At 37.7% G+C, this 103,130-nt stretch overlaps 1 protein-coding gene across 10 annotated transcripts; it reads left to right on the forward strand.

Moving 5' to 3' along the window:
- Positions 1-11,148: 11,148 nt before the first annotated feature.
- Positions 11,149-95,740, forward strand: LOC18446357 (sulfatase and phosphatidylinositolglycan class N domain-containing protein). 10 transcript variants are annotated; one of them, XR_016047180.1, is made up of 18 exons: positions 11,149-11,626; positions 12,512-12,703; positions 27,847-28,002; positions 55,305-55,598; positions 56,513-56,730; positions 56,944-57,018; positions 57,205-57,271; positions 58,718-59,046; positions 66,471-66,704; positions 66,808-66,995; positions 75,591-75,732; positions 75,826-75,934; positions 81,745-81,847; positions 81,951-82,143; positions 82,409-82,507; positions 82,619-82,774; positions 90,737-90,842; positions 95,275-95,740. XR_016047180.1 is itself a non-coding variant. In XM_020674961.2 (18 exons), exons 1-18 carry the CDS (start codon positions 11,353-11,355, stop codon positions 95,437-95,439), a joined length of 3,003 nt encoding a protein of 1,000 aa, XP_020530620.1. In that variant the 5' UTR covers positions 11,149-11,352; the 3' UTR covers positions 95,440-95,740. The 10 variants fall into 10 exon arrangements, 4 of the variants coding, with proteins under 4 accessions (XP_020530620.1, XP_020530621.1, XP_088711413.1 ...); XR_016047185.1 differs by having other exon boundaries at positions 66,471-66,666; positions 82,619-82,677; XM_020674961.2 differs by having other exon boundaries at positions 82,619-82,677.
- Positions 95,741-103,130: the final 7,390 nt, after the last annotated feature.

The following is a 103,130-nucleotide window of genomic DNA, read 5'->3' on the forward strand; positions in this document are numbered from 1 at the left end:
ACAATAAGAACTTTATATCTTTGAAAATCCCACTTAGATCTCAAAAGCCCTGTCCTTTTTGAAACTAAAATTGGTGAGTACCTTGTCGACTAAATCCTTAAGTGACTAAGTGGACGAACTGAAAGTTTTAAGTGGCTAAGTGGAAAGCTTAGGTATGAATACAAAATTACAGATTGGTTTAGATTTTCTTTATCTTCATCTTTTTCGTTTTTTTCCTTCTTTTTTTTTTCCATACTTTTCTTATATTCTTCGGAAATTCCGCTATTGCTGCTCCCAAGCCCCATTGAGAAAGGAGGAGGATTGTATTAGGTTGGTAGCATCATAAAATTTTTGCCACATCCCTGTAATAAATCTTGATCCAAATAGAGAAATTGGATTCATGTAGCTAGTTCCAAATAGTTGGGATGAGGCTTGCATAATGATGATGTTGATGACTTTCCTAACCTTCTCAACATCATATGAACTGGAAGAGAAACATGATTCATGTAGTCGACCCCATATAGTTGGAATGAGGCTCGGATAAAGATGATGTTGATGACTTTCCTCACCTTTTCAACATCATGTTCGTAGGCTTGGTCAAACACTTGAAAGGGTTAGGCAAGATCTAAACTGAGCCTGCATTTATTTTTGTTGAAATTATGGACTTAGTTATAATTATTATTTTATTTATTTGAGGACTATATCTGAGCTGTTAGATGAGTTTTAATATAATGTAGTGTACTAATTTTGGTATATCACGGTTTCTTTGTTTGAAAAATAGAAAAATATACCATTTGTTTACTTTTTAGTAGAAGGTTACAATTGACGGTGGCAGTTAAATGAGAAATCCAGTGGTTGGAGGGGACCATAATGACCACATGCAAAGTCCAATAAAGTTCTTAAATTCTCTGAGACATCCCTAGCCGCTTAACTTTTCTTTTTTTTGAAAGAGAGGGAAGGGAATCCACTGCGTCAGTCAAGCTGGGCTTCGAACCCGAGATATGCTTCGAACCCGAGACATTAATGCGCATGAATGACATGCCACCATGACAGCAGGTCAAGCTGTCGAGTGGGACCTTCCTATATGGTATAATCCCTTAGAAAACTGGGCACTCAATTTCCATTGTTGCGTTGTTTGGTTCACTCTAGGATCGAAACGAGGACATATATAACTTATCACATTCCTCTTAAATTAATTTAGTATCACAGTATGGTTTGGAACAATTGGAAACATAGATGGCTAGTTTTCATGGTTGTGCTTGCAGATACAACAAACTAGACCAGAAGAACAAACGCTTTCTTGGAGATGGTTGCATGGTTGTTACATAATGAAGATCTACATTAACATGCCTCGAGCAAAGCAAGACTCGCAGGGGTGGGTCTATGCCGGGAGGATTTCTTGGAGAACACTATGAATCCAGTGCAAATCTAAGTCAGAGCAGCCTATAGATGTGTTTGATTACACATATTGGGTTTGATGCAGGACATCATCGATGAGATCATGAACGTGGTGAGCAGTTGGATAGCCAACCATCCGACTGATTTGGCCAACATAGGGGCATAGACAAAGAGGCATGGAATGATCATCGTCATGATGGGCGTAAAGATGAGAGAAAAAAGTTCCTATTAACACTGATTTTCTTAAGTTTGATGGAAATCCCTCCCAAAAAAATTGTCTCGACTGGTTGAACGTTGCCGAACATTTGTTTCAGAGACGTTTGGGTACGTGGAAATCTATTACGGGGCCGTTCCAGAACCTGGAAATGAAATAGATTAGACGGAAATATGACATTTCCATTGTTTGGACACACTTTAATGAGGGTGAAAAATCTATTACATGCTTGCTTGATGGGTAATCATGGTAATGGGGAAAATCTTTCAAGCGCGTCTACCCACATATCTGGTGATTCATCTCTTAATAAACCACAAAAAAAAAAATCTTCACTGAGCAGCTAATAAACCACAACAAAAATTTTTTTTCAATGCGCAGCTAAAACGCTGTAGCTACCCAAATATCTGATGATTCACTTCCTAATAAGCCACAAAATAAATAAATAAATAATTCTTCAATATCCCATGATTCACTTCTTAATAAACGACCAAAAAAAATATCTTCAATTAGCAGCTAAAACTACCAATAGCTCCTTTACCTCAAAAATCACACAACAACCCATCTTCTTCAACTAACAGCTAAAACCGATAAATCACACAACAACCACATCTTGCCCATCTTCTTCAACTAGTAGCAACTAGCAACTACTCACACAACAACGACATTTTCTTCCACTAGCATCTAGCTGCTAAAACCTGGTAACCCCGGTCCCATCTTACTAACAGCTAAAACCCGCCACCCCATTCTTCAATTAGCAGCTAAATCTTGTAGCCCCAGTCCCATTTTACTAACAGCTAGCCGCTAAAATCCTGTAGCCCCAACCCCATCTTACTAACAGCTAGCTAAAATCCTGGAGCCCCAGTCCCATTTTACTAATAGCTAGCCGCTAAAATCCTGTAGCCCCAACCCCATCTTACCAACAACTAAAACCTGGTAGCCTAACCACATCTTCTGCTACTACAGTTGTAACTACGACAGTTGTAACTATGGCTTATTTCTAGAGATGCAAGATTTATTTTTTTGAGTTCTGCAATCTAGGTATTGTTCAAAAAAAATAAAATAAAGGTTTTCTGCTAAGATCATTTTGTTTATTTTTTTAGCTTTATTTTATTTTTTGCTGCTATTGTTTGTTGATAAATTCAAAATTCTTGAGTTCACTCACAGAGAATCGTCAAATCAATGTACTTGAATTATTATTATTTTTTAAAATTAATTTACCTCTTCAATCTCTTCCAATGCCCCAATATAATTTTTCCTCCTATACATCTCATTAAGTCATAAAGCCTTCTAAGTTACTAGCCAAATTTCTCTAAAGTTTTCTGAAAAGAGATGATCGAAAGGCTTTAGCACAAGAAAAAAAAAAAAACATAAAAAATATGATGGCTTATCATAATAAAAGTATGTTATTCCAAAGTGCTAATATCTTGAAAACATGTGATTCCAAGTCAAGATGCAAAGGCATACAAAAGGTGTGGCTAATTCTTATGCCTGATGCAATTATAAAGTTTAAGCTACATACTAATAGGGATTGTACCACTCAATCATGCTTTGGGTATAAAGCCAAAAAAAAAAAAAAAAATTTGTTGGTAATGCATTTCCCATATTTTTTTTGGACATAGCCAAACAGTAACCATGTATTTACATCTAAATACTATCCAAACAGTGGCGCAGTAATGCATTACACCAGTAATATATTTTACAGACAATATATTTTCAGGTATCCAAACGGCACAATAGATTATAAGGAAATATGACATTTACACTGTTTTGGAATATTTTAATAGTAAAAAATAGAAAGACATTAGGGTGAAAATCTATTACGAAGTTGATGGGTAATCTTTGGAAATCTTTCGTATGTGTCTTCCCTATTCCCGCTTCAAAAAACATTTCCCTAATTATTAAGGTAGGTAGAAAGTGAAAGTAAGGATATAAAAAGCAGAATCTAAATTGATTTGTATTGTCCTATCCCCGCTTAAAAAAACATTTCTCTAATTATTAAGGTAGATAGAAAGTGAAAGTAGGGGATATGAAAAGGGAATCTAAATTGATTTGAACATGTGTACGACGGAAATTTTCTACTGCAATCATAATAAAAAATTTCTATATCCCTTTATCCCCAATTTGAGTTGTAGCCCTCATCTAGCTCTCATATAAAAACAAAAATTTTTAATAATTGGTAAGGGAAAGTAAGGAGAAATCTAAATTGATTTCAACAGTGGTAGAACTTGATGAGAGACAATTTTCTACTACAATCGTAATAAAAAAAATTTATATCCCTCTATCCCCAATTTGGGTTGTAGGCCGCCATCATCTGTCGTATAAAAACAAAAATAATAAAAATAATAATTAGTAATCGATGAGAAATTACACAACACAATCATAATAAAAACTTTCACACAACATAATCCTCATAAGAAATCAGTAAAAGCTCAATTGAAATAAGATACCTCTTTAGTCTCCTCCAATGCTTCAAAATTTTCTACTGCAATAACCAAATTTTCTAGTTTACTAATCAAACCTCTTCCCATTTTTTAACTTGTACCATAAATATTTTGATTTTAATAACTAATCAAACTTTTCCCCATTTTTTAACTTGTACCATAAATATTTTGATTTTGGTAACTAATGAAACTTCTTTCCATTTTTTAACTTGTACCATAAATATTTTGATTTTAGTATTATAAATTTATTGCTTATTTGAAACTACATATAGAGACATTTGAAAGACTTCTATAAAAAATAAATAAGAATAAGGCTTATCGCAATAAAATCATGTTATTCCAATGACTTATGATATTAAAACCAAACCAAATTCTAATCATGTTAGCCAAACATAGCCATATTTTTCATATTTGGATGGAAATGTATTTTTCATATTTCTTCCAGACATAGCCAAACAATAGCAATGAATTTCTCAAGTTGCATCTAAATATTACCCAAACAATGACAATCCATTTACGGGTAATGTATTATGCAGTACTATATTACGCCTGTAATATATTTCACAGACAATATATTTCAGACTCAAGCTAGACACCATTAGATATCGAGGACTCGTGTCTCTGTCGTGGGGTATTTGCAACAAAAATCTAAAAATGATTGCAGATGAAATCTCTCCAAATTTATGCTATAAAATATTAAACCTAAAGATAGATTTATTGGATTGGTCGAATTACGATTCACAAAGAATCCTGAATTAAAAAAAGCATGGTTCTTTGAGAACCACCTGGAGATCCAACTTGAGATCATCTAAATCAATAAAAAACCAAAAATAATTGAGGTCTCATTAATACCCACTCTTGCAAATGCTTGACAAACGGTATCGCCCTGTGCTACAAACACGTGCGTCAACATATGTTACAGATACGAATGTAGTAAGCGCGAACGAGAAAATTGTCTTTTTTGAACTACATGTCCATACATTATTTTGGGGGTTGGGATTTTATAGGATACTGCGCATTTCTTTAGTGGCATTTCATGAGGTTAAAAGAAGTTTTGTAAGATTTTTCAGTGACATATATGTGTCATATCTTTAGTGTATCGACACGTAACAAAAACAGGAAAAACACATCTATCTTACAAAGGCTAGATATATTTGAGCAGTCCAAATCCATTAGGACTTGTTTGTTAATGTGAACAATAGGTGCACAACATGTGGCCAAGCCACACAGGGTTGAGGGTGGCGACCTCTATATCTACTATGCATAGTGATATGAAGATTCACAAGCAATCTGGCCTTGCATGGGCATGGACACCGTGCATGGCATACATATAGGCCCTTGAGGAAGACGATCATTTGGAAAAAAGTGGAAGGCAACTTTTGTTCTAGCTCTATGAATGTTCTCTAGTGCTTTCTTAACAAGTGGGGTATAGAAAGGAAACATGCCCTAGAACCACGGGTACATACCAAGTTGTTTTCTTCTAACCTCTTAAATAGGGTGGGACTAAAGGGGCATATTTGTAAATAAATATTCCCGGTTTCTATAAGGTTGCAACGGTAAACAATCCAATTAAGGCGCATCTCCAAATTTTATCATAACATATAATTTTGTTGTAAATTTTTTTTAGGATTATCTTAAAAACTAATTTTATATCTAATTAGAAATTTTTAAACTCCAAAAAAAGTTAAAATCAAGTATATCTATAAACATATGAAAATCTTGAAAATGGACGGTCTAGATAATGTGTTGCAAGATGTACTATTTTTTGGACTCAAAAACCTTTTTTTTAAAATATTCATATATCTCTATGTCGAGATGATCAATTAGAGGTTCTTTCAACATTAAAACAGCCTTTCTGATAGATTTTTGAGGTGCATTTGTGATTCTACATTTTAAGGTTGCAACCTTATATAAACTTTACTTATATAACCTTATATAAACTTTTATCCTTAACTAATGATGTTAATCGGTCACGATAAAGAATATGGGTTGATATGCTTTATTTATTTAGATTATCAACCGATTTGCTAGCACCTCCATGAAGGACATTGTGGGTATGTCAATTCTAAGCTCAAATTCACTTAGGATTTTATAATATGAGACCATGTATTTTTGGTATAAGGAGGCCACAATTATCTTTGGCCATTGGAAGTAGAATTATATGGCTCAAAGAGAGTCACATAGTTTGAGAAATTTATTTTTGACCTTGTGCCTAGTCAATCATACATTCCCATCCACCTGATTCACATCTAACCGCCGTTAATGATTGTGACTTCCTTGTATTAAAAATAAATAGTTTTTGTATACATTTCTTTATACTAAAAATTATCTTAAAACAAATAACATGTGAACTAAAGCTGCTCCTTGCAATAAAACCGTCAAAGTTGTAGTGCTCCTTTTTGTTGTTGTTAGCATGGGGCATGTTTGCCTGTGGAGATGAACCATAGTTCAGTATCTATTTCAAGAATTAATGGTAAATGAAAAGAAATTCCTTAAACATATACTCTACATTTACGAAAAGTTAAATAAATATATGAAGAAATTGATTGTGGGGGAATTTTTGTAGGGATATAGTTTTAAAAGATTTCGTAAACTTGCACCTCAAAACCGTACTTGAAAATACAGTTTCAGTGTCATAAACCATTGACATGGCTTGCACCATTGACATGCCTTGCAAATGTAATGGATGGTCTAGAAGATGTGTTGTAAAGTAGACAATTTTAGGATTTGAACTCTCAACCTTAGAGACCAATCATTCCCCTCCATCCTTCTTCTTCTTTTTTTCGTATGATTTTTTAGGTTATTACCTGCTTTATAGCGACGATTTTTTGCCAAATCTACAAAATATTTCTTAAGAAATATATGCCTACAAAAGATATATTTCAAAGACTCTATTCCTAAAGAATCTTCATGATTATAATTTTCGAGATATTCTTTTATAAGCATATAACTTAAATGTCCTACTAGCCTAAATTTAGGGGCTACGTGGACATGGACCTCAGTATTTCTATCACCAAAGCTATCAATCAAATTTAAAAGATTAACTTTTACTTCTCTATAAAGAAATACAATTTTGATAAGCTCTTTCGATTATATATTTCTGATTTTTACCCACCAAAAACGAGTTTAATTCTCTGCATGCCAAAAATAAAGAAGCAAAAGAATCTTATCCCACATAAAATCTATCTCAAAATCGAAATATGTGAGGCAATGTATATGAAATAGAAGGGTATATAGGAATCATATCTACACTATAATTTAGGATGCTAGTCTAAATTAACAAAATGTGAAGACTACACTTAAATTTCAACCCTGAATGTCTTTCTAGTTGGACCCGTAAGCAAACAATCTCGTCTATCAAGGGTCTCTTCTTTCGATTAAACTTTAAAATACAATTCTAGAGTTCTAAGCGTTTTAATTGTAACTTAATGTAATCAACTTTAAAATACAATTCTAGAATTCTAAGGGCAGAGAATTCTAAAATACAATTCTAATGCAATCTTTATTGTTAGCAGAGAATACATGGTTGCAAAAACATTAGTGACATTTTTGTTTAGGGAAATTTATCAAAATACACACGAGATCAACTATTTAAAATTTTACCCACATCTTTTGATTTATTTCAAAATACCTTTCAAAATATACATAACCATGAGTTGGAATAGTTGAAAAGTGTAAATTATTGAATTGTTGAAAATTTAAGGAAAAATATATAATAAGACCATTCACTTTTGGTATGGGGAGGTGACAATCATTCTCAGCCATAAGATGCAAAATCGGGCAGCTATGAGAGCTCCATTTACTTGGTTCAAATTCCTCAAATTTTGTGACAAACTCTCAATTATCAGATTCATAACTAACGGCTAAGGGTGATTGACCTCCTTGTATAAATGTCAGTAGTCTTATGGTGTACAATTCCCTTTGTTAAACTTCTCTTGATTTTGTGATCCATGTCTCTCTAGTGTTATGGAGGTACATATATTTGGATTTTATAACACTTACATAAAACTTTTGTTTATAATACTAGATTTATGGGCCGAATTGCCATGCATTGATCTCGTCCCACATCATCAACCTGGATAACCTAGATTGGTGATATGGAAAAATAATAAAAAAGTAAAAAAAGTAAAAGAAAATGAAAGAAGTTGTAGGGGCTTTAAACACTACACCACCTAAAAAACCAAAAAAGTATGAAAAAATATAAAAAATAAGAGGGTATACTTGGCTTGAACCGAACTGGTCCATCGTGTGTTTTTTTTAAAAGGGATTGTATACTAGAAGATCGTTTATCTTTATTTTAAAGGGATAACACTTATTCCTAGCTATCAAAGTTTGAAAAATAATATTTGAAACTTTAAGCCTTGTCATTAGTACATTTTTGGCCAACCTATTTAATATCAAGTGGCCGAAAGAGATTATGACCTCCTTTATACCAAAGATAAATTGTCTTATTGTATACTTTTTTTATATAAAATGTTTCATTTCTTCAAACCACCTGGATGAATAAAAACATTAAATAGTTTTGGAAACCCAAATTGCGTAAGCAGATCAGCCATCCAGAAAATCGGTATGAATCAGCGTATTAGCATTCCCAATAGTGGATCGGCCACATAGGCCTTATCTAACCTTAAACAAATAATTCAAAGAATTATTTAAAGATTGTCATAAATATTGTTTTTTGTGTTTCCAAAAATCAAGGGTAGTGTCTTATAGACTTTTATTATTTTACAAAAATATGTGAATATTGAGATGACACTCATTGTCCGAATGTCTATCATTATATTCACATTATATTAAAAAGGAGTTTAGAAACATCATGGATATGAATATATGATCCCAGTACGCTACTATTGAAATACAACCTACTACCAAAACAAACGACGACATTATTATTTCGCTTCATCGCATTGTTTCCACTCATTTAACGGTGATACAATCCATTGGTGTGCATGGTAGAAGCATCAATACCCAATTGACTATAACATGGGCCCCAGGGACGGTGAACTGTTCCTTTACTATCACGAAATTTCCAAGGTTTTGTTACTCCTCGTGCTTTGTTGTTTGGTCTTAGGTTGCATATATCTTGGTTGGGATTAAGTGGCATCAGAATCATCTTACTCTTTCATCCCTAAAACCCACCCCCCCCAAAAAAAAAAAAAAAAAAAAAAAAAAAAAAAAAAAAAAGGGTCACCTCAAATCTTGATGGGTCACCTCCTCCTCCCTGCTTGCTAGCACCTTCTTGGATATCTTCCTCACAAATTACCTCAAGAATGCCCTCCTACGTAGCATTGACTCATTTTCTTCTACTACCTACTGCTATCATGTATCCCTGTATCTACAACAAATATTGCATCTTGTTAGATTGGGTTGTAGCTCTCAGTCGACTTCCTTATTTGTCGTTCTTGGAGGTTCAAATTGTAATAAGCATAAACAACCTTATGAAGCCTCTATGAAATCACTTAATTCCTCTTCAAAATATAAAACCATTGAAATATAATCTAGTTTTGCTCATATCCAGTAGTTGAATATATTTGAGAGAACACCTTGATTGCTGCCCTTCTCACGTTCTAACCTTGTACCACCCACCATTTAGCTGTAATGAAATGCAAAGGGAGGGCTAAAATATTTCATAAGATGAATGATGTGAAAGAACTTGTAATTAGTTAAGAGATAACCTAGATCCATCTCGTTACGAGAAGTCCTAACAATTCTACAGGCAAATGAGACTTCCACATCCACATCCCTGTACATAGAAAAGCTGGGAAAAATATGTGATTTAATGCTTTAATTAGGCCTCCCAATTACACAAAGTCAATAAAATTCCTACATAAAATGTTATCTTTTAACTTACTTTAATGCATGTATTTAGCTTATATGGTTTCTTAACAATCTTCTAATAACATATCTCACCCCCTCTATGACCTTGTTGCGAATAAAAGGGGAATAAAAATATTTAAGGTTGAAGTAGAAGTAGAAACATAGACAATACGAAGATGAAGAGACAATTTAAAGTGACGAAATATTTTAATTTTTAAACATTTAAGCATATAGATAAACATTTGCCCATATAATGAATCTGGTAACCTAATTGATTCACTCTCTATGATCTCTACTACGTAGGGGTAAAGCTCAATTTCTTTTGTTGTACTTCTATCAAGAAGCTGTCTTACTTTTTGGATTCTTCATAGAAGAGCTCCATGGTGGCTTTTTTGTCAGTATCCACCTACCTTAGCAATGTGATTTAAGGAGCACGGCCTCCATGATGATGGTGCACTTAGACCAAAACCACGTATTGGTAACTTTGCCCTCCACTTTCACTCCATAATGAGACTTTGTGATGCCGTGAATTTTTTAATTTTTAATTTTTAATTTTTTCACTTAGATTTTTAGATTTAGGTTGGGTTTTTACTTTTTTTTTAAGGTTATGCTTATTTTTTTTAGTTGTAGAGATTTAAAGGGTAAAATTAGAAACTTATTATTTTTTTAAATGGATATAGATAGGGATTAGTATGTTTGATTGGTTAGTATATATTAGATTTGTTTTTAAGATATAAGGAGATATGGAGTTTAGTTTATTATTTTTATTTTATTTTTATTTTTTATCCGTTATAAGTTTGTATTTAAAGGGAATGGGTTCTTCTTTGTAGAGTATTTAAAGGGAAGATGTCCCTTATTTGTAGAGATAGTATTTGTAGAATAAATAAATAGTTCGATCTTCTGAAAAAATATTGGAGTGGACTTCCTTGCAGACCTAATGAAAGGGTATAAGCTCTCAAATCTTTATTTTTATTTTTTTTTCGTTTATCGTTATTTTTTTTGTATTAGTTCTTATCATAGCCATAAAATTCCCATTGATCACAAACATGTATTGACCTAGTTGTGAAGTGCGTTGATCAAATATTTGAGTGATTAGATAAAAAATTTATGAATGTATATAAAGTGCCTACGAATATGTATGTCTAAGAAATCTATAAAACTACATATAAGATTTGAACCATTTAGAGTCTCATCCATACTATTTGATTTATTTTCCAACAATTCATGTTTTTCCATGAAATTTTAAACTTTTGAGTAATGTCAAAATGATTATATTGAAAATTTCAAATTAGAAATGTTTGCCCGTGGTGGAGGGTCTAATCGGTCTCAAAAGTAGGGGAGTGATCGGAGAAAATGCTCCCGCGGGAGCATAGAATCATCCTGGTGGCGATGGGGGAAACCCATCCCTTCTCTCTCGCATCGTCTCCACCGCGCCGCCATTTGAATTGGTATCAGTCTTTTCAGAGAGAGGGAGAGATTTAGAAATAGAGAGGTGTGTTTTTGATGGCAGGAGAGAGAGGAGAGGGTGGTGAGGTTCTTCCTCTTCCCTTGAGCAGGAGCAGCAGCAGAGGTGGTGTAGGGGGGAGAGGAATGAGGGGAAGGTGGATTATGTTCAGGAAGAGGAGAGAGAGATGGTTGGTGGTTTTGGGCGTGGTTTTGCACGCCATTTACATGCTTAGCATTTTTGATATATACTTCAAGACCCCCATTGTTCATGGCATGGACCCTGTCGAGCCTCGGATCAACCCCCCTGCCAAGCGCCTGGTCCTCCTTATAGGTACCTGCCCACTTCTCTCTTTCTCTCTATCCATCTCTCTCTCTCTCTCCACTTTCCTCAATCTATCCATCTCTTTCTTTCTCTCACTATTTCCTTCTCTGTCCATCTCCTTCTCTCCCAATCTTTCTCTTTCTCTCTCATTTCTCTATCTCTGTCCCATTTCTCACTCATTTCTCTTTCTACAGTTTTCCCATACCCATTTCTTGCATTTCTCTCTATCCCAATTTGTTTTTCTACAGTTTCCCCATACCCATTTCTTGCACTTCTCTCTCTCTCTCTCTATCCCAATTTGTCATTGTACCCATTACTCTCTACCTATCTCTCTCTTTACCCATTTCATTCTTTTTTGACTCTCACTCTGCCTACCCATTCTCTCTCTTTCATTTGTCTCTCCCCACTCTCTATCTCTTACTCACCACTTCTCTCTTTATCCATTACCATTTATCCCTTGCTATTGCAACATTCCTGCGAAATACTTTTGAAGAAATTCTGCATAAGTCTCAAAATCCAAATCCTGTTAACTGTCTCAAAAAAAAAAAAGTCTAAATCTTTCAAAAATTCAAATTGATGATACTTCTAGAACAACCTATGTTTCTTATGGGGATTGTATTGAATGGGACTATTTACCTTTGATACAACGAGGTCACAATGCTTATAACCATCTAACGTGAAATATGATAGAGTGGGTATATCTCAAAGTTTGAGAAAATTCATTTTGAACTTTGAGTTTGGTCAATTATATAAATGTAACCACCCAATTTCACATCCAATGATTAAGATTAATTGACTACCTTGTATCAAAGTTAAATGATCTTATTGTATACTTTTCCTTCTTTAGGTGGTTGATTCTAAAGATTGACAAGGTTGGGTTAACTGGTTTTGCAGCTGATGGATTACGTGCCGATAAATTTTTTGAGCCTGATGCTAAAGGGGAGTACAGGGCGTTATTTCTTAGAAATATTATGAAAACTAAAGGTCGATGGGGCATTTCACATGCTCGTCCTCCAACTGAATCGAGACCTGGGCATGTTGCAATAATTGCTGGCTTTTATGAAGACCCTAGTGCTGTTACAAAAGGTGATATTAGATAATCAGTATTTTGATAGAAGTTTCCTCTTCTTGGTAGAACGATAGTGCTTTCGTAGTTAAGCTTCAGCATGCGATTCCTTAGCCTCTTTGCCTTTATCTGCTCTTTGTTTGTTAAGAGGTTAGATCCTCTCAGCAATAACCTCTCAAGGTGGTAGTAGTCGTGTTTTAATCTTACCCAAACCGTAGGTTTGTAAGAGAGTCCCTTCTCAAACTTCCACTAAGTTGACACAGGACATCTGATCAAAACATGATAAGTTTGTGTTATAAGTTAGCACTTAGCATTTTTTTGTTTTCTTCCTTTTTTTTAAAAATTCTAATGGCTGATTAGACTTGATACCGGGGGGGGTTTACTGATCTATTTGCCTATTGATCACAATAGCCTTTTATAATTTACCTTGACCACTTTATTTTGATTACAACTGGGCCAGGATGGCCCAGCTGGCCTTGAAGGCCAGGCCGTCACAGTCAGGGTCCGGGCCTGTCATAGGGCCTTGTTATAAGGTCAGACTGGCCCGAATTATAGAAAGTTTTTTAGTTCAAAATGGGGTAAATGGGCTGAGCCAGCCCTTCACTGCGCCAGGCTTGCAATCAAGGCCTGTTGGCTTAACAGGCTTGGTCTGGGTAGGTGTGGGCGTGGTTAGGGCTGGGCTCAATAGTTGCGCCACCACTATTTTGTACAAAATTTTAAAAATATAATGGATTTCTAATAGACATTATTTCTATTTCTGTACTTTCTTTTAACTGTACAGTGTAAGAAATACACATATAATAGAAATAGTAAAGGAAAATAATATGTTTTTGAGGTTGGAAGGTATATATATATATATATATACACACACACACACACACACTATTGGAAGGGATAAAATGTTCGATAATTACAATGAAATCACCACAAAATTTTTTTAAAAAACTTAGGGTAATTTGTAATCTAAAAAAATTGCAGTGCAATTTAACTAAGAACAAACTATAGTAAATGAATTAAGTATTGAAACTTTTTTTTGAGTAGAAGGAATTATCAAGAGGAGAGAAAGGTTTTGTGGCTACCAGGTTGAAGGGCATCCTCTAATCTGATGGCAACAGTTACAGGCAAGTCGTGTTGGAAAGGAGGAGAAAGTATGACTTGGCGAGAGATGAAATCGTGGATGAAAGACAAGTTTGTCCCGTCTGATTGTTTTCTAGAGTTGTATCAGAAATTTCACCACCTGTGAGTCTGTGACAAAAAAATAAAAGCATTCAAGAATATATAGATGACTTCTTCTTGTTGATGAGCTGTAATGAGATTCATGATGATGATGATCAACTTGTGACATAGTACATTAGTGGGCTGAAAATTCAGATCCAAGATGAGCTGATTTTGAAATTTCAACATCGATGAAGCCTAAGGTGGAGATGAAATTGGAGAGGAATTGTTCCAATTGCTCCTTTGATTGGGAATCATCTTCAAGTTCCGAGGGCCTTGCTGCTAGTTTGCCTTTGAGTTTTTGCAATGGGGCAAAGGTAGGCAAGGGCACTGATACAAATAAAACCCATCAAATTCAAGAACAGGGTCCTAAGTGCTTGAATTGTGGTGGGCCTGGTATAGGTCTTTTGACTTCCCCAAGAGGTAGGCTGGACCCCATATGAAGAAGAAGATGATTACGAAGGGGATGTTGAGAAGGGGCCAGTTTATGATGAAGAGTCTGGAAGCGCAACAACAAAATTGAATCTAGATTAAAGGGACTTCCTCGTAATTAGGTAATTGTTATGTACTCCTTTGGTGGTGGAAGAACCATGATGGTAAACTGATACCTTCAATAATAGATGTATAGTCCAAGGGAAAGTATGCATTATTACAATTGATAGTGGAAGTAGTATTGTATCACGTTAGATGGTGGATAAGCTCAATTGGAGTGTTAAAAGCATCTATAGTCGTACAAGATTTCATGGTTTAATAGAGGTAATGATACCCTGATGAATTCTCATTTTCTAGTTAATTTAATAATTGATAAAGCACGTTGAGGAGCTTGCTTTGTGTGATAGTGTTGAGGTTTTTGCCTTTAAAGCCCGTGAGAGCATGTAAATAAAAATAATTATAGCGGATTATATACTTCAGTGGGAGTGTGTGTGTTGGTTGATTGACCTAGGATTAGGCGGTCTATGAACCTGGTCATGTCCAAAACCTTTATCCTTGGGTATATGCCATTACTGTTGAGGATTTTGAAAGGGTCATCCCTTGTTGAGGCTTGAGAGATGTTCATGGATGGTTTGTAGGCTAGGAGAACTTTGTGGTCCCCAGTGTGTGGGTGTAGGCTTGTGAGAGTGAGGGCTAAAATCCTCAACAAACTTTCGCATGGTATGTGCACATGATAGCTATATATTGGGAAGCAATCCTGCAAAAGGATACATGTACATGTGCATAGAGAGTCCCCCTTGCACTATAGTGATATGTGCGTTTGACTTTCTTTTAAGGGGGGAACATGTAATCCACATTTTGGGACCATGATTCCGCTATTTATTGGCTAGCTTTGGTGAGCCAATTGCGAGCCCCTGCATGAGACTATGGGTCATTGGTCTCGTTGGGTTGGTTTGAGAAGATAACCAAGGATCACAGTTACTGGGTCGGGTGGAGTGCCTAACAGTCACTTTTTCTTGACCCATTGGTACCAATCCACTTCTATTTTTTCAGCTCAAGAAATGGATTTGGTTTTTAGAAAATTTCAAAATTTTTAAAATCATTTCAGCATTTAAAACCCCTAAAAAAATGCATTTTCGTACTTTTTGTTTTGGTTGGGGCTAAGTGGGATACAATTTTTTTTTTGGGAAGGGTTTTTTGTGTGTGGGTGTGTGTGGGGGGGGGGGGGGGGGGGGGGTGGTGGTGGGGGTGGGGGTGGGCGTGGTGGCAAGGGCCCAACTCCCACTCGTGAGGTTCTACATGGAGTGGGACAAGGGGCTCACTAGGGCCACATGCTGACATGGTGATCAGCCCATTATATTTCAAAATTGTATTATATCTATTTACAACAAATGTTTTGCTAAAGGACATCTTGAGAAAATCTTCGAAAAAGATCTTGTGAGCATATTTTGTGGGAGTAGAGAATATTTTGTGCTCGGAAAATTATTATTTCAATCTTTGAATTTGACCAAATATCTTTGACTTTGAATTCCTACAATCTCTTTGTGTGAGGAGGAAATTCTAGTAAAAAAAGAAGATGAGATTTGATTGGTATTGTCCTAGGTTGACCAAAAGTGGATGTAGGTTAAAGATTTAGGGGATAAGGTTTTCTAGATTCTTGATGGCTGATTCTTGGGATGGATGGCTCCGCTTTATTTCTCTCTCACTCGTATATTACCTAGGGGTCCCCTGGCCAAGAGGAATTCTAATTCAGATAGGCATATTTGGACTCCCTTGAAAGCTATAAATAGAGGGTAGCCCTCCTCATTTTAACCACCTGATTTCTTAGCCTTTCTCTCTCTCCTCTCTCCTCCACACCTTTCTCTCACTCTCATCTCTCTCTGGTCTCTTTGGAGGGAGTGGCACGCACCACCTTAGAAGACCTAAGGGGGTGGTACACACCACCTAGGGCTCATAGAGGGAGGCACGCCAAGCCCTTGACAGCAGAAAGGGTGGTGCCTTGTTGCATGCCTTAAGTGTCCCAAAGGGTTACAAGAAACCCTAGATCTAGCTTATGCTCTCTAAACCTCAGATTTGAAAAAGGTATTGCCTAAGGAGCTTCTTGACTCAAAGAATTCAGTAGGGCTAATGTCATCAAAGTGCGCCATTGATCAAGTAATCAAGTGTGGGGTGTATTTAAGTTCTAAGTGTGTGAACCTAGGCAAAGTTGAGTAAGTCTTCCCTGCTGTTCCTTGATTGTTTTCAGTCATTATTGCATCATTTATTATAACTTCTAAGAACTTTATTGGTATTGGAATTCGCAGTGAAAGTTTGAATTCAACCCTTGGATTTGGCCATTTTTATTTGGCAGTAAAAGGAAGTTCCTATGTTGTATTTACAGTTGATTTTCTTATTTACAGCATTGTTTTGTGGCACCTATAAGTGTATAATCAGTTATATGAATGAAAGAAAAGAGAATTTTTTTTATTTTTTTCCCTAGAATTCCACAGTCACTTATTTAAGATATGTTACCAATGGATGCATGACATATATTATTGGGTCACCCATGACGATATGACTGCTTCGCCATACACAATGAGAGACACAATACGTATATATATTGATGAATGGGGTTAACATTACTTTGCAACCATTAAAAGAGGAAAATGAGCCTGACTTTCAAGAAGGTGGAGGATGAGCTTATTCTCTCAGAATCGGTTTCTTGAGGTAAGAGTAGGGGGTTATATATGCTTTAATTGCAAAAGATTCTTCTCATCTTGATTCTATAGCTCGTGCTGTTGAACTATTGACTGATGATTTTAAGGATATTGTGCCTGATGAGTAGGCTTTACCCCCAATGAGAGAGATTCAATATTGTATTTATGTAGCCCCTAGTGCTCCTATCTCTAACTTACCTCATTATGGTGTGAGCCCATAATTGTATGAAGAATTGCCTAAAGCAATTCACCGATTTATTAAATATGGGGCTAAATTGTGAGAGTTTTCCTTGTTATATCCCTTCCCTATTGACACTTAAGAAAGATGGTGTTTGGCATATATGTTTGGATAGTAGGGTTCTTAACAAGATAACAATGAAGTCCCACTTCATGATCCCTCGTCTCGATGATATGTGGATATGTTGACAGGCTCTAAGGTTTTTTCTAAGATTGATTTAAAAGGCGAGTATCATCAAATTAGGATCCCCTTAGGGATGAGTGGAAAATCGCATCAGATTTGCGAGTGGGTGGATATGCTGTTTGGATTATCCAATGCCTTGAACACTTTTATTAGGGGTAATGAATCGGGTTCTTTGTCCCTTTATATGGAAATTTGTTGTGGTGTATTTAGATGGTTCTTATTTATAGTCCAACTGATGTTGAGCCCTTGGGTCATCTGAGATAGGTGATGGAGAAGCTGTTTGGGAATTTGAAGAAGTGCTTTTCTATGACAGATATCTTGGTGATCTTGGGGTTTTTAGTCTCAGCCGAAGGAGTTGAGGTTGATTAAGTAATAGTGCAAGCAATTGTGGACTGGCCTACACCGAAAACCATTAAGGGAGGTGAGCAGTTTCATAGGTCGGCTACTTTTTACAGGAGGTTGATTGAAAATTTGAGCAATGTGATTGCCCTGTGACCAATTGTATGAAGAAAGGGGTATTTGAGTGAACAAAGGCATCCAATGAAAGTTTTAAACTTGTTGAGATTTTGGGAATTCTAGATTTTGGGAACGTTTTGCTGGTGTATTGTGATGGTTCATTTGTGGGCATTGAGATTGTTCTAAGCTTAGAAGGCAAGTTGGTCGCCTTCTTCAATGAGAAGTTGAACGAGTCCAAGGTCAAGTACTCCACTTATGATTTGGAGTTTATGCTATTGTGCAAGCCCTTCGTTGTTGGTGGAGTCACCTTATATGGGGGGAATTTGTCTTGTTTTAGGCCTTGAAATTCTTAAATGTCTATAAGAATCTAAATTGAAGACATGCCAAGTGGATTTCTTATTCGCTCCTAATGTTCAAAAATGCGGATTTGGGCGCCTAGACGTTTTGGGTGGCGGCCAGGCGCCCGCTTAGGAACTGGGTACCCTCACAATCCTTAAAAAAATTGAACCCCCCTCCCCATCCCCACTTGATATGAGTTTTAAATGAATATATAAGATTAAGATGTTATTATGTTAGTTTTACAATAAGACTTTACTCATTAAGATATCATTTAATTAAGAATTTAAGAATTAAAATATATAATGTGATATCATTAAGATCTTAGTTTCATTTTAAGAATTAAGACTTAACTCATTAAGCTATCACATAAGTACGTAATCAATTATTTATCAAATAAAGAAAAACAAAAATAATAGAATATCAAAACATGACACATTGTACAAAAAAGGAATCAACTATTCATAAAAGAATACGATATATGCTCAATTTCATCGTCCAAATGAGAAAAAAAATCAGTGAATCACAAAAAAATCAATCTTTTACTTACAAACACATAAATATATCGTAAGAGAAAAAAAAAAAGTAAAAGAAAATACACATGATTCACAACATAATATATTGTAGCAAAACAAAATCAAAACCCTCTTTCAAATATGATAATACTTTAAAAATATCAAAAAGTCGGTGCAAAGTTCCTCTATTGGGTCGGCAAAAGTTCTCAAAATCAACTGCTAGAGCTCCAAATCCATGTCAATGTCGGTGCAAAGTTCCTCTATTGCCTTTGTTTTGCGAAGAAATTGAAAAAATAAAAAATTTATCGATCTTTTGATAGTTCACAAAAGAGTGGTTTTGGGGAGGTTTTCTCACCCAAAAGGCCACTGGTTTTGATTTGAGGGTTTAGAATACCCCCCAAAACCCTTTTCCCCCCTTCTTGGGGGGGAAAATTACTTTTTACCCTCACCGAGGGTTTGTTTTCCACCCGTCCGCAAAGTGTCGTGGGGTGCTGCTTAGGCGGGTGCCCAAACAGTAGCTCCTAGGCGGCATCTTACCTGCCTAGGCGGTCGTCTAGAGACAGGGAACATAATGACCTTGCCCAGATAGTGCCTAGGTGTTTTTTGAATTTTTTTGCCTAGGCGGTTGGGTGGCCGAATTTTCGAACACTGTTTGCTCCCAACCCATTTGATCAAATTTCATGCCAGGCCAAGTTCACCTAAAATGGAATTGTCAACAGATTGATGGGGATGTCCCCTTCATGAGTTCGTATATGAATAGACACCAAATAAGGTGTTTGATTTGATACCTCTTCTAGGCTGGAGCAGGTTAGCAGTGTTGTAGAAGCACTGGCAGTGCATCTCAATAAAGTTCATATGTAGATGTGAGAGAAGCTTTAGGAGATATACATTAAGTGCAAAATTGATGCCGACCACATCTCCCAACCTTCGTGGTGTTCCCTCTTTGGAATCTTGCTCTGGCATTCTGGGATGGGACCTTTAAGGGATCTCAGTTTTTCAATTTTGCGATCTCAATTGCCATTTTCATGGTTATCGATCCCCACTGTTTGGTATACCCACTATAGGGGATTCTTGCCTTAAGAATCAAGATAACAAACAAATTGATGTTCTCCTTTATTTATAGACAATTGTCAATACAACTATACTTCATAGTTACATTTTTTTTTTGTCTCTAAATAAAGAGATCCTCATTTGATTAATTTTATGTAGCCCTAAACTATATGCTCTTTAAGGTTGGGAGCAAGATCCCCAAAAGGTTGGGATCAAGCTTCAGAAAGGTCAGGATCAAGACCCTTGAAGGTGTGATCGCGATCCCGAACACTTAGGATCACGATCCCTAAAATATGCATTGAAAAAACAATACTCCCAACCATAGGGATCTTTTAGCCTTTCATGATCCTGCTCTCCCTATCCCAATCCCAATCCCAATCCCGATCCCGATCCCGATCCCGATCCCTCTCTTTAGTCCCAACAATTATGATTGGTCAATGTCATGTACTCCAAAAGATTAGTGATGACACTTACGAAATTGAGATTCCAAATGGGCATGGGTGAATCTTATCTTTGATGCTTTGGGTCCATATCAATGTCATAGGGTACATGATGATATGGAGGTTGCTGAGTATGGTTCAAGTGCCTTAGGAGGATGCCAAGGCGATGTCCAATGTTCTTGACATTCCGACGATTACTACCCATCGCGGTTCCTATGATCATATTTGATCCAATAGAAAGATATATGGATAAATAAATTTGTGGATTTCCAAGGAAGACTATGCAAACTGATGAAGAAGCATGGATGAAGTTCTAGGGCGAACATAACCCGAGGGTTAGTTCTCTTTGACCAGGGAGATTGATGGAGGCAGGTTCCACGAGCAAACTTCAAAGGTCATGTTCAGTGATGTAGATCCTTTTCCTAGCCAAGTTTGGTAGGAAAAATCATGCAGATATTGGTGTTGAAAGGGGCAACAAAATTTATTCTAACATTAGAGTGAAAAGTTATACCTATCAGAAGTTGCAGTATCAATTTAGAGGGATGGAGTAGCCTTTGTTCTTTTGATATTATGTTTAGTTTTTGTCGCCCCCTAATTAGGAGTCATATTTACATTAGAATTAGGATTAAGGCTGTCCAAATTAAGTCCAAAAATAGGGGTTGTATTAGGGTTTTGATTCAACCTTGATAGCTATTAAGAATTTGGTTAATTGATAATTTGAGTTGAATTCAAGGGAGGCATTGATGCCATGCTCGTTGGCTTCCAATTTTATTTTCAGTCAATCCATTAGTTCTGTGATTTCTTTATGTTAATCTTGAATTTGCTTCACCGTCTTACTTTATAACATCTAATTAGAAACCATGTCCACCAAGAGTATAAATTATAAGGTAATTTATTATATTTGATTGTTTTCATAATGTTTATTTTTTTGAGAAAAGGTTAGCTTTATATATATTGAGTATTGGTTACAGCAAAGCAATATAGAAGGCATCCCACAAATTGGGTGCTCAGATTACAAGAGTGTAGTAAGAAAAGAGACCAGGAAATAGAAAGAGTTTAAAGACAAGAAAAAGGCCAAGAGCCAGGGGAGAGGCTGTAGGGATTGTTGCTGCGGAGAGGTGGCAGTCAGAGCTGTAAACGCGCCAGAGACTGTAGCACCTTGGAGTGTCTTTCGGTTAAGTTGTATCGCATGAGTGAAGATGGTGGTCCTAGAAGGCTGACGTCCATCGGAACCCTGCAAAAAGGATAAGAGGGGACTTGATCGAGGGAGAGTAGGATGGGAGTAACGGGATGAAGAGTGGAAAGAGATGAGCTTAAGTTTAGAAAAAGCAGGATAGAGAGGGAAGAGAGGTGGTTAGTAGAGGGTTATAGGAAGACGAGGAACTAGAGGACATGGATGGAAGAAGAAGAGAACTTGAAGTGAAGAGATAGAGGGGGTAATGTGTAGGCATGCAGAAAAAGGGATGAAGAGCATAAGAACGTAAGCGATGCGAGAGGGGATTGTTAGGAGGGGAAAAAGGGGGAGAGGAGGGCAGAGGCTGTTGTTTGGGGAGACGAACTGTCCCCTATATATATATATATTCTTTTTTTTTTCTATTTTTTCCTCTTTTTCTTTTCCTTTCTTTTTTTCTCTCTTTTTTTTGTGGTATACTTCTCCCTTGAGGGAAGAGGGGAGAAGGGGAGAAATGAAGGAGGGGTATAAGAGAGCGAAATTTCAAGGCATTAGGGATGTACCTGTGGCATGGCGGCTCCTTCCTTGGCAAGCCTGTCTGCTTCAGAGTTGGCTTCTCGTGGGATGTGCGTGAATCTGACCTGTGAGATGGAGCTGCAAAGGAAATCAATATGTTCATAAATAGTGTAGAGGCGCCATGGCATTTGGTGCCGATGTGAAGCCCAAAAAATTGAGTTGTTGGAGTCGGATTCACTAATGAGCCCTTGGTAAAGCAGCTCTGCTTGTGATACTCTCTTGAGACCTTTTAGGAGTGCTAAGGCCTCAGCGGCGGTTGAGTCAGAGACTCCAATGTGTTCTGTAAAGGGTTATGGGTGGAGACTAAAGGACGAACAACATGTGTTCGGCAGGGTTGTCGAGGCCCCGAATGTTCCGGCAGAGGTCCTTCATCGGGGGAGTTGGGGTGGCAGGAGGATTTCCTGTGGGACCTCCTCTTTGTAGGGCTAATTGAGAAAGCTGATAGCAGGGAGGTCGGCTAGGCCGAGCTCTTAGGGGTGCCGTAGTTCACTCCAGAAAGCAGGTTTGCTAATTCCTTGGGGCCTCCAGTAGGTTTATGTTTGGGGGTCACCTGATTGCTCCTACGGTTTCCCTAAGGTGGTTAGTGAGGTTTTAAAAGTCCCTGTCAAAGGCCAGCTCCATGGTATCGATCATCTCTGGCAGGTTGCATTCTCCTTTGTTGATCTTGGCTAGCTATTGCGGATCGGTAGATGAGGATTGGATATTGGAGTTGAAGTCGCCTGCTTGTTGGGAAGAGGGAGCATTAAGAGGGACAAAAGAGTGGGGAGGGGCAGTTGGCAAGAGGGGTGGTAAAGGAATTGGATTGAATAGGGGTGTCTGGCGAGGCTTCTGAAAAGATAAAGAGAGGGGAGGTTTGGGTTGCGGCATTAGGTGAAAGGGGGAAACTCGGAAAGTTAACATAAGTCGAGGAGAATGTGGGGTGGGAGGAGTGGGACAACTAGGGAACTAGAAGGGAGGGGGGGGGGGGGGGGGTACCATCCATCGAGGTAGGAGCTTGGCCGTTGTTTCTAGTGACGCTACATGGGGATGAGTTGAAGAGCAAGCAAGTTAAGGGAGAGTGATTGGGTGAATGGGTTGGGACAGAGGGGAGGGGAGGAGTGAATGGGATGGGGATCAGGGGAAGAGAGGAAAGGGGGAAGGGAGCAGAGATGGGGTGAGAGAGGGAGATGGGTGTAGGCGGCGGAGAGGGAGGGGAAGAGTTGGAAGGGGAAATAGGGGGGTGCATGGGTATGAGCGGACATGGCTGGAACTGGAGGGGCATGCAATGGTGGGAGGCGAAGGGTGTGAGAATGAACTGGGGAGGGTAGAGAGAAGGGCAGTGAGAGAGAAGGGGAAGATAAGGAGGGGCTCGAGGAGCCGTTCTCAATAAAAGGGGATGAATGATGAGGATTGCCAGGTGTTATAGAGGTATGGTGGGAGCGAGGAGAGGATAACTGCTGCGCAGTGGTTGTCCTCAGGCTGGGGGCCTGAGAGAGAGGTGGGGAGGATGTGAGGAAGGAACATGCTGCGAGGAGGAACACGTGGCGGATAGGGGGGATGGAGTGTGGAGGGGAGTTAATGTGAGAGGGAACATGAGTGGGTGGCGACGCATGCGAAGAGGTGTGCTGGATGTGTATGGAGGAGCCTCTAGTATTAATGGGGGCAATTGATGACTGACTTGGCTTGTCGTGCAAGGACGGCACGACGACCGACAATTAAAAAGAGATAGTTTAGAGTTCGAGGATGACGAGGAAAGGATGACACATTGGACGACCTAGGCTCCAGTGCCATAATGGGGGAGGGGGCGGCGGGGATTCTAAGGAAGATCATTTGGGATGGGAGCAGAGAAGGGTTGGGAGAGAGGATGGTCTAGGGTGCCTTGAGGGTAGGGACCAAAAACAGGTTGAGGGGAAGTATAATCCGGGGTACATTGTGGACCACCAGACCTAGGAGGCTTAGGAACATGTTTAGAATTCTTCCAATGTACTGTGGTCCAGCCTTTGTGGTTTGGACTGGGTCGGTCATGGCAATTAGAGCCCTGAATGGAAACCTTATGTGGTATGAAAATTCGTTACAGTGGAGGTGGAGGAGTTTGGGGATGTTGTCGATGGACACTGAGGCGATCAATAAGATGATGTTCCTTAAAGGGAGGGTGCCAAATGATTTCCAGTACACCAAAACGAATTCACCGCTGCTATCACCAATTGTTTTGAAGGCATACTGGTACCAGAGGTGTAGAGGAACTCCTATCAAGATCCAGATGCGTCCATTTGCTCATTCTAATGCTTCAAGAATAATAGTCCTCCTTGAAATATTAGGTTTGAATTGGGGACATCTAGAGGACAAGAAGTGAGGTCTTAGAGAGATGAGATACTTGCGGTAGTGAAAAAGCTTACAAGTGAGTTGAGGGGTCTTGAGAACTTGTTGAAGCCATTTGTTAATGCCCTTAACGTCATTATGCTGGGGGGAAACCAATGTAAGAGATTCTAAAGGAAGAGAGACGTTCTTCAATCGTTGGAGAACTGAAAAGCCAGACATGGAGAGTGGAGTTAACAAAAGAGACATGGTATTAGGTTTTTGACTTTGCGGGAGTAAGGGAAGGTTCTGTTGGAGGGGGGGGGGGGGGAGCTAGTGGAGGCTAAGAGGTGCTATCTATGCGTAAGTTTTTGGGTGGCAGAGGGTAGAGAAGGGTTGAAAGAGGTTGAAGGGGGGGGCATGTGGGTGAAGGATGGAGGTGGGAAGTTTATCCAGGGGGTGAATGAATTGTCTATTATGCCTGTAAAGGGGTGGCGAAGGAACTGTTGTTTCCTTAGACTTCATGGCTTTATGGTGAGAATGTATTGGAATGTCGGATATGAAGGCAGTGGCTCTCTATCATTCTTAGGGTGTAAATTCAAAACAGTTTTCTCCTTTTCTTTTATTAACAACCCGGGTAATTGTACTTACAATGCCAAAATTCATAGCAGAAGTAGAAAATAAATCCTACTACAATATATGTATCTTAACTCTTACTGCCTTTAAGAAAATAAACTTAATTTCATAGAATGAATTCTATTGCAACGTGATATCTAGATCAAATGAGAATCCCAGTTCGGAATCCTAGTTCAAACAAGAACCATAACTCAAAAGAGAAATTCTAATATGAATTAGAATCATGAATATTCAACTAAAAATAAATTAGGTAATAAAGTTGGCAAAGACTTACATGAATTTTGTCTACGGTCACCCTTGTAGGACTTAGCACACCGGATACCCTAATTACCAAACCGATGACGCACTAATCCTTGGCCCTGTGCACTAATCCTTGGCCCTGCTTGAGTCCTCCAAATTTGGAAGGCATCTATGGCAATACCCTCTCACGTAACTGGCGCGCTGAGAGCATGAAATCGAAACAACCGAGTATTTTTTCAACCCAAAACACGTGTATCCTTTCAACCCAAAACTAGGGCATGCCACAATGTAGCACCATCCTCGAACCACAAGACCAAACTAGGCTGGGCGTATGCTCCTCTTAGGCTAGCCTGGGTGGTATGCCAGCCTCTATGGCCTTGCCTCACTAGGGGTGTGCATAAACCTTAAGGGAGAGAGAGGGGACTAGAGAGAGATTTAGAGAGAGAAAAATGTGGAGAGAGGGAGAAGGGGGGAGAGATAGAGGGAGAGGTCTTTGTTTGAATATTTAATCGGAATGAAGGGGGTTTGCCCATTTATATAGGCCTTCATGGCCTACAAAATTCCATCTTCCAATAGGAAAGAAATTTGACCATGATTAATCTTAGGTAATTTTGACGTGAAGAGAGAATTAAATATGAGCCATCCATTTCTTAGATCAACCATTATGGTTAGGCAGGAACCCTAGAACCGTTATTCCTCTGGTCCTTGAGCCACATCCACTTCTATTCAAACATGGATTAGATATTTCATAATCCCATTAAATGTGGACTTTTATTTCACATAGAAATAAATTCCCATTATTTTAGAAATCTAAAGTCAAAGAGAGATCTATTCCACAGTCAAAATATATTTTCTAAATTTCTCATAAAGGTTTCCTTAACTAACTCTCATCAAAATAGGAGCCTTATGGGGCGTCATTTTAAATGTGAGGCATAAAAATGGCCCTTGTGGGCCCCACGTCCCACCCCATGTAGGCTCCTCACTTGTGGGGATTGGGCCCTTGGCTCCCCCATGTGGGTCCCACTCCAAAAACCTTGCCCTAAAGAGACAAGAAATTTCGTTTTTAGGGTTTTTAATGAACAATTTTTTAAATTTGAAAAAATTTAAAATCATAGCAGCATAAGTAAAGTTGGAAGACAATATTTCTGCGTTTCCAAAAAATTCCAAAACAGATTTAAAACAAATCTAGAATTGGATTGGTACTAATGGATCATGAAAAGTAACATATCCAGGGCACTCCACCTATGCTAAAATTCATGATCCATAACTGTCCTCTTAAACTAATGCAACATGAAGAATGACCCACAGTCAATCACAAGGGCGGGCTCATGATTGGCCCGTCAAAGCTATCCAATAAATGGCGGAACCATGGATCTAGTGTATGGATTTTAGGTTCCTCCCTTAAGAGCAAGTCATATCCATTATCCATAAGGATTCACATGCACATCACTATAGTGCAAGGGGACACTCTCATACACATTCACGGTTCCCTCTTATACGGGTGCTTCCCAGAATGCGGCTGTCATGTGTACATGCTGTGCAGTAGTTGTTGAGGATTTGTCCCTTGCCTTCATAGGCCCGCAGCTTTACACGGGAATCTTGGCGGGTTCCGGGCTCTTGTCATAATCCCTTGGCATCTCTTCGACCTCAACAAGGGATGACCCACTGAAAACCTCCGTGATGGTGCTTATGTCCAGGGAGTGTTTTGGACATGACCTTGGGCCATGGACCGCCAACCTCAAGGTCAGTCAACCATCACCCCTACTAGAGTGTGAACATCCACTATAAAATGTTTTTCTCTCAGGGCCTTTAAAGGCCACAAACCCCAACATGATTCTCCTTGTATAATTTGAAATAGTCTAGCATATGGGGCAACTCTGCCCTCCATACTTTTGCCTCCGTATGCCTGTAAGTGATCCTTGACAGCGCACTTTGGTTTTTCTAAGGAGGATGTCATTGACTTTAATGTTTTCACTTATATATCATTTGTGGTTTAGGGATACATTATAACTACAGTTCTTATTTTTTATTTTTATTCTCTCTTTATCTACCTTGCATTAAAGTTTTGAGAGTTCTTAATGAGCTCTGATTCTTTGATGCCATTTTGTTCAATCTTGTTTTTTGACAAGTCATTCATTTTCCTTCCCAAAAGTTTAGAAACTCTTGTTTTTTAAGGCGCATATGATTTCTTGACCAATGCTGCATTTTTTATCTTTACCGGAGGTAAGGCAGGACAAACAAAAACTTGCTTCACACGCCATTTGTACTGGTTTAACAGTTGGATTCTATGACCTGATATTTGGTGGTAATATTATTATGTTTTTGCTGGAAAAGATGCTCACTGTATTTGTGCAATTTTGGTAACTTTTTCTTTTTAGTTACTGAGTTACTGCCTTGACATCTCTTTACCTTTATTTCTTTATTTTACTTGTGCTTCTTTTTCATTTAATAAAATTTTCTCGCCTGGCACAAGAAAGGATGTGCTTGATTTTCATTCATGAATATTTGGGTTATATTACTTTTTCTGTCTCATTATCTGATTACATCTATTAAAACCCAATTTTTGATATTTAACTTAGAAGCTGATTGCTTTTTCCAAAACTTCTGGGTATTTCGTGTTTTATTGGTGATGGTTTAGGTTTGTTTTAATTGCTAAGATTGTCTCTTTTCTTTTGTTGCTAAGAAGTCACTAGACGTATTTGCAGGTTGGAAGGCGAATCCTGTTGAATTTGACTCAGTTTTTAACCGAAGCCACCATTCATTTGCTTTTGGGAGTCCAGATATTGTTCCTATCTTCTGCAGTGCCTTACCTCACAGCAGCTGGAGGGTCTATCCACATGAATTTGAAGACTTTGCAACTGGTTTGTGGACCCAAGAAGTTTGAAATGTGATTCAGTTATGTTGTCATTCTTTTTGTGGGGTTTGGTTGGGCATTTCGTGCTAATTCCATGTAAAGTAGTATCCTGAATCCACTTTACTTTTTGAATCAATATATTGTATCTTTTGGGTATTTCTGAAAAGTAGAATTATTTTACAAAACATCTAAATACTTTATTTGGATTAGATCTATTAAACATCATGTGTGTGCTTAGATACACAACCAGATACCATGGTACTCTCTCTCTCCCCCCCCCCCCACCCCTCCTCACAGTATTTCATTTAGAGGAAAAATGTGTTGCTTTATATATACGTCTGCTTCAATGCATGTGCTGAAACATGATGTCCTTCAAACTGAATGATAGGCTTTCTTTAGCTTCCTTTAGAAACTTGGGCGTAAGACTTAGGACTCACCTGAGTTGGCTTGGTAGGGGTGCTGGTCGAGTTTCATAGTACATGGCTGCGGATATAAATTTTCTAGTTCTTTTACTTTTTTGCTTTTGAACTTGGTCTGTTACCTACTTTTTATTGAGAAATGCTGATCATTCTCCTCATATCTGTGTCTAATATCTGGCCTATGTCTACACTTTCTAATGATAGGAGGCAACTAGTTGAGGACTTGTAGTTCGAGAGAGGATTCTCTTGGATTTATTATATCTTTTATGTATTCCATTTTTTAATTAGCTTGCTGACATGTCCATGGTGTTCGACCAGATAATGTTATAAGTACTTGATTCTTGCTTATGACCATTCATATTGTTATGGATATATCTACTTATATATATGCTTTGTACCACTGTCTGTGCCTGTGGGCAATGTTTTGTCTTTTCCTCTCTCAAAGATTGCCTATAAACATTTGGACTGTGTATTCAAACAATAAACAATTATTTATGCCTATAAGTGGTGTGACTTAACTTTTTGTTTTTATTATGTTGGTAAGCAAATGATATCCTATTTAATATAAAATTGAGGGCTGCAACTCAGAGCTTCACAGTGAAAGAAATTGAGACGGGAAAGGAGAAAAGGAAGATAAAAAAAGTACACAGAAGTTGGGTTTTAGAGACTTCTCTGCCCGAAGTAGCCCTTGCATGTCTGAGGACATCCCAGTAACTAATGAAAGGATCTGCATAAGTGAGTCACCGTGGCTGCATCTCCTCCTCTGTTGATATCTAGCAGCGCTTTTGTTCCAGTTAAATAACGTGCACCCATCCATGAGAAATATGGTTGGTATGGCTTTGAACTGATGCACACAGTTCAGCCAATGATAGCTTCCAGTTTCCCAAGGGAAAGATGCACAGGAATTCGTCTTGGCTATGCTGAATTTTGACACAGTTTTTCAGGTGGATTCTAGTGCATCTGATGTTGGGATTGGGCCTGTTTTAAGTCAAGATAATAGACCCTATTGCTTTCTTCAGTAAGAAGTTAAGTGATTCTAAGTCATGATATTTGACATATGATTTCGATTTCTATGCAATAGTGCAGGCACTTAGGCAATACAAGCACTATTTGATTCCGCGGGAGTTTGTATTGTATTCTGATGAGCCCTTGAGGTCCTTGAGTCCTTTGAAAAGTTTGAATAGAAGGCATGCCAAATGGGAATACACTTTTGTGATCGAGCATAGGCTGGAAGCCAGAAATCGAGTAACAAGTGCATTGAGCAGGAGATTCACGGTGTTGAGTGTTTTGTTGACATCAATTGTGGGCTTTGAAATAGTCCTGCAACAATATGCCACTGACCCATGTTTTACTGAAATTGTTGAACGGTAACAGCCGGAAGACCCTGAAGCAATTAAGCATTATTAGGGTGGTTTTCTTTTTAGGGGAAATCGCTTCTACATACCAGATAGTTCCTAGAGGTCGAACGTAGTCTCTGAATTTCATGGAGTTAGAGGTCACTTTTGCTGAGACCATACTTTAGCTTTGGTTGAGGACATCTATTTTTGGCTGCAACAAGAAGAGAGATTTTGCGAGATATGTGGACAGACGCCATATATACCAGCTCGCAAAAGGACTCAGAACACCAGGTTGTACACTGCATTGCCAATACAAAGATAGTAATGGGAAGATGAATGAATTTTGTGACGGGATTGCCACCAACAGCCTAGGGAATGGACATTATCTTCATCGTAGTTGATCCTTACTCGAAGATGGCACATTTTATAGCTCGCCTAAACGATTTGGGTGCTACGTAGGCAGCCAATCTGTCTGTCAGAGATGTTGTTCATCACGGTGTTCCTAGAACTACCACTTCTGATCAAGATACATGCTTGTGGCGAAAGATGGGGACACAACTGCAGTTTAGCAGGAAGTACCATCCTCAAATAAATAGTCAGCTAGAGGTAGTTAATAGGATTTTGGACAATCTTTTGTGCAGGATGACCGCAACAATGGGATTTATTCTTATCTCATACCGAATTCTCGTATAATAGTGGCAAAAATAGAACCACAGGGTGATCATCATTTGAAGTAGTTTATGACAGGAACCTGAAATAGGTATTGGATCTAGTGAATTTTCCTGATACAGAGCAAGTTAGTGATCATGCGAAGGCTTGGGCAGAGCACATTCGGGACATCTAGTCGGAGCTGACAGAAAAGCTTAAGAGGAACATAGCACATTACAAACAGAGTGACACAGGCACCAAAAAGAATTTAATGAGGGTGATTTAGTTATGGTCTACCTTCCGAAGGTGAGATTTCCTTGGGGACATCTATTTTTTGCTGCAACAGAAGAGAGATTTTGCAAGATATGTGGACAGACGCCGTATGTACCAGCTCGCAAAAGGACTCAGAACACCAGGTTGTACACTGCATTGCCAATACAAAGATAGTAATGGGAAGATGAATGAATTTTGTGATGGGATTGCCACCAACAGCGTAGGGAATGGACATTATCTTCGTAGTAGTTGATCCTTACTCGAAGATGGCACATTTTATAGCTCGCCTAAACGATTTGGGTGCTACGTAGGCGGCCAGTCTGTATCTCAGAGATGTTGTTCATCACGGTGTTCCTAGAACTACCACTTCTAATCAAGATACACGCTTGTGGCGAAAGATGGGGACACAACTGCAGTTTAGCAGGAAGTACCATCCTCAAATAAATGATCAGATAGAGGTAGTTAATAGGATTTTGGGCAATCTTTTGTGTTGTTTGACAGCAGGATGACCGCAACAGTGGGATTTATTCTTATCTCTTACCGAATTCACGTATAATAGTGGCAAAAATAGAACCACAGGGTGATCATCATTTGAAGTAGTTTATGACAGGAACCTGAAATAGGTATTGGATCTAGTGAATTTTCCTGATACAGAGCAAGTTAGCGATCATGCGGAGGCTTGGGCAGAGCACATGCGGGACATCTAGTTGGAGCTGACAGAAAAGCTTAAGAGGAACATAGCACATTACAAACAGAGTGACACAGGCACCGAAAAGAATTTAATGAGGGTGATTTAGTTATGGTCTACCTTCCGAAGGTGAGATTTCCTTGGGGCCAGTACCATAAGCTGAAATTTAGGCATGTTGGGCCTTGTCATGTTCTAAAGAGATTGGAAGAGAATGCATGTAAAGTGGAACTTCTGGCAGGTTATCATATTTTGGGAAAATTTAACATTGTTGTTCTATATGATTATTATGGTGAGAATGACGAAGAGATTGAAATTGATTGGTGGGATTAGTTGCCAGAGTTTGAGGCCAAAATGATTGATTCTGTGCTTGATACCATACCACGAGGTGTGGATCATATACACTATCTTGTGGACTAGAACGATAAATCTGAAGTAGAAAAACTGTGGATCTTAGAGACGGTGTTCCAAACGATAGATCCTGCAGGTTGAAGCAATGTATCAACCAAAACGCGAGGCGAGTTGTTCTTCTAATTGGGGAATTGATGCAGTCCTGCTGATGTCATTCTGATATCATGATGCAAGAGCAAATGCCTTGTATTTTGAATTTTTCCTATTAAAAATGCGAAGATGTATTTTTTTGGGGATCTTCAGGGTTTCTTTATCAGGTTATTAAGTTTTAGGGTGTTTTTAGTTTTCAGGATTTTTAGGAGCTCTTTGGAAAAGTAGTTAGAGTACCTATGTAGTTATGCATTTTATCAAGGGTAAAAATGCCAGTATGAATTTTTTTAAGTAGGATTGATATATCAGTTAGAATTACGATTTCTTAGGCTCTAAAGTAAGGTCCTTTATTATAAATAGGGGCCCATGCAGAAAATTTAGGACGAAGATTATTGTTTACAAACATTGTTTCTAGAAGTCTTACGAATTTTATAAGGCCATGGAGGCTAGGCTTGTTAGATTCTTTTAACTTGGAATCAGTATATTATTTGATATTCTTCCTTGCAAAAAGTTTCTTCATCACATCTTGTTTAACATTTATTATTATTATTTTTTTTTCAAATTATTCACAAGTTAATATTCATGGGTTAGCCTTCACAGGGGCATTTATGAAATATTTAATATTGGTTAGGGGTGGTGTGTAGCTTTTGAGAATTTTTTAGATTTATGAGTCAGTACGGGTAGTTTGGTGTTTTATTATGCTTTTGTAGAAGAGTGGTTATTTAAGACTGATTTATTATTATAGAGAGAGACTTTCTCCATTGAAGCATCTTGCGCTTCACTTTTGCTGGAAATATGGCCTTTCATGGCCTAAATTCCAGTAGTCTCTCATTCAGTGGGAGCGATTGAGAGATTGAAATCTAGGCTCCTTGCTAAATGGGGCCCAGATTCTTTTACCCCGAGTACGCATGAGGAATCGAGAGTTTACATGTTGAGAAAACAATTTCTCAAGGAGGTGTAAGGGTCACCTCCTAGTCAGGATTTTATAGGTTAGCCTCACATTTATTTGCGATTGGCTAGGGCTTGGAGAATCCAAACGAGAAAAATAGAACCCGAGTACCTGTTGAGTATTCGCCATGTATGAAATGGTCAAAACTTATGGAATATAAGTCTGTATCCTGACACAAGGCCTTTTCATGGCATGTGCATTTTCATTTCATATGGGAAGTCACTCTTCCAAATGCATTATCTGAGTTTGGAAGAGCCAGTGTAGATGTGCTTTGAGAGGACCCTGTAATTGAGTTAGATCATGTCCCACAGGGGTACACCTGTAATCCATTGAGAGCCTCATGATCGAGAAGTTCTGGCTTAGCGGTATTGATACCCATTAATAGTGGGTACAAAAACTTATAGCAAATTTCCAAATTGAAAAACAAGTCAAAATAAACACTTTCAACAAGCCACTCGCTTAAAACTAAGCCAAGTGAATAAGTTACAATATTTTAAATAGCAATTGCAACCATTTCTAGCCTTGTAAAACCTCTGTAAATAAACTTAACTACCAACCCCTTATGGGGCAATTACATTTAAAGCAAGACTAGCTTATGAATTATACTTTCATAGCACAAATTACATCAACTATGTCCCAAAGCTTAAATACTACATAACTGCTCCAAACAAAATTCCAGGGAATAAAACCAACTAAATGGGAAATTAGATTGCCAAAGTAAGATCAGGAAGCCATGTGTCGTATCCCTTGTGTCGGGGCCCACACAATCGGGCCCTATAAGGACTTAATTTTGTCCCTTCGGATTGTGCAAAAGTAGTTCAATTTTACAAGTGTCTAATCCAAATGGGAAGAAATTATACACCTTAAAATCACTTCTTAAGATATCAACACATTGATATTATCATTCAAAAACAGAATGCAAAAGGTTTGAATCAAATCGGATCAAAATCAAGAGAGTTAAGGCCAAACTACACACGGGGGTCCTTTGAACCACCAAAGCAATCTTATGAAATGTTTATGAACTCTTATTAGTCAAAATGTGATGAGAAAGTTCAGGAAATTTAGTGACACACTGAGAGTAAAGTATTTGATGGATTTGAAGCAAAATAATCAAGGATACTATGCATGATATGGATTCTCAAGCATATGGGCTATAAGTCATGACAGGCCGCACTATGAATAAGTATGATGAAAAAGATGATCAAATGAGGTTACTAAGATCAATAAAACTTCCGTGAATGCAAAACTCCAGCAACTATAGATGCTAAGAGGAAAAAGTTCAATGGAATTTACCTTGATGAATGCACACCATGGACTCAAACATAAGAAATGAGAACCACCATCAAGATCACCAAATTCATCAATGGAACTCTAAAAGCTTTTGTGAAAGTGTGAGGTCCTCTCTCTCTCTTCAATTATCTCTCACAAAGCTCTAGAACTTCACACATGCCATTCATGGCCCATGTGTGAGTTAATTAAAACATGTGATAAAAAGGGGCCCTTACATAACACTATATAACAATGTATAACAAGGCCCCATAACACACAATCCCTTATAAAACAAACAATCAAATAGCAAACTGGTCCCCTCGCCTAGGGATCAGTGCCCAGCTGGATTGTGATCCTAGGGTGGGGCATGGGGTGCCACGTGGCAGCCCTTTGACCACTTGGATGCCACGTGGCACTTCTAGGCCAGGACTAAAGTGAAATTTGAGCCAAACAATTTGAAAAACCTCATTTTTGAGCAAATAGAAATTTCGAAAAATTCTCATTAATTCACAATAAAATGTTGAAAGTATTTGTGAGCAATTATTATGTTTTCCTCATCATTATAAAATCAGACAAAAGCTATAGTGAGATCTCAGGCTTATATACATATTGGATTATTGAAAAATCCTACTCTAATAGGTCCCTTTATAAATCCCTTTCGCAAAATACAAATAAATACATTGTAGTGTCCAAATGCACATATGCTTTTCTTTACAACTCATTGAGTTACATGCATTGAAAACTCCACATCTTTCCAAATTACATAGCAATTACATGTTCAATCTTCATCCTCATCATGTACCACATGTTACACACATACCATATATTTGATCAATGAAAATCCAATGAGATTTCAATTCATATAAACAATAAAGCATAACATTAAGGCTCATACCACAAGATTAAAGAACAATCTCAATATTTACCACACATACTCAGTTCTATCAATCATAAATCATTTAATAACGGTAAATATAGTAAGTAAATATGCATTCAAATATATAGGAAGTTCAAACCCCTTGTGCATGGGCCACAAATTCGAGCCTTTAGGGACTTAATTTTGTCACAATGAATAGTGTATAAGAGTGGTTTATAATCTCAAGGGTGTCTAATCCAATTAGGAAGCTCTTACACTTTTAAATGCACTTCTTAGAGTCGACTAAATCTATTTAAGACAGTTTGCAAGAAGAATGGAATAAATCGGATGAATATAGAGCAAGATAGAGCAAAACTACCTGTGGTGGTAGGGTTTAGGACTTAAAGAAGTATATATACATAGTGTGTAAGATTGCGTATCATCAACTCCCTTGATGCACCTATCCAATGGCACATGAGAGGCCAATATACCCTAGGCACCTATCCCCATCCAACCACTAGGATGAAAGGATGGGCTTTACCATTTTGTCGTTAGTTCCATATTTTTATTCAAGTGAATCCAATTTGCCCTTACACAAAGGCCTTTAGTTTTAAATAATCAAATAGTTTAGAGATCTATCGAGGGCAATGGGCAATAAAGTAAATGGCACGTCTCACACATATGGAAAAGTACACCTTTATGAAAGCCAATCACCTTATAGATCTAATATTTCAAACCAACCACAATGATCTTAATGTCCCCTTCACACATCATTTAATCACGAGACCTGATTTTAGATAAAATAGATTCAAAATGAGACAACTTTCTTTAGGAAGTAACACATAATAATAGACCGTTGTGGGTCAAACACCATTGTATCGGAGCGAGGGCTCTAATATGGTCCTTTAGTCCCTAAATGTATTTGAAAAATGCTTTTCAAAATTCCCAAACACTTGATTATGAGTGCCATATTCTATATGCTTAAGTTCTTGATGATTCATAGTGTTAATGGCATGATAACTGTGACTGGAAATTTCTAGAACTGTTTAGTGTTTGTAACAAATTGCTAGGACATTCAGTACTTTACATGAGGGAATGATATTTGGTGTTATTGAGTTTACTTTCATATGGAATAGGTCCCATGACCATGCTGTGTATATTTTGGAAGCTATTAACTGTTTGATCATATGTTCCAGATCTGAGAAATAAATTTCCAAGAGCTTTACATGTTTTTGCATGGGGATTTTGAATGATCAAAACTTATAGGATTGAGTTGGAACCTTTTTGTACTTTTGAGGAATCAAGTTTAGTTTAAATTTGTTTTTGGGCTCATATGAAAATTCCCCATATTTGGAAAGTAGAATCTTTTCACATGTGTGAGCTTTGCAAATTATTATATTGCCCATTACCCTTAGTAGATCTCTACACTAAGACATTACTTAAAAACCAACATTGTTTTTAGAAGGGCATATTGGATACATTTGGAATAACTTGGAAGGACAAAATGGTAAAAGTAGCATAACTTGGGTTAGTGTGAGTGATAATGGTGTGAAATCCCATCCCTTCATCCTAGTGGTTGGATGGGGATGAGTGGCTAGGTACATTAGTCTCTCATGTGCCTTTGGATTAGTGCAACAAGGTTGTTGATTGAATCCAAAGTTACACCCATGTTATAAAAGCACATCATATGATCTTAAACCCCAAAAGAGACTCAACACTTGAATCAAAATCTTGAAAGTTCGTGCTCCCTTTTAGAGCCTTGTGTGAGAGTTCAAGAAAGAGTTTGACACCACGTTTTTCCTATAGAGTTGTAGAGTTCCATTGATGAGCTTGGTGATCTTTATGGTTGTCTTCATTTCTTATGTATGAGTCAATGGTGTGCATTCGTCAAGGTAAACTCCATTGAATTTTTCTTCACATAAGTTCACATTCTTAAACATCTGTCGTTGTTGGAGTTTTGTATTTACAATATGTTTATTGATCTTAGAATCCTTGTTTGATCATCCCTTTTCATCATACTTATTCATAGTGTGGTGCTTTATGAGTTATAGCCCATATATATAAGAATCCATGATCATGCCTAGAATCCTTTGATTATTTTGCTTCAAATCAATCAAATACTTTAGTCACAATATATCTCTGAATTTTCAGAAGTTTTTTATCACGTTATTACGTGTGAGGGTTCATAAACTTTTCATACAAGATTGCTTTGGTGGTCCGACGGGCGACTGTGTTTGGTTTAGCCATAGTTATCTTGATTTTGATCCGATTTGATTCAAACTTTTTGCATTCAATTTTGGATGATAATATCACTGTGTTGAGCTCTTAAGAAATGATTTTAAAGTGTGTAATTGCTTCTCATTTGAATTAGACACACTTGTAATATTGAACCACTGTTGCACAATTCGAAGGGACAAAATTAAGTCCTTCTAGAGCCTGAATGCATGGCCCCGACGCAAGGGGTTCGGACTTGGCTTCTCACATATTTGTATACATGTTTATTTACTGTATTTACAATAATTAAATTATTCATGGTTGAAAAAATTGTGTATGTTAAGTGAAAAATAGAATTGTGCGTTTAATCTTGTAGTATGAGTTTTAATGCTATTTTGTGTTTTCGTGAATTAAAATCTCATTGGATTATTATGATCAAGTGTATGATGTATGAGACATTGTGGTATATGATGAAGATGAAGAATGAAGATAGATTTATTATGTAATTTTGATATAATGAGGAATTTTAAGTGTAAGTCATGTAATATGCCGTTTAAATGTATATTGTGAGTACTTGGACATTATGTTTAATTGTATTTTTGAATAATAAAACTTCAACACTAATGGGTCCCTTACAAATCCTTTACTCAAAAATACAATTAAACTCAATACAATATCCACATACTTACGATACATATCTATACGACATATTATATGACTTGCACTTAAAATTCTTCATTATATCAAAATTACATGATAACTCCATCTTCGTTCTTCATCCTCATTATATATCACAATGTCTCATCCACGTCATATACTTGATCATAATAATCTAATGAGATTTCAATTCACATAAACAATAAAGCATAATATCAAAGTTCATACCACGTGATTAAAAGCACAATTCTATTTTTCATTTAACATACACTATTTATTCAATCATGAATCATTTAATAATCGTAAATACAGTAAATAAACATGCATCCAAACATGTGGGAAGCCAAGTTCAAACCCCTTGTGCCCGAGCTACAAATTCGAGCCTTTTAGGGATTTTATTTTGTCCCAATGAATAGTGTAAGAGTGGTTTATAATCTCAAAGGTGTCTAATCCAATTAAGAAGCTCTTACACTTTTAAAATCACTTCTTAGAGTCTACAAAATCGATCTAAAACAGTTTGCAAGAAGAATGGAGGAAATCAGATCAATATTGAGCAAGTTAGGGCAATACTACTTGTGCTGGTCCACCGGTCCTCCACAACAACTTTTCATGAAGAAGTTCTTAACTCTAAATGAGTAAATATACTTCTAAGAGAATCTAGATATCTCTGGAATTTGAATAACAAGACTCAAAGATGCTCAAGAAAATTCGTGGAAGAGAGATAAAAAGAAACTATGCATGATCAAAGGTTTATCAATGCATAATACACATAAGCAAGTGAGGGATCACACTAAGTGGGAATGTCATGAAGATATATGAAAATAAAGATCTAAGGAAACTAAAACACAACTATAATTGAAAATTTCAAGAAGCTTTGATATAGGATAAAATGATCTTTGATGAAGAATAGCTTAATAAGATAATACCTTAATCATAGTATGAGATAAGCTTGATTTTATGGAGTGAACGACCACCATCAAGCTTCAATGATCATCAATGGAAGATGGGAACTCTCAAGAGTAAAGGGGTGGTACATGGTGGACACATGGTTTGATCTTTTTCTCTCTCTCTTTATTCACTTCAAGCAAAATTGATTTTTTCGAGTGTGATATGGTTTGGGACTTAAAGATATATATATAGTGTGAAAGATATCATCAAACCCCTTAATGCACCTATCCAATTGCACATGAGAGGCTAATATACCCTTAGCCACCCTCCCCCATTCAACCACTTGGATGAAGGGATGGGATTTAACACCTTTATCACCCACATTAAACCCTAAGTATGTCCACTTTACCTGTTTGTCATTATGTCTATATTTTTATTCCAAGTGAATCAAACTTGCCCTTGCACAAAAGCTCGTAGTTTTAAATAATCCAATAGTGTAGAGATCCATCAAGGGCAATGGGCAATTAAGTAAATGGTAAAACTCACACGTGGAAAAGTACACTTTTATGAAAGCCAATCACCTTATAGGTCTAATGTTTCAAACCAACCACAATAAGCTGAATGTCCTCTTCATATATTTGTGAAGATATTTTGAAATTCAAATTCATAAATTGAATTATCATGTATTCAATATTTAAATTAAATTAAAATGGACCTCACACATGCCAACAAAGGTACTTGTGTGAATCAATTAAACATGTGACAAAAATGTACCATAAATTATAACATAATATGGCAAGTCAAAGAACAATATATAACATAACAAAATAATGTATTCCTTCCCCGTTCCCCACCTTGGGATTAGTGCTCAGCTTGGCATTGATTTTACGGTGGGGCCAGGGGTGTCATGTTGCCACCTATGGCCACTCGAGTATGCCATGTGGCAATCCTCAAATGGAATTAGGTCTAAAAAAATATTAAAAGTATATTTGTTTTTCAAAAAATTCTCCAAAATTCACAATAAATATTTAAAATATTTATGAACATTTATTCATCATTTCTCATTATAATTAATTGGACAAAGGGTAGGTGAGATATTATGACTTCGACTTTAAGTATCAGAGTACTCCATTGGGTTAGTCTCAAATGAAGTTCCGCTGGTGTCTCAAGCTGACCCAATGGACCTATGCTCCACAATCTGTGGCAGAGACACATAATTGGTCATATCAAAGTCACTGAGTTAGAGTTTCTCATAATTTGGCTCTTAATGGATTACAGATACACCCTTGTGGGACATAGTTCAATACAAGTACAGGGTTCCTCTCAAAGCACATATGCACTAGCTCTTCCAAACTCAGATAATGGATTTGGAAGAGTGGCTTCCCATGTGAATGTTAGTGTATATGCCCTGGAATGGTCTTCTATCAAGATATGGATTTTTGTCCCATAAGTCATGACCATCCCATACAGGTGAGAGAAAATTAAAGAGAGAGAGACCTAACATTTTTCACAAAAGCTTTTAGAGTTCCCTTGATGAATTTGGTGATCTTGATGGTGGGTTTTTTTTTTTATGTTTGAGTCTATGGTGTGCATTCATCAAGGTAAACTCCATTGAACTTTTTCCTCTCATGAGTTCATGTTTTTGGTATCTATACTTGCTGGAGTTTTAAATTTACATAAAGTTTTATTGATCTTAGAATCCTCATTTGATCGTCTATTTCATCATACTTATTCATGGTGTGGTCGTTCATGAGTTATAGCCCATATGTATGAAATTCCCTGATCATGCATAATATCATTTAATTATTTTGCTTCAAATCCATCAAATACCTTAGTCTTAGTGTATCACTAAATTTCTAGAAGTTTCTCATCACGAACCTTACACAATGGAAAAATCGATTTTGCTTGAAGTGAATAGAGAGCGAAAGAAAGAGATCAAACTTTGTGTCCTCCACATATCGCCCCTTTGCTCTTGAGAGTTCTCATCTTCCATTGATGATTTTTGAAGCTTGATAGTGGTCTTTCACTCCATAAGATCAAGCTTATCTCATACTATGATTAAGGTATTGTCTTACTATGCTATTCTTCATCAAAGATCATTTTATCCTACATCAAAGTTTCCTAAAAATTTCATTTACAATTGTGTTTTAACTTTCTTAAATTTTGATATTATCTTCATGACATTCCCAGATAGTGTGATCCCTCACTTGCTTATGTGTATTATGCATTGATAAACCTTTGATCATGCGTAGTTTCCTTTGATATCTCTTCCATGAATTTTATTGAGCATCTTTGACACTTGTTATTCAAATCCCAGAGATATCTAAATCCCCTTAGAAATATATTTACTCATTCAGAATTAGAACTTTTGCATGAAAAGTTGTTGTGGTAGACCTGTGGACCACCACAAGTAGTATCGGTCCATATTGATCGGATTTCCTCCATTCTTGTTGCAAACTGTTTTAGATCGATTTTATGGACTCTAGGAAGTGATTTTAAAAGGGTAAGAGCTTCTTAATTGGATTAGACACCCTTGAGATTATAAACCACTCTTGCACTATTCATTGGGAATTAAAAGCCCAAATTAAGTTCGGGAAGCCATGTGTCGAACCCCTTGTGCCGGGGCACGCTATCGGGCCCTACAAGGACGTAATTTTGTCCCTTCGGATTATACAAAAGTGGTTCAATCTGACAAGAGTTTGTAATCCAAATAGGAAGCAATTACACACCTTCAAATCACTTTTTAAGATCTCAACACTTAGGCATTATCATCCAAAACGACTTCGAAAGGTTTGAATCAAATCGGATGAAAATCAAGAGAGTTATGGCCAAACTACACACGGTGGTCCCACCAAAGCAATTTTGTATGAAAAGTTTATGAACCCCCATAAGTAAAAACATGATTAGAAATTTTTGGAAATTTAGTAACACACTGAGACAAAGGTATTTGATGGATTTGAAGCAAATTAATTAAAGGATGCAATGCATGATCATGGATTCTCATGCATATAGATTCATGAAGTACCACACTATGAATAAGTATGATGTAAAAGATGATCAAATGAGGATTTAAGATCAATAAAACTTTTGTAAATTCAAAACTCCAACAATTATAGATGCTAAGAACTTGAACTTGTACGAAGAAAAAATTCAATGGACTTTTCCTTGATGAATGCACACCATGGACTCAAACTTAAGAAAGGAGGACTACCATCAAGATCACCAAATTCATCAATAGATCTCTAAAAGCTTTTGTGAAAAATATGAGCTCTCTCTCTTCAATTTTCTTTCACAAAGCTCTAGGAAAGGGGGGGCACAAATTTTCCAAATTGGTTCAAGTGTTGAGTTAGGGTTTGATATCTTATGATGTACTTTTATAACGTGGGTGTAATTTGGATTCAATCAAGATGCGCTACTCCAAAGGCACATGAGAGGCTAATGTACCTAGCCACCCATCCCCATCCAAACCTCCATGCCTTACTCACAGGAACAAAATGGTGTTGCTGAGAGAAAGAATGGGACCCTAGTTGAGATGGAGCGATGTATGATGAGTAACGTTAATCTTAGATTAGAGTTTTGGGGGGAGGCGATTCTGACCGCCACACATGTCCTTATTCTGACTCCTAACGAAGCGATTTCATCAAATCCTTACCTTTTCTTGATGGGCCGACCTCCCTCAATAAAGCACCTCAAGTTTGGGGATGTTCAGCCCATGTCCTCATACCCTCCCAAAATCGGTCCAAACTTGATCCTAAAATCATAAAATGTCCTTTCATAGGATACCCATGTCATGGGAAGGGATTTAGGTTTTATAACCTTTTGAATTGCAAAGTGATCGAAAGTCTTGATGCCCATTTCTTTGAAGATGAATTCCTTGAGAGAGAATCAACCCAAAAGAGAGTGAACTTCCATAAGCTTGAGCCTAACAGATATGTTGAAACCATCCCACTTAGGTGAAGTGAGAGAATAAGGAGACCACCCTATTATTTCATTTATCTTGGGAAGGATTGTGAGAGGATTAATGAGCAACTTGATGATGAACCTTATTCTTACCTACATGCCATGTCTTGTCCGGATCACACATTATGGAAGGGAGCGATGCAAGATGGGATAAATTCGATCATAAAGAACCATGTATGGGAGTTAGTTCACTTACCACCTAACCATAGACCCATTGGATTTAAGTGGATATTCGAAAAGAAAGTTAACTGCGAACGGTATATTGAAAAATTCAAGGCAAGGCTTGTAGCTTTACTCAAAAGGTAGGGGTAGATTATTTTGACGCCTATTTAACTGTTGCCAAAATGCCTTCAATTAGGATGATCATATCTATCGCAGCCTACCTTGACCTAGAATTGTATCAAGTGGATGTGAAAACCGCCTTCTTAATGTTGACTTAGAAGAAGATGTGGCCATGACCCAACCCAAGGGTTTTGTTGTGAAAGGAAAGGAAACGTTTGTGTACAAACTTAACAAATCACTTTATTGTCTCAAACAAGCTTCAAGAAGATGGTAACTCAAGCTCTACCAAACCCTGATTAGATATAGATTCAAACCAAATGAGGATGACTATTGTGTGTACTATAAGACCAGTGGGAGTGGCATTACTTTCATGGATTTATATGTGGATGACATTCAAATAGCTAGTAGCACCCTAGACCATATAAGGGACGCAAAGGAAATGCTATCAAGTAACTTTGATATGAAAGATGTGGGAGAGGCTTTGTAGGTGTTAGGGATTCAAATTATAAGAGATAGAGCAGCCTGCACTTTTCAATTATCTCAATCTACATATTATAAGAAACTTCTTGAGAGATTTGGTATGAGTGAATCCAAGACTATAAATACACCCATGGAAAGGAGAGGAAAATTAAATGTCAATATGAAACCAAACAATGATCTTGAGAGAAATGCGAAGGAAATGATCCTGTATCGGATTGTCATAGGATCACTAATGTATTTAACCATGGGAACTAGACCCGATCTAGCTTTTGCCCGAAGCATGATTGGTTGGTTTCAAAGTGATCTTGGATTAGAACATTGGAAAGCCGTGAAAAGAATCATGTGGTATTTGAGAGGAACGTTTGATTATGGATTAACCTATAGCAATGTGAGTGAGCTTAAAGTTTTGGGATACATAGACTTCGACTATCAAGGGGACCCGGATGACTCAAGATCCACTTTGGGTTATCTATTTCTTTATTGGGGTGGTGCCATATCTTAGCACACCAATAAGCAAGATATTCTAGCCCTATCTATCATGGAAGCCGAGTATTTGGCTTTATGTTCTGCAACTTTAGAAGCCATATGAGTTAAGAAGTTCTTGAATCATCTTAACTTCAACCCTCTAAAACATGGAACTATAAGAATCATGTGTGACAATCAAGCAGCAATAGCTGTGGCTGTTGAACCAAGGTTCCATTGCAAATCAAGGCACATTAAAGCTCAATATCATAGAGTATGAGAAGAGATAGCAGCTGGTGAAGTCTAAGTTAGTTATTTTCCATCTAAGGCTGTTCATGCGGATTCATTAATTAAAGGCTTGGGGGCAAATTATTTTGTGAGGCATGTGCAGGGGATGGGTTTAAAGAGGTTGACATAGTTGTTATTTCTTTATCTATTGCTTGTGAATGATATATTCATGGATGAATATGAATGCTTTGATTTATTGAACGATAATGAGAGAGATACGAATTCAGGCCTCAAAATGCCAAGTGGGAGAATGTTGGAAATATGGCTTTTCAATGCTTAAATTCCAGTAGTCTTCCATTCAGTGGGAGCGATTGAGAGATTGAAATCTAGACGCCTTGCGAAATGGTGTCCAAATTCTTTTACCTCTAGTACGCATGAGGCATCGAGAGTTTACGTGTTGGTAAAGCAATTTCTCAAAGAGGTATGAGGGTCACCTCCTAGTCAGGATTTTATAGGTTAGCCTCATGTTTAGTTGTGATTGTCCAGGGCTTAGAGAATCCAAACGACAAAAATAGAACCTGAGAACTTATTGAGTATTCATCCTGTATGGAATGGTCAAGACTTATGGGATATAAATCTGTATCCTGATACGAGACCATTTCTTGGCATGTGCATTTTCATTTCGTACGAAAAGCCACTCTTTTAAATGCATTATCCGAGTTTGGAAGAGTCAGTGCACATGTGTTGTGAGAGGATCCTTGTAATTGAGTTAGATCATTTCCCACAGGAGTATACCTGTAATCCATTGAGAGCAGGATGATCAGAAGTTTTGGCTCAATGGCTTTGATGTGGCCAATTATGTCTTTGCTTTAGACTGTGAAACATAGGTCCATTTGGTTGTTTTGAGACTCGACAGAACTTCATTTGGGCTTAGCCCAATGGAGTACTTTGATACCTACAATTATAAGCTTGAGATCTCACTTTACCTTTTGTCCAATTTTATAATGATGAGAAAAACGTAAGAATTGCTCACAAATACTTTAAATATTTATTGTGAATTTTGAAGGATTTTTCGTAATTTGTAGTTTCTCAAAAACGAGGTTTTTCGAATTGTTTGGCTCAAATTTCACTTTAGTCCTGACATGGAAGTGCCACGTGGCACCCCACACCCCACCTTAGCATCACCGCCCAATTGGGCATTGATCTTTAGGAGGGGGGACCAGCTTGGTATTCGGGTTAGTTTTATAAGGGGTTGTGTTATGGTGTCTTGTTATATATTGTTATATAGTGTTATAACTTAAGGCCCCCTTTTTATCACATGTTTTAATTAACTCACACATGGGCCATGCATGGCATGTGTGAAGTTTAATTTAATTGTTTAATAATATTAAAGAGAATCGATTTTCAAATTTGAGTTCAAAAATATCTTCACACACATGTGCGAAGGGAACATTATCTTTGAATTGGTTGGTTTGAAATTTTAGAGCTATAAGGTGATTGGCCTTGATAAAGTAAAATCTCTTCACGTGTGTGAGCTTTGCTAGTTATTTCTTTGCCCATTACCCTTGGTAGTTCTCTACTGTAATATATTATTTAAAAAACAAGGGTGTTTTTGTTAGAGCATATTGGATACAATTAGAATAATAACGTGATTCGATGATAAAATCGTAAAGTGGCATAACTTAAAGTTAGTGTGAGTGATAATGGGGTGAAATCCCATCCTTTCATCCAAGTAGTTGTATGGGGATGGATGACTAGGTACATTAGCCTCTCATGTGCTTTTTGATTCATGCATGAAAGGTTTTGATTGAATCCAAGATTATACCCATGTCTTAAAAGGACATCATAAGATCTCAAACCCTAACTAACTCAACACTTGAACCAATTTGGAAAATTTGTGGCCCTTCTTTTCTAGAGCTTTGTGAGAGAAAATTGAAGAGAGAGGGACCTCATGTTTTTCACAAAAGATTTTACCTTTGATGAATTGGTGATCTTGATGGTGGTCCTCTTTTCTTATGTTTGAGTCCATGGTGTGCATTAATCAAAACTCCATTGAACTTTTTTCTCTCATAAGTTATGTTCTTAGCATCTATAATTGCTGTAATTTTGAATTTACAAAAGTTTTATTGATATTGGAATCCTCATTTGATCATTTTTTCATCATATTTATTTATAGTGTGGTCCTTCATGAGTTATAGCCCATATGCATGAGAATCCATGATTGTGCATAGTATCTTTTGATTATTTTGCTTCAATCCATCAAATACTTTAGTCTTAGTGTGTCACTAAATTTTTCAGAAGTTTCTCATCACGTTTTTACTTTTTGGGGGTTTATGAACTTTTCATACAAGATTGCTTTGGGGGACCGTCGTGTGTAATTTGGATATAACTCTCTTGGTTTTGATCCGATTTGATTGAAACCTTTTTGCATTATGTTTTGGATGATAATACCAATGTATTGAGATTTTAGGAAGTGATTGTAAGGTGTGTAATTGCTTTTCATTTGGATTAGACACTCTTGTAAGATTGAACCACTTTTGCACAATCCAAAAGGAGAAAATTAGGTCTTTAAAGGACCCGATTGCGTGGCCCTGGCACAAGGGCTTCGACACATGGCTTCCCAATCTTAATTTGACGTTCTAATTCCATGTTTAGTTGTATTTATTCCCAAGAATTTTGTTTGGAGCAATTGTATGTTGTATTTGAGCTTGGGATAGTTTATGTAACTTGTGCTATGAAAGTTTAATTCATAAGCTAGTCTTGCTGTATATGTATTTGCCCCATAAGGGGTTGGTATTTGAGTTTATTTACTGTGGTTTTATAAGGCTTGAAATGATTGTAATTGTTATTTTAAGGATTGTAACCTATTCCCTTGGCTTGGTTTTAAGCCAATGGATTGTTGAAAGTGTCATTTGACTTGTTTTTTGGCTTTGAATTGGCTCTAATCTTTGTAGCCACTATCAACTTTTACTGATTCTATTGAATTTCCTATCCTAATTTCTGCTTAATCTTGTCCATCAATACTCGATGCTGCATCAGGAACCAAGGTTACTTCTTCCCCCTGCGTGCCACTATTATTGGGCTTTCATAGTTCTCATACAGTGGTCATGAAACATAATTTCTTTGCTTACAAACTTCATAAGCATGAAACTGAGTTCCAAGTAACTACTCTCTCCTGCTAATCCGTGAGAATTATATGGGTTACTTTTTAGAAGAGCCCATAGGCTACTCTTGTTAGGTTTTTTGTGGCCTTTAAAGGCTTATAGAGCTTGTAAAAATGATATGCATAGTGGAAAATGCATTTCAGTGGGAGTGTTTTGATTGATCAAAGGTTGGCCAATTTATGGCCCTAGTCATTCCAAAACTCTTGCCCCTGGGCATGTGGCACAATCGAGAAGGGTTTGAAGTGGGTCATCCCTTGTTGAGGTCGGTGAGATTCCTAAGGATTACGTTGATAGGCCCGGAGAACTGTGTTGTCTCCTGTATGCGGTTGTAGGCGTATGAGAGCAAGGGACTAATTTTCAACAAACTAACGCATGTCATGTACTCATGATAGCCGCATGGGATGCAACCCCTAGAGGGACACTTGTACATGTGCGTGGTGAGAGCTATCTTTGCGCTGTAGTGATAAGTGCTAGACTTGCTCTTAAAGGAGGCAACTGAAATCTACATTCTTGGATCATGATCTCACTGTTTTATTATTTAACTTTGACTAGTTAACCATGAGCCCTTGCAAAGAGATTGTGGGTCATGGGACTTTGTTGGGTTGGATAAGAGAACAATTGTGGATCATGGTTTCTGGGGCGAGTGGAGTTCCCTTCAGTCCACTCCTAGTATATTTTTTTGGTATTACAAATTTTTTTTTTATGTTTAAATATTTTTTCTGAATTTTAAAGTATTATTTTTGCTGTAAATTTTTATAAAAAGCTATTTCTGAAAATTTCAGAACTTTAAAAATAACACGTGTGATCAATGATCCAGCCCCACATGTGGCACCCCGTGCACCCTAGAGATCACACCCGATTTTTGTACGGCATATTTGACATACCCTATTTTCTTGCTAAAGGGGGGAGAGCACGCCACATTTTTGGCTGAAAGGTGGCATACCCAAATATTTGAAACAAAAAAGGGCCACACACTGTTGTTTAAGAGAAAGGGGGATGCGTCCCTGATGCGGTGGGGGGCTGATGCGGTGATGCGGCTCGGATGCAGATGCATCGCGATGATGCGATCAATAAATGTAAAAAAATTCTACAAAATCTAAAAAAATAAGTTAATGCATAGAAAAAAATATGAAGGTGATATATGTGATAGTAGGTATTTTAGTTTAATGATTAACTTCAAAACTACTAGCTATTGGAGATTCTATATCCAGTTATCCACCCATATAAGTATTTCTACAGAGCAAGCATATGACACAATTTCTATCTTTGGGATTTTTAGTTTAGATATTTCCAAGCCGGATCCTTATTACTAGAAGATTGGGAAGAAGACATTGCCCCAAAAATATGTATAATAGTAATATTGTAAAAGAAGGAAAAAAATTTATCGACTCTGTGAAGCACTACTTGATTTCTTCACAACCTCTGAAACCCCTGATTTCTTATCACAAAATTCACCCTAACATCTCCAAATCAACAATCAAAGGCATCCAATGAACATCCAAGTACCACACAACTGCCAAATTAAAAATTTCGATGAAAAAAAAATTTCCACCGAAATGTTTTTTACCTCGATTTGATGCAAAAAAGGCCACAAAAGTGGCTGAAAATCTTCGTTTAGGTCCTCTAATACCCCCCCAAACAGTTTCCCTAACATTTGGATGGTCAAAAAGACCATTTTACCCCTCCCATGGGGGTAAAACAGAAAAAAATTTCGATGGACACTGTAGCAGTGGGATGCGTTGCGATGCGACGAATGCGGGATGTGGCTACGATGCGGCCTGATGCGGCGCACATGCGGCCGCATCTGCCAAAAGCGCATATGCTCCTGTTTCTGATGTGGATGCGAGCGCATCCCGCATGATGCTGCCGCATATGCGGCCGCATTTTAAAACACTAGGTGGTATGCGTAAGTATGTTAACAAACAGAGGGAACCCTTTTATTTTAGGAGAATGGAGGGAATGCCCCACTTAAATATTATTTTTTTATTTGGTTTAAAATATAAGATTTTGTTTCCTATATTTTATTGGAGATTTAGATAATATTTATCTAAATAATATTGAAGTTTAATTTCAAACTTAAATGAGAAATCTAGATAAAATTTGTTTGATTGGGTTTATATTTTAAATAGGAGTGGATTAAGTCAAGGTGTAAGTGGATAAGGTTCCTAAACTTTCCATCCAAAATCATGATGACTGATTTTGAAATGAATGACTCTAATTGATCTCTCACCCCACAGATTTCCTATTTATTCTTATAACGTTTTTACTAAAAATTAGATAAGGCAATATGAGAATCCTATTCAAACTAGGAGAGAAGGAATCCTATTCAAACCAAGAGATAGATTTCTTATAGATTTGCTTCTATTTAAAGACCAAGTTTGACCCTATTTCAAACTATCAAACGATATTTTTTCTCTCCCAAAGATCCTCTCTCTCTCTCTCACGCCCCAAAAAGATCTCTCTCACTCCCCAAAAGGTCTCTCTCTCTCATGCCTAGGTCCTTTCTGCACAATGCTGCTTTTCTCTCCACCTTCTCTCTCACGACTCTCTCCTAATTTTGGCCATCATGCCATCCTCTCTCCAGCCTTGGGAGTCACGTGGTCTCTCTCTCCTTCTCTCTATTGTTTTATTTTGAGTAGTTTATTTTTTGAAGGAGAAGAAGAGGAGGAATTAAAAATAGGTTTGCTATATTTTTTTGAAGAATGAAGAGAGAAGCCTAGCCTAGAGAGATCAACTCCCAAGATCAGCGTATTTTGTTCTGAATGGGTTTCTCTAAACCCTAGTTTATTTTTGAGCTCTCAAAAATCTTAAGGAAAGAAGTATTGCCTATAAAGCTTCCCTATCTTAAAATTTCCCGCGACACCTTAAAGAGTAAAAGTGTACCATTGATCATGGAATCGGGTGTGGATGTACCAAGTCCTAGTATGGTAACTCCAGGCATCTTTCAGTAAGTCTTCCCATTAGTTTTTATTCTTTTTCAGTATTTTTTTTTGTAAATTTTCAAGAACTTATTTTGTGCTTAGAATTGTAATAAAAATCAGAATAATGTTCTTGGATAATTTCTATTTTTCTTAGCAGTGAAAATAAAGATCCTAGGTTGTATCTAGGGCTTTGTTTTAATTTTCAACAATATATTGTGGTACAGTAAGTGGAATTCAGGTATTTAGAATAAAAGTAAAAGAAACATTTTTTAATTAAATACCTTGAGTTCCACATAGCCACACCTTTCAACTCCAAACTAACATGAGCTATGTGTCAGTCCCAAAATGAGTGCATGATAGTCTCCTGTGTGCAGTGCACCTATCTCAGGGCATAGGAAGCAAATAGAAGGCATGTCACTCAACATTACTCAACCAAGCTATTTGTCACCTGACTTGTTGGGTTTTGTGGTCCTTAAAGGCCAAGAGAGCTTGTAAAAATGATGTATGTAGCGGAATATGCACTTCAGTGGGAGTGTGTGTGTTGACTAACCAAGATTGGACGGCTTATGGCCCTGGTCATGTCCAAAAGCCTTAGCCTTAGGCATGTGGCACAACCGAGAAGGGTTTGACGTGGGTCATCCCTTGTTGAGGATTGAGAGATGCCTTGGGATCAATGTTTCAAAAAATGCGCGGCCGGCCTTGCGCCCAGCGCCCTGTAGTACAAATTCTTAAGATATATTTATATATTTGCTGTTCAAACGCACATACATGCATATGTTTGTGTCAATTTTATAATTTATTTCATTGGAAAATATTGCAACATACGTTTTTATATACAAACGTATGACATATCAGTATGTCACAGGTTGAGAACAAACTTGTTCAAAATTTCAAACCATACAAAACATTTAAATATCTAAGAGGCTATGTAAGGTCTCCAACTCAGCAAATCTCATATTCTCCATATTCCATATCCATAATAACATCCAAGTCTCAAAAAGGGCCAAAAAAAAAGTATAGACCACAACAAGTCCAAACCAAGATGGTGCAATAAAGATACTACAAAAGAAGAGAGAAGACATCAATAAGAATCATAATCATCATCTTCATTGATTGCATCTGCATTAGAATTGAAGTCGTCATCATCAAAATGATCACCCTCTTTAATATATTCCTCTTCTTCCATAGATTCTTATGAATTTGCCTCCTTCTTCTATCTCCCTCTGTCAATGTGAAGTACCAGAAAAAGTCGTTGCTCGAGTGGGCCTCCTAGGATCAGAAGCTCGTCCCGAAGCCTCCTCAACCATTTCCCATGTCAAACCCTTTCCAAGGAAGACCTCCTCAGTACCAGGGTCACTAACCAGCCAATCTGAAGCATTCTCCATGTCTTTCGAAGAGACAAGATCCTTCTTTGGCTGGTTTTTCTTTTCGTTGAGCCTTTGATTCTCTCTAACAAAAACCAAGTCATTGAGCTTCCTTTGCTCAAGCGTATTTCTTCTCTTTGTATGCACCAATAAGGAAAAATGCATGAGTAACTATTATGATCTTTTTATCTTCTGTGAATCTAAATTAGAAAAATGAACTTGTAAACAAGAAAAGTATATAAAATCATAAAATACCATCTCAAACGAACTCCAATTGTGCTCACAACCGGAAGAGGTATTAAACTCAAGATCTGTATAGCCATCTTCTGGAGGTGTGGAGTGCTACTCCCATGTTGTCTCCACCATTGGGTTGCAATATGTGGGCAACCTTTATAATTAATTCAGGTATTTAACATTATCATATATAATTTTTGGAACTTGATATTTGAAAGAGAATTATAAAACAAAAGTACAAAATATATTATCTGGTTCGTCTTTGTTTCTCTGTCATAATGCCATATCTTTCTCGAATAACATCAAAGCACACTTGTACGAAATGAGCTCTTTAGTTTATATCTTTTCCTGAATATGTGGATTGGGAACTAATTTCTCAAGGAACTCATAAAAACCATCCATAATTGTCTCTTTTGCCTCCATATCAGCATCTGGATAAAAGAATTTGGGGTTCAAGTAGTACACCGCTGCATGCAATGGTCTATGGAGCTACCTATTCCACTTGTCATCTATAATCACCCGAATTCGGCCGTACATGGCTTCATCATTGCCCAAATTCTCTACAATCTCATTCTTAACCCTTTGAATTGCATCATATGTAAAGCCCATGGAGGGCTTATCAGCATCAACCATGTGCAAGACCCTCACCAAGGGAAGAAATGCTATTATCACATGCTTTATACCCCAGGTCAAAAATATTTAGAAAGAGGAAAATCCCGTGCTTTCTTTCCCTTGGCATCTCTAGACCACTTACTCCTACTCCACTCCTTTGAAGCAAACATAGACCATAATGGAATTGTCCTTTGAGACATGCTTTGTAGACTAAGGTAGGCAGTGGCAAATCTAGTGACCCCGGGACCTCACTAGCTCTTTCTTCTTTGTAAACTTGTGCATCATGTTAAGGGTAGGTATGTGACTGTATTTGAAGACTGTAACCTCTTTAGCCTTAGAAAGAACTCCTTTAATAGTAGCCAACTTAGCAATGGCCTCAAGCATAAGTTCTACGCAATGTGCAGTGCAAGGAGTCCAAAATGTGTGAGGCTTCTTCTGTCGAAGCAAATGACCTGCAACTAGATTGGGAGCAGCATTATTTGTGACCACTTGAATTATAAGTTCCTCTCCAATCTCCTCAATGCCCTTATCGTTGAAAGAAAATATATAATGAGCATCATGAATATCATCTCAAGCATCAATGGATCGCAAAAAGACTGTACCCAAGGGACAATTTACCGATAAATTCATGTTGCTCCTCTTATCACTCTACATATCGGTCATTAAAGAAACCCCAAATTTAGCCCACCCCTCCTTATGGGTCTTGAGATACCTTTCAAACTTGGCCCAAATTGCCCAATTACTTCCAACATATTATGGAAGCTTTTCAAGTGAGCGGTGTTAAAAGAAATGCCCGCTGGGAAAACCAACGAGCAAATACTGAATCACCCTGCCTCTTTCTTGCTTCTTAAATCTTTTTTCAATTGTCACTTGATTTTTTCCCTTTCCCTTTCCTTTCTCAATTACTGTTTCAGGGTTAGCTGTAAAAAAACTATCAATGGGCCCTTTCATATGAGGCTTCTTAACCCAAAAGCCCTCTTACTCTTAGAGCTCTAGTACCAACCATGGCTACCTCCTCTTCTCCCTCTTCATCTTCTTCTTCAGTGTCAATATTATCATAAAAAAGATGAACCCCTGACTTTAATTCTGCTATATCCTTTTGTCTTGAATTTTTTTTATTCTTTTCACCTTCAATGTATTCAGAAATTTCTTTTTTTGCAAGCTCTGGGACTTCCTTGCACGGGGCAACATCACCTCTAATACAGGCAAGATGTTTCTTAAATCTATTTATGCCTGCATTAGAAACATGTCCATAGAAATTGCACATAATTTTATTCTTATCAGTCTTATTCGGGTTAACACAATATTTCAATCCTGGATCTCCACCCCTAGTAGACCCCGCAGAAGACATCTCAAATTGAAAAAATAAAACTCAAATAAAGATTACAAACTGATATTTTTTCCCCAATCTCTAATCTTCGATGTTGGTTACCTCAATCGGGCTACTAATCAACTCAAAAGTCTTCTAATACCACCAATAGCACCCTTAAAATAATTTAAATGAGAAAAAAAACTTTTTCAATCCACAAAAAATACTTTCGATTATCAGAAATTACTTTAGATTCTCAAAAATATGTTTATCTTAGAGATTGAGTGTTTTTGTTTTCACTTTGGGGGTTAAAAATAATCCCCATAATGTATTTATACAATATTGGGGGTCAAAATGACTCCCTTTGCCCTTTGGGTGACTTTAAAAAACAAAAAAAGGCCTACGACCCTAGGTGCCCACCCATTACTGAGTGCTGGGTGCCTGCCTGGCCCGGTTGGGTGCCTGCCCAGGTACATCTGCCCATGTTGGACTGCTTGGGTTTGGGCGTGCAGTGTTTTGCTCCAGGGTGCCTAGGCGTCGGGCGGACCGTTTTTTGAAACATTGTATCCATCTCAGCATCTTTATTATAGCTATTGCCCCATAAAGCAAAGTTGGTCTTACAGTTGTCCTATAGAACTTCCCCTTCAGCTTCATTTGTATACGGCGGTCACGTAAAACTCCGGCTGCATATCTTCACTTCGTCCACTAACTCTAATTCTATGTGCAACATCTTCCTCTTCCATTTTCTTGGTATTTCTTAGCTGTCAATCTTAACTACTTCCTTGTCTCTACTACTATTATTACCAAACTTGCATTCCATGTAATTTGTCTTAGTCTAGCTAATTGTAAAACCTTTGGATTGTTGAGCATCCCTCCAAAGTTATAACTTCATGTTGATGCCGCTACGGGTCTCATCAATCAAAACTATTATGTCCGCAAGCAACATACACCACGGTACCTTATCTTGTAGGTGGTAAGTTTTTCATAATTTGGGGTTGAAGAGGTTACATCCCCTAAATTTGGGGTTCTAAAATTATTTCCAGGTGGGTTTTTGCCGAGGGAGTAAATGGACATTCTACTCTTGCTCTGGAGTAGAATATCTTTTGGCTTTATTTTTTACAATTGAGTGCAAGTCTGCATTGTAGTATCGATGGGTTATTTTGGATTCTTCTCTATGGATTTATACACAATTAATGAGTTATAGTAGTTGCCAATCTTCGGATCTGGAATTCCTAGAGTTAAAAGTGTATGCCAAGGTGGTTTTGAATTTGTGATAAATGGAGGAAAAAGTGAATGCTAAATTTCATTTTTCACCCTATATGCCTTTGATTTAGACATTCTACTCATTTATTCTTGCATAGTATATTGGTTATATTGAAATCATCTCTTGCAAATTTTGCACCAATAATGAGTTATCAGTAGTAATTGTGAATTTCGAGATATGGAACTGATGGGATAAAAATTGTACACCCCTGCTGATTTCTGATATTTTGGATAAATGGAGACAAAAAAGAGTTTTCTATATATTTACTCTTTTACCTCATATGCTTTTACTTTTATATTCTAGTATTTTATTCATTCAGTGGTTTTCTTGTAGATGCATCTTTTCTCGATGTCTGGTCCTTTGATCAATTTCAAAGCCTTGTCAATGGATCGAAGGACGATCCTGTGATAAATCAATTGCTCCACCAGGATAAAGTGGTTATCTTTTTGCATCTGCTTGGCTGTGACACCAATGGGCATGCGCACAAGCCCTATTCATCTATCTATTTGAACAATATTAAGGTTGTTGACGATATTGCAGAGAGCACATATAAGCTTGTTGAAGATTTATTCAAGGACAACGCAACGGCGTATATTTTTACAGCCGATCATGGAATGAGTGATAAAGGTAAGATTTACTGTTCTGTCAATACTTGCATAATGTTTGCTCTCTTAAGCTTGCATATATCAATATTTGATTTGTGCTACATGCTTGTAATATTGTAAGTCTCTATGAACTAGGCCTTAGAAGTTGTCAAAAATGGTTGGGTTTTGTTCTCCACTGCCCATATGAAAATTGTGGACTCTCCAGACTCAAAATCATACTTCCAATGTGAACCTTACTTCATGTTGGTGCTGGTACACAACTCTTATTTATGGTGAATCAATTAAAATGCCCCTAAACTTGGAATAACTAAATATCATTGTGTGCATGTAAAATTATATTATTGCCCCTCCATATGTACAAATGCTTTTCATACATATGTAAAGGTGACAGCATTTTTACACTTCAAAATCGCCAAGTTTTTGCAATGTTGCCTAAGTCTCACTTTGTTATGTTTTAAATTCCATTACTAGGCAAAGCTGACCTGCCTTGATTCTTTAAACATTTATGTATGTAGACGTGTGTGGATGTGCGTGTGCATGGGTGCCTATTTGTTTGCGCATTTTGTGTGTTTGTGCGCCTGCATCAGTTGCATGTTTGTGTGGGTAAATTGTCATCTGAGACTTCGTCTTCCATCAAAATGATTCATCATTTGTATCTGTGCAATTTCCAGTCTTTACCTCGTAAATAGATTTCTGTATGCTTGATATTAAGCATGATACATGCACTTTGGTTTTGGTATAGCTGAACTTTGCTTTATGCAGTCATGATTGCTTCTTCAATCATGTGATTTTTTCTTTTTCATATTCCATTTTAATGCTTTTTTAGTTGCTTTGTTTATCAAAATATTTCAGTTACATTTAATTAATTTCTTTGAATTTTGGATTCTCTGGTAACTATTTAGTTTATGTGGCGGGCATCTAATTTGTTCTTGACAGGAAGTCATGGGGACGGTCATCCGTCAAACACTGAAACTCCACTTGTAGCATGGGGTGCCGGTATTCGGGGTCCAAGGACGTCATATATCAAACATCGTTCTTCTAATAACTTTCGGTTTGTTGATGAGCACACACATGATATGCCGACACCTATTGAATGGGGTCTTCGAGATGTAGAGAGAGTCGATGTGAATCAAGCTGACATTGCACCTCTAATGGTCATACAACTTCTTTCCCAGTCTTATTGCTGAGAGTCATAATTCAATTTTGTACAGTTTCTTCCTTCTCTTTCTGGTGAATCTCAAAGAACAGATATTCTTTAACATAATGTGGTTTCTTGAATTGTATTCTGTTTTTTTTTTTTTTCTGTTTTTTTTAATGATAGATCGAATTGTATTTACTGTTGCCTAAGACGCGCTTGGTTTATGCAGTCGACTCTTTTGGGTTTACCCTGTCCTATGAATTCTGTTGGAAATCTACCCCTGGAATTTGTAGATATGAATGAGGTCAGTTACTGTTCATCTCTCAGATTTGTATTAGTTTGATTTATATTTCTTATCCGGGATATTGATATAATTAACAAGAAGCTCTCCATATTATGATTTTACACTTTGATGCATGGATAAGAGATGGAAGTAAATTCAAATTATGAGTTTTGTTGATTGCTTTTCTGCTTTCTTTGCGTTGACTAGGAGGATGAGGCTGAAGCTGCATTGGCCAATGCCAAGCAAGTTCTTCATCAGTTTCGCCGCAAGTCACGTATCCTTTACTAATATCAGGCATTTAGTAATCTGGCATTTAGTATTGTATTCCTTTCTTTCCCTTATTAAACTGTGGGACTTGCATCTGTGAAGAGAAGCAGAATGGTTATTTGGCACCGCTGTTACATATTAAATTTATATTGAATATTATTTAATAAAAAATAAAAATTTTAAAATAAAATTGTGGAAAATATGAAAGCATAAAACATAAAATATTTGGGAAATTTAATTCTCAAAAAAACAAATCAGGAAATTTATCTAAATAAACATAAGATATGACCTATTTAACATTTTACTCATATTTTTTGATTTAATTTCAAAATACTCATCACCAGTCACATGATTATGACATGGAATAGTTGCAAAGGGTAAAATGTTACATTGAATCTCTTATGAGTAGTTTGATAAATTTCCCCAAAATTATCTCATATAAATAGTGAGATATATTATGTACTTATATTATGTTATTTCTTTTCACTTTTCAAATATGGTTTTTAAAATAGCTATTAGTAATAAAATTTTCAAAAGATATGCAGTGATTCCATTTATCCTAAATGGGAGTACATGCTTTATTATATTATGTACTTATATTATGTTATTTTTTTCACTTTTCATATATGGTTTTTAAAATAGCTATTAGTAATAAAATTTTCAAAGATATGCAGTGATGCCATTTATCCTAAATGGGAGTACAGGCTTTACAGCTATAAGGTTGTTATCACTTATTATATACACTACGATACCCCGTGTCTATTAGCTCAACAAGTCTTGTCAGATGTTTCGGCGTACTTTGTCAAAAGTTTGACAGGGGTGACACATATGAATAAAATATGAGGCAGTGCCAATATGTGTTTAAATAGGGCAAAAAATATCAAGTTGGGTATTTAGAATATTGCTGCAGCTGTGATTCGTCTTTTTTTGTTTTGTATCCTGTTTTGATTGTTTCCTATTCTTCGAACCCAATATAGGTCTTCAAATATCCTTTGGTTTTTCTGATGCATGATGTTAGGGAGGCAGGGGGACGATTATTCAAATATCCTTTGGGTTTTCTGATCCATGATGTTGGGGAGGGAGGGAGAGGTTTATTTTGGTAACAGTTGTTAAAATCCAAACATTACATGCAACTGGGAGCTCCAAATTATACCTGCATAGGACAAACTACCCTGCTTTCACAATCATAGACTCCCTTCGCTTCCCCTCATTTGGTAAGGCATTAGTCCTCTTTTGCCACTCTAGTTACATGTCGAATGATGGAGATTTACTCAATAATATCAAACACGTCATTGCAAAATTACATGAAAACTTTAATTTTTTGTATGTAATCACATATGATAAATTCATGTTGTTTTGATGATTGTGATTTGGCACCTTCTCACACATCCAATGTGCACTGTATTTTAGGTAATGGTTGTTTTCTAAGGTATTTCTTTGACCAGGTGTGCAGAAATAAAGCAGTCACATTCTTTAAGTTTTAAACCATTTAAACCATTGGAAAACTCTACTTCAGTTGTAAATGAAATCGAGGATCTCATATCCCAAAAGGATTATGAAGCTGCTGTAAGATTATCCCAGAGTCTCAGAACATTGTCCTTGGCAGGCCTCCACTACTTCCAAACTTATGATTGGATGATGCTGATGACAACAATTACTCTTGGATATGTTGGTTGGATGGTTTACATTGTCATGCATGTCCTTAAGTGGTATACTTATCTCCAGGAAAAATATTCTTTGACGAAGAATCTAGCTATTCTTATGGATCAGCGTGATACGAAAGTAAGATAAGGCTATTCTGCATCACGATTGATTACTGTTTGATATTCTATTGGATTGTTAAAGTCCATAATTTATAATTGTTCCTTGGACGAAATTATTGAGAGATTATTAGAGAACTTTTCTTTTGGACTGTTCTCTTGGTGATGCAATTGTTGTATAATATTGCTCTTCTCTTGCTAAATGTTTGTATTAATCTTGTGCATATGGCCTATGCATTTACTATACCGTATTTCATGTATCGTTCTTGTGCATATGGCCTATGGGATTCCTGTTATGTGGGTCCTTTTTTGTGCCATGGAAAGTTCAAAATATGTCATCGAGAAATATGTGATAATTTCCTTTTCTTCACCAATCAAAATGAAAAGTTAGTTTTCTTTTTATTCATATGAGCAGAATGTATGTCCATTCTTTCTAGAAGGGCCTCAAAACCTTTACTTGAATGGGACAAATCATTTGATCTAGAACTATTTAGGAAGAAGTATGAAATCATCATCATTTTATCCTTTTCTCAATTAATTGGGATCGACTACATGAATTCGGGTTCTCCATTCTACTCTATTATAGGCCATATCCTCAATGAGGCCATAAATTCCCATATCTTTTCGAACTACTTCCAACCACGTCCTTTTGGGCCTACCCCTTACTCTTTTCAGTCCTTCACTTGAACTAATTCGCACCTCTTAACAGGTACTTTACTTGGTCGACGCTACACATGGCCAGCCCACCTAAGTCTACTCTTTTTTTCATTTTGTCGCCTATTGGTGCTACCTCTAAATTCTCCCAAATAGATTCATTTCAAATTCTATCACTTCTTGTCTTGCCACTTATCCATCTCAACATCCTCATCTCCGCTACACTCATTCTATGGGCATATTGTGTTTTGTCCGCCCAACATTCCGCCCCATAGAGCAAAGCTTGTTTCACTGTTGTCCTTTAAGCCTCTTTGATATGCGATAATCACATAAAATTCCAGTTGCACATCTCAACTTCACATAAAATTCCAGTTGCACATCTCCACTTCCTCGATCTCTCCATTTTGCTAGATTATCGACCCAAGATATTGAAAGTGAGGTCTTTTTTATACTTCCTGGCTGTCAATCTTAATTACTTCCTTGTCTCTAGCCCTATTATTACTAGGCTTGCACTCCATATACTCTGTCTTAGTCCGACTAATTTTAAAACCTTTGGATTCTAGAGCATCCCTCAAAAGTTCTAACTTTGTGTTGACGCCGTTTCTAGTCTCATCAATCAAAACTATGGCATCTGCGAACAACATGCACCAGGATACCTCATCATGTAGGTGCCTAGTTAAATCATCCATAACTTTGACAAAGAGGTACGGGCTTAATCCCGACCCTTGATGTAGACCTAGAAAGAGGTATGAAATATTTACAGAATTAGAAGTATACAAGATTCACATCGGATGCCTCTAGATGATGATACTGACTTCTCTCGGAATTTGTTGGAGTGTCATTGTACTCCAATTGTTTAACAGTCAAAGCAAGGATTAATAGAAACATGGCTAGTAACTTATTTTAAGATTCCAATTGCTTCTAGTATTAGACTCTATCCACTATGGAAGTTTCCTGCTGCGAACCTTCCTTGAAATATTCTCGATCTTCATGCTTTTACTATAGTTTTTTGATTTTTTCCAAGATATTGTGTGTTTTCTCCAAGACAATTCAGTCCTAAAGAACAGTCCTTGTTGGGAGAGAGAAACCCATTAAGCGATTTTCATTTCTAATTTGCCAATCAAAATCAAAGAAATAGGTATCAATCTTATCTATCTGCACCAAAGATGTGCTAACAACAAGCGCCAAAAAATAAACGGCAAATCTGAAAGGCCAAATCAGCTCAACCAACGGGAACCCACTTCCTCTCCTCCTTTTGGAAAGTGGCTAGCCTCATTTCAGGTTCTCTCACTCACCCACACTTTCTAAGAGAAAAAAAGTGAAGATATGCTGGAGAAATAAGTTTTGGAGAAAAGCAAACCTAGGGGAGAGAGAAGCTAGAAAGCTCCATTAGAGGAGAAATCGATGTGACGCCCTTCAAGTTGCCTCTAAATTCGAGGAGGTATCCACACTATCTATAGATTAGAAAAGAAAGAGGAGTTATGCAGAAAAAAATGTTGGAGAAAAAGCAAAGCTAGGAGAGAGCTGAGCTCAAAGTTCTATTTGAGGAGAATTCAAGGCGATGTCCTTCCACTTGCTGCTGATTTCAACAAGGGATTGTTATTTTTTTATGGATTTCAATCTCGATAGGGTGATCAACTTGCTCGAGAAGGTGACACCTGTGACTCATTTATTATCTTGGGGAATATTTGGGATTTTGATGGATTTAGATCCTAATAGGGTGATCAACTTGCTATGAAATGATACCATGTAATTGTTGGAATTATGTCCTTTCAAGGCCTTAAATTTCGATATTTTCAATGGCTTTTAACTTTAGTAGGAATAAAAGAGTGACATGACTCTAAGATCTTAGCGCACTGGGACCAGAGTCATGGAACCTCGATTAAGTCATGAGGAGAATTTATATGCGTAGGAGGTACTGAGAGGGTTGATGGTTACCTCTTATTCAATGTCGGTTGTTATGTTTGTGCCTCATGATTGAGTGATGGGCCAGGGAAATACGATTTATGTATGAGCTTGATAATTAAAAGCCTTGTATAGGAACATGAGAGCCAATAGAGGATATTGGCTTAAATCCTTAACTCATAGAACCTTCTCGTAGCATGTGCATATACAGTCACAATGCATGGGAAGCCGCTCTTCCAGGGATCCACTGTTTGGAACTATGCGCATGTGCTAAGAGAGGAACCCTGCACCATTTGTGTGCATGTCCTCTTGGGGGTGCACCTGAAATCCACTTATACTTGGGGATTAAGAGTTGAACATCGGTTTGACGTTGATAGGCTACGATCATGAGCCCATGATTATATCCTCTAGGTTAGGAGTCTATTGGGTCATACCATGAAGGTAGCTTTGGATTCCAGATCTAGTCGAGTGGAGTGGTCCGTTTCGTAATCTGACTCAAAGGATCTTAATTTCCCTTGTAAATGTTTTTAATCAATGCCAAATTGATTTAATTTGATGGAACATTAAAATGATTTTTATGGATTTATGAGAAATTTTTGAATTTTCCTGAGCAAGAAAATCTATTTTCCAGTATTGTTTGAATGAAATGACAAACAAAGACAGTCCCTCAGGACCCACACGAATGGTCAATGGGTGTCCAGGTGTTGGCTTGGGGGGTCCCACGTCCCCCCCTTTCCCGCCCCCCCCCAACAACTCGCACGTGAAGATGACATGGGGGCGACGTGAACCCCACCTAGGGACCCCCACGTCCTTTGTTGGTTTGTTCCTTTAACTTAACTGTGTTGAATTATGGGATTTTATGAAATATTAAGTTTTTGGAAAAACTATTTTGGCACATGTTCAATTCCTAAAGCAAGGGGTTTGTGTACATGTGTGGAGGATTTCAGAAGGGATATAGGATTTGTAATTGCAAGCCTAACCTTAAGGATATATGGTAAATGTGCAGTTAACCACCTAAGCTTATGTGGCAATGGAGGGAGCTTTTAAGATTTGTTTTTTGTTGGAATTTTTGACAAATGACCATAAGGGTATACCCTCCATCTTAGTTTTAGCTTTATTAAATGTAAAGAGGATGGGTGTTTTAATAACAAGGGAAATCAGAGTGAATTAAAGGAGGATAAAGGTGTTCAATTCATACCACATCTTGATGGCATGGTGGGCTAGGATCATGCCTCTCTTGTAACCATTGGTAGATATCATGAAGGGCCAAGATTCATCCATCTAGAAGCATCTCCATACTTGAGGGTTAAGAAGTTATAAACACCCTCTTGGGCCCAATTTTTGTCACACATGAGTTCACAAAATTCCCTGCAAAAGTGGCACGCACCTCTCTCTCTCTTCTCCCATAGAGTGGCATGCTGAAGCTAGTCTTCTTCTTCTTTTCTCTCTCTAAGAAACTGCCTTTATAATAAGGTGAGAGAAGAACTCCATTGAAGGTCTTGTACTACTCTATTAATGGTGATCCAAAGTTTAAATTCAAGCCATGGATGATCTCATCTTCAAGCCTTTAACGATTGAGTAAGATTATTTCTGTTTCCATTGATTTCTTTTAGTTTCAACTTGCTGTAAATTCTCAATTACAACATTCTTACTTCATCCTTTGATGATTAGATATTTGATCTCTTGATTGATCATTCATCTCTCTTGATCCATATAGTTAAACGCTTCATCCATGCACATTTTGACGTAGTTTTTCATGAGCTTTTTTCCTTGAACTTAGGAGTATTTTTTACTGATATTTCTTTGAGATTTTGTGATCATATCAGTCACTTAAACCTTCTTCTTGATCTCTGGAATTGTTAATTTTATAAAAAGAGACTATACTGAAGTTTTGTGAGTCAAATTGTGATTTTGTGTTTTAAGAGCCTGGTTTTCTCCCATGACTTCTCCACTTGATTTGATTTTTAAATCTCTGTAAATCCTTCCATGTTTTAAGTGTGTATCAGTAGATGCTTGGGTTCCCTCTTTATTAGGTGATGAATTGGCCTGATTTTAAGATATGCCATGGCATGTCACCCAATGGCACATAGCTAGGACCCAAGGACGTAAACCGGGCACCCAACAGCTCTGGTTGGCTTCCCATAGTTATGGTGCATTGCACACTTGGGCATATGTATATTGATGTAATGGAGATCATGTTGCGATTAGTCTTATAAAGTCTATTGATGTATAATTTTACTTTGTAAGTTTGAGTGATGCTAAATTTTCAAAGCACACTATACATGTGAAGTTGATGATCTCCTTTTGTACCTTGTTTTGTTCATATACCAGGGACCTTAATTGAGTTGTATGATTGTATCCTCTTATTTGAGTGTATTTGGATGTCAAATAGCTCACTGTAGTTATAGTGACCTTGCTGTAATTTGAATTTTCGAGTTGTAATTGGTGATTATGTGAGAAATTTTCACCATATAGTGAAGGACATTGAGTTAGCCGGCATGGCATTTGATATGCCAACTCAAGTGACCCTCTTCTTGTCCACTCTCTCCCTTTCATGGGAGAATTTTACAGCCAACTTGGTGGCATGTGACATCTCCATGACTCTTGAGAATCTCGCATTCTTCCTTGAAGCCGAGGATGAGCGCTGGACTGTGAGCATGCATGGACTTAAGACTATGGTCCATATAGTAAACTCTAACCCTTCCTCTTCTTCTTTACCTTCTCATGGTATGCATTTGAATGTCTGGGGGAATGCTCCAAATCAAATTATGGGGATGGGAAAAATAGTAAAAAGAAGAACGGAAAGGAAAGGAAAGGCGAAAGGCAAGGCCAAAGTGGCTAGTGCATTCAAGGCACCACCACCACCACCACAATCACCACCATATCCATATAAAGGGAATTATGGAAACTTTAATCCAAGAAATGGAAAAGGAAAACAACCATATCCACCTAAGGATTACTCTAATGTGCAATGCCATGACCGTAAGATATTCAGACACATAGCTAGGTATTGCCATGCACCTCCCCTCTCTCACTTAGCGCTTGCACCATCACATAATGAGACCGGTAGGGCAAGGCCTAACACCGGTCCCATGACTAAGGGAAAAGAGAGGGTTTTTGAGGTCATGGTAGTTAATGAAGGAATCCATACATGGTACCTTGATTTTGGTGCCACGGTTCATGTGGCGAATTCTATGTATAGGTTCCGATCTATTAAGGAGGTGAAATCGGGCACTCAATACATCAATATGGGTGGAAACCAAAAGGAGCAAGTCCTAGGATGTGGGAACTATGTACTTAATCTTGTGAATGGAGAGGTTGTGATCTTAAATACCACTCTCTATGCTCCGGGTATGAGAAAGAATTTGATCTCGGTTTCCAAGATGAGTAGTGCCGGTTATGTGCTTATTTTCAAGGAGAACAAAGTATTTGTCTATTAGGGAATTGTGAATGGGGAGCTCGTCTTTGTACCAAAAAACCACAATGAACTTTTTCAATTTGAAGTAAAGAATAAGAATTTGCTTATGTGTCGGATCATGTGAATGATTTTCTATTATGACACTTAAGGCTAGGACACATAAAGAAATCAAGGATGGAAAGGTTTACAAGAGATGGATTTCTCAAAGCCATGAATGTGAGTTTTCAAAAAGAGTTTGAATCTTACATACAAGGTAAAATTGTTAAGAAATCCCATAAAAAGGTTTAAAGGACTTTAATTGGGCTACATGAATCCTGGTTCTCCATTCTGCTCTATTAAAAGCATTAGGATTCATGATGGGTTTTGGCAAAATTCTACGTTGGCTACCTACCTAACACAACCATGTCCCTTTACTTGGGCATAGGATGGGTTAAGGGAAAGTTTAAGGTCATCACCCTTTTTAGACCATTCCAAAGGAAACACAGGGTCCATAATTACCTTCATTGATGATCACTCCAGGTATGGTCATACCTACCTTCTTCGATTTAAAAGCGAAGCTCTAGGCAAGTTTATCAAATATAACGCTGAGGTTGAAAACTAAGTTGGAACCAAAATTAAGAACCTTCGGTCGAACTGGGGCACTGAGTATACATCCCATGCCTTCCATGATTTTTGTACCCAAAATGGTATCAAACATTAAACCATCATGCTATATTCGCCAGAACAAAACGGGGTTTAGGGTTTATGACCATATGGTTGATGAGGACCCTCTATCATCAGATCACATCATTAGGGTTTTGAAAAAATGCCAAAGTTTCCTGCTCTTATACCATGTCAAAATTACAATAATCAAGTAGATAAGTGATGAAGAAGAAGATTAAGAAGGTTTCGCAGTAGAGAAAGCTTTAGAGAGAGAGAGAGAGAGAGAGATAGAGGTTGACGTAAGGATAAGAGAGAGGATTCTTTGTTTGAATAAATATGCCTTCTAGTATATCTAATTGAAGATCTGTATGCATATACTACATAATCTACGAAAGAAATAGTCTTTGCATAGTTTTAATTGGGATACTTTCTGGTAGGGTGCCTTGGGAGATATAGTGCCATCGATCAAGGAGAATCTGTCCTGATGCTGCACTTTTGTGAAATGCATTTTGTACTAGGAAGAAAAATATAAAATATGTGGTGGATGCTTAGAGAATATATGTGCTGCTCTACCTTACAAGCGTTTTAAGGAATATCTGTATAGAATCAGGATATGTAATCACCTTTTGCTTTTGTGATTGAAATAAGCATTCTTAAATTGGATTGTAGATTATTTTGTGGGAAAGATAGATCACATTTGTGAGTACACATCTGTGTTTGTTATCCCCTATATGAGAATGGTATTTTTGTTCTTTCTACAATGGAGTTTTCCTGGTTATATGGTGTTAGAACATATTTCTTAATACTGCTCTTCCACCTCTTTTCAGGTATACATCTTTGGAACTCTTCTGATGGGCATTTTTTCTATTCTACTGCTTGTGGAGCGTGCACCTCCTCTTTACCATGCTTATCTTGCAGTGACTGTATTTCTATGGACACAGATATTTAATGATTTTCAATTTATAAAAGCAGCATGGAGCACTTTGATTTCAAGTGAATCCAAATGTCTTCTGAAGTTGTGTGGTACTTGTGCTGTATCTATACTCATTCTTGAATTTCTGGTACAGTTGCTGCACAACTGTGATGAACCTTTATAGTTTTTGCATAAAGTGGCACTAACCACAAATTTTCCAATTACTGAACCAAGCAAATGCCTTCTTGCAGGTGGCTAGTTTCTCTGAGAGGAGGCTCTACACTTTGTTTTTCCTTACTGCTGGACCATGTGGTGCATTTTATATCATGAAATCGTTTCGCGCATATATTGGAGCACCCATCTTCATTTGGGCCAGTTGTTGGATTTTATCACTTTTTACAATGTTTCCTGCAGATATTCCCGAGAATACTACGCTGGTGTATGTGCCTTGCCTTTGAGCTTGTTTTAAATTTCGGTTGCGAGGTTTCACATTTGATATCATGGATAACTTTATAATCAATGATACACGAATTGTTGGCCTTAACTTGATGATTGGACATTGTCTAACACTAATCAAATCGTAAGGCAGACCCTTCATACTTACATGATGTTTTCATATTCACTGCCCTTCACGCTCACACAATGTTTTCATATTCACTGATGCTGATGATTGTATGATGTTACACGTCCTTTTATGGCAATGATATGAAGAAGACATGGCCATAATGACTGCTTCAGACATGGAATCGGTGAACAGGTGCCCTATCCAGCCTGGTCAGTCCCCCTAGACTGGATGGTCCATAGAACTGGGACCCTGTCTGGTCTAGTCAGCTCCTTGGATATGTGGTCCATAGAACCGGGATAGGGCGAGTGGACTGGCTGGTCAAATGTCTTCACTGGATGGTGAACTGGTCTAGAATTGAAGTAGCCGGTCCCCTTTGGGGTGAAAAAAGGTCAATTTTTAGTCTTTCTTTTTCGGTTTTCAGTCAGGAAAATGTTTCTAAGGTTTTTTTTTTTTTTGGGGTTTGTATAGCAGCATTTTTGTAAAATGTAAAGCGTGGGTTTTCTTGGGGGAGTAAAGAACACTTTTAGATAGGGAGAAATGCTTTGGCGACTGGGTGTGCGTGTGTGTGAGTGTGTCAACTAAAAAAACAAAAGTTTAAGGCAAAAAATTGGCTGCTTCTTTGGTCAATATCCGTCCAAACGGATGAAGTATTCAATTCTCAAGTAAGTGTGTGTGATATATTTTAAGGTTTTCTTTCTGATTTGAGAAAAGCAAAAATGTTAAAGATTTTCAGTTGTAGGGTTTATGGCTTTTACAAAAAATTTGTTTATGCAGTTTTTTTATGTTGTTCGTTTTGATTTTTGATGGGCTCAAAACCGAAAAATGCGAAAAAGAAAAAACAGAACCCGAGCGCAAGCCCTTTTGTTTATAGATTTTATGGGCTTTTACAATTTGTAAAATCCCTTTGAAAATAGAAAATGCAAAAAAGGAAAACGAAAGTTCTTTTTTTGGTTTTTTTGTATTTCTTGTTTTTAACTTGATGGGATTTTACAATTTGTAATTACTCTTTAAAAATCAAAATTGAAAATGCAAGAAGTAAAATAGAACGTTATTTATTATTTTTGCTTGGAATAATTTTTTATTTTTTGTAACTTTTCTAGATTTTTTCCTCTGTTTTTTCATCATCATCGTTTGAACCTTATCCAAACAATTTGGTGTAAGGTATTTTTTACTCTTTTTTCTTTTTTTTTAAATTTTTTTTTTGATATTTTTGATTTTTTAAATTACTCTACTGGTCTGACTAGCAAACCTTTTTGACGGGACCGGTGCGATCACTAGTTCGGTTACCAATCCAGGCTTGACAATATTGCTCTGTTGAGTGCTACTATTGTTGTCTATTATCTATTGCCCTTTAGATTGAAGTACTAGTGAAATGAGGTCAATAGAAAGCCATATGATCCTAATGCCGTACCATGTCCAAGGTATGTGACTACCATATGTTCACAATTTCTGTGAAAAGAATGCTCTACCACCTTTTGCCGCCAAGATTCATTGGAAATTTGTGGTTAAACACCCCAGGTCTTACATGGCACTATGGAACTAATCCATAATAACTGCATTCACTTCGGGAGGCTCGTCGTAGAGTCAATCACTCTCTTGAGCAATCTGTATTATCAATTCCTCCCCTGAGCTATTTAATTCTAGAACTCTAGTACCCCTGAGCTATTTAATTCTAGAACTCTAGTACCCCTGAGCTATTTAATTCTATAACTCTAGTACCAGATGATATCCTCTTGCATGAGGACTAATTGGTATCGAACTCTTTGCCTCAAGCCTCCTCGCCTTTTGTTCATGCAGCAGGTTTCTTGACTCTGTGAGATTGAGTTCACTGATCTTATGAAGGAGGGACCCTTTCCTCCCTTAAAAGTCACCAAAAATGTTGGCGAGTCCTGGCCTTCAGTTTAGGCTCAACTAGTTGCGGCTTTTTGCACAAGCTAACACCTCCCCACCCTTCTACTGTCACATGTCCAAATCTTTCACTTAGCACCGTGCAGCCATAATACCTAGCCAGCTGCTAAGGCTAAGTTCAGCTTATCCAACACACCGAGTAAAAGGACTCACACACACAACTCGAACTAACACAAGAATAATGAGATCAAGTGCCGTAGCCCACTTTATTAAGCTATATAATTACACTGTATACCACCACAAATGTCCTCACATGGTCTAGGCTAGGGGTTTCTATAGCCCCCTACTACAACTGTTTACAAATTCAAAATTCGTACACGTGGTGCCAGCCACAGCCTGAGGCATGTTATGGTTTTTCTTAAACATCCATATAGTCACATTGATATCTCCACCTAGGCACCAGGGTGTGGGGGACAGGGAAGCTACATCATCAGCCCAAAACTCATCCCTAAGGTCGGGACTGTTAGATTTGTTGTCTGCCATGAAATTTCCAGCCAAATTGTCTGAACAAATTTGGGAAGAAGACTGAGACTCGGTATGTCGAATGTGGACCGAAGTATTCAAATGACACAAAGAGTCCCATAAGCTTCAAATCCCATTGTAGTCCTCGTTAACAGGTAGGGCTTCCCGTTGGCATGGTATTCACCCCAAATCTGGAGGACTAAGCTAGGTCAGGGGCACCAATCTTAGTTTCTATTATCGCAAGGATCTTTAGAGAGTACTTGTGAGAGAACTTCAAAGGGACGCTTTTCTTGATTGGGTAGCCAAGGCCTCAAGTGTTCTGTTTTAGGATTTTCATTTCGGGGGAAGAAGGGAGTTTGGAGACGCCTTTGGTTGCATCTCCAAATCGGCTCTTCTGAGGTAGATGGTAGGAGGTATGGAAGATGGTACTCTGGACCTATCGCATTAGGAAGGCTTTTGAGCTCTCCAACCTCTACTTTTAGCTTTGCTCTTAAGTGCATCGCTGATATCATTGGTAGCCCATCATGCATGAAGCCAATGACATTCTGCATAAGGTTGATGTTACCTTCCACTCTACCAATCATTTCGGTTTCCTCTGAATCCAACTGCATTAAAGACTGTGGGGGATGGAAAGAGGAGAGAAAGAAGAGAAGGTGTGTGGTGGTGGTGGGGGGGGTGGGGTGTTTGTTGTCCACCGAGGAGGGGGAGTTTGGAACCCTGATCGTGCTGTCCAGCATCTCTCAGGGACAGGAAGTTAGAGGAACTGGAATAGGCAATTCCAAGTTGACTACCTGGGTAGTGGAGGAGGGGTATATAGGGCCCAATATGGGTGTTTTTGGTTAGCAGGGGAATCTATAGCAAAGACCCTGGAGTGGCGCAAGCTAGAGCTGGAAAAGTCTTTCAAGGAAGCCTTTGATCTCTCATGGGGAACTTGAAGTAGGGTTTGCTTGAGCGGGATTTTTAGCCGAGGCATCTGACTTTCTTTTGAGAAGTGGGAATGTAGAATTCTAGGCTGTAAATTCAAAATTTTCTTTCTTTTATATTATTAATTGCTGGAAATTCTACTTACATGTGCCACAAATTACAATAAAATAGGCATACTACAATCTAGGATCTTAACAATTTACTGTCAAAATAAACTTTCATTCAAAATAAAATTAAAATAAATAACAAGAATAGCAGAAAAATAAAATTAAAATAAATATGGGAAGACTTACTGACTTTTACCTAGGTACTCCGTTAGGGCTTAGCAAACCTCACATCCGACCACCTGAACTGTGGCGCACGATCCTAGAAGTTGCTGAATGCACCAATTTGAAACTAAGAAGCACATCTAGGACTCTCTTTCTGAAAGTAATGGAGCAAGAGAGCTAAGGTCACAATTTGGTTTCACTAAGAGCCTCGTTCTACCTAGGGGCATTGCCAAGATGACACCTTCCCAAAGTCTATAAGAAGAGCATTGGGCGTGCCCCCCTCCTTGGCTCCTCTTTGAGGTGCGTGCCACCCCTACACATGAGGGGTGGCGTGCCACCTTCTAGAGACGTAAGAGGAAAGAGAGAGAGAGAGAGAGACAGAGAGAGAGAGAGAGGTCTGATGTACATAATGAAGGGAGATATGTTGGGTTTTGTAGCCTTTAAAAGCCTAGAGAGCTTGTAAATATGATAAATTATAGTGGACTATACACTTTAGTAGGAATGTGTGTTGATTGACTATGTGTTGGGTGGTTTATGGCCCTGGTTATGTCCAAAAAGCTTACCTCTGGGCATGTGGTACTACCGAGAAGGATTTAGAGTGAGTCATTGCTTATTGAGGTTGGAGAGATGCTTAGGGATGATGTTTCTAGGCCAAAAGAATTGTATGGTCTCCTGTGTGCAATTTTAAGCCTGTGAGAGAAAAGGCAATTTTCGCACAGCTTATACACATGACAGCTGCAGTACTGGGACGCGGCCCTTTAGAAGGATACATATAGAGATGTGCATAAACAAGTACTAGACTTGCTCTTAAAGAGGGGACTGTTATCCACATTCAAGGATCATGGTTCCACTGTTTATTGTCCAACTTTGATAATCCAATCATGAGCCTTTGCATTGAGACTGTGGGTTATGGGTCTTTATTGGGTTGGATAAGAAAAAAGTATTGGATCATGGTTCTTAGGTCGAGTGGCCTTATTGTCGCCAATTTTGACCCAATAGTACCAGTCGAATTGTAAAATATTTTATTTTAATATTAAAAATGTTTTTGTGATTTTTACGAATTGTTTCAGAATTTTAAACATTTATTTATGTTCTAAATTCATCAAAAAGGGTAGTTTTGAAATTTTCAAAACTACGAAGGGCACATGTGGGGACCTAAACTCTAAGCCCCACATTTGTGTATCACGATGAGTGGGACGTGTGGCCTTGTGGGGCCCACATAAAGTCCCTTGGGTGCCACGCCCCATTTTTTTATTTATGTGCAACTTTTAGTTAATAGTTTTAGTGGATTAGAAATCTTTTAAAATTAAAAAAGATTTGATTCCTATTCAAGTGAGAGTTATGTTTTTAAAAGCTTGTTTTAACTAGGAGTTTGGTTTGCCTACAGATATTTGAAAAGATATTAGGAAGTTTTGGATTGGTTATAATTCTAATTTAAATAGAAGTTGGACTTGGATCACATTATAAAGAATAAGGTTCCTAATAATCCTCCCAAAATCATGATGGCTGATTTGTGGGATCGATGGCTTAGATTTATTCTCTCTCACCTCGTAGATTTCGTAAGTTCCAATTGGTCAAGCTTTGTCATTGGATAGGCAGTACCTAAAGAAGGAATTCTAATCGAAATAGGAGAAGGAAGTCTTTCTATTTAAACACCATTGAGGCTCCTTCTGGCATCACAAATTTTTCTCTCCATGCACGAAATCTCTCTCTCTCTCTCTCTCTCTCTCTCTCCTTCATTAAGAAATTCCTTTTTCTTTCTCCCCCCATCTAAAAAGGGTCATACCTCCCAAAATTTGATAACACTGGGGTCGCACATTGAAACCTTAATTAGGGTTTTGTTGTTTAGATAAGAAAAATAGGTACGTCCAGCCATTGGAGGATAATATGGCTTCAAGCCCAACCCTAATTTGTTTGTAAGGGTTCCTGCAAATCCGAGTTCGGTTTCCATGCTCTCTAAAACCCTAGAGTAAGAGATATTGCCTATGAAAGCTTTTTGTTTTCGAAATTCTAGCAACACTTAAATGATTAAAAGTGCGCCATCGGTCAAGGAATCAGGTGGCGTGTATCAAGACTTGTTAGGGTAACTCCAGGATATTTCATATCTTTCTGTGAATTTTCAAGAACATATTTTGTACTCAAACTATAGTGGAAGATTGTTTATTGCTTTTGGATGGTTTTGATTTTGCTTCGACAATGAAAATAAAGTTTGATTTACATCAGTATATAGTGGCCCACGTAAGTGCAATTCAGTTATATTGAATAAAAGGAAAAAAAACGTTTTTAAATTCATTACCTTGAGTTTCACATAGCCACTCCCGTCAAGATCCCCCTATTATAATACTCTAGGGCTTAGGGAGTCCTAGTCAGATTAGGAGTTTAACTTTATCTAAGATAATATGTGAGGTGTGCGAGAATATTTGTTCTAAGCCATTCATCTCCAAGATCAACAATCATGATATAGAATAAATCTCATATCCCCTGAGATTTGACCCAACCCACTTATAAAATAATCTAGATTTTGTCTCATCATAATCTTATCATCTAGAATACTCTAGAGTAATCTAGAATATTCCAGATTTCTTTTTCTATCACACATGGATGATTAGGAAATAAAATCATGATCAAAATCTGGATCTTCTTAATTCTCCCACATAAGATTTTCTTGAAGAAATATTTTTAACAAAATAATAATGTTATAGCTATTTTAAAACATAACTAAAATATCAGGTGCCAAAAAATGGGGCGTCCCAATTAATGGTGTCTGTGGCCCTAGTGGACCCCATGTGACACCCCACACGTGTGCAGCTGGGTCCATAGTCCTCCACGTGTGTCCCACCAATAAAATTTTTAATACCTAAAATATCCCTGTTATTTAAAAATTATAGAAATACCCTTTTTGGGTTTCGACACATTTAAAATTCAGTTTAAAATTCTGAAAGGATATCCAAAATTCAGTGTAATACAATTATTAGTTGAAAACTTTATTTCTAGAGTTCCACAAAAATGGAAAACACACAAAAATACAACTAAAAAATGGACAGGTACCTTATATGATAAATAACAAGTGAATATCAGGGCGCTCCACCCATGCTAGGATCCATGATCCATTACTGTGTTCTCAAACTAACCGAACGAGATCTATGATCCATTACTGTGTTCTCAAACTAACCGAACGAGACCCATGACCCGCAATCAAATGCAAAGGCTCATAATTGACCTGTCAAAATTAGCCAATAAATAGTAGAATCATAGTCCTAGTATGTAGATTGCAAGTTTCCCCCCATAAGTCCGATGCACGCATCACTATAATACAAGGGGCTACTCTCTCTATGCACATGCACACATATCCCTCTATATAGGGTTGCTTCCCTAAATGCGGATATCATATGTACATGCCGTGTGGAAGTTTTGTTGAGGATGTAGCCCTCACTCTCATAGGCCCTTCGTTCGCATACAGGAGACCACACAGCTCTCCTGGCCTACAAACAACAATCCTAGGCATTTCTCTAACCTCAATATGGGATAATCCACAATAAACCCTTAATGGTAGTGTCAAATGCCCGGATGTAAGGGTTTTGGATATGATACGGTCCATAGACCGCGTACCCTAGGTCAATCTGCCACAATACACTTCCACTAAAGTGCACACTATAAATGATTTTCTTTACTGGCTCTCTTGGTCTTTAAAGGCCACAAACCCCAATATCTTTTATTAAATAATGAAACTTATTGCATTAGATTTTGGAATTGTAATTAGTGCACTAATGTCCTGCATGGAGAGTCTACATTATATGTGATCATGTTTGAAATACCTTTATCTTGGATCTGAACTTGTTTTTACTGATTTTTTGCATGTCCTGCATGGCTTAAGCTTGTATTATTAGAACTAGCTGGACTAAAACCGAATATATGGAATGCAATAATAGGAGTGGAAATGAGGGAGTAGTTATTTTGGGTCAATAATCGAGAAAAATAGAGAGATTGAGGAAGATGTCACACATAGAAATAGAGATGGGTGGGCAAAGTGGAGATATTCAACCGGAGTTTTATGTGTGCATACCAATGAGATTGAAGGGGAAGTTCTATAAGACAATTGTGAGACCAGCTTTTGCTTTATGAGTCGGAATGTTCGGCGGTCAAGAACAATGTACCAATAGGATGAGTGTAGCGGAGATGAGAATGCTGAGATGGATGAGTGACAAAACAAGAAATGATAGAATTTGAAATGAATATATTCAAGGAAATTAAAGGGTGGCTCCAATAGGCGACAAGATTTGGGAAAGTAGACTTAAGTTGCCTGGCCATGTGCAGTGCAGTGGAAGGCTTTAAATGGGCAAGGGAATTGCTCAAAAGGATATGGATGGAAGTAGTAAGAAAAGATATGGGGACTTATGGTCTTATTGATAGTATGGCACTTGATAGAGCAGAATGCCAGAATAGGATTCGTGTAGCCAATCCCAAATAGTTGGGATAGAGCTCCGATGATGATGATGATGACGATGATGATAATTAAGAGAATCTAAAATAGTGAGTTTTTGAGTTTCATAAATGTGGCAATAACTTTTCTATGAATATGGTTTGCAACTTTGTCACTAAGGCCTTCTTTGTGGCATGGTCTAATATAGATGCATTTGTTTGTCATTTAACATTTTAATTAGGATTCTTGATATACTATCAATTTTGATTGTTGTTGTTGTCCTTTTTTTTTTTTTTGGGGGGGGGGGGGGTTGTGGGGGGGCGATGGGTCATTTTTTATTTTAGTTCTTGACTTTGATTTGTGTTCATTTTTGTTCTAATTCAAAAAACTGATGTACTATAGTTGTGCGCTCTCATTTATCCATCACAATGTTGATGTAGTAAACTGTCACCATAGCTTCTAATTTTGTGGATGTGTTTATTGTAGAATTACAAGTGGGGCTATAGTTGTCTTTATAGCATTAGTTTCAAGATGGTTTAACTCAAGTGTTGTGGCTCAGAAGTATTGTTCAAGTATATGTACTGAAAGGAAACAGTCCAATGGGTCCAAAAACCTCTTTATTGCACAGGTATAATAAAAACCTTTCCAGTGTACATTTATGATGTTCATTTCCATTGATGTAAGCTATGTTTCAAGATTTGCCTCTGTACTGTCATATCAGGCCTTCTTGGTTCTTCTGTCATCATTGATGGTGTCGTTATCTACATCCCATAGAACACAAAATAGAGAGCTTCTAGCATTGCATCAGGTCATAAATTGGGTTTTAGCTGGTTAGTATGTCATCTCATTTCTCTTGATTATCTCAAATTTGAGAACTTAACTCTATTACTATTTTATTGCTATTCATCTAATGAATACTTGCACGTGAAATTGTAAAGTGAAAATATTCAGATGATAACTTCAAGTTTATAAGTTTGGACTTTGTTTAGTATTCTTGAAAATTTAGCTTATTGAAAATTTTGAAATTTTATGCCTTTGGTAATAGGCAATAAAATAAGCAAGGAGAGTCTAGTAGGCGCAGTTTGTGGTGTGATGATGTTGGCTATTGATCAGATCTTCCTTGGATATAATAAATTCCAGATACATGTAATGTGCAAGGTTTTTAGTCATGTTGGTTTCATCCAACTGGTAGGGAATACTGGATTGTCTCCATTATGTGTTGCAGATGGTGTAAGCACCATAATTTTGTTAGATGTAAGTTGGTAATTATGTATGGACATTATTTATTGATTTGTCTTGAGGGCATGTGTATCATTGAAATTGCTTAAGAATGTTGTGCAAACAATTTTTGGAGTTTATAGTTTTTAAAGGGAACATTTATTTGTCTTAATGCATTTGCAAAGATGTTATGCGTATACCTCGGGAATTGTATGAGAAATCCTTTTGAGGGTAGAAACATGAAAAGGTCTATTAGTTTTGAAAATATTATAATAGTGGAGAATAATCATCCCTATTTGGCAATTTATTCTACTACTTTCTCGTTTCTCGTTTTATCTCATAAAAAGAATATCTCCTTGTATTCTTTGCCTTGACCCCTGTTGTTATGGAGCGAAGGTAGGCCATTTCTTTGCTATAGTGTGCATGTTAAAAAGTGTATGTTACTAAAGTTCAACACATGGCCCCAACTTACCTCTCTTATTTCTATCTATAAGAGAAAAGAAAGGAAAAGGACTGGCCAGCTTGTTTTGGTTTGGTTTATACTCTTAATTAATCAAAACCTTTAGTGGGTGTTGTGTAGTGGATTCTTTGGGATTCTACTGCTTTCTCATATTATGCATGTTAAGGGACAAACACTTTGTGCTGGGAATTCTTCCATAAAGTAGTTAAGTACATAGTTACCAGAATCTCTTATCTAAGTTTGCGTTTCTGACTTGAAATCCTGATTTCGCGATTCTGACATGGAATCTTCAAAGAATCTGTTTATGTAATAAGTCAGGAATATCGGTTCCTTGTTTTAGGAATCTCGATTTATAAAATATTGTTTCTACTATTTATCGATTCTCAATTCCACAATTGTTGAATCTCGATTCTACATTTGTTGAATGTGGATTCCTCATATAATGACTCTGTCTCCTTTAAATTAGAAACACAAACATAGGGCCATCAATTAAAAAATAAACAACTCAACCTATGAAAAACATCAAGTGAGAGACGTGATTTCAAAGATATCGGAATCTATATTTAGGAATCTCGATTCCAAATGGGCCGATTTCAAAAAGGTCAAAACCCCTATTCCAAAGAGGACCGAATTTCGATTCCATATTGGTTGGACCTGGTTTCTCGTCGTCTCGGGGACCCGTATGGTGAACCAGTCGGAGGAACCCTCTCATGAACAACCACTTGCCCACGCGTGTGTGTGCATGTGCGTGTGCATGATGTGTGGAAAGGAACCAACAAAAGAGAGATTTTTTTACGGCGAAGAAGTTCGAGCACCTACCTCGCCGGTTGAGTTCGGGGACGCGTCCGGGCTCTTTGCCCTCTTAGATCACTCGTGGAAAGCCCCTAGCTTTGCAGCTCGGTTTAACTTCAGCCTTGCTTCACTACGTAGCCTTGTGTACCCACTTATAGATGGTTTTAGAGAGTGTCCCTTGGCTTGCCTCCAAATGGGGATTTATGAGCGATTAGGGTTTGTATCTGGGGGTTGAGGGACTTGAGTAGGGGTTTAAAATAGTAGAGGTAAGAGATAGAAGATGAAGGGAAGATTGCCCCGGAAGATGGGCAGCCTTTCGGCATCGCCTCTCCTAAGAGGTATTACCGGAGGTAGAAACAATACTAGGCTAAAAGCCAAACTATCCTGGAGGATTCAGGAGAGTGGAGTCTATGGGTCAAGTTCATCGAGAATCACTTCCGAAGATCCCTCTAATAGGTGACCAGAATGATAAAAAAACTAATAAAAGGAGAGTAAGAGGAGAGAATAGATGTAAGAGAAAAGAGGCCCTTCCGTGTCCCCTCTCTAAGGAGGTGACCAGGAACGTCGAAAGCGCCTCTAGATTTCAACCAAAGTCTAGAATACCCTGGAAGATTCTTATGATCACAAGAACAGAGGTCAAGCCTCCGACATGGACCTAAAACGAGCCTCGTGAGGGTCACCCAAGATAGAAGAGTAACATAGTGTGAAGAGAGTAGGTATGTGGGGGTGGATGAGAGAGTGTAAGACAAAGTGAGAGTGTGAGAGTGTATGTGTGTGAGTGAGAGTGTGGATGAGGGTGGGTGAGAAAGTGTAGGACACAGTGCGAGTTTGTGGGGGAAAAGAGAGAGGGGTGAAGCGAGAGAGAGCGAGGGAGAAAAAGGGGGAGAGAAAGAGAGAAAGAGAGAGAGAAGGGGAATGGGCCAGCGGCCTAGCTGCTGGTCGGAGTGTAGAGGGAGACGGAGAGAAAAGGGGAAGAGAGAGGAGGAGAGGAGAAGGATAGAGAGGGGGGTCAGCGGCCTAGCCGCTGTCCCGAGTGGAGAGAGAGAGAAACATGCCCACGGCTAAGCCGTGGGTGCGGGGAACGTGAGAGAGAGAGAAATGTGCCCAAGGCTAGCTGTGGGCACGGTGAACGTCAGAGAGAGAGAAACGTACCCACTGCTAAGCTGTGGGCACGGTGAGTGTGAGAGAGAGAAAACAGGAAATGTGCCCACGGCTAAGCCGTAGGCGCAGTGAGCGTGAGAGAGAGAAAGAAAACGTGCCCAAGGCTAAGTCGTAGGCTCGGTGAGTATGTGTGAGAGAGAGCAAGAGACGGAAACGTGCCCACAGCTAAGCCATGGGCGCGGTGAGCATGAGAGAGAGATAAAGGAAACGTGCCCACAGCTAAGCCATGGTGCGGTGAGTGAGAGAGAGAGAAGAGAGAAGGAGATGTGCCCACGGCTAAGCCATGGGCTAGGTGAGCATGAGAGAGAAAAACGTGTCCACGGCCTAGCATGAGAGAAAAGAAAGAAAGAAAGAAGAGAGATAAGAGAGAAAGATGAGAGAAAGGAGAGAGCTAAAGAGAGAAAGAGAAGAGAAGAGAGAGAGGATGGACCTGGGTTTGAATCTTTGTGCTAAGCTTGGTGCAATGCCCCTTGAAAACCCTTGAGTGAGGTGAGGGTTAAGTCTTTGAGGGAATGAGGAGGGTCTAAGTGAGCTAGGTTGACGTATGTGATTCAAAGTGGTCCATGGTTTAGGCTAGCTTGTGGTCTAGGGAGTATAGGGTGGTTTAGGGTAGAGGGGTTTGGGGTAGGATGGTCTAGGTAGTATGGAATGGTTTAGGGTAGAGTAGTCTAGAGAGTATAGAGTTGTTTAGGGTAAGATGGTCTAGGGAGTATGTAATGGTTTAGGGTAGAGTAGTCTGGAGAGTATGGAGTAGGAAGTTTGGGAGTATGGGGTTTGGAAGTTTGAGGTGCCAAGGGTAGTCTCTCACTAACCAAATGTTTCTCTTTCCTCTCTGTTGAGTTTGGAAATCAATGCACATTCAAAGGCTCAAATGCAAAACTCCTAATATGTTTTACACACCTTTAAAAACAAAGTTACAAATGAGCATAAGAACTTATATATGGCCTGCATAAAACATGGGTGGATGACCAAAACACATCAACATTGCTTGAAAATAGGAATAAAATGAATTAAACTAAGAATTTCGTTTCTGTGTAAAAGGATCATTTTGCCCTTGGCCCCAATGTCGGAACTGACACAACCATCCCTCTTGGAGCGGCCTCATGCCATAGCCATGCCTCAGGGCTTTTTTTGGTGCCTTTATGTGACATTCCGGGAAATCAAACAACATAGAAACGTTGCTTATCTTGACACGATCAATTTGATATCCCGTATTAAGCTTGGATCGAACTTTCGAGGTTGATCTCAAAAATCCGACCAAACCCATGAACTTGTGAACTTCGTGCATTGGTGTTGCGCGGTTTGCCATGTCTTTGATCCTTTGTTTGATTGCAATTCGAAGGGGAAATCGTTGCAATCGTTTTGCAACAAAAACCCCTCGATTTGGTCACCATTTGAGTACTTGTCAAATTGGGGAGGTCGTCGGAAAATGGGATTTCAGCGACCGGAAAACGTGCCTGTTTGTAAACTCGAAATAGGGTGTCTTTTGGGCACGGATTCTGGGAAAGGTTTACCTCAAATCGAAGCACTTCAAGTTGCGGCCACAACGGACCCGCTCTTGATGTCATTCGATTTTCGAGCATCGGAGTGAGCAGAGGTCCTGCTTAAAAATTGTGTTTTAAGCATTTTTTTCCAAGTTCTTTGGAAGATTTCTTTCGTTTCGGGTATTGTCAGGGGTCGTGCCAGAAATCAAAACGTTCGTCTTGATAAGACGCACAACATATTAAAATTTGGGCTTGATTGACCCCTGGACAAAGAAGTTATGGCCTCCCAAATAATTCCCGTTTTCGAAAAACACAGTTTCTATAAATGGAAACTGGTTCATCAAGGCTGCACTGGAATAGTGTAAAAGCCACCCATTTTGGGTAAGTTGGGCTTAGAATGATCCAGAAGAGTCCAAATGAGCTAAAATTGATATTTGGTGGTTTTGGGCCCTCTGAATCCAATGGTGGTGGTATGGTACTCATTTGAGACCTTGACAGTATAACTCTAGTTATGAGTTACCTTTCAACATGCTAGGAACTGGCTTTGTGAACTAAATTTCGGTATGATCTGCTTTATCTTTGTCAGATCAAGACGAAACTTGGCCGGTATCCTTAGGTGCATCAAATGCTACCCCACATGCTTTTTGGGGCCGAACCGACACCTTTTCAAATTTACCCAAAATTAGGCTTATTCAATCAGTGCTCCTGCAGTCCACATGCATTTTTGGTACTCACGGGCCTAGTTTGCGACTGGCTCCTTCCTTATTTGCACGGAGATACAAGTGTGTCAAAAATACCCTTCAACACATATATGTAAGGATCTCTATTCTGTTTGGGTCGAATCTTGATTCGTATATAATAGGAATCTCGTTTCTTGCAATTTCCCTTACATAGATCTCGATTCCAATTTCTAACACTATATGGAATCTCAAGTGTTTTCAACAACTATGATTAATTATATATTCTTCATTGAAAGTTATAGTTTCTTTCTTACATATTTACTTGTTACTTGGTAAATTATGTCTTATAAGCTCGATTAAACTTGTCAACTATCACAATTTCTCTTTTGTGTATCTAAAAGATTATTATGTTGTGTGAAGATTGTGGTGGAATTGGTTATTTTATGTGAAAGTATATGCCTATATGGAGGTGGTTAGATTTTCATGGTATCATTAAGATGAGCAATAACACGGCTAACATAAGATCCCCTTCATCAAATTCTTATGTATTCAGATTTCAAGGGCTAACATTTTCTCCAAAATTAAGAAAACTAAATGCCCTTTTCATTTATGACAATGAGTAATTCTGAGTGAAGATTAGACTTTATTTGTTTTTTTTTTTTTTGCTTTTTCTTTTTTCTTTGCTATTATGATATGTATTCTATCTACTTCGTACCTCTTAGGGTTTACTGCACTCTTTGATTTTTGTCTGAACTATCATGATATGTCTGCAATTTAGTGTTTAACTTGTCTTTCTTTGACTGAGGACTACAAAGATGTCTTAACCTTATTAGCATGATTAACAGGTCTTGGTATGGTTTTGCCATTGTTTTCCGTCAATACCTTGCTGTCTCGCCTCTCTTCTGTCTTTCTTGGTTTTGCTCCAGCTTTCCTGCTTCTTTCTATCGGGTATCCTTCTCTCTAGACTTTGTAATTTTAAATTTCTGTGATTCATATGATGAAAATGTAATGTGACTTCTCCTTTATCTTTACTCATGATTATGCCTTGCAGTTATGAAGCTGTCTTCTATGGTGCCCTTGGACTTGTTCTGATGTCTTGGATACTTGTTGAATCTGCTATTCTCTCACTGAGCTCAAAGGCGGCTCCCACCCATAATGACAATATTGAGCTCAAGCTCAATCTCTATCGTCGTGATGATGAAAGATACCTACAGTTGTCAGATATGAGAGTACCACTATGCTTTGTAAGTACCATCTTTGCTCAAAACTTCCCCAATACCCTCTTTGTAATCTCCAAGTGTTCATTGTTATCCTCTATTTCCTATATTTGTTGATTTATTTAATGTGGTTATATCTTTCTTTGCTTGTATTAAATATTTGATGATTTTGTTTGATGCTCCAGCTGCTCCATTATGCTTTTGAACCAGAGTATTATTTGTTAAAATACAGTTGCGGATCTTGTCTATTCTAATATATAAAATCTAACACATCCATTTTTGTCTATTGCAGTTGGTCTTGTTCAACGTTGCATTTTTTGGGACTGGAAATTTTGCTAGCATTGCAAGTTTTGAGATTTCATCTGTTTACCGGTTTATAACGATCTTCAGTGTAAGTAATAAACTTTATACCCATGCATTGTTAGTTGGCTCTTTTTTATGTATTTATTTGGAAAATGTTTTTCGAGACATTCTCTAATTTTTGTTCTCTTTTTCTTTGCAGCCATTTCTGATGGCCGGGTTGCTTGTTTTCAAGTTGTTCATTCCATTTATGCTTGTCATGTAAGTCAAGGCTTCAAAGTCAAGGCTTCAATTTTCTCAGTCATTCTCAACTCTCCTATATGCTATGCCTCTTCTAGATTGGAAGTTTGGACACCAAGTTCGTTCTAGTTCCTTCTGAATTTTCTTACAATTGACAAGTATCTTAAGTAGTATGTGTGAAGAATCATGAAAATAACTTCCCATCATGGATATAAGGAATGGCTTTCGATGAAAATGCATGTCTTCTCCACTTGGGTTTCTTAAGTTCGGGCTCTAGAACCTCAGAATTATCTGCATAAGATGTTGCATGAGTAGGTGTTTTGTTGTATAAGATATTGTTGCTACATGTTCTTTTACACTTTTGATAGGGAAAAACTCTAGTTTGATAATTCCTTTATGGATAGATGTGACATGATTTCTTTCTTGAGAGACAGTCGTGAAAGGGGTTTCCAAACTTTATCATATTATACACACACATAATCGATAGGGTTTGGAATTTGTTTTTGTTGGGGACCACATAGCTGGGGTTTGAGTTTCCTGCCATTCTATTAATATAAATTGTATTTTACAGTGTGCATATGAAGCTCTCAGGATTGAACCCTATCAAGAGAGAAGCAAAATCCTTTGCCTTCCAAGTCTCTTAACAAAGAAAACTAATGATAATATAAACCTATGATTCAAAGAGTGAATCTTGGTTATGAATGGATGCAGTGTTGAAGAATTCGGATTTGGCTGCCTAGTTTCCTAAGAGGCCTTTATGGATGTGGGGTTCTAGGCACTAAGAATGATATTTGAGGAGTTGTTTTGAATACCAAACCCCCCAAATTGATCTTACAAACCATATTTTCAACCAAAAAAAAGGCAAACTATCGAATATGTGCTCTATGAGAAAGGTTTGTATGAGATACTCACCAATGCTCCACCATCACAGCCTAGAGGGAATGCATCCAGGCTACAAGATGCATATGCGAAGTGGGAGCAGAAAAATATTCTTCCTAGGCATATCTTACTCGTGGCTATTCATAACTCGTATGCTTCGAAGCATGAGACCATCAAGACCGCAAGATCTATGCATGAGAGGCTCGAGAAAGAATTTGTTGATCCATCCCTCCTGGGAAAGACTCTTGCAATGAAAGGATACAACGATTTAAAGATGCCCGAAGGAGGGAAGATTGCCGAACACGTGCACACTTTCTGAGCTTTGATTTTCGAATTAGAGACAATAGACATGCGACCCAATGAACCCATACAACTGGTTCACCTCTTGAATACTTTCCCCGCCTCATGGGAGGTATTTGTGGCATCTCTTGGTGCTAGAGGAGCTTGTGACCTTGAAAAATTACAAAGGGGGTTTATCCAATGTGTGTGTGAATCATGCATGCAAGGAAAAATGACAAGAAAAACCTCCACCAGGGCACAAAGAGCTTTTAACGTTTTGGAAATCATCTATAGTTGCATATGCGGTCCCATGAATGTGGCAACTAAGAGCCATAAAAGATACTTCATCACATTTATTGATGACCACACGTAATATGTTTATTAAGGTAAAATGTACTGGTAATTCCTAAATCATATAGTTACGAATGTTCATTTTATTAGCCTCTCTTTTTTAAGCGATGAGAAGTGTCCAGATTTCTCATTATTCTATTTGAAGTTGAAGCCTATCCATTAGTTTGACAACAAATTTGTTAATGACTGTATCCAGATTTCTCATTATTCTGTTTGAAGTTGAAGCCTATCCATTAGTTTGACAACAAATTTGTTAATGACTTTAAATAATTCCATTTTATTGGTATAGGTTGGGTTAAATTATTGCTAGATTCTATCATCCTAATGCCTTTGGTATAGGTTTTTGTCTTTAAAGCTATAAAGAATAGAGAATGGATAGAAATCACCCTAACTTGCTAAATAGTAATAGTTTGTGTAGTGGGTTGAAATGATTGAAGTATCAGATTATCTATTTTAATGATTGTGCGCCATATTTGCCTATTGCACTCAAAATCCGAAGCCCTAGACCGATTTAAGGAATATAAAGCCGAGGTAGAGAATCAAACAAACCAAAAGATAAAAGTCGTAAGGACAGATAGGGGTGGCAAATACTCCTCACAACTCCTCTAGGATTCATGTGTAGAGCATGGAATTTTATCTGTAGAGCATGGAATTATACATCAATATACCATGCCACATACATAGGCCTAAGAATTTACCCGATTTGGATCCAAAACCCAAATTTCAGATCTTGGTATGGATCCAAGATTTGGATTCGGATCCAAAATTTAGATCTGGATAGTAATTTGGATCGGATTTGGGTACAAGTGGATCTGATCTGGATCCGACCTGATTTCTTAAATAATATGAATATTATTTTTTATATATATAGTTAAATATTTATTAAATTATATATATAACATATAACTTTTTGAATTTTAGAATATCTAATCTAAATCCCATGTATAGCTTTCGGATCTGGATCCCATGTATAGTTTTTGGATCAGGATCTGCATCCGGATCTAAACATTCTGGATATGATCTGATTTGGATCCTACGCATATTGGGATCCGTATCCAGATCTGGGCAGATCCATACCCGAGTCGAAAAATTCTCAACCCCTACACATACACCCAAAAAAAACGGGGTAGCTGAGAGACGAAATAAGATCTTGGTAGAGATGGTGAGGAGTATGATGGGGCATGCTCAGCTCTCCCTAGAAGTTTGCAGAGAGGCAATATTAGCAGCAGGAGACATTCTCAATTGCACACCCACTAAAGCTGCTCCTCTTACTCCTCACGAGATATTTGTTGGTGTTGCCCCATCCCTTGAGCATCTAAGACTATAGGGTTGTTCAGCCCATGTCTTAGTCTTGTACCAACATAGGACCAAACTTGATCCCAAGACCATTACATGCATCCTTATTGGTTACCCAGACCACGGTAAGGGGTATCAATTCTACAACCTTGAGAATGGGGCTGTCATAAAAAGCGAAGACACCCACTTCTTTGTGGACGAGTTCCTTGAAGCAATAACTACTCACAAGAAGGCTGACCTCTATGATAAGGTTGTGTCTCGAGAACCCAAACCACAACCCTTAGGAGAAGCCAATGCATGAGAAGACAACCTGACTTCTTTACCTAGCTAGGGGAATACTATGAAAGAGTTGGGGATGAACCGGACCAAGAGCCAACCACATACAAAGAAGCTATAACCTGTCCTGAAAAGAACCATTGAGTAGAAGCCATGAATGAGGAATACAATTCCATAACCCAAAACGATGTCTGCGAACTAATATCTCTACCTCATGACTAAAAGCCCTATTGGGTGCAAATGGATCTTCAAGAAAAGCTAAACCTAGAGGGGAAACTAGAAATATAAGGCTAGCTAGTAGCCAAAGGGTTCACCTAGGAGGGGATTGACTATGATGAAACATTTTCTCCAATTGCAAAATTTCCATCCATTAGGATCCTGATAGCTATAGCTGCCCACTTTGATTTTGAAGTTCATTAAATGGATGTGAAAACAACCTTTTTCAATGGAAGAGATATACATAAAACAACCAAAGGGTTTGTAGAGAAAGGAAAGGAGAACCTAGTTTATAAACTTTGTAAATCCCTTTATGGCCTTAAATAATTATCGCAATAGTAGTACGTCAAATTTCGAGAACCTTTTCCAAGGCAGGGTTTACCTCGAATGAAAAAGACTATTGCATTTATAACAAGGTTAGTAGGAGGGATATCGTGTTTATATCGCTTTATGCGGATGATATGCTGATAGTTAGTAGCACAATGGCCCTTGTGTTGGAAACAAAAGAATTCCCTTCACGGCACTTTGATATGAAGGGCTTAGGGGAAGTTTCATATGTATTGGGCATCAAGATAACAAGAAATAGAGCAAACCGAACCCTATCAAGGCAGACAAAACGTATTGGAAATGTATTTGCCCAGTCAACCTATTGCAAAAGAGCACTAGAAAAGTTTGAAATAGATGAGTATAAGCTCATGTCTACCCATATTGACGAGAAGACAAAATTTAGTTAGCAAATGTGCCCTAATGACGATGACAAGAAAAAGACCATGGAAAGAATAACCTATTGCAGCATAGTAGGATATCTGATGTAAGCCATGTCAGGAACAAGATCAGACTTGTCCTTTGCCATGATTATGATGAGCCGGTTCTAATGCAACCTGGGGATTGAACATTGGAAGGCGGTTAAGAGAGTCCTTAGATACCTAAAAAGAACTGAAAATTATGCGCTCACATATGGAGAGGGATAAAAAATTGTTGTGCATGGTTATACATATGCGAGTTATCAAGGGGACCTCAATGATTTGAAATCCACATTTAGATATGTATTCATGCTTGGTGGAGGTGTTGTTTCTTAAAAATCATTGAAACAAGATGTTGTGGCCTTATCCACCATGAAATCAGAATACATAGCATGTCTTCTGGCAGCTAAGGAGGTTGTATGGATAAAGAAGTTCCTTAATCAACTACAATTCGAGCCTATGCGGTGCACATTTGTAAGGATCTTCTGGGACAATCAAGCCGCAATTTGTGTGGCTAAGGAGCCACGATTTCACAAGAAGTCCGAGCATATCAAGTCGTACTACTACCATGTTCGAAATAAAGTACGACTTGGAGAGATAGGGGTTACATATCTTCACACAAATGCAATGTTGGTAGACCCTTTGACAAAGTGGCTAGTAGCAAATGTTTTTATTGAACATGTATATGGGATGGGGCTGAGAGAGTGGGGAAGAGAGATTGTAAGGCCTTTAGAGGCCAAATGAGAGTTGTTGGGATTTTGTGGTCATTAAAGGCCTTACGAGAGCATGTAATGAATTTTATAATAATAGAATAATCAACTCCGATGGGAGTATGGTTCAGAGGTTGGTAACATTGATGCTAAGAGTCAGTCTACGCTTGACGAGCTAGGCCAAGTTGTTCTAAAACCCTATAGACCTGGGCACATAGCACAACCAAGAGTTTAAGCCATTGATGAGGTCAGAGAGATGCCCAGGGTAATTGGCCAAGGGACTTAGTGTCCCTTGTGTGCAATTGGTAGGTATGAAGGGGCAACAGCCAAATCCTCATCATGATCATCTCACGGCATGTACATATGATAGCCGTATTGGGAAGTGAATACCATTGAGGGTGTGACATATACATGTGCGAGAGATTGCCCCCATGCACTAATTACGACATGTGTGCACAGGTATGTGTGACTTAAGCGTGTCCCTAGGGGGAACCTGTAATTCATAGATTAAAACTATGTTCTCGTCACCTACTCACTGGCTTTAGTAGTCCAATTATGAACCCCTGTCATGGGAGCTATTGGGTTAGTTTGAGAAAGTGAGTATGGGACATGGTCACTAGAGGAGATGTAGTGGTTGCATTTTCCTTATTGAAGTTAGATCCAAATCCCATCAATAAATTGAAAATGTTTAATTTTATGTTAAATGATTTTTAGAATACTAATATGAATTTTTAGATAGCTTTCGATATTTTATTTTATCAAAATTGAATTTTAAAAGGTCGAAAATTGATTTTTTAGGAATTCAAATATTCAGAGAGAAAAATAAAATACTTATGCTTTTCTAAAATCATTTTTTGTTATTTTGAAATTTATTTAAGATTTGGGGGGCTCAAAATTCATTGGAGCCCACCACATTAAGCCCATTGAGATGGGGCGTGGGCCCACTATGACCTTCATAAGTGGGATGCCCTACTCTTTCCTTATTTTCTTGTAGTGTGGCTTGATGAAGAAGCCACGTAGGTTGATTTGAAATTTAAAAGAAAGATTTGTGAAAAGATGATGATTGCTTTCAAAATAGGAAAGTGTAGAGATTGATTGAAATTAATTAAAAAATACAAAGTATTTTTCTCTACACAAAATATTTGATGGGATTAGGTTAAAGAAGCCGAGGGGTAAGGTTCTGACACCTTCATTTAGATCATGATGACTGATCTACAGATTGTATGGCTAAGATCTCTCACCCCACAAGTCACCTATGATCTGCGGTCAAGATCTAATCTCTATAACGATGGCTAACCCTAATTCCCAAAAGACTCAAAGTTATATATTTTATATATATATATATATATATATATATATATATATATATATATTATATTGGGGGGTCCATTCTCTACACACCGAAATTGTTCATCTCTCTCTCTTCCTCCTCGGGTGGCACGTCACTCTCTCTCTACTATGATCTCTCTCTCTCACCCTCTCCAAAAGACAAAAGAAAAGAAGGGCCACGCCCCGTAGACAACAACAGAAGGGGGCACACCCCACATAGTTGCATCAAAAAGAGAGGCCTGATTTCCACATACATGCTCTTGCATTTTAAGAGAAGGGTTTGGCCGAACTTCTCATTTGTTGAGATTGAAGAAAGACAAATGATCGCATGCATCAATTTTGGAGGAGACCTGGTGTGGGGTGTACCAAGTTCATTGGGGGTAATCTTTCGGCAAACTACTGGATTTTGTTATATTGTGATTTTCTTGTTCCCAATCTCCATTTATGTATCTTTGATTATGTAATGAGAAAAGTTTTGAAAGGTGGCAGCAAGTGAAAATCCTTTTCTTGCTTTTTGTTTATTTTATTGAGTTGGAATTGTATTTCTTGGACATTTGTAAGTGTTCTAGCCAGTATTGCAAAAGAAAGTTTTAAACTATACATATTGTGCTAGATCACGACATCCACTTTCACTTTTCTCCCTTTTTAAGTGGCAAATATATTTTTTGCCCTTGACTGGAGGCATTTTTCCTCCCTCGCACAAACGGCATCGAGACGATAGCTAGGTGCTTACGCCCAGGTGCGCATCTAGGCGGCCCCTGAGTGCGTAGATGGTGTGGGCGCCTTAATGCCACAGTCGCCGGCCTAGGTCAATTCACTTCGGCTAGGCAGCCAGGCAGCGGGATTGTTCTACACTGATTGGAAGGATCCAACTAAGTAGGCTGCTTTGCATGCAAGCCTTCTGAAGTGGGGGCAAGATGGGCAAACTTGAGACAAACATGATTTTCTTCTTTATAAATAATATGAAGTTGGGAGAAGCCTTCCCTTTCTTGATAAATCTGATGTAGAACAACTCTGAATCCTTGTTAGTCCTAACCGAGAAAGTAGCAAAAGCTAAGATAAAATTACTCAAAAAAAGCAGAAAGCATGCATATGATCTCTAAAAATTCCTTTAAAAACAGTCTTTGAACATTACTTGAGGATCCATGTCCAGCTTGATAAAGTTCTGGTCTTCTGGTTTCCATCGTAATTTCTGAATAGAGAGCACCGGCAGTGGATGAATATGAAATATGAAGCTTGTCAAAAAAAACAAAAAAAAAAAAGATCTCATATGATAAATAGATCTCCAAAAACTTGGGTAGACAATGGGGAAATCCACTTGCTTTTTCAATAGTAACAACCTGCTTGCATTTTCTAAATCCTCCAAAAGGTGTTCTGATGCAAGGATGTTTTATATTGGATCACTTGCTCTTAAAGATAAGCATGTTCCTCTATTACCAGAATCACCAAACCATAATGGGGTTTGTCAGTGAACCTTAATTCTTGGAATTCATTGCCTTTTAAAATGAGTGAATAACCTATCCTCACATTCATGAATAGAGTTTCCAAAGAAGTTGAATGTTAAAATTCAGATCTGCAAAATAATACATTTTTTAGTGATTAGAGTACAATGCGAGGTGGGTGGTTCTTAAATAAGGCTCGCAAGGTCCACCCTATACATGAGCCGAAATTTCTTGAATGGTATGATCACGGCTGTAATGAGGCGAAAAATTATTTGTTGGTACAATTTTCTTATGTGCATCAAGACATAAATTTGACCAGCATTCACAGCAATCAAGGAGATAACACTCAAGGAACTGTGTCAATGATGCTAAGTCTCCTTATTTTGTTATCCTTTACTGAATTGCTTTCTCTACATTATTAACTTCTCCGTATTCCAGATATTTTCAAAATACTTTAGAAGCATTTCTTTGTAATGGTCTTATACATTGCTTGGTAGCTTATCTTTGTTTATTTGTATGGCTTTACAACTTGAGAACATTTGCTTTGTCTGATGTGCAGATGTGTATTCAGTGCAATTACAAAGCTAATGAGGCTTCCACGTTTAGGGTGTTATTTCCTAGTTATCGTGTTCTCAGATGTCATGACCATTCATTTCTTTTTCTTGGTATGTATACTCTTACTGATTTCCAGAATTTACTTTAAATTTGATGCAAAGCATGTTTCACACCCTTTGTTGTAAAGAGAAGGATATCATCGTTAGGAGTTTGGAAGAACAGAGAATTTAGCATTACATAATATCATATTGAGGATTTTGAGCATTATTGATACAAGGAATAGAAGAACCAAAACAATGAAATTAATATTTTGATATAGAACATGCAATAGTCGATGGCAAATTCTTCCAAAAGGTTTCATTCATAAGCTGGTACAATATTGCTCATGTAGTTTCTTCACTAATTTGAAAAGACGGTTACATATGGGCTTGACATATCTAATGTCCAGCTTGCATAATTTCTTAAATAAAGATGTCAGTCTAAACATCATCTCCTAGTGAAATATCATCTCATAGACTCCTAGTGACCTAATTGATTCTCTTAGATACCACTTCATGATTTGAGTGAGGCTATCAGGGGCAACATAATAATGTTGTGATGTATGGTAGTATTATTTTTCTTCTATATCAGTTCTGCATTTCTAATTTGTCTGAGGGCATCTTTGTAAATCTACAGTATACTAATGCCATTTTAATTATGGAAAAAGTTTATATAAGTGTGAGGCTCTAAACAATCAAATTGGGGCGCACCTCAAAAATTTCACTAGAAGAGGTTGTTTTGATACCCAAATATTCTCAAATTGATCATCTCGACCTCAAGATGCAGGGACATGAGAAAAAAATGGATTTCAAGTTTTGGAAATAGTGCATCTTGTAATGCATTTTTGGACTGTCAATATACAAGATTTTCAAGTTTTCATAGATCTACTCGATCTACACTGTTTTTTAAGCTTAAAATTTTTTAATTAGAGATGAAAATATATTTTAAGGCTATCACAAAGATTTCGAGTAGTAAAACCACATTTCTCAACACTATTTGAAAGTGCTCTTTACTGTGATTGTTTAGAGCCTTGGTTTTATACAAACCGTAACCTTTAATTATATAGGTTGTATATGCATCTCATAGAAGTTCTTTCTTATCCATGTATACATCAATTTACCCCTAAATCTTGAATCTCTTGCGTATATATTTGAATTATTTGCCTCTTGTCATTTTATATTGTATTTAACGCATTCAATTATATTGTTTGTAACAATTATTCAGGTAGAATTTCTTTTGAGCTCAAATCTAAATGAAAGCATGCCAATTTGATTGAAATCATTGAGTCCATCATTTCTTCCAACAATGAAAATGTTCAAGTTTACAAGGTCTCCTGGGCATTGGGATGAGACCATTTCTATGTATTGTGAATGATTATGATGAACATGTGTTAGAATGGGTTCCATGAAAAAAAAAAAAAAAACCAGATTAGTTTTTAAGACCTGTTACATCCCATGCCTATTGTAATTGTGAAGAAGCTCGTATCTCAAGCTTCTCATTATTTTGTTGTAGCTCTCTGTGGTGGCAATTGTTGGCAGTAGCGTTGGTAGATAGAACAATGTTGCATTCTGGGTTTTCACCAACAAAAACGAGTGAAGATATTTTAATGGTACTGAGAAACCATTGCCTTCTGACAGCCGACAATGCTTTCCAATAGTCACATCTAAGCGTGTCTTTAACCCCAAAAACACAAATAATTTGATCAATAGCTGTAAAAACCGGTAGAAGTCAGCTGCATCCGCTTCCACCCTCATGCTGGTCATTGTGTCCTTTTGTGGTTTCCAATGTTCAAGAAAGTGCAGGCGCCCGCCTAGGCATTTTGGGTGCATGGCCGCCTAGGCGCCCAAGAACAGCGTACCCTCACCAAAATTAAAATATCATATAATTAAGATATATAACATATTAATATCATTAAGATGTTAGTTTTAAAACAGTAACTTAATTTTACTTTGCAGTAAGACTTAAATGAAGATATATAAGATTTTAGTTTCACTTTCACATAAGACTTAACTCATTAAGATATCACATAATTATTAATTTATTAGATAAAGTAAATAAAAAATAATAGAATATCAAAACATGACACATTGTACAAAAAAGGAATCAACTATTCATAAAAATATGATATATGCCCAATTTCATCGTCCAAATAAGGAAAAATTCAATTAATCACAAGAAAAATCAATTTTTCGAGTACAAATATGTAGACATATTGTTAAAGAAAAAACCGTAAAAGAAGAAACAAACAAGTCACAAAATAATAGTTGTAGCAAAATCAAATCGAAACCTCTTTTCGAATATGATAATACTTTAAAAATATCAAATTCAAATCGATGTCGGCACAAACCTCGTCTACTGGATCACCAAAAGTCCTCAAAATTGACTACTAGAAGCTCCAAATCCACCCACGAACACAAAATTGCCTTTGTGTTGGGAATCTAAAACATAAAAATTTTATCGATCTTTTGATAAATCACAAAAGAGTGGTTTTTTAGGAGTTTTTCTCTTCCTAAAAGAACGCACGGTTTTGGTTTTGGGGTTTAGAATACCCCCCAAAACCCTTTTCCCCCCTTTTTAGGGGGCAGAAATGACTTTTTTTCCCCTTGCCAAGACCCTTATCTGCCTCTTTTGCAAGTTGTCATGAGGCGACACCTAGACGCAGGACGCCTTACAGTCTTGCCTAGCTAGCGCCTAGTCGTTTTTTAAATGTTTTGGTGGTTTCATCTATGGCTTGGCCAAACTCTGCTCAAGGACTGATTCCCCCATCTTTTTCGATTCGAGAGAACCCCACATACCATGGTAGTCAATTGCTTCCAAACTTTGACCCACAACAGAGTGGCATCCGAGATTTAGAAGACCTCTTTTGGACCTTGAAATCCCTGGATTTCAGGCTCTATCCTCCCTCTTATACTCCACCTTCTTATGTTTTTAGGGGAACGATAAGATGATCTGGTCCCCTCCCCCCTCTGGCATCTTTTCTATATCCTCTTTCTACAAAACCCTCCATTCTCACCCCCTTACCACCCTCATTCCCTCTACTATGGCTATGGCCTGGCTCTTACTCGTCCCTCCCAGGAGCCAAATGTTCAATTGGATCACCTTCTCTGGAAGAGCTTTGAATGTTGATCACCTCAAAAGAAGAGGCCTCCAGCTACCCAACAGGTGCACTATGTTCCTAGAGGAAGAGGAAACCAATGCGCACTCTATCGAGGCATCTGCTTCAGCTCTTCGGTTGGTACTGGGTGCCATGTCCACCATCCCTAAACTTGTCCAGGCCTTCTTCTCCCCTCTGTGGCCTAGACTGGATATTCTCCTTTGGCGTGCAGCCGTAGCCACTACACTCTGGGTCATTTGGCTAGATCGCAACAATCACACTATTTGAGGGGAGAAGACGCAGTAGCTGGCCCTTTTCGACAAAGTCAAATCCTTCATTATTTTCTGGGCCAAGAACCACCAGCTCTTCAAGCACTGTCCATACTTGGACTTCCAACTAAACTGGAGGAACTTACAGTCCCTTAGGATAGTTCGCATCTCTTGTTTTGCATCTCTTGCTTGCCTCTATGGAGACCCCTGGAACAGGGCCAAGTCAAACTTAACTTCGATGATTTCTCCCTTGGCAACCCGGGCCATGCTGGTAAGGGGGGCATCTTCATAAATTCCGGTGGCACCACCTTACTTTCATTCTTGCATATCGTTGGCCTTAGCAACTCCATGGTGGCCGAAGCCCTAGCTCTCCTGGTGGAACTTCGCTATTTCAACCCTTCTTAGGTTACAACTCTAGGAATCGAGGGGAATTCCAAGAATGTCATAGTTTGGCAATCTAGATCATCCCTTTGCCCATGGAGATTGGAGCGCATCTGTGATGAGATTTTCCACCTTCGCAGCACTGCGCACGTGCTTTGTCAGCATACATGGAGGGAATTCAGTGCCGTGGCAGACTCCCTCGCTAAGGCACCTCACAGCAGAACACAGGAGACATTCAAGCACCTTTTTGATCTCTAGACAGCACATTTTGACTTTACTTTCATTACCTTAGCATATATAGCATTTATTGGTCCCCTTAGGGGTTTTGGATATACGAACACCCGGTCTGTGGGTGGTTCATTTTTTGTACATCTTCCGTATCAATACAACAATTAACATTTTCACCGACAAAAAAAAATAAAGCGGCTAGAAGTTATTGCACCAAGTTGGTGATCTCTTAGCATTGGTGGTTGTCCCCTCTCTATTATCAACTAGTAATTTAAATTTTTCATCTTACAAGAATGGAGGTTTCTCTCTTGCTTCATTACCTCGTGGTAGCCATGAAATCATCCATCGGTCTTTGGAGAATGAGCATTTGTAGTTTTTGGCTTATTATTGAATATAACCTAAGACTGCATCCATTTTGTCGCCATAGCTAAGAACATAAACTTAAATGTTCACTAAATTAATCACATATATACTACATCTATGTCAAGAATTATATTGTCGTTAAAGAAATAACTCGATGTGATTTCACAGGTACGAAATACAGGTAGCTGGATGGAGATTGGTAACACCATTAGCCATTTTGGAATCATGAGTGCTCAGGTTGTATTCGTGCTACTACTTTTTGCCCTCACCAATGTTTACACAAAAAACATTGAAATCAGTTCACCCCATTACTCGTCTCACAAAGTGCTTTAGTCAAATCATCTTGGGTACCATATCTTACCCATCATTTGTATGCGGCCTTGCTTTGCTGATATTCAAAAATCTGTTGAGGGACATGGTTGTCATGTTCCATTTATTGGAATTTGCCACAGCACGTAAGCGGGTTGCAAAATTTTGTTACGTAAGCGGGTTGCAAAATTTTGCTACGGAATTATTTGTTATTTTTTTCAGTTATGGTAGTAAATAGGTTTTGAAGAATTATGTTATGATTCTCACATTTTTGACAAATGATTAATTGCCTGCCTAGCTGAGCAAGCAGGGTGTCTTACTGTTAGATCATCTCTCCTCTCATCATCTCTCTCTCTCTTTCTCTCGGCTAGCTGTTTGGCATTTCCTCCAAGAAATAGTACTGCACAAATTTTCACGATTGCTGCCTCCCTCCTCTACCTCCGCTTCCATGATTGTTTCATGTATATATATATATATATGCAATGATTTGATGCAACTGGTGTATCATAATATGATGCAACAACCTTAAAAAACTAACTTATAGCTATTTGTGTTATTCAAATTTTAAAATATACGCTCTTTTCATTTTAATGAACAATCACAAAAAAAAAAAAAAAATTGAAAGCACAATCTAAAAAGTAATTTTTTAGTCCAATTAACATAGGCTGTTCATTTTAGTGAGAGGTTTAGATCTAGCCCTTAGAAGGATTTTTTCTTTTGCAAATTTTTTGGATGTTAAAAACAAAAAAAAATAATTGAGTTTATAAAAACCAAGATCTTGAAATTCACAAAATGAATGGTCTAGATTCATTTTTGAAAGGAATTGACTATATCTAGGGTTCAAATTGAACTTTTTTTTTAGGGGGGATTAATTATTGAGATGAAGAGAGTGTGTGCACAATTTGAGGTCATACAAATATCACAAATATGGTTTTTTAGAAGTGTCGTTGCATTATATTATGATACAACCGTTGCATTGGATCATTGCTCATTATATTATGATACAACCGTTACATTGGATCATTGTTTATATATATATATATATATATATATATATATATATGGGTTTTTCTAGAATTCACCGTACTAATGGTGATTTTAAAATAATTTACTCCAAATTTGTGGACAATAAATTGCTTTTTTTTATCACAATTACGTCAATATCTTATTTTCTATCAAATTAAGCAGGGGCATACGAGGGATTACACCCTACGGTAAAAAAAACCACGGCCAATATTTCTCCCGCTTAGATCTCTCTCCATGCGACTCTCTCAACTGTGAATGGGGTCTCTCTCTACAACTGTCATAAGTTAGCTATGAATGGGGTTCGAGAGAGAGAGGGGGCCCAAGCTTCCAAGGTAAGGGAGAGGGATGGAGGGCTGCAAAGCCTTGCTGTAAATGGGTTAGAGAGAACCCCAAGTTTCCAAGACGAGAGAGAGAGAGGGCTGCAAAGCCCTGCTATGAATGGGGTTAGAGAGAGAGAGAGAGAGAGCCCCAAGCTTCTAATACAAGAGAGAGAGAGGGCCCCAATCTTCTAATACAAGAGAGAGAGGGCCTCAAAGCATCGCTGAAATGGGGTTAGAGAGAGAGCCTAAACTTTTAAAACAAGAGAGAGAGATAGAGGGCTGCAAAGTCCTTGCTGTAAATGACTGAAGCCCTGCTGTAAATAGGGTTAGAGAGAGAGTCACAAGCTTCCAAGACGTGAGAGAAAGAGAGATAGAGGGCTGTAAAGCCCTGCTATGAATGGGGTTGGAGGGAGAGGGAGGGCCCTAAGCTTCTAAGATGAGAGAAAGAGAGGGGGACTGCAAAGACCTGTTGTAAATGGGCTTAGAAAGAGAGAGGGGCCCAAGCTTCCAAAACAAGAGAGAGATTAGGGGCTTCGAACAAGAGACTTTTGGGACTTCCATGAAACGGAGTTTTTGGGGGTTCTTTACAGGAGAGTGGGAGAGAGAAAGGGGGACAGTGGGGGCTCCGTAGGAGGAGAGAGGTCTTCTATTGAAATTACATCCCATACCCCTTTTTAATATGATGAGATGAAATATATTCATGTAATTTGATTGTTTCAAAGGCAATCTATTGCCCAATATTTTGGAGTATTCTAAAATCACTTTCGGTATGATGAATTTTAGAAAATCTATATATATATATATATATATATATAAAAAGAGAGAGAGGGGGGTTATGTTATGGTGCTCACACTATGGAGTAATTTATCATTGTACTAACAAATTTTGGACACTTCTATACCATTGTTTTGTACATAGAGTAGTTTTTAATAGGGGTATTTTTGGTCATTACGAGATATGTGATATTATCCACGTGGGATGTGGCATCACCTACATAGAGCACACTAGTGGCATTTAATGTTTCATGTCGATGATGTCACACCCTATGTGGAAGACATCACACTTTTCATAATGATAAAAAATACCCTTATAAAAAATAAGCTTCATGCATAAAACAATAGTATCTAACTGTCAAAATTTGTTAAATATAATGCTAAATTATTCCACAGTGTGAGCATCCTAACATAATCCATATATATATATATATATATATATATATATATATATATATATATATATATATATATATATATATATATATATATATATATCAATGATTCAATGCAACGGTTGTATCATAGTATAATGCAACGACATTTCTAAAAAACCATGTTTGTGGCTTATGTATAACCAAAAATTTTACACACACACTCTCTTCATCTCAATAATCAATTCTAAAAACAAAAAAAAAGTTCAATTTGAACCCTAGATATGGTCAAAATAAGTCCCGTCCAAAAACGAATCTAGACCATTCATTTTGTAAATTTCAATATCCTAGCTTTTATAAACTCAAAATCAATTTTTTTTTTTTTTTTTTTACATTGTTCATCTAATGATAATAAAGCCATCTAAAAAAATTGGAAATGAAACAAATCCTTCTAAGGCCTAAATGATCTAAGCATCTCACCAAAACGAACAGCCTATGTTAATTAAGCTAAAAAAATACTTTCTAAGTTGTGTTTTCAAATTATTTTTTTTTGTGATTATTCATTAAAATGAAAAGAGTGCATATTTCAAATTTTGGATAAAACAAATGGTCATAAGATAGTTTTTTTAAGGTGGTTGCTTCAGTTTTTTTAAGGGGGTTGCTTCATTTTACTATACAACAGTTGTATAAAATCATTACCCATATATATATATATATGGGATTTTCTAGAGTTAACAATCTCTCAAATAACATAGATTCTAGTTAGAGACACTTGTGAACCACATTTTTTCTTTTACTGTCTCTATATTACTTGAAGACCAAAGGATACATAAGAGCCCTTTGAATTTTTACTTCCAAATTTAAAAAAAAAAAATATTTTAATAAAAAAAAATTTTGAATTTTGGAATTTAAAGCTCTCACTAACGTACCTTCCTATTCTCTCTCTCCTTATTGTCCCCCATTCTATCTCTCGATCTCTCTCCTTGCCCTCCCCCATCCTCGCTCTCTCTTGACCATAAACAAAAATGCCCCCGCAAACATGGAAGAGATGGGTGATCAGCATTTTGGTAGAGATTTTTCTTATGTCTCTCTCTCCCTTTGCTGCTCCAAGGTCATTGCTTGCATACGGGATCAATCACACAAGGCAGGGATAATCTCCCCTTGCTGCTCCAAGGCCATCGCTTGCATATGGGGATCAATCACACAGAGTGTGGATAAAGGTTCTTTATTAAATGCAAAACTTTCAGAAAAATCAGTGAGTGATTGGGCAATCACTTGAGATTGTTTTGGACTTAGTTTCGGAGATTTTTGGGCAAGTAATACAGGATTTCAAGGATAGATATAAATTAAAATTTTATTTTGCTGCAAGTGAAGGGGATCACAGACGCCTCTCTCTCTCTCTCCTTGCTGCTCTGAGGCTCTGATAAGGTGTGCAGCAAAATTGAGCAGGGTTGGACCCTACAACTCGAATGCCCACCTGGCCAATCCATATCGGCTGTTGAGTTTACCTTGAAGTCCAACGTGGGTATTTCAAAGAGGATAGTTGCGACATTGAGAGTGCCCCAAGATCATTGAATCAGCATAAAAAGCACCCCAAGATCATTTCAACAGACATCGCATATGGAAGAGCTTAGTTTTAAATGAAATTTCATCATTAAATGCCAAAATGAAAAAACACCCACAAATTTACCAAGGTTGAACCCTGCTTCCTGCCCCACAAATTTTCCAAACGAATTTATAGAGAAAAATGGCTTCAAAGATATCATAATTTAGAAATGAGAAAACTAGGGATTTCAGTCTACAAAACATAAAGACTCTACCTGAAAAGTGTGTAGTAAATAAAAGACAACTATAAGCCTCGAGAGGATAGGGAAGATGAACAAGTTATTTCTTCACAGACAGAGAGAGTAGGGAGGGGCTTTTGCGCCCTGAGTATTTTTATTAGAAAGAGAGAGACGGCAGGGTGAGAGAAGGGAGGGAGTTTTGCGCAAGAGGTTAAAATTTTTAAATTTCCCTCGGTTTTTATGTTTTTTAGAAAATCATTGACGAAAGTGCCATTTTATTTAAGGTTTGTCACAATGAAATATAGGGGTAGTAAAAGAAAAAATGTGGTTTACGGGGGTCTCTAACTGAACCTATGTTATTTGGAAGTTGTTAACTATATATATATATATATATATATATATATATATATATATATGTGGAAGATGCTACAGTACGTCGATTCGTGTACCGCTATAGTAAACGCCCGACGGCCCAGATCAAATCTAAGCCGATCTAACAATCACGGATGTCGGGTAGTGTTTGAATTTTAATTTTTTTTCTACAAATACAAATAATTTAAAATTTTAGGTGTCTGTTCTTCAAAAATAAGTAAATTTACGAAAAATATGAAAAAAAAAATTTACATGAAATAAATTGATCAAAATACCCCCGAAAAGTTTTGGGGCATTTTGGTTAATTTTATTTTTGTGAATTATTTTTTTTTATAATTTTATTAGGTGCGCATTGATGAGTAGAACACACACCTAAAATTTCAAGTAATTTGGATTTGTAAAAAACAAATTAAAATTCAAACACTTTTGAACAACCGTGATCGTCAAATCGGTCCAAATTCGGTCTAAGCCATTGGGCGTTTACTTTAACGGTACGCACATGGGCGTACAAGAAATTTTTCCATCCATATATATATATATATATATACTACAAAATGCCTATAGGCGAAAATGAACAGTAATTTCGCCTAACTCTTATCACCATCCAAACTTCATCGCACGGTTACCTTTTTTCGGTATATAGACACTGCATACTTTTTTTAGAGCCAATATGTCTAGTTCTATTACTTTTATTTCAATGGAAAACTAACTGGGTGAAGTTTATATATGTTGTCTATGTTGCATCTGCTGCATTTTATTCATGAGCAATAGACTATCGTTGGCAATAAATCAAAATTATGTAAGAGTAGAGTCGTTACTTTGAGTGGCTCCTAGTCACCCTAAGATTCATTCAAGAAGTCATCGGAGTCATCGTATTCCATTTAAAGTCCTTCATGTGGACGTGGCTGCTTAGCTAGAAGTGGATGTGACTATGGAGGAGCTAAAGGTTGCAGTTTTTTCTCTAGTAGGGGATATGGCACCAAGGTCGGATGGCTTCCTTATGTGTGTTTTTTCATAGATTTTGGTATATGCTCTATGAGGAACTATTAGGGATGGTACGTAGCTTTTTGATAAGGGGAGAATTATTCAAGGGGGTCAACTTAACTTTTATTGCCCTTATTCCTAAAAAATCTATTATTGTGGAACTTTCAGATATCAGGCCTATTAGTTTTTTGACCAGTTTGTGTAAAATTGATCCTAAGACTTTGACGAAAAGGCTTAAGAAGGTGTTGAGGTGTGTTATATCTGGACCTCAAGCGGCCTTTATCCAAAATAGGCTGATAACTGATAGTGTGCTAGTGGCTCAAGAATGTATCCATTTTAAAGTTGAAACCAAAGAACTAGGTGTTGTGATCAAATTGGATATGAAAAAGCCTATAATAGGGTTGAATGGAGCATTCTCTTAGAAGTTTTGAAGAGGATGGGGTTTGTGGAGAAATGGTGTAACTGGATTTATGGTTTTTTATCCTCTATGTATTTCATCGATAGGTGCTCGAAAGGATTTTTTAAATCCTCTAAAGGTTTTCGTCAGGGAGATCCTTTCTCGTCTTTTCTCTTCACCATCTATGCGGAGTGTTTCAGTATTGTGATAACTAACGTGGTCAATAAATGCAATTTCTCAAGCTTTCCTATTGGTCAGGGTGGACTGATATTTACTGAGGCTAAGAAGGAGTGTATTGAAAATATTAATAGGTTTTTAAAGTGTTGTGAAATGGTTGTGGGGCTAAAAGTTAATATTACAAAAACATCTCTGGTTGAAGTCAAATGTAGTGTGGAAATGGTTGAGGATCTGGCTCTGACTCTTGGATGTAAAGTTGATAACTTTCCCATTACTTATCTTGGGCTGCCAATTTCTGATATTAGATTTCTCATCTCAATTTGGGATAAAGTGATTCAGCATGCTCAAGTGAAGTTGGATTTATGGAAGCTCAAGTATCTGTTTCTTGGGGGAAGAGTAACTTTGTTAAGATCTTGCATGGAAAATTTACCTATCTATCAAATGTGCCTCTTGAAAATCCCAACAGGTGTGGTCAAGAAAATCGAGAGAATGATGTGTAATTTCATATGGAGTTCTTTTGGGGAGGATAAAAAATACCGCTTGTTAAGTTGGGATAGGGTATGTACCCCTAAATGTGAAGGGTGCTTAGGCATTCGAAGAATGTCTCTGATGAATGAGGCTTTATTAACTAAATGGTGATGGTGTAGTTTGTTTTTTAAATATCAGCAGTGGTGTAAGGTACTTATAGCCAAATATGGTGTCAATGGCTTTGGAGTCTAGATTGGAGGAGGCAGAAGAAGTATATCAAGGTCTGTTTTTTGGAGAGACACCTTTTTATGTAAAGCGTATCTTCATATAGATATCCGGTGGTGTGTGGGGAGTGGATCTCAAGTTTCCTTTTGGCATCAGAAGTGGATAGGTAATTGTCCATTGGCTGGGCAAAATAAGGTTTTGACCATAGATAATCTCATCAAGAGAGGTAAGGTTTTGTCCAATGTGTGCTTGATGTGTAAAGAAGATGGTGAACATGTTTCACATCTTCTTGTTCATTGCCACTATGCTTCGAAAATTTGGGAATTCTTTTTTTATGTGTTAGGATTCAGGGTGGCTTTACCTCAGAATATGAGGGGTATCACTTCACAGCTGATGTTTTCCGCCTTACCAAAGTTGGGGTCTATTTTGTGGCAAATTGTTAGACGAGCAATGTGTTGGGATATATGGAAAGAGCGTAATCAACGCATCTTTGAAGGGTTTGCCCTCTCCTGTGATTGTCTCCTTAAGTGTATATTGCATACCACTTCGACTTGGCTTTCTGTCACTAATGAAGGTAGGGGTGTCACTGAGATTGATGTGCGTTTAAACTTAGTAAACCTTGCTTTCTCTAATGTGGTAAGGACAATACCTGTCGGTCAATGGTTACCTCCTATTCAAGGATGCTTAAAGATAAACTTTGATGGTAGTTCCCTCGATAATCCGGAAGAAGCTGGTATTGGAGGAGTAGTGAGAGACTGGACATGAACAATTATTCTCGCATATGCTAGACCTATTGGATATGCAACTGCTAATCT

Source organism: Amborella trichopoda, chromosome 13 (assembly GCF_054954075.1).
Source record: "Amborella trichopoda isolate Santa Cruz 75 chromosome 13, AtrichopodaSantaCruz75HAP2 v2.0, whole genome shotgun sequence".
NCBI lineage: Eukaryota > Viridiplantae > Streptophyta > Magnoliopsida > Amborellales > Amborellaceae > Amborella > Amborella trichopoda.

Bases quoted from the DNA above. Each gene is read 5' to 3' on its own strand.
- LOC18446357 (XM_020674961.2), top strand. From the start codon at position 11,353: ATGGCAGGAGAGAGAGGAGAGGGTGGTGAGGTTCTTCCTCTTCCCTTG. The intron at 28,003-55,304 runs GTTTGTGGACCC...GTTTTCTTGTAG, and splicing joins ATTTGAAGACTTTGCAACTG to ATGCATCTTTTCTCGATGTC. The intron at 75,733-75,825 runs GTATAATAAAAA...CTGTCATATCAG, and splicing joins AAAACCTCTTTATTGCACAG to GCCTTCTTGGTTCTTCTGTC.